Source organism: Nomascus leucogenys, chromosome 24 (assembly GCF_006542625.1).
Source record: "Nomascus leucogenys isolate Asia chromosome 24, Asia_NLE_v1, whole genome shotgun sequence".
Lineage (NCBI taxonomy): Eukaryota > Metazoa > Chordata > Mammalia > Primates > Hylobatidae > Nomascus > Nomascus leucogenys.
This window is the reverse complement of record NC_044404.1, coordinates 16,787,654-16,928,824: the sequence shown is the minus strand read 5'-3', so window position 1 is coordinate 16,928,824 and position 141,171 is coordinate 16,787,654. Positions and strand designations below refer to the sequence as shown.

At 50.5% G+C, this 141,171-nt stretch overlaps 3 protein-coding genes across 6 annotated transcripts; 1 reads left to right on the top strand and 2 right to left on the bottom strand.

Moving 5' to 3' along the window:
• Positions 1-2,321: 2,321 nt before the first annotated feature.
• On the bottom strand, positions 2,322-54,735 carry PADI2 (peptidyl arginine deiminase 2). Of its 2 annotated transcripts, XM_030805795.1 has the most exons (17): positions 54,545-54,735; positions 40,139-40,322; positions 38,269-38,341; positions 31,224-31,285; positions 28,826-28,943; positions 27,665-27,790; positions 23,505-23,570; positions 21,777-21,955; positions 19,849-19,952; positions 18,978-19,089; positions 17,810-17,917; positions 14,405-14,556; positions 11,202-11,346; positions 10,399-10,492; positions 6,944-7,029; positions 5,634-5,762; positions 2,322-4,828 (listed from the first exon to the last, which is right to left on the bottom strand). In XM_030805795.1, exons 1-17 carry the CDS (start codon positions 54,634-54,636, stop codon positions 4,595-4,597), a joined length of 2,064 nt encoding a protein of 687 aa, XP_030661655.1. In that variant the 5' UTR covers positions 54,637-54,735; the 3' UTR covers positions 2,322-4,594. The 2 variants fall into 2 exon arrangements, with proteins under 2 accessions (XP_030661655.1, XP_030661656.1); XM_030805796.1 differs by lacking the exon at positions 23,505-23,570.
• Positions 54,736-83,082: 28,347 nt separating this feature from the next.
• Positions 83,083-109,641, top strand: LOC115832981 (rootletin-like; the record flags this gene model as incomplete). Its single annotated transcript, XM_030805031.1, is given in 16 exon segments — positions 83,083-83,157; positions 89,763-89,891; positions 89,984-90,067; positions 90,142-90,203; positions 90,285-90,450; positions 91,289-91,395; positions 96,896-97,132; positions 97,896-97,992; positions 98,629-98,712; positions 99,442-99,675; positions 100,418-100,617; positions 105,275-105,457; positions 106,629-106,773; positions 107,419-107,565; positions 107,903-108,133; positions 109,447-109,641. Coding segments are annotated over 16 exon segments (2,376 nt in total), but the record flags the coding sequence as incomplete, so codon positions are not given.
• An 11,498-nt stretch (positions 109,642-121,139) lies between these two features.
• On the bottom strand, positions 121,140-140,772 carry NECAP2 (NECAP endocytosis associated 2). 3 transcript variants are annotated; one of them, XM_030805797.1, is made up of 8 exons: positions 140,591-140,772; positions 137,702-137,802; positions 133,440-133,544; positions 133,273-133,354; positions 132,230-132,338; positions 129,483-129,660; positions 125,313-125,406; positions 121,140-122,373 (listed from the first exon to the last, which is right to left on the bottom strand). In XM_030805797.1, the coding sequence occupies exons 1-8, from the start codon at positions 140,680-140,682 to the stop codon at positions 122,325-122,327; spliced, it is 810 nt and encodes a 269-aa protein (XP_030661657.1). In that variant the 5' UTR covers positions 140,683-140,772; the 3' UTR covers positions 121,140-122,324. The 3 variants fall into 3 exon arrangements, with proteins under 3 accessions (XP_030661657.1, XP_030661658.1, XP_030661659.1); XM_030805798.1 differs by having other exon boundaries at positions 140,669-140,759; XM_030805799.1 differs by lacking the exon at positions 125,313-125,406 and having other exon boundaries at positions 122,219-122,373.
• Between the last annotated feature and the right edge of the window lie 399 nt (positions 140,773-141,171).

The following is a 141,171-nucleotide window of genomic DNA, read 5'->3' as shown; positions in this document are numbered from 1 at the left end:
ATGGTTCAGACAAGAAGACTTTCTGGAAAGGCAAGGGTCTGCATACCAAGGCCAGTGGTGGCTCGTATCTATTTTACATTTCTCTTTTCAGTATTATAATAATAAACTTTTATTAACCATTGAAGTCAAACTAGTGGACTCTGGGGTTTAAGGAATGTGCCTATTTCCACAATTGGCGCTCAGCCTGGCAGACAAGATTCTAGAATAATACCTTCCAATATGATAGCCACTTGTGGCTGTCGAGCACTTAAAATGTGGCTAGTCTGAATAGATGTGTGATATAAGTATAGAATACACGTTAGAGTTCAAAGACTTACTACCAAAAAATGAGAATGTAAAATATCTCATTGAAATTTTACAATTTAGATTACATGTTGAAATGATAATGATTTGGATAGATTGGGCTAAAGAAAATATATTATTAAAATTAATTTCACCTGCATTTTACTTTTTAAATGTGGCTACAAGGGAATTCAAAATCACATTATGTAGCTTGTATTATATTTCTATTGGAAAGTGCTGTTCAAAAGTCTCAAGGTGACACTCAGCGACCCTGAGATGGGTGATTGGCCAAGATGTGAAAACATCACCAAGATGAACTTGTTGAACATCCCTGCATCCCTTGGGGAATTGCAGAACTAGATGGGTCAGGAAATCTATGAAAGATTGGCCTTGCGGTGGCTTGGACCACATTAGTTGGGTATAAAAGGGGATTTTGGCAGGGTGCTGGCTCACACCTGTAATCCCAGCACTTTGGGAGGCCGAGGTGGGTGGATCACAAGGTCAGGAGATCGAGACCATCCTGGCCAACGTGATGAAACCCCGTTTCTACTAAAAATACAAAAATTAGCTGGGCATGGTGGCGCTTGCCTATAATCCCAGCTACTCTGGAGGCTGAGGCAGGAGAATCACTTGAACCAGGGAGCCGGAGGTGGCAGTGAGCCAAGATCATGCTACTGCACTCCAGTCTGGTGACAGAGCAAGACTCCATCTCAAAAAAACAATAAAACAAAACAAAACCAAAAAAAGGGGATTTCAGAGGCCTGGGCCCCTGGGTTAAGCCTGGGAGTAAGTGAACCAGTGATTCTCATTTTGCAGTGGTCCCTTTAAAATAGTGGCACCAAGACATTGGTCCAGAAGCTCAAGATGGAACTAAGAAGTGAGAAGGGCCCCAGGTGTCTCCCAAAGAACTTGGAAGCAGCTTCTAGGCTCAGCAGCCAATCAGGTGACTGACTCCATTTTAGGGCCTCAGGAGTTTGTTCACAAAGACGCTGTTAGATCACGGTTATGTTGTATGGATTTTCATACCATGGGTCAAATCACAAATACTTGTGTGTAATAGCTTTTTATTAAAAGAACACAACATCACCCAGAGCAATGAACACGGCTGGTGCCCTGCCCAGACCCTGTTCTGGTTGTGGCAGAACTTGTCACAAGCTTGTGACTTTGTTCCTAATCCCAATTGTGATCTTTAGATGGTTGCCTATGAGCTCCTCGTGCCCCCTTACCCATTCAGAGGGCCAGAGTCCCCAGAGCCAATGACTGGTGCAGGCGGACAAAGACTCAGCCTCCAGACAGGACAGCTCAGAGGTGCCATTTATGCTCCAGAGCTCTCCAGGGATCGATCTGAGGCTTCACCTCACACTCTTGTATGGTTTCTTCCCTTTCCTTGGCCTGCTCCCCCAGTTACCATCTTGGTTTCTCCTGGAGCCTCCTTTTTTTTTTTTTTTTTAAGACAGGGTCTTGCTCTGTCATGTGGGTTGGAGTGTAGTGCAGTGGGATGATCGTGGCTCCCTGCAGACTCCATGTCCTAGGCTCAATCAATCCTCTTGCCTCAGCCTCCCAAGTAGCTGGGACTACAGGCATGTGCCACCATGCCCAGCTAATTTTTTAAATTTTTTATAGAGATGGGGGTCTCACTATGTTGTCTAAGCTGGTATTGGAACTCTTGGGTTCAAGGGATCCTCCCGCCTCGGCCTCCCAAAGTGCTGAGGTTACAGGCATGAGCCACTGCGCCGGCCATTTCTTAATAAATCACTTGTTCCCAAATGCTCATCTCAGGGTCTGCTCCTGGGGAACCCCATCAGAACAACATAGTCAGACTTTATTGCGGGTACTGGTCTTGACCTTCAGTGGTGGCCATGTAATATGCAGTCACTGAGTGTGTGTGGGATTCCGAACCCTCGAGATACCTATGCTGAGAGCCCAGACCCTGTGCCCAGAACAGCAGGGGCTGCAGGACCAGGAGGGCCCAGTGTGTGGCTTGCCTCACCCCAGGCTGTGTCTATGAAGCAGTAAAGAACATCACACCAACAGCCATGTGACTTCCCCTTGGACCATTTATTTCATTGTTCTTTAGTCAAGCTCTTCCCTAAACATCTTTAGATCTCCACCACAGGCTCTTTTCCAGAAATTTGAAACTGTGTTCTTCTTGCCATCTTCACGACATCCCCTGCCCTCTTACATAAGATATTTCAACATCAAGGTGGAAACAGGAACTTAGCTGAGTTTTGCAACAGAGAAGCATATTCTAGGCCTACATTTATAGAAAGTGGGGGTGGGGAAGAGCCATGAGCCCACGGGGGTACATCCACACCAAGGGTCGTCACACTGGGTGGGCAAGTGAGATGGGAACAGGTGTGTGAGTCCTGGGAGCTTCAGAAACATCAGAAATTACCGACATCATTGGGGAAAGCCTTAGAAAAATCTATAAAGACACACTGTCTGCACATGGGAGGTGCTCACTTCCCCCTAATGTAGACTGAAAAAAAAGAAATGAAAGAAAACCCATAAACCCACATTAACCAAACACACACACACATGACAAACTCTAAGTCTCCAGACAGACACCCTCAAATAGGCACTTGGTGTTTTCAGCTCTGGGGCTGGAGAGATCTGGGGCTTTGGCCTCCAAAGGCAGGAGCTGCTATCCCCAGAGAGGAGACAACAGCTTCGGGAGGCCCTGGGGACTCACTGGATGGGTACTGGCCAGCTAGATGGGAAGGGGGCCTATTTAAAGAAGACCCCCCCGCCACCGCCCATTTCACCACAACAGTGACTTGCTGGAAGTTTTGTGCCCTGCGGATTTCTGAATATAGTGGACTGGCATTTCTAAAGAGCGCATCACTGAAGGGGCAGAGGCTGGCCTTTAAATGTGGGCTTTGCATGCTGGGGACTGATGGGTTCCATGCCAGTAGGGACCAGGTCCAGACTGCTACTAACCACTGTGTTTGCAGAGCCCAACGCCATGCCTGGTGCTTAGTGGCATACAACAAATGTTTGTTGAATGGTTGAATGAAATAATCCCAAATGAAAATCTTGTTCCTCCAAGAATATAAATTACATTATAACCTTTTCATTGGTTGTAAATTGGTTCTTCAAAATGGGATTATAATTCATTTATTCTTCTGGCCCTAAAGGAACTTTTAAAGATTGAAACTGAGTCTTTTCAGTTGGAGCCAGGGAATGAATCTGGATATGTCCAAATGAGAGGGTCTTTGGCAAATGCACTGGTGAATTTCAATGGGATAATCAAACCACCCCTAAGTTGGCAGCTGACCCAGAACTGGCTGTTGGGCTGGAGGGTCGGCCAGGGTCCTCATGTGTTGGATCTGATGTCCGGGGAGGAGGGGCTGGTCACTTATTACGCCCTGGGGAAGGCCTGAATCTGGCTGCTGGTGAACAGGTTCTTGTCTAGCTGCCTGGACAGATGGCACCAGGAATAAAAAGGAAGAAAGTCAAGGCAGTGGGAGAAGGAAGGTCAGGGAGTGGCCAGAGAATCAAGGACCAGGCAAGAGAAGATGGATATGGCTGACCAGGGGCATCTTTACACATTGAACTCTCAGGTCACAAGTATGCTGGTCTGGGGAGAAATCCCCATGCATGCGGGGGAGCCTGCATCCCTGAGACAGATGAGGCAAAAGGAGCATCCCACACGTGGGGAAACCTGCTCAGATGAAATGTTTCCAGGAAGGTTCTAAGCTAACTTACTGGATCCTCAGGGAGTGGGGAGGACTAGCCAACAGTGTCCACACTGCAGAGTGAAAGCCAAGAGGATTTGAGAGGTTGGTAAGGAATGAATAATTGGGGGTGGCCACCTGGAAACCCTGAGGGAGATGGATTTGAAATGACGATGGCAGTTCAAGATACGTCTAGGGTCCCGGGGTCCTGGGGTCCCTTTCCGTGGATTCTACCTTGATTTTCAGAGCATGGCTGCTGGAAGAACTGGCGATCCCAGAATCTCCTTCCCATCTCCCCTCATTCAGTGTCAGACTAGAGACTCAAAATTCTTTGGGGAACGGTTTGGGCACATGGTTTGCTGTGTTTTGTTTTGTTCTGTTCCTTATGTCAGGGCTATAGAGACACTGGCCCAGCTATTTTCAGCAGGGACAGAGTCGAGGCTCACTGGGGATGGCTTCAGAGGACACTGAGGTCCCTCTCGGGGAGGGCAAGGCACAGATACCCCAAATTCCACCCCATGTCCCAAAGGTCTCCCAGCGGGGCTGTCCAGTCCATGTCAGCAGAAGGCTCTGGGCATGTGAGGGGGGGTCTGGAGAACTCAGGGAAGGAGGCAAACGCCAGGGCCCCTGGCAGGTCAGGGCACCATGTGCCACCACTTGAAGGTGAAGGGCTTCCTGCGGACGTTGGTGCCGCAGTGGACCTCCCCCAGAAATTTGTGGTAGGCAGAAATGTCATCGATGAAGGTGCATTCGAGGCCCAGGGGCTCCAGGAGGCCGCGCACATGCATCTCCAGGCAGCATTCCTCCTCGACCTGTGGCCCGAACGGCTTGGGGATGCCCAGGTCCTTGTCCAGCACGATCATGTTCACCTGTGACGGGGGATTGTGATGGCAACAGCTTCCATTTAGTGAGCACCTAGTACACACATGCCCGTCCTAAGCTCATGGAACCCTCACAGCAACCCTGTGAAGTAGTAACTGTGATTGGATAGGGACGGAGTGGGGCTAAGTCACTCACAAATGACAGAGCTGAGGCAGAAAACCAGGCAATCTGCCTCTGTATGTTATGTGTGTGCAAAAGCATTCACATATGTCTGTACATGTATGTATACATGGCTATATATGCATGCATCAGTGTGTACATGTACATGTGTATGAATGTGCACACACATGGGTATGTATGCATTTGTGTGTGCATGTGTATTTCTGTGTGTGCGTGTGTGTATATATGTTCATGCGTGCATGTGTTTCTGTGTGCATGTGTGTGTATATGTGTCCATGCATGCACGTGTGTTTATGTGTGCACATGTGTGTATATATGTGTCCACGTGTGCATATGTATTGTTCTAACCTCTTTCTATGTTATGGAAGCCTCCGCTCTATGTAACAGAAATCCCTCCTGTACATAGAGGACTTTTGATCTTTTGCACAGCACTTTCCTATCTGTTAAGGAAAAGGGTTCCCAATATCCCAGTGAAGCAGCTAGGATGAGCATATCACCCCTAGGAGGAAATGGAGGCCCAGAGAGGGCAAGTGCCTGAGGTGAGGTCACACAGCAGCTCAGCCAGGATTGGGACCTGGGCCTCCCCATTGGACAGCCTCAGCTGAGGGGTCCTTCTGGATCTGGCTGCCCTGTACTGGCATGGGGTGAGGGTTGGGGTCTGCAGGGCCTCACCATGTTTGGGAAGAAGGCTCTGGCACGTTGGTCCTTGTCCATCTTGAACAGAGCAGGCAGGTCAATGATGTCCTGCTCTGTCAGTCCCAGCTCCTTCTTGAGGATGTCACGGTTCCAGTCCAGGCAGCGCTGGGTAGGAGAAAGAAGGGAGGGCATGCAGGTGAGGGACACACACTTGCCACCTTGTCAACCCCATCCCTGTCTGCAGCACCAGGCCAGGGGCCCCGGCACTCCAGAGAGACTTCTAGCACTCAGCGGGCGCCTCTGCAGCCTCTCCCTGGCCCTGTCCACCGGGGTTCAGGAACAGCAGTCATAACAGGGCAAAGGAAGGTCACAGATGTCAGTGCAGCAGCTGCCATTTCCCAAGCACTCACTAGAGCCGGTCGCTGTGCAAAGTGCTTCCCACACAGCACCTCAGTGACCCCTCGGGCCACCCCATGAGTGGAGGATAACACTGATGATTTTGGTAATAACAAAAGCTAATGTGTACATGTGCCTGGTACTGTTCTAAGCGCATTACGTAAATTGCTTATTTAAGCTCCAGCCCTGTGATATAGATGCTATTATTATCCCCTTTTAATTTTTTTTCTTTCAGATTGAGTCTCACGCTGTTGCCCAGGCTGGAGTGCAGTGGCACGATCTCGGTTCACTGCAACCTCCCCCTCGTGGGTTGAAGTGATTCTCCTGCCTCAGCCTCCCAAGTGGCTGGGATTACAGGCGTCTGCCACCATGCCTGGCTAATTTTTGTATTTTTGGTAGAGATGGGTTTCAACATGTTGGCCATGTTGGCCTTGAACTCCTGACCTCCGGTGATCCGCCCAACTCGGCCTCCCAAAGAGTTGGGATTACAGGCATGAGCCACCATGCCTGGCCAAAATTTTTATTTATTTGTTTTGTAGAGATGGGTGTCTCACTGTGTTGCCCAGGCTGGTCTCAAACCCCTGGCCTTAAGCAATCCTCCTGCCTTGGCTTCCCAAAGAACTGAGATTACAGGCATGAGACACTGTGTCTGGCCCCCGTTATCCCTTTTTTAGAGATGAGAGAACCAAAGACAGCCTTAGTGAGTTGCCCATGGTCCTACTGCCCCAAGTGAGGGGGTGGCAAAACTCTTTTAACCCTGGGACTTTAGCCCAGGAGCAAAGCAAGGAGGCTGGCTGGATGCTGGTGGAGGCTCTTCCCTGTGCTGCTGTGCTCGGGGTCAAGAGCTCCTGAGCCCATGGCCATTCTCTATGGAAGCCCCAAGGATGTGAGGGCCTGAGCCACATCCCTCCCAGGGGCCCTCTGGCCCTGCACCCCTGCCCTGCCCTCACCTGGAAGTACAGGTTCTCCTGCACGAGGCTCTCGTTGGACAGAATCTTGTTAATGGTGATTCGCTTGCTGCTCATCCCACCCAAGCCTGCAGGGGTCAAAGGACAGGGGATAGTCAAGCTTTAGATACCCAGGCTGGGTGTTCCCCTTTTGCCAAGACCCTCCAGCCCCTGGGCTATCTGCTGGACTGGGATTGGGGAGATGTGGCTGAGGACAGGCTGGACCACAGGAGGGCACTCCCAGGCGAAATCAGGCCCCCTCTGTCTGGAGAGGGCAGCAAACACTCTTTTCTCCAGAGTTGACCATGACATCTGAGCCGGGACAGTGGTGGCAGCTGCCTTGCTTTCGCTCTGGCCAGTGGGATCAGGGGTGGTACAAGTAGCCCCCTGGTTCTCCCACGCAGAGCCTGCTCCTAAGGATGAGCAGCTGACCAGCATGAATGTGGCAGAAGCAGCATGGCCAAAGGGGACACCCTTCCTGTTTTCCAGAGCTGCCTCATCTTGGCTGCTGCTCTGGAGTGGCCTGTGTCTGCCTCCCATACCACACGATGGCTTATGTGGCTTCCAGCTTGATTAGTAATGCCTAATGCTCAATGAGCACCTACTGTGTGGCCGACACTCTTCTAAACGCTTTGCATTGAATTAACTCATGGATCCTCCCCACATTTCTATGCGGTAGTCGCTACCCTGAAAAATGAGGAAACTGAGGCACAGAGAAGTTATGTGACTTGTCCCAGGTCTTACATCTAGCAAGCGGCAGAGTTGGTGTGCAGATCAGGCAGTCTGATTCCAGAGCCTATGCTCTTAACCTATTATTTATTTATTTATTTTGGCCTCATCTGGGAAGAGCCTGCTGGTCCATTGCACTTCCCAGGTTTATAGCTGAACAGCAGCAAAGTTGCCCAGCTATAAGCTGGATGTAATCTTTGAGGCTTAGGGACTCAGAAGGGAGGGTCCAGGTAGAGACAGAAAACTTTAGGGATCTGTGCTTTTCTAAAACTGATCCAAGTTCAGGGGATAGGTTCATATAAGCATTTTTCTGGAGGGCAAGTGTGTAGTTTTTACCATCTTTTAAAGGGATGTGTTTTCCCCAAACATTGTGGGCTCTGGTCTAGTGGAGATCTTGGCTGTTTGGCATCGCCTGGTTCACCTTCCTCCTCAGGTCTCCTGTGTGCTTCTAGTTTCTGCTGACTGCACATCCGTGCATCCTCTGTATGTCTGTCTCAATTATATGAATGTCTAAGTCCAGGAGATAATGTCTCACTCCTGGACTGACAACGACGATGCCTGACCATGCCTTCTGCTCATCGAAGTCCACTTTTCTTCCTGTCCCCAAACTGTATTCTATCTATTTTCTCTCTATCTCTCTTTCTAAAATACAAAGAGAAATCCGGGGCACTGCTTGCCCCTATTTGTACAAAAATAATGGTCCCTATATCCTATGGGTAGTTTTTGAGGGTATGTTTAATATTAGAGAGGAAGCCTCCAGGAAGTCAGGAGGCAAGCTTGCCAATCCAAGAACCAACTTCCCATCGGTGGGGAATTTAAAAAGGGTGGTGGTGTTAAATTGGCCTTGTCTGTCCTAGACACCAGTGACAGTCAGTAACACTGTCTTTGGATCTGAGGGGCAGTCATGTAAGTATCAACCAGCTGCGGGAACTCAGGCTTTCAGGCATGAGATATATTATGGATACCAACCTGAAAAGTAACAAAAGTAATTTAAGAAAAAAATAGGCCGGGCGCAGTGGCTCACGCCTGTAATCCCAGCACTTTGGGAGGCTGAGGTGGGTGGATCATGAGGTCAGGAGATTGAGACCATCCTGGCTAACATGGTGAAACCCCACCTCTACTAAAAATACAAAAAATTAGCCAGGCGTGGTGGCAGGCACCTGTAGTCCCACCTACTCGGGAGGCTGAGGCAGGAGAATGGCTTGAACCTGGGAGGCGGAGCTTGCAGTGAGCCGAGATCGCACCACTGCATTCCAGCCTGGGCAACAGAGAGAGACTCCATCTCAAAAAAAAAAAAAAAAAGTATAACGGATATAGAGAGTGCTGATGGTTAGTCAGCATTGTAGATGTATTTAATGTCCCGGAACTGTGTCCTTACAAATGGTTAAAATAACAAATGTGTTAGATTAGGTATATTTTATCACAATAAAAAAGGTGTTGGACATAAGGATGGCAACAGCAGACACTGGGGACTACTAGAGTGGGGAGGGAGAGAGGAGGGAAAGAGTTGAACGACTAACTGTTGGCTACTATGCTCAGTACCTGCGTGATGGGATCATTCATACCCCAAATCACACAATATACCCAGGTAACAAACCTGCACATGTATCCCCTAAATCTAAAATAGAACTTGAAAAAGAAAAAAAAGGTATGAGGAATTGGCATGGTGTCTCTAACCTGGCTGGTTGTCTCCACTTGATCATCTTTCCCTCTTTCCATGATTAATTCAAATGCAAACCTCATCCCGTCTATGTCTGTCCCAATTATGTGAATGTCTAAATGTAGAAGATAATGTCTCACTCCTGGACTGACAACCACGATGTCTGACCATGCCTTTTGCCCACCAAAGTCCACTTTTCTTCCTGTCCCTAAATTGTATTGTATCTATTTTTCTATCTCTCTTTCTAAAATACAAGCTCCTTGAATGCAGATTGCACATCAGTTTTCTTTTCTTTTTCAAAATTTTTATTATAGGGAGGCTGGGTGTGGTTGCTCATGCCTGTAATCCCAGCACTTTGGGAGGCTGAAGTGGGTGGATCACCTGAGGACAGGAGTTCAAGACCAGCCTGACCAACATGGTGAAACCCCGTCTCTACTAAATACAAAAAATTAGCTGGGCATGGTGGTGCCTGCCTGTAATCCCAGCTACTTGGGAGGCTGAGGCAGGAGAATCGCTTGAACCTGGGAGGCGGAGGTTGTAGTGAGCCAAGATTTCACCATTGCACTCCAGCCTGGGCAACAAGAGCGAAACTCTGTCTCAAAAAAACAAAACAAAAAAAAAAAAAAACATGTATTATAGAGATGGGGCTCTTACTATGTTGCCCAGATTGGTCTTGAACCCCTGGACTCAAGTGATCCTCTTTCTTCAGCCTCCAAAGGTGTTGGAATTGTAGGCATGAGCCACCAGACCCAGCTGCACGTCAGTTTTCAACCATTTAACCCTCCACTGGGTCCATTTAAAGTATAAACTAGGTCTTGAAGATGCGCTATGCACTGCTGGTGACACTAAGGAGCTATGGGCAGCTCACAGTCCACCCAGCCACAGCAAGGGTCACAGGAGGCCAGAGGTGCTTTCCACCATGGCGACCTCACAAACCCCAGATCAGGCCAGACACCCAGGGAGGTGGAGCTGGTGCTCAGGGACAAAGTGCTCATCTGCCCCACCCTCTTGAGGGTCTCTCTGGGGCCTCCAGCTCGCCACTTTCTGCCAAGTCCCTGTGGCCATTCACCTTTGAACATGATGGCCTCTCCATGGCCGTCCTTTTGCTTCTCTCGGAAGAGCTTGTAGCAGGCCGAGGTGCTGGCCATGAGCAGCAGGAATTTCTGCAAGAGACAGTCCAGAAGGACAGAGTCAGCAGCGGGAAGGCACCCAAGGAGCACGGGGAGGCCCTGCGCAGAGGACCCAGCGCCTTGCCTGCTCATCGCCTCAGGCCTCCCATGCCGAGTGGCAAAGGCTGACGGGGAGGGTGTCCTCTGCTTCAGAGGGATATTTCTCACCTTTCCTCTACCTCAGCAATGTCACCAGGTCAAGGCTCAGAGCCAAAGGTGGCCTTGGACAGGACTTCTCCAAGTTGCCAGGCAGCCACACAATTTGCAGAGAATTTCCAGGGTATGAAGTTGTACCCATAAGAAAATGAAAGAACATCTTTCCAGTGCCACAGGTGCACACCCTATTTCTCTCTAGAGCGTTACCGCCAACACAGTAGCCACTAGCCTTGTGTGACTATTGAACACTTGAGCTGTGGCTAGTCTGAATTGAGATGTGTCATATGAGTAAAATCCTTGCCAGATTTTGAAGATTTAGTATGAGAAAAGAATTTAAATCTCTTCAATAATTTTTAGGTTGATTATGTGTTGAAATGCTAACATTTTGGATTTATGGGGTTAAAATTTTACCTGCCACAGCAACAACAGGCAAACCAGCTTCAGCCTACTTCCTCCTTCCTCTAGCTTTTGCCCTCTGCTGGCAGGGGCTGGTAACATATGGGTTTGCCGCTACCCCATTCACTCCAGCCTCAGGGGGCTAGCTTACCTTTGTGCCGGGGATGGGGACAAAGGACATGAACTCATCCACGTGGCCCACGGTCAGCCAGTCCGAGTAGAGCTCCACGGGCGCCTGCACCTGCTGGGCCTTCAGGAAGTCACGCACCACCTTGGTCATCCTCCGACCACCAGACCTGGAGAAGGGAGGAAGAGGAGTTTCAGTAAATTACCCACCTCACCAGAGGGCCTGCAAGAGGAGTTTGGTCTCTGGGACCCACCTTGGACCCAGAATGGCATCAGCAGAGAAGTGCCAGGAAGGAGACGAGGTTGGGTTAAGAGACCCTGGCGCAGGCAGTAAGGCGTTTGAGTCCCAGGGGAAAGAAGTAGGTGTTAGCTGTAGCCGCGGCCTGTGTGAAGGGCGGGGAGCTCAGGCTTCAACCCTCGAGGGTGCCAGTGAATGTGCAGAGGCCACCTTCTGTGTGCAGGAGTCCCACCTGGCCTGCCGGAGGGGGCTAGGGCACAGGAGGGCTCCAAAATCTGCCCTCATCCACATGGCTCTTTGCTACATTGACTTCTACTTACTTCAATCTTTTTTTTTCCCTCCAAGATGGAGTCTTGTTATGTTGCCCAGGCTGGAGTGCAGTGGCATGATCTTTGCTCACTGCAACCTCTGCCTCCCTGGTTCAAGCGATCCTCCTGCCTCAGAGTCCTGAGTAGCTGGGACTACAGGTGTCCACCACCACGCCCAGCTAATTTTTTTGCATTTTTAGTAGAGATGGGGTTTTACCATGTTGGCCAGGATGGTCTCCATCTCTTGACTTCATGATCTGCCCACCTCAGCTTCCCAAAGTGCTGGGATTACAGGTGTGAGCCACCGCGCCCGGCCAGCCCTTCCTCATTTCTAGGCTCCCCAAGGTCTTCAATCTCTCCATTATCCTCCGAAGATAACCCTAGCTCCTTAGGGTGGCCAACAAATTCCTTTCTGATCTGGCTCCTGGCTGGCCCTCCTCCCTCGCTTCCCTCCCTTCCCCCGGTTCTGTCTGCTCCAGCCACCTGCTACAGTTGCTTTTCCCTTTGCTGTTCCTTCTGTATGGAATGCGCTTCCTTTACAATCTCCTGATGACTACTTCTTAACATCCAAGCCTCAACTCTAGTCACGTCTTCAAAAAAACAACAGCTAAGGCACCACTGTCCCCAGGAATGTTTTATCATGTCACCCTGTTTTATCTTCTCCATTGCATGTATCAGCATTCAGAATTATCTAATTGATTTACTTGATTCCATGTTTATTTTCTGTACTGGCCTTACCCAATTATAAACTCCCTGATAGCTGGGACTTCATCTGTTCTGGTCACTGCTGTATCCCCAGAGCCTAGAATAGTGCCTGGCACAGAGTAGTTTCTCAATAAAGATTTGTCTTTAAGGGGCCCCCCCTGAGCTCCTCGAGGGGGTTCAGGGCCCCTCCTTGGGCTGCGCTGACTCTCTGTCATTCTTTCTATCATTGTAAGTCCCCCCATTTCATCAGGGTCTCTTTGCATGCCTGAGACCTCTGCCATCTCCTTGGCAGGGGCTGGGCTTCGTGTTTGGGACCCTGTGCCTGACACAGGGCCTGGCACTTGGCTGGTGCTCAGGAAATGGTTGCTGAGTGAATGAGTGGCCACTGAGTGGAGGGAGAAGGAGGCAAAAGTGGGCAAACAGTTGCTGGCTGTGCCAGTGGCCTCCCCACAGAAGGTTGAGCATACCATGTGGCTCGGAGGAACCTGGTGCCCAAATCCTGGCTGATCCCATCTGTGCAGGCTCCTGGCAGCCCTTTTGTGACGTGAGAACCTAAGGTATTCACTCTCTCCCCAGTGACTGCCCTGACAAGGAAGAATCTGTCTTTTCACTGGCTGGTGGGTCAACTGGGCAGGGAGTGAGGAGAATCGTGGACAGGCCAGGGAGCCAGGGACCCACATTTCTTGGGAGGACCACATCTGCTCACACCTCTTTTAAGTATGGTAGCCCTGAGGATTCATTGGTACACTCCCACTCATACCTGTCAGTTTTCCTTCTCTGGACTCCTCCATCCCTTCCCCAGCTGATTTATTTAATATTTTATTTTATTTTATTTTGTTTTTTTGAGACACAGTTTCACTCTTGTTGCCCAGGCTGGAGTACAATGGCACGATCTTGGCTCACTGCAACCTCTGCCTCCTGGGTTCAAGTGATTTCTCCTGCCTCAGCCTCCCGAGTAGCTGGGATTACAGGCGTGCACCACCACGCCCGGCTAATTTTGTATTTTTAGTAGAGACAAGGTTTCTCCATGTTGGTCAGGCTGGTCTGAAACTCCCGACCTCAGGTGATCCATCTGCCTCAGCCTCCCAAAGTACTGGGATTACAAGCGTGAGCCACCGCACCTGGCCTAAGTTTTTTTGCCCAAGTCTCTCTCTCATCCAGGCTGGAGTGCAGGGCATGATCTCAGCTCACTGCAACCTCTGCCTCCCAGGTTCAAGCAATTCTCATGCCTCAGCCTCCCAAGAAGCTGGGATTACCACCATGCCTGCTAATACTTGTATTTTTAGTAGAGACGAAGTTTTGGCATGTTGTCCAGGCTGGTCTCGAACTCCTGGCCTCAAGCAATCTGCTTGCCTCGGCCTCCCAAAGTGCTGGGATTACAGGCATGGGCCACTGTGCCCAGCCTATTTATTTATTTATTTATTTTTGAGATGAGGTCTCACTCTGTTGCCCAGGCTGGAGTGTGGTGGTGTGATCTCAGCTCACTGCAACCTCCACCTCCCAGGCTCAAGCGATCCTCTCACCTCAGCCTCCTGAGCAGCTAGGACTACAAGTGCACACTACCATGCCTGGCTAATTTTTGTATTTTTTGTAGAGACAGGGTTTTGCCATGTTGCCCAAGCTGGTTTTGAACCCCTGAACTCAAGTGATCTGCCCCCCTCGGCCTCCCAAAGTGTTGGGATTACAGGTGAGAGCCACTGTGCCCTGCCAACCAGCTGATTTATAATCTCATTATACATCTTTCCATTTGGGGAAGAGAGTTGTTTATTTAGTTATATATTAGATCCTAAATCACACGAAGATATAAAGGCTAGCTTGATTTTCTTTCCAAGAGTGTCGGTCTCTTAACAGGAAGTTGTGGGAGGCAATAATTCTCCCAGCCACTTGCTCCATGTGTGAGCAACCCAGGCCACCCCAAAAGAGAAACAGTGACCTCCCCACTCCCACAGCCCCCAGCCCCAGTCTGGCTTCTCTTACAGAGGAAAGCTGCTCCCGATGAGGATGCGGCCAAGCGGGTATGTCTTCCCGTTCACGGTCACTGGGGGACTGACCTCCAGGTTTCCAAACGAGTCAAGGCTGGTGACGGACTCAAAGAGGGGCTCCCGGGTCACGTAGCCAAAATCTGGGCCCTAGGCAGAGGGCACACACCTGCATTAGTCTTCTGCAGCCAGGGTCCTCAGCCCCCAAGCCAGCCACCCTCTTCTATCACCTTCAGTCTGGGTCTGTGGGCACTTAGCTTCCAGGAGGGTTGTCCATGGTCTTCCTATGATTAACAAAGAGCAGGGGCCTGGGCATGGGGAGGCTGAGTGTGTGAGCATCTCGGTGTGAGTGTGAGAGTGCAGGTGAGAGTGTGAGTGTGTGAGAGTGAGTGTGAGTGTGATAGTGTGTGTGAGTGTGACAGTGAGTGGTGTGAGTGGAGTGAGTGTGTGAGAGTGTGAGTGAGCGTGTGGGTGTGTGAGTGAGTGTGAGAGTGAGTGTGTGAGGGTGAGTGTGAGAGTGAGTGTGAGTGTGAGTGTGAGAGTTTGAGTGTGAATGTGAGTGTGTGGGCATCTGCATTCCTGTGTGTGCCTCTATTTCTCAAGCACAGATACATATTGGTGATTTCAGAATTAGTCCGCATTTTATGCTATGCACTTTCAGTTTCCCCATCTGTTTTTTTTTTTTTTTTTCCTGAGATGGAGTCTTGCTCTGTCGCCCAGGCTGGAGTGTGGTAGCATGATCTCAGTTCATTGCAACCTCTGCCTCTCGGTTCAAGTGATTCTCCTGCCTCAGCCTCCCCAGTGGCTAGGATTATAGGCAAGCACCACTCCTGGCTAATTTTTGTATTTTTAGTAGAGATGGGGTTTCACTGGGTTGCCCAGGCTGGTCTCAAACTCCTGACCTCAAGTGATCCACCCACCTTGGCCTCCCAAAGTGCTGGGATTACAGGGGTGAGCCACTGTGCCTGGCCCGTTTCCCCATCTATAAAAGAGGTACCAGATTAGGTAACCCGAGGAAGGGGAGCAGCTCGTATTATTATTTCCGGAGATTTGCTATCCTCTGCGCAGTAAGAGAATTTTGCATCCTGACCCATTGCATGTGACTTCTGGCATCTTCCTGCAAAAGGAATATACTTCCCTGCCCAGTGTCAGACTTGGTCATGTGACTTGTTTTGGCCAGTGAAATGTGAGCAGAAGGGATGCATGCCAGTGAACAGCAGAAGCCACAGGAGCCCCCGCGTGTGTGTGCCAACTCTTTGATTTCTCCCTGTGCTAGGAGAATGGCATTTCCCAGACTGGGGCTGCTCTGGCACCTTGAGCACTAGAGTGAGGAAGGCATAAAGAAGCAGAGTGGCAGACCACCAGCAGCAATCAACATGGAATGCCAGCAAGACACAGGCCTTTGCTGTTGTCAGTCATGGAGATTTCAGGTTGGTTTGTTACTTGGTGAGGCTGACCGATACATGCAAAAGTGGCAGCTATGAATATACATGACATCTCAACCCAGTCTCAACCTGCCAGACTTGCCACTGAGCCCACAGGAAGCCTCAGAACCCTTCTTCACACACAGCTCCAAAAAACTGGAGTTAGCACACAAGACATAACCCCATTCATTGGCCCCTGAATTTTAAGATTCCTGTCATGGCTTTTGGGGTAATATAGGAATCTTGTTTGGGAGCTTGCACTGGGGTTGGGATGAAGTTTGCCTGACAAAATCCAGTGGAGTGGGAGGATGTGGCTTATCCTGGCTCAGCTGAGAGGCTCCAGGGACAGCTGAGCCCATGGGGTAGACGGCAGCAGCTTAGCGCTTTCTCATCTTGAGGCCCCAGCTGGCAACATGGGAGCTTGCCAAGGCTGGGGTGCTGGGGCTCTGCAGCACCATACAGGTGGGCAGGTATGCAGCACAAAGCCGGGCCTGGCCCGGGCCTCAAGGAACAACGCAGCCTGGGGCCTTGGAACCAGGCCAGCCTGGAATACTGAAGGCAGGTGGTGACCTGGAAAGGCCTCGCTTCTCATGCCTGTGGCAACTGCTGCTGGTGGTTTGTTTGACTCTACTCATCATAGTGTTAGGGAAAGTGGACAATAAGCTCACTGAGGACAGGGCCCAGGGAATGATAACCATAACAACAGCTAATAATGGTCATTATATCAGACATGGCACTGATGCCTTATATAATGCCTTCAATCTTCACAACATTCTGTGAGACTGATATCATTTCTATCCCCATTTTAGATGAGGAAACTGAGGCTCGTGGAAGGTAATTGCTTGCCCAAGGTCACATGGCTGCTAAAAGGTGCAATTAGGACTCAAGACCAGGTCCGCCTGACATTCCAAAGCTCTGTGCTGACACCACTGACTCTAGCATCTCCTTGTGAACAGGGCACTGGGTAAGGAATGTGGGGCAGAACAGGTGTGAACCTGGCACAAGGTCAGCTCTGGGCAGCCCTGGCGTCTGATAGGAATGCTGTCCTGCATGTGACCTTGGGAAAAGTCCCCTGACCTATTCCAGTCTCTTGTTTCATGCACTGTTCAAACCTCCCCCAGCCTGTTCAGGGCAGAAGAGTGCAGACAAAAGAAAGATTGATTTCGGTTCTGCCCTCACACACTAGGTTGTTGCGGGCCTAAAAGGGGAGTGAGAATGGCTTCCAGAATGGGAGGAGTCAGGTGGCTTAAAAACAAACAAACAAACAAAAAATGGCCAAGTACAGTGGCTCACACCTGTAATCCCAGCACTTTGGGAAGCCAAGAGGATCACCTGAGGTCAGGAGTTCGAGACCAGCCTGGCCAACATGGTGAAACCCCATCTCTACTACAAACACAAAAATTAGCCAGGCGTGATGGTGCATGCCTGTAATCCCAGCTACTTGGGAGGCTGAGGCAGGAGAATCGCTTGAACCTGGGAGATGGAAGTTGCAGTAAGCCACTGCATTTCAGCCTGGGCAACAGAGCAAGACTCTGTCTCAGAAAACAAAAACAAAAACACACACACATGCACCAAAAACCATAGCCTCAAGGTGCTGATGAACTTGGAAGTTGGAACCATGACTTTTGACAATTGCATAACTATGTTTTTTTTCCTCTTTGAAACTTAACTTACTTTGCTGCAATTTGGAGGGGAAGGGCAGCAGCAGGGGCCAGGGCCTTTGGAACTAGGTCTTAACTCTATTTCCCTTAGTTCCCATTTCCCACTAGAAAACGCTCCATGTTTTGGAAAAACATCAGTTATCAGAGCAGGAAGGGACCTCAGAGGCAGCTATCCCAAGTGACTCATTTTGCAGAGGAGAAACAGAGGCTCTGGGCAGCAGACGCATGTGTCAAGGCGGCCCAGGGTCTCCTGACTACTCTGTCTTATGAGAGTCTCCAGGACCATCCTCCACCCCCAAGTGGCCCTCAGCATCTTACCAGGAGCTCCTTCACAGGGAAGTCCTTTAGGTTTCCATCTCGGGGGGAGTCCAGCACCACAGGGAAGCCTTTATGGGGGGCCTCGATGTAGCCAAACTCAATTTCATCCTGCAGGGACACCAAGGAGAGCTGTTAGATGAACCCAAGGGACAATTTGTGTACATGGGCAGAAAACTTGAGAAACACAAGAGCACAAAGGAAAAAGAATGTCTATCTTGTTACCCCATCCCCTGGTCCCCCATCCTCCTCCCCTCACACTGATGATGGCAGCATAGGTGTCCACAGGCGGTCTCTGCACATCACAAGCAGGTTTCTTACTGATATCAGCCCCATTTTTTTTTTTTTTGAGACAGGGTCTCACTCTGTTGCCCAGGCTGGAGTGCAGTGCCATGATTATGGCCCAGTGCAGCCTCAAACTCCTGGGCTCAAGCAGTCCTCCTGCCTCAGCCTCTGAGTAGCTACGACTACAGGTGTGCACTACCATGCCAGGCTAATTTTTAAATTTTTTTGTGGAGACAGGGTCTTGCTATGTTGCCCAAGCACGTCTCGAATTCCCGGTCTCAGGCAATCCTCCCACCTCAGCCTCCCAAAGTGCTGGGATTACAGGTATTATTCACCATGTGTGGCCTAGACCTCATTTTAAAAAACACGATAACCAGGCGTGGTGGTGCATGCCTGTAGTCCCAGCTACTTGGGAGGCTGAGGTGGGAGGATTGCTTGAGCCCGGAAGGCGGAGGTTGCAGTGAGCTGAGATTGTGCCACTGCATTCCAGCCTGGGTGACAGAGCGAGACCTCGTCTCAAACAAAACAAAACACACAAATAGCAAGCAGCATCCTGAATATGTTTTCCATTGAGTAACAACTTAACTTGAAGCATATCTTGTATCCATATTCATCCTTTTTAGCAGCTGCACAGAACTTCCGGGAAGGCTGTTACTCAGTCCTCCACAGATGGACATTTAGGTTGCTTTGCGATCTTTTGCTACTACAGGAAGCAGCACTGTAGTGCACTTGTGTGTTTATGTCTTTGTGCACATGTGCAGATATGAGCTGACAGAAGAATCCCCATCTGCAGAGCTGCTGGGTGCCAGGCAGTTTGCATGAAGCCGACTCTTCTTTGCCTGACCCGGGAGCCATGTCCTTCCCAGCCTGGACCTGGGCTCCTCACCTGGATCCAGCGATCGCCTCGGTTTAGGTACTGGAAGCAGACCTTCAGCTCACAGTTGGTTTTCTCCACCAGGTTCTTCACCTCTTTCAGGAACAGGTAATTATCCTTCATGCTGAGAAGTTGGGGGAAAAAGGAGGCCAGGAGAAAGGGTGAGGAGGGGCCAGAGTCATCTCCCTGAGATGGTGACAGCAGCTGGTATCTCTGGGCTGTGCTGGGCAGATCAGTCTACACCTGTGCTCACGGCCACCTTTATAAAGGCCGCTGGAATTAAAGGCCAAGTAAACCCATCCACTCATGTGGTGTTTGTCAAGGTCATGAACAAATAAAATGAGGAGGGGAACTCTCACCCCGACCTGTCCCAATGCCTTACACCTCTGACTCCACAGATTTTCAAATAAGAGCTATGCCTGGCATGAAGATGAGATGGATGTGAGGACCCCAGGGGTGCCTTTTGGGTTGCTAGCTGTCTAATCACAGGCACTTTTTCCCTTGGTTCTCATCTTGTTCTTGTGGACCTAGCTCATAATAGGTGGTCAATAAAAGTCTGTTTAATGAATGAGTCAGAGGAGCTGCATTTCCACTGCATAGGAGGTTGCTGACTGCGTGGTAGAGGGTTAAGCAAGAGAACAGAATGGCAGCTATTATTTTTAGAGCGTACCCTGTGTACTGGACCTTGGATAAATGCTTTGCCTGCTTCGTCTCATTTAATCCTCACAGTGACTCTACGATGTGGGTATTTCAGAGAGGCCAAGAGAGTTGCTCAAGGTAACACAGTGGTAAGTGACGGGCCCAGGAACTAGACTCATGTCCATCTGACTCGGCTCTTGGCCACTCTGCCACGCTGCCTCTCCGGGCTGGGGTCACCCCTTACCAGCACACAAACACCGACACGGGAGGCAGGATGTTGGGGGTCATGATCCATGGAGCAATCCGGAATATCACGGTGTCCGTGAAGATGGGCGTCAGGGGAATGTCCTGGGTGTGGGAGACAAGGCGTGGGGGATCAAAAGGTTTTGTCAGGTGCTTTCTTTGCCTGCCTTTCAAAGCAGGTGAAACTGATGACAGTGAATACATTTCCTCAGGACTTGCTGTGCACCAAGCCTGTGCTAAGCACTTTCACATGTGCCAATTCTTGTCTGCCTTCCGACCACCGCAGGAGGTAGATACTGCTATGATCCTCCCTTTTCAGACGGGGAACCGAGTCACAGGGCTGTTAACCGCCCCAGGTCACATGGTTGGTAAATGGTAGAGCCACCCGTGTACTTGACCACACGGTAGGCTTTATACCCAGGCAGCCAGCTGCTGAGTTCACACTCTTAACCACTGTCCTATCTTGTCCCATCAAACTTCTCTTCCTGAAATCGCCCCACGCAACGGCTGAGCCAGCACCCCGCCTTCCTCTGTTTTTGCCCTGGGCACCTTGCCCTTTTCTGTATGTGGGCATTTTAGCGTTGTTTTGGGTCAGTTTTGCTATGTCCAGACTGTTTTGTTTTAAGGAATGGTCAAGCAGCTTGCCTGGAACCCGAGGGAAAGTGAGGTCTGATTCCAGGGTTCCTTCGTGGGGCTGGCTTTCAAAAGCTGCAGGAAATGGACCCCATCCTTGGTGGGGAGGTGCGGGGGTGGTGGGACTGTTGCATGGCTTGCCTTGCTTGCTGTGGTCTGCCTTTTGAGTCCCTGCGGGTGCCTGAGAGATCCTGGGGGTCAGGCTGCCTTGGGCATGGGTGCCATAAGAAGCCCCATCCCCGTCCCCTATCCTGTTAGCTTTGCCTTTTCCACTACTCAGGGAGCTTGAGGGTGCTTTGTAAGTAGAACTTTACAAGTTTGGATGCTCACAACCACCCCCAGCAGCAGATGCTTTTGGACTTTCTGTCTTACAGACGGAGAAACTATGACAAATTACCCTTAACTAAGGAAATTAACAGGAAGTTTAATTCACTTGCCTAGTGTCTCGTGGTGGTTAAACCAGGAGTTGAACCTGGGCAGTCTGCTGCCAGGGCTCATTCTCATACATCTCAGCTAGATCCAGCCTCACCTTTCTATAGCACCCATTATATCCTTTCCCAAAGTGGCCCAGGGATAAAAATGAGGGGCTCTTGTGTTTGCGAGAGCAGCCAGGTCCCTTCCTTTTCTTCTGAGCGAAACAGAGTGGGCCTGAGAGGCTAGGGTCTGGGGACGAAAGGTCTTTGTGATGAGAGATTCTTGTGGGTACAGCATACCCTCAGTGAGAGGGGCTTCTCTAGAGGGACAGGACCTCTTCTCCTCATCCAGCTTCTCCCCAAAGCAAAAGCAAGGCTAGCTAAGATGCCTGGCCCCAGGGTAGGCACAACCTGAAACTGGGATTTGGGGTTCAGCCTGCAGTCAGAGTTGGTATAACCCACAGTTGGGGGAGGGGTCAGAGTGGGGCAGGAAGTACAGAGCGCACAGTAGGTGGTCAGCAAACCCCACCTGGGCAGCTGCTTAGAGCCTTGCGCTAATCAGCAGGACTCTGGGCCTTAGACCTAGGCAGGGAGCAGGGCAGGCCAGGACACAGGCATGGAGCGTGTCAGAAAACATTGCCCACAGGGAATCCGTGGGGAGCAGGAGCAGCAAGGAGACTGATCCCAGGAGCATAGCTCAGAGGACCCTGGCAGCCACGTGCAGGCTTTGCAGGGAGCATCAAGGTCTCCTAGCCTGGACCCACCCCCTTGGCGCTTTGAGTGGGGTGGAACATAGCATGGGCTCCTAGGAATGGCCCACTAGTAGGAGACCCACCCCGGCCCCTGGGGTTAGCCCCCTGTGGTGGAGGCCTGGAGCCCTCACCTGGGCCATGTACTCCAGCAGGCTGACATGGATGGAGACCAGGCCTGAGAAGCCCTCATCGGGGAAACAGAGGCCTTCCACGAAGAACAGCAGCTCCGCGGAGCCACCCGTGTACTTGACCACATGGTAGAGCTTCCGCCGGCCCAAGATGTGGATATAGCGTTGGCCGAAGAACGGGTCTGGAGGGAAAAGGACCAACGTCAGACTCCCACCCGCATCAGAAAGAGGTCGGTGGGGTGGGATCACTGATGGGGACAAAAGGGCAGAGTAACTTGTCCTCTAGACAGAGAGAAAAGCACAAGCAGAAAATGCCACCAGAATGGCATGGCTAGGTCATCGTCATTGTCTCAGCACTGCTGTGTGCTGGCTGTGTTGTGCTTCGCCAGACAGTCACCCTCTCTGGCTTTTGGCTTCCCCATCTATAAAATGAGCAAGCTCTCTCGTGAATGGCCGATAGGATATTGCCAGCTGAGGAGTTAGTGGTGTCAGGGGAGGATATAATTGTTTCCATTTCACAGATGAGGAAACCGATCTCAGAAAGGAGGAGTGGCTTGTCCAAAGTCAGACAGCCAGTAAATAGCTGAGCTGGGACTCAGATTCAAGTCGAATTCTGAATCCCGAGCTCTCATCCCCTCTGTATAAACAAACCATAAATGTGCCCATTAGTACCAAAAATTCCCTCCATATCACAGAAGCTGTGTTGGTGTAAAGGCCAGCGCATGGGCTGTTCATTTTTTGTGGTTGGGCAGAAAGGCAGGTTCCTCCAGTGCTCCTGTCCTCCTGAAAGCTCCCAGTTTGACTTGTGCTGTCCCCTCTGCCTGAAACAATCGTGTCCCTTCTTCCTTCAGGCCTTGGTTTGTGTCACTTGCAACAATCCAGCCCAGATCCCCCAGAGACAAAGCCAGGGGCTCTGTTTGGAGCTCCCACAGCCGCCTGCCGTCTCCATCACAGCCTTTTCATGTTTATTTATTTATTTATTTATTTATTTATTTATTTTATTTTTTTGAGACAGATTCTCGCTCTGTAGCCTAGGCTGGAGTGCAGTGGCGTGATCTTGGCTCACTGCAACCTCTGCCTCCTGGGTTCAAGCGATTCTCCTGCCTCAGCCACCCAAATAGCTGGGATTACAGGTGCCCACCACCACATCTGGCTAATTTTTGTATTTTTAGCAGAGACAGGGTTTCGTCACCATCTTGGTCAGGCTGGTCTCGAACCCCCTGCCTTAAGTGATTTGCCTGCCTCAGACCCCCAAAGTGCTGGGATTACAGGTGTGAGCCACCACACCCAGCCTCATCACAGCCTTTTTAAGTGTGGGTGACTTGTGCGAGGGTAGAGACAGGCCCAGTGGGGCCCAGGGCCTGCCTGGCACATGGTCATGTTTAACAAATGTCTACTGAACGAACCAATGATTCCCACGTTCCCTGTGGGAGAGACCAAGGGGGAATTTTCAGGCAGATTGAGAGCACATGAATCAGGCAAGGACCTTCGGGGAGACAGAGGTGGTCCAAATGCAGCCTCTCTAAGAGCAGTGCTCAGCTGATGACAAGATGGAGCAGATGTGGGAAGCATCATAATGGCAGCTATGGGTGAGATCCAGTCTGGTTATTTGGGGTAGGGTGGGGAGGGCAGAAAAGGCACGGTGGGAAGCATTTGAGCAGAGGAAGGCAGCCTTTGAGATGCCCTTGCGGGGTGGCAGAAATGGGTGTGTTGGGGAGAGGAGATACTTGCATTGGTAAAGGCATGGAGGTAGGACCCTATGCAGTTCCAGAAGGAATTTCTTTATGCCCTGTAGAGCTGGAAGGGCAGAATCAGCCTCAGCTTAGTGCTTTCACTGACAATGATAATGGTTAATGATCAGACGCTCAAGGGTTAGAACACATAACCCGAATAGCCTGGCACAAACTAGGTGCTTGATTAAAAGGTGTGAAATAAGTGGATGAACCGCGAAGCCAGGGCTAGGGACGGCTCCTCCTGTGGGCCAATGTGCCGAAATAGACCCTGGTCATAAATCTCAGTAAGGGTGCTTCCCTTAGTGGTTATGACTTCCAATGTCAGAGGGACCTTGGTTTAAATACTTCTCTGGCTTTACAAGCTATAAAACCTCAGGGAGCTGGGTGCAGTGGCTCACGCCTGTAATCCCAGCACTTTGGGAGGCTGAGGCGGGTGAATCACGAGGTCAGGAGTTCGAGACAAGACTGGCCAACATAGTGAAACCCCATCTCTACTAAAAATACAAAAATTAGCCAGACATGGTGGTGTGTACCTGTAATCCCAGCTACTTGGGAGGCTGAGGCAGGAATATCACTTGAACCCAGGAGGCAGAGATTGTGGTCAGCCAAGATTGCACCACTGCACTCCAGCCTGGGTGACAGAGCGAGACTCTATCTCAAAAAAAAAAAAAAAAAAACAAACCAAACCTCAGAGAATTCACTTAACCTCCCTGAGCCTCAGTTTACTCATCTGTTAAGTGGGAGATAATGATAGCCATGCCACAGGGCCAATGCAAATGACACAGCCTCAGTAACTTCAGTAACCTCAGTAACCATGGGCAACTATCAGTAACACTGCTTGGACCTGTATTACGAGGATGTGAAGGAGTTTTCATTGAATAGTTTCTGAACAGAAGGCAGGGAAACCATGTCCCACCTCATCCTCCCTTGGGACAGAGGAGTCCAAGAAATGAGGTGGAAAAATTCAGATACTGAAAGTCCCAAAGAATAGAAAGTGAGGTCCTGCTCACCCAGAAACAATAGTGTGCACCCTGCGGCCCTGTCACTTAGTAGGTTCAGATAGATTGGCGTCATGAAAACATTTTCCTCCAGGCACTTGGGCCCTCCCACGCCCACAGGCCCCAGGCTGCACTTGAACTGATGCTCAGGGGAGAGTCAGGCCTAGAAGCCAACTTGTCCTGGCAGAAGCCACACAGCCAAAGCTTTCCCAGGGCTCAGAGCACCTGGGGGGCTCCACCAAGGTCTGGGGTAGGAACGGGGATCTGGCCCCGGGTGGTGGGGCAGGTGGAGGACACGTTCTAGTCCGTCTGCTGGCAGCTTTCTCCCTCCCGATGTGGCCCATGGCCTGTGATTCACAATGCACCTCTATTCTGGGCTGCTTTCTGACAGTTGGGGCCAGCTCCGGGCGGACTGATTCCTTGGTGGGAACAATTCAGCCATTGTCCCCAGGAGCCTCCTTTCCCCCGTCCTCCATCCCTGGCTCGGCGCAGACCCCACACTGAGCGTGGCGAGCTTTCTCTGCAGGAACCAACAATGCTGCTCTATTGAGTGGTCCTCGTGCCTTGGGCTGGGCCCACTGACCACCGTGACCTCTCTGTCCCAGGCATTGGCCAGCATGTGGTATGGTTTGCCTTAACCCTTCCAGCTACTTTGGAATGATTCCACTTCCCAGCGAGACTCCTTGATAGTGTGACCAGCTGATTTGGTTTCCCTAGGAGTGAGGGGTTTCCTGGCATGAGGGGCCCTCAATGCTAAAATAAGGAAAGTCCTGGGCAAACTGGATTACCATATCCTTGTATAAAGAGGTAAGCCCCAGTGCTTGGTGTTTTGGGCAGAATTTGCGGCTAAGGCAGTCACCAGGTCTTCCTAGGAGCACTGAAGCCTTCTGTCCACTCCAATCACTGTAACCAACAGTCATCATAATCTCAACAAAAGCCATAATTGCCATTTATGGAGAGCTTTCCAAAGGCCAGCTACTGCACTCAGTGCCTGACACACCTTCCTCATTAGATCCCCACGACCATCCTGGACGCCCAGGACAGTCGGGACTCTTGCTATTCCCATGCCACATCAGAGATGAGCACCCCAAGGCTGGGGCTGGTGAGAAGACTCTGCCTAGACCCAGAATTGTAGCTCCCTGACTCCAGCACTCCCTGTAGGGGTCCTTCAGTCTCCAACCCAGCCCCCTGGCCTTGGGGAGAGCTGGTCTGACCCTACCAGGACAACTGACATTCGCTCATCCACAGGGGTACCTGGAATTGGACATAACTCCAAAGTGTTTGCCTGGAAGGAAAAGAGACTGTGCTCCTAGTCAATTATCTGTAGTCCTTTGCTTGTGTGTGTGTGTGTGTGTGTGTGTGTGTGTGTGTGGCTAAGAGTTTTCACCCAGTGTCAGCATTATTGGGAAACTGTCTCTTCTGGGTCCCCACTGTCTCAGTTATGGCTGCTCCCCACAGGATGGGCAGCCCAGATAAGAGGCTCCAATGGATGTTCTGAAAGCCCTTGCGGTCTTAGTTCCTCTTTTTTCTTGTCTGCTCAGGACCCATCTCAGATGGCAAGTGACGGGGAGGGATGAGATTATGGAACCAGACCAGTCCACTCCCTTTAGCAAAACGAAGAAACTTCTAGATAATGTCCAGACATCATTATTTGCAACAGGTGTCATGTCACAACACCAAGGTTAAGAGGCCGAGGCTGAGGTCCTGCTTGCATCCCTCCTGCTCCCAGTGGTGACCCCATCCTCCATGACAACCCTGGCCTGGACGGTATAAACATCAACATCTCCGGCCCCCTGTGGCAGTGGAGCCAGCCTGACTCCTGGCACATTCCAACCTGTGTGAGGTCACTGCTTGGAGCCCAGGGTGGATCAGAAGGAGAACTGGTATTGGGTGGCTGCTGGCCACTGCCATCCTGGCTAAATATCTCCCTGATGTGAGGGTCCAGGGTCCCTACTCACCTCATGGTGAGTGCCCTGGATCTAGTGGGCCTGTCTAGAGGTGGGTCCAGGGCTGGGCCAGAGATCCTGGCCCCCCTAGGCAGCTGGGCATGCAGAAGCCCCCACCTCTACCACCCCACCCCACAACTCGCCTTGTACCATGGCAAATTGCAATGCCAACTATTTTGCTGAGGGAGCTTTTAAAATACATACATCATTATTATGACAGTCCCTTGCATAAAACCCTCTAATGGCATTCCATTGCACTCAGAATAAAATCCAAACCCAGTCTGCATGCTCTGGCCCCTGGCCTGGCTCACTGACCTTGACTCCCAACCCCGCTCTGGGCTTCCATCTGCTCTTCCCACACTCCAAACTGGTCTCCTCCTCCAGGCTTTGCAGATGCTGTTCCCTCTGCTTAGAACACTCTTCCCTCAGCTCATGAGTGGCTGGTTCCTTCTTATTGTTCATTTGAGTCTCAGCTCAGATGTCACCTCCTCAGAGAGGCCTTTTCAGAGGCATCCATCTAGTGGTGCCTCTGCCCTGCCATTCTCCTCAGTTATTCTGTTCCATTTCCTCCAATTGTGGTACTGATTATGTCTCTCTTGCTAGACTGGCGGCTGCTTGAGGGCAAGGTGTGATTGTCATGTTTACTGCAGAGATCTCAAAGCTGAGAACAGGGCCTGGCACCGAAGGGCTCAACACATATTCACAGACAGGGTGAGGCAAAGCTGGCAGCTATGAGGACGAGCTCCAGGGCAGGAGCCCGTGCCCTACACAGTGGGAGCCCAGGACACCTGTTGCCATCGAGAGGAGGAAGGGGTCAACTCTTTGAGGTGCCCACTGCATCTTTAGGGGGTCTTTGAAAGTCAGAGATGGCAGAAAATACCTGGAGGTGGTGCCTGCCTTGCCTCAGGTATCCTGAAGGTGACATGACTCCAGAAAAGAAGTGCCCAAATGCCCTTCCTCCCCTGATTCATCGGGAGGAAGGGCCTCTGGGTTCTACATAGATGCATGTCACTCCAGACTCCTTTGAGAGGAGGAGTGATGTGTCCCCATGGAGTCTTTCAACTTCATGGGACAACAGCATTGCCATGTTACAATCACCCAGAGACCAATCCAGGTCTTCGCCAGGCACCTGCACCTATGAAGGCCACAACTGCTAAGGGGAGGAGAGTAGGTGGCTAGAAAGGTCTGGGCTGGGCTGGGCTGGGGTCACTCACTCTCCACGTAGAACACGCCCACTTTGTCTGAGTCTGACATGGAAATGTACAGAACTATCTCGTATCCGGCGGGGAGGCGGTCCGGGCCTTTGGTCCGCAGGATCATCTGGGACATGTCCTTGAGATCTGAGGGACAGGAGGTGAGAATGAAGAGATCTGCTGCTGGAGCCTCAGCTTCCCAATGCCTTTTACTTTGATAATCAGGAAAAAAATCCCATGGATGTGTATTATGGAAACTATAGAAAAGCATAAATAGGCCAGGTGCTGTGGCTCACATCTGTAATCCCAGTGCTTTGGGAGGATGAGGTGGGTGGATCGCTTAAGGCCAGGAGACAAACACCAGCCTGGGCAACATGGCAAGACCCCATCTTTACAAAAATAAAATAAATTAGCCATGCATGCTGGTGTGTGCCTGTAATCCTGGCTACTCAGGAGGCTGAGGCAGGAGGATGGCTTGAACCCAGGAGGTTGAGGCTGTAGTGAGCTATGATCATGCCACTGCACTCCAGCCTGGGCAACAGAACAAGGCCTTGTCTCAAAAAAAAAAAAAAAAAAAAAAAAAAAAAGAAAAGAAAAAAGCAAAGCAAAGCAAAGCATAAAACAGAATAAAAACCAATTGTCATTTCCAACACTGAAGATGATTAACCTTTTGGGAATTTCCTTCTGGTCTATTTTCCTTTTATTCTTCTTCTTCTTCTTCTTTTTTTTTTTTTTGAGACAGAGTCTTTGTCTGTTGCCCAGGCTAGAGTGCAGTGGTGTGATCTTGGCTCACTGCAATCTCTGCCTCCTGGGTTCAAGAGATTCTCCTGCCTCAGCCTCCTGAGTAGCTGGGATTACAGGTGCATGCCACCACACCTGGCCAATTTTTGTATTTTTAGTAGAGATAGGGTTTCACCATATTGGTTAGGGCTGGTCTTGAACTCCTGACCTCATGATCTACCACCCACCAAAATGCTGGGATTACACGTGTGAGCCACCATGCCCGGCCCTTGTCTATTTCCTATGGTTTTGCCTTCGGCTTTAAGCAAGAGTGGGTATTTGTTTCCACCATCCCCAGGAGGCCTGAGTCCACACCTGCCTCACCCTCAGCCCAGCCCAGGACTGGGCATGAATCTTTTCACTCCTCCCATCCTGCCCCCCAAGTGCAGGGCCTGCTGGCACCTTCCTTGCTGTAGACCTTCTCATCACGGCAGTCCTCCTTAGGCAACCAGGGTGTCTCTCGATCACAGTTCACCAGCAGGATGGCCCCCTGGCCCTCAGGGCCCCAGGTCCAGGATGCCTACAGTGGCAGGAAGAAAGGTCAGTGCCCTCTTCTCTATGCTTGTATAGACCCCATGGGACACTGGAGAGACAGCCCCAGGATGAGGGTAAAGAGTAGCCACTACCCACTGGGGCAGCTGTGACCTGGCAGATGAGAATCTCAAGACTGATGTCCACAGAGGATGAATGTGGGCATCAAAGGCAAGTTCAATAGAGGCACAGAGATAGGAAGGCTGACTGAGGCATTTATGGGCCTCCTGTCTGGTACGGCTGGTGTCTGGTGTGGGTGGAGGCAGGGAGGTGGAGGCCAGCCAGAGAAAGGAGCAGACGGACATTCTGCCACGGGTCCTGAGGTCCCTAGGGGAGCTCAGGAGGAGACGCCTGGATGGATGACACCCAGCTGACACCCAGCTGTTTCCAGACACGCTCCTAGTGCTCCAAATAGGACGTGCATGGTGCTCCACTTTCTACACTGCAGCCAGAGCACAACTAGAACAAACTTGGGCCAGATCGTGTTGCTTCCCTGCTTTAAGCCAGGTCAGGGGCTCCCGGTTGAGTTAGCATGAAGCCCTGATTCCTTGCTGTGGCCTGGAAGGCCTGGTGAAACTTGCCTTCCTCTCTATCTCATCTCCTCCACCTTGCCCCTCGCTCACTCTGCCTCAACCATCCCGGCGCCTTTCTGCTCCCAAAAGACCCAAGCTCCCAGGCCTTTGCCCATGCCAGTCCCTCTGCTCCTGTCCTGCCCCTTTCCACCTGGCCCACTCTACCCCTCGTTGGTTACAGCATAACTATCTCTTCTTCCTGGAGGCCTTTCTGATTCTCTAGGACAGAGCAGCTTCCCTGGATCCACACCTGGCCCTATATACATCCTTTTTGGGAGGACTTAGGACAACTGTGATGACACAGCCATCCACAATACTCCATATTTAATGTGGACCATGGGCTCCTTAAGACCAGGGCTGTGTTTCTCTTGTTCTTTCTGCATCCCCTGGGCCTGACCCATTCCTGGAACATAAAAGATGCTCAGCAAATATTTATGGGATGAGTGAAGAAAATGTGAAAACTTCACCGGCCCAGATTTAAAAATTCTGGCCAAGTTCAGGCTCATGGGGATTGTGTGACTTTGTCAAGACTGCACAGTCCCTTGGGGGAGGTTGGAAGCTGTCTCCCTGGGGCTGCTGGGTCTCAGAGGCCTCTGTGGAGTTCATTCTCACATGGTTTGGCCACAGACTCAGAGAATGAGTGTGCAGGGCTGGCCCTGGTCTCAGGCAAGCCTTGCTCGTGATCCTAGAAGAAGGGACTTCCCCACATGGCTGAGAACCCTCTCCTGACTTGCAAAGAGGCAGGGGAGCAGGCTGCTAGGGCCCGGGCTTCTCATCGGGCTGTGTTTATTTTACTTCATAAGTACCCCTCTATGTATACTTTACCCTAGGCTTCAGAGTGTTATTATAAAAGTCACATATGCCCATGGCAAAAATTGAGATGATACAGAAGGGCAGAAAATGGAAAGCAGTTAGAAGCAACAGCCTGAATGTACACAGAGCAAGACTGATGGAGCCTAAAAACTAGGTTGAGGGAAAAGTACAAAACAGAATGAGATGGAGAACACCATGCTGTCTGCACAAATTAAAAATACATGCACAGCAACCACACCACATGCCTCCTGCGAGTCACCAGAGCAGAAAGAGACACATTAAACCCAGCAAAATGGTCCTCTGTGGGGGAGCAGAATGGGAGTGGGGAATGCACGATAAAAGAAAATAAGTAAATGAACGAGGGAACAAATGAATGAATGGTGAATGAATGAATGAATAAATAGAAAGAGGAGAGGGGCTGTGCATGCACCAGCAGAGATAATACCACGCCTGGAACTGAGAATGATGAATGCAACCCTCTGTCCTGAGGGTCTATCTCCCCCACCTCCCTAGTCTTAAAAGAACAGGTAAAATAATAAGAGCAAATGCCTTCACAGCGCTTCCTCTGTAGCGGGCACATTTATCCTTTCCAACAGTTCCATGAACTGGGCGTCCCCATCATGGGATGGAGAAACTGAGACTCAGGAGCCTGCTCTGTTGCTGCCTCTAGAAGACGCCTGAGCTGCTCTGTGGGTTCCATCATTGGTATGCTGTGTGTCTGGGAGCCTGTCTTGGGCCTCGGTCTCCTGAGCTGTGAAATGGGAATTGCCTGCTTGGTGGGAGAACCACGGCTGCCTGCAGGATCTGGGGCTGTGCCCTCGGAAGCCCCAGGTTCAGGGTGGTGCCTGCCCTGATAGCTAGGTACCTTCTTTGTAGCTAGGTACCTTCTTTGGGTTGTTCTTCTCCACCACGCCATCCCGGTCTGCGTCCACATCCAGGGAGATCTCTGGGAAGAAGAGACATGGGTGAGTTGCTGAGCCTGCCAGGCAGGGCGGGGCAGGGGCAAGAGGAAGACCTGTGGGATTTGGGTGCGTCTCAGCCATTCATTTAGTCACGGGAAAGGGAGGACCTCGCTGACGTCATCTTATGCAACCCCCTGCCTCAACATCCCACTACCCACTGGAGACTGTCAGCAGACACTGTGTGGACTTCGTAGCTTACGGCTGCAAGAGCTGCCATCGGGGAGGTCTGGGCCCTCCCACCACTTCATTGTTCTGGCTGGGGGTTGTGGAACGATCCTTCTCGCTGCACAGATCTGGATGCCTCAGTTCAGAGGTGAAGTCGCATGCCCAAGATCACATAGGGACGCCAGCAGAACTGGGTACACAGTGGGGTTGGTCTGATTCATAGTTCATATTCTGAAAACTTAACAGGCATAGCATTCCCGAACTGCCTTTCTCAGTCTACCCGGGCATGCGCGTAAGTGTGGACACGGCACCTGTGTGTGCGTGTCTCTTTCTCTCCCAGAACTTCCAGTGGTCTGGATCCCACCTTCAAGGACTGAGGGTTTTACTGTGGGTGGGAAGCTGTCTCTAACCCCTCTTGGTCTGAGGGCACCTGTGAGTCCAGCTAGAGGATCCAGGGCCAGGCCCCTACTTATCCCTTCTCTTGGTGAAGGGACCTTCAGCATCCCTAGGCCTGCCATGGAGACAGGCTTTTTGGAAGCTGTAGGGAAGTGAAAAGGTTTAGTATCAGACCAGGTGGGGTTTAGACCCTGGTTCTCTGCTTATAAGCTGTGTGACTTTGGGCAGGTTAGAGGACCTCTCTGAGCCCCAGTTTCCTCACCTGTAACATGGGGCCCTTCCTGGTTACAGCAGATGCATTAGCTGCAATGGAAGGCACTACTGACATTTTTTTTTTTTTTTTTTGAGACGGAGTCTGGCTCTGTCACCCAGGCTGGAGTGCAGTGGCGCGATCTCGGCTCACTGCTAGCTCCGCCTCCCGGGTTCACGCCATTCTCCTGCCTCAGCCTCTCCGAGTAGCTGGGACTACAGGCACCCGCCACCACACCTGGCTAATTTTTTGTATTTTTAGTAGAGACGGGGTTTCACCGTGGTCTCGATCTCCTGACCTCGTGATCCACCCGCCTCGGCCTCCCAAAGTGCTAGGATTACAAGCGTGAGCCACCGCGCCCGGCCACTACTGACATTTTTGAGCCAAATAATTCTTTGTGTGGGGGCAGCCTGTGCATTGTAGGATGTTTAACAGCACACCTGGCTTCTACCTACCAGATGCCAGTAACATCCCTCCCAGTCATGACAGCCAAAAATGTCTCCGGATATTGTCAAATGTCCCTTGGGAGGCAAAATTGCCTTGAGTTGGAGACGGATGGGGTCGAGTAGGGATGTGGTTAGGAAGGTGTTGGGAGTGTCACACACATGACATGTGCCGATTCCAGGTCCCCAGAGCTGCCCGAGTGGGCTCATCTCACGCTGAGCATGACTTGGACCTGGTGAGCGCTGGGTGGTAATGAATGCATTCCTGGTTAGTGCCCTTGGCAGGCACACCCTCTGCGTGCAGGGCATGGAAAGGAGGGTCCCGGCACACAAAGCGCACTGATGTCACCCTTCTCTGGGCCAACCAAGCCCAACTGAGTCCAGAGATCACATTCAGGTCCTCCCTTTGCCTATAGCCTGCATACCCTAGGCCTGCATGTGACTTTTCCAGTCTAGAAGGAGGCTGCAAGGGCGCCTGGCCCTTGAGAGAGGCAGCCCTCTGTGTCCCAGCCTCTGCAGCCGTGCGGTGAGTTAGGTGCTGTAAGGCATAATTTGTAACCTCCTCCCTCCGATCGCATTCACTCCACATTTCACTGCTGAGGAGCTACTGTGCTCTAGGAACTGTACTAGGCAATGGGCAATGGAGGCACAGCACCTGCTCTCAAGGCATCCACAGTCCCATGAGATGAATAGCATTGCTCCCGTTTCACAGGGCAGCAAACCCAGGTTCAGAGAAGCCACTTGTCAGCAAATTGGGCTGGTAATCTGGGAGGCTGGTGCAGGATAAGGACCCCAGGGGAAAGAAGGGAAGGCGGTACCACCAGGGGCTGTTAAAGAGCCTGGGGTGCAGGGGCAGGAATAATACTGGTTTTGGCTCCTGGACCTTTGTGAACTTTCCAGCCGGTCTCGCCCACTGAATGCTGCGTTTCAGGGAGCTGGCTTCCTGAAGCTCCTCCCTAGGAAGGAGCTGCAGGTCCAGCCTCTTTAGGGAGCCACTCTGTCCTTTTCAAGGTAAAAATTTCTCCCCTGTGGGCATCCTGCTCTGCAACTGCACAGCATTTTTCATGGCATGTTCTCTCGGCCACTCCAGGGGAGGCGTGATCACCCCCACTCCCTAACGATACAGATGAGGAAACCCAGGCCCCCAGCAGGGAAGTGACCACCGAAGTTCCCAGAGCGCAGAGCCAGGCTCTCAGCAGGGCCTCAGACTCCAGCTGCCTGCTCTCTGCTGTTCCCTGCAACGAACCCAGGCTGACCTCCCCGCAAGCTGTTTCCAAAAGCCCAGCCCAAAGTCAAAGACCCAAGACTTGCTCCCTTGAAGGTCATTCCCAGAGGAAGTGCCCATTTCCCCACCTTGGCAGCCCGGCGGCCTTCGTCTCTAGGCTGTAAGGTGACATTACATTGGGACTCCTTGTGGCGGGTCCATTAAAGCAGTGGGGCCATGGGCTAGGAGAGAAATTATGGTGCAGTCTGTGCTGCTTTATTTCATTATGAATTCTTAAATGTAAACATTTTATTCATGTAATATTTGCACATAGTGCAAACAAAATCAAATAAAATAGTAACACACTGTTTCTACAGACAGACAGCAGTTCCTTGTCCAGTCCTTCTTCTCGGCTGCCTGAGGCAACCTCCCTAACACTAAATACTCATGCTCATTTCGATTTCCTGATTTACTGAATTCAGACAGGTTTCGCTACCTTCCTGTTATGAAATGTGGGCATTTCACAGTGTGGCTCCCTTATCGTCCTCCCAGCCCCTCACAGGGCTTCATAACTCCTCTCTGATGACCCATGACCTGTCCCCATAATCCACTGAAATGACCTTCTGGCCCCTTCACCCTCAGAGACCCCCCACCCCGTAGTCATGCCCATAGGACTTCGCCCCTACAAGTCTTCCCCCAATGTCTGATTTAACTAGATTCCAGTGGGATGCTGTGGGTAGGGGCAGAGAACAGGGCTGGTGTGACCTGCCCAGAGCATTGCCTCTTGGGATGGCTCTGCCTTCCCGAGGGGGAGGAGGAGAGGGCCTCTGCTTCAGGGCCTCCGGGCTCCAGACAACATTTCCCAGAGGCTCTGGATCCCACCTCAGTTCCCCAGAATAGCCCCAAGGCGTCAGGTGGCTCCTGGGTGTGGGGCAGATTGACGGGAAATGTCACTAGGATTGGGTTCAAGGCAGTCTGCCCTGAGAATGAAGACACTGAGGCCTCGGCTGTGACCGAGAGGCACAAGCATTTTGGAGGGTCGCCAGAGAGTGGCAGGCTGCCTGTCCTTCTTGCCTTACTAAGCAGCTTGAGGTGTTGTAGGAAGGAAGGACACCCTCCCCCACAGCCAATCAGGGCAAGTATCCCGGGCTCTGGGGAGAAGGCATAGGAGCCTTCTCCCCAGAGAAGCCTCTTAGGTTGATGTTAAAGTTTTTTGAGGCCTGCATATGTGTACTCCTTCCACTGCCAGGACCTCAAATAGGGTGGGATTCCTCCTCCCTACCGACACCTCACCTCCCGCTCTCCCCCATCCCTCCCAAAAAAAAGGAAGTCTTTGCAAATCAACCCTAACCAGAGTCTTGAAGGTCCTTAGGGATTAATTAGCTCAAACCCCTCATTTTATAGTTTGCAAAAAGTGAGTCCTAGTGGGGGTGGCTACTTGTTAAGGTCACACAGCAAGTCCTTGGCAGGATTGGGACCAAGACCCAGAGCCTGATTTGGCCAAAGGAACCAAGAATTTGTTCCCAAATCCCAGGAGGAAGACGGAGACACCATACATTTCTTTAACTTCACCCAGGCAGAGAGAAAATGTGGCCACCTCAAGAGCAAGGGAGAAAAGCAGGCGGAGCATTGACTGAGCACCCACTCTGTGCTGGGCCCTTTGCACACAGCATCCCACTGAATCCTTGTAAACGCCATGCAAGGCTGCTCTGTGACGCGCATTTTATAGATGAGGAAGCCAAGGCTCAGGGGGATGATGTGACTTGTTCAAGGTCACAAGCTGGCTGGAGGGGGCAGAGAAAGATCTTAGGCTTACTTCTGTCTACCCTGAAGCCAAGGCTCTTTCTGCTCAATGTGGACTCAGGATAGGACCAGGGTGAGAGAGATTCAGATAATTTTTGTGCCCAGGGGACACTCCCAGCATCTCGAGATATTGGGGGTGTCCTTGCCTCTGAGGCCCTGCCCTGAGTGATTGATTACTCGGGATGAGGGGCTCAAGGGCTCCTGGGGCAGATGCTCAAGAAAAGAGAAGACCTAGAAGGGACAGAGAGAACAGTGGTCCCCAAGGGAAACCAGATTTTCACCAGGGTCTCTGTTGGAACAGGAAACAGAAGTTCAATGGGGTTAGTTTCTCATAAAGCTTTCTTTTTGCAATTGAATGACTGTCTTTTATTCTGTTTTTTGTTTTGTGTCGTTTTTGAGACAGAGTCTCACTCTGTCGCTGAGGCTGGAGCGGTTTCTGCCCCAAGGAGGTGCCCAGCCCTGGGGTAAGGAAACTCGGGATGACCTTGGTGAGGGTGGCAGATGATAAACAAAGACTCCTGGGTTGTGCTGAGCCCTGGCACGTGTGTGAAACTTGCATGCACACAGCATCAAGTGTGTGGTTTCGCCATGTTGGCCAGGCTGGTCTCAAACTCCTGACCTCATGATCTGCCCACCTTGGCCTCCCAAAGTGTTGGGATTACAGGCATGAGCCACTGCACCTGGCCACAAATTGTTTTATTAATGTATTTTTTTTCTTTTTTTGCCAAGCATCAAAGTTGTTATTCTTCTCATTTTTCGGGGGGTGAGGAGAGGGGACATCTGATTGGCCCATGGAATCTAAATGTCTGGAACCTGTGGCAGTTAAATAAATAATTATTAAGAGACCTCGGAAGGATGAACTGGGTCACTTGTCATTGGCACATGTGGCATCTTTTGGGACTCAGGCATGCTGCCAAGTCTGAGCGGGCTTCCTCTAAGCACAGCTTTGTCATCTCCTAGTGAGGAGGAAAAGTCCAGTCCTGCCTCCTTATAGACCCTAATTTTGCCATCTATCCTAAGTCCGTCTTGCTTTGGCGGAAGTTTTGTTAATGGTGCAGTCAGCCTTCTGGGATCACCCTCATTTGACAGGTGTCAGGCCCCTTCCCTTTCTGCCCCCGTCCTCAGGTGTCCCTGTCTTGGTGGGATTAGGTTTCCTCAGGGACTGTCATCTGAGACTGCGTGGATGCTGTGTGCATGCAAGTTTCACACACGTGCCAGGGCTCAGCACAACCCAGGAGTCTTTGTTTATCATCTGCCACCCTCATCAAGGTCATCCCGAGTTTCCTTACCCCAGGGCTGGGCACCTCCTTGGGGCAGAAAGAGGGACAGGGGGACCAGCAACCAAGCCATTTGGGAATTAGCCAAGAATGAGAAGGGCCCTGCTGCTAAGCCTATTTAAGCAGCCGAGAGCACAGGGCTAGAGAGGGAGGGGCCGGCTTGGGAGTTGGTTGTATTTTGGGGAGATTCTGAGATCCCCCCTGAGAATGTGGGATAACTGGAATGACTTGGCATCTCACTAACCATTTTCCGGAGATGTGGCTGCAGGCAAGTATTTGTTTTACCTTTTCTAAGCCTTGATTTTCTCATCTATAAAATGGGGATGGTAATAATAATGTCTATCCTTGGAATAGTTGGAAGAAGAGATTGAAATCGTGACGGTAAAATATTGAGTACTGGAGCCTGGCACACCATAGGTGCTCAATTAATATCAGGTGCTTATCATCTCCCCCTCCTCCTCATCAAAGTGCCCAGCACAGCTCTAGACACACAGTAGGTCTGCAATAAGCAGGCCGCATCATTATTTTTAAAGCACTCAGCATGCAGTGGACTCTCAATAACTGGTAGTTCCCTTCCTCTGCCATGCGGCAACTCTGTCAATGTTAAACCGAGGCTGGATGAACAAAATGACTCTCTGAAATGTCCTCTTGGCTTTAGCATTCTATGATTAAAAAATGAAATAAAATACCATAAGAGTAATGCCTCAGTTTCAGGGGGTGGAGTGATGGAAAATTCAGATGATCACAGCCCAGGGTCCTGTAGAGCCAGGCTAGGCTCCACCTCCCTGGCATGCAGGTCTGGCACCAAGCGCAGGGCAGTGTGATGCAATGGACAGAACCTGAGACGGGGATAATTGTGGGTTCTGGACACAACTTGCCGCCCAGTTGCTGTGTGATGTTGAATAAATTCCCTAACCTCTCTGGGCCTCACCATCCTGTGGATCAAACGAAGGGCTTGGACTAGGTGAGTTAAGGACCTGGAGGCTGCATCTCTGCACTCTCAGGGCTGAATCTAGGGAGAACCAGGGGGCAGCTGGGATTGTCAAGAACAGCTGCTAGTTTTATAGACTGTGGCCATTCCCCTTGCCATGAGAGGGACGCTCTTCTCCAGGCTGCAGGGGAGAGGCAGGGGGGAACACACTTGCCTTTTTCTCTTTTAGGGCCCACAGAGCCTGGGAAGGGGACCTTGACACTGGGGGGGAATTGCTGATGGATCAGGGAGTGCCTCTTCCTGCAGATAAGCCCCCACCCCAGTACAGAAGGGCCGGGGTGGGGCACATGTGACATCCCTCCCCAGGCCTGTGCTATTCAGAAGAAGCTCCAAGTGCCAGGTCAGCCACACTGAGAACAGCCTAAGTGCCCCAGAGAAGGATAACAGTGCCAGGCCCTGGGTGATGAAGGCACTGAGACAGCAACCATGCCAACTCACCAATGGCCGTGAGGAAGAGCCCCGCCTGGTCGATGGGAATGCTCCCTTCCTCGTCATAGTAGTTGACGGTGACCTTGGTGGGGAGAGGGCACATTGGGGTAGAGAGAAAAGAGAGCAGAGATCACAGATCACAAGCAGGAAAACCTGAAGCAACTGCTGTCCCTCACAGCTTGTCAAGCCAACCCTCTCCAAGCATCAGAACCCTCTCCTCCAGGAAGCACTCCTGGGTTGGTGGGCGGTTTCCCTCAGGTAACTGAACTAGACTGTGGACTCCCCTTCTACTGGCTGAGAGTGCAGTTAGGATGCTGTCTGCCTTCCCGTGCCACTGTGTGCATTCTGCTGCCTGGGGTCCCCCATATCTGCCATGTTGCACATCTAGTGCCCACTGAGAGGACAGGGCTGAGGCTATTTTCTCTGGACCATGTTCAGTGCCATCACTGTGATGGTGCACATGGTAAAGTTCATAATTACAGAACCAAGCAAGGAGACAGTTCTGGTCTCAGCCTCACCACTTGGGCAAATCACCCATGGACGTTCAGTACCCCATTTTACAGATAGACCAAGGACACTTGTGACTGTAAGCTCCAATGATTCGATGGTTCTGAGCCTCTAAACTTTCTATCACTCAGCTGTCTATAATTTTCATCCTTTATGAAGCCACATTCCATGGTCTAACCCCACAACATGCACGTGGCTACCAAGCACTGGAAATGTGGCTATTCTGAACGGAGATGTGTTATAAGGTGTAAAACTCACACTAATTTTAAACTTGGTATGGAAAAAGAATATAAACTACCAGCCTGGGCAATATAGTAAGACCTGTCTCTAAAAAAAAAAAAAATTAGCTGGGCATGATGGCAGGTGCCTGGAGTCCCAGCTACTCGGGATGCTGGGGCAGGAGGACTGCTTGAGCCTAGTAGCTTGTGGTTGCAGTGAGCTATGATTGCACCACTGCACTCCAGCCTGGGCGTCAGAGTGAGATCCTGTCTCTTAAACAAACAGGCCAGGCGCGGTGGCTCACGCTTGTAATCCCAGCACTTTGGGAGGCCAAGGCAGGTGGATCACAAGGTCAGGAGATCGACAGCATCCTGGCTAACACGGTGAAACCCCGTCTCTACTAAAAATACAAAAAAAAAAAAAATTAGCTAGGTGTAGGGCGGGCGTCTGTAGTCCCAGCTACTCTAGAGGCTGAGGCAGGAGAATAGTGTGAACCTGGGAGGTGGAGCTAGCAGTGAGGCGAGATCGCGTCACTACCCTCCAGCCTGGGTGGCAGAGGGAGACTCCGTTTCAAACAAACAAACAAAAAACAAACAAACAATTTTGTTAATTTTTTTATATTGATGGCTGTCAAAATGATAATATTTTGATAGATGGGGTTAAGTAATATATATTAAGACAATTAATTTCACCTGTTTCTTTTTGCCTTTTCCTTTTTTTTTTTTTTGAGACGGAGTCTTGCTCTGTCGCCCAGGCTGGAGTGCAGTGGTGGGATCTCGGCTCACTGCAAGCTCTGCCTCCCGGGTTCACGCCATTCTCCTGCCTCAGCCTCCTGAGTAGCTGGGACTACAGGTGCCCGCCACCACGCCCGGCTAATTTTTTGTATTTTTAGTAGAGACGGGGTTTCACCGTGTTAGCCAGGATGATCTCAATCTCCTGACCTTGTGATCCACCCGCCTTGGCCTCTCAAAGTGCTGGGATTACAGGCTTGAGCCACTGCACCCGGCCTCTTTTTGCCTTTTCAATTTGGTTACTGCAGAACTGAAAATGACACATGGCCCACATGCAGTTTCTATGGGACAGGGCTGGTCCACCCTGCCTCTATCCTGGCATGGCCCTGGGCCCGAGGAGGCTGGACTTCCCGCCGTGGTACCTTGTCACTGCTGGCCTCGGTGCTTGCCTGGCTCATGGTGACCCGCAGGGTGGTGCTGGGCGAGAGAAGCCAGCGCTGCTTGCCATTGGTGGCCACCTCCTCAGCCTCCCCATCACGCACCACCTCCACCCACACGCGTTCCGAGTGCTTCGGGCTGAAGGTTTGGGCCCCAGCTGGGGCCGCGCTGTGGGGAGAGATGAGAGAGGGTTAGGGGGAGCCCTGGGGTAGGTGGGATGGGGAGCTTCAGGAGGAGACTCCTGCTTCCAGCACTTTGGGAGGTCAAAGCCCGAGAATCACTTGAGCCCATGAGTTTGAGACCAGCCTGGACAACAGTGAGACCTTGTCTTTACATAAATTAAAAAATTAGCTGAGCATTCTGGTGCACGCCTGTGGTCCCAACTACTCAGGAGACTGAGGTGGGAGAATTGCTTAAGCCTGGGAGGTTGAGGCTGCAGTGAGCTATGATTGTGCCACTGCACTCCAGCCTGAGCAACAGAGCAAGACCCTGTCTTTTCTTTTTTCTTTTTTTTTTGTGTGTGTGAGATGGAGTTTCACTCTTGTTGCCCAGGCTGGAGTGCAATGGCACGATCTCGGCTCACTGCAACCTCTGCCTCCCAGGTTCAAGTGATTCTCCTGCCTCAGCCTTCTGAGTAGCTGGGATTACAGGCATGCACCACCACAGCTGGCTAATTTTGTGTTTTTAGTAGAGACGGGGTTTCTCCATGTTGGTCAGGCTGGTTTTGAACTCCCGACCTTAGGTGATCCACCCGCCTTGGCCTCCCAAAGTGCTGGGATTACAGGCGTGAGCCACCGCGCCCGACTCTTTTTTCAAAAAAGAAGACTTCTGGAGGGGCAAGGCTGCAAGGGCCCCCCCAGGTAATCTGATCTGGGAGACCCCAAAGGAGCAGGCTGCATTGCAGTCACCTGGCTGTGAAGAGGACGTGTGTTGAACATGAAATTTCTTGGGCCAATCTTGCACCTCCTGAGTCTGAATGTTTGAGGGTGGGGCCTGGGGATCTGAATTCTTAACAAACTTCCTAGTGCCTCTGATGGGCGGCCAGTTTTGGGAGCCACAGGGTCCTGCGAAGGTGGAAGAGGGAGGCCCAGGCAAGAATGAATTTGCTCCACTAGCAGAGCTGGGCCTGGAACCCTGTCTCCCCGCCCAGGGTCGCTGAGTAAAGTGCTGAGTCCTCACAGGGATGGAGCCCAGAGCCTGGGTCCTAACAGGGCAGAGGTAGGGTGTTTCTTGTTACAAAGATCCCTTCCTTCCTGCCACAGCTTTCTTGCCACCTGACATCCCCCACCTTCTGAGTCATTTCTTGGGGTTCACAAGTGGTTTTCCATTGCAAAGGAAATACTTTTGGAATTCTTGAATTCCGAAATTCAAGAATTCCAAAAGTATTTCAGAGCAGGAGAACAAATTGGTGTGATCTGGCTGCTGTGTACTGAATGTTTGTCTCTCCCCAAATTAGCATGCTGAAGCCTTCACCCTCAGTGTCATGGTATTTGGATATAGAGCTTTTAAGAGGTAATTAAGGTTAGATGAGGTCATAAGGGCAGCCTTCTTTTTCTTTTTCTTTTTTTTGAGATGGAGTCTCACTGTCTCCCAGGCTGGAGTGCAGTGGCGCAATCTCAGCTCATTGCAACCTCTGCCTCCCGGGTTCAAGCGGTTCTCCTACTTCAGCCTTCTGAGTAGCTGGGATTACAGGTGCACACCACCGCATCTAGCTAATTTTTGTATTTTTAATAGAGACAGGGTTTCGCCATGTTGGCCAGGCTGGTCTCGAACTCCTGACCTCAGGTGACCCACCCACCTCAGCCTCCCAAAGTGCTGGGATTACAGGCGTGAGCCACCCTGGCCAAGGGCAGGCTTCTAATCAAATAGGAGAAGACAGATGAGAGAGGAGGAGGAGGAGGAGGGATAGGTAGATAGAGATCTCTCTCCATGGACTGAGGAAAGACCATGTGAGGACGCAGTGACAAGGTGGCCATTTGCAGGCCAGGAAGAAAGCTGTCACCAGAACCCTACCATGCCGCCACCCTGATCTCGGACTTCCAGCCTCCAGAACTGTGAGAAGATGAATTTGTTTTTAAGCCACCCTGTCCATGGTGTTTTGTTGTTGGCTTAAGGAGAGGTGACAGGAAGCACAGGGGACTAAGGGAGGAAGGTGCCTAGGGCTGGAGGCTTTGCTAAATCCAGCTATTGGTCTGAAGGCCCAAGAGGGCTCAAAGGGACTTAGGTGGGATTCTCATGGGATTTGTGATAAGACATAGGTGTAAGCCCTTCTCAAAGGCACAGCTGCTATTTTGTGGGCCTGGCACTCTTGGGTTCCAGGAGTTCTCAACTATGGCAGGCATCAGGATCATCAGGGGTGCTGTTTAAATCTATAGGGTGTTTTTCTTTGAGGGTGCTGTTTAAATCTATAGGGTGTTTTTCTTTGTAGATTTGTGGATCCAGTCTCTGGAGAGGCTGGCCGGCATGGCAGAGGCTGAGGGTGCTGGGGCAGCTAAAGATGGAAAGAGTAGCCAGGGTTGAATGACAGGTGTAGGCCAGCGGCCATCAAGCGCAGCAGCAGTGGCTGGGGTGGCGGCACCCGGAGGTCTTGTCAAAACACAGACTGCGGGGCCCCATCTCAGAGCGTTTGATTCAGGAGGTCTGGCATGGGGCCCGAGAATCTGCATTTCTAACTTGCTTCCACTAACTGTTGATGCTGCCAGTTCCAGTACCACACTTTGAGAACCACTGGTCCAGACAATCAGCACTGCAGTCCACTGCTCAGAGCCCTGGGCTGGCCAAGGCCGTGAGCGTGAATCTGTAGAGGCTGCTGTAGAGGCTGCTGGGCAGCGTCTCTCTGACCTGGGCCACAGACTTCAGGGGCTACGGGCAAAGACTACTGGTCTTGGGCTCTGGCAGGAGAGTGGAGAAGAACTCAGCAGCCTGTGGCCAGTGCTGGGAGAGGAGCTCAATGAAGACACCCCAAGGTCATTCTGGTTCTTGTCCTGCCCCCTTCCAAACTCTGCAGCCTGTCCTGGGATGATGTGAGACTGGACACTTCTTGGTCATGGCCTGCTGTCCCCTCTCCGCATCTATCTTTTTTTTTTTTTTTTTTTTTTTTGAGGAGGAGTCTCTCTCTGTCACCCAGGCTGGAGTGTAGTGGCATGATCTCAGCTTATTGCAACCTCTGTCTGCTTGATTCAAGCGATTCTCCTGCCTCAGCCTCTGGAGTAGCTGGGATTACAGGTGCCTGCCACCATGCCCGGCTAATTTTTGTATTTTTAGTAGAGTTGGGGTTTCACCATGGTGGCCAGGCTGGTCTCGAACTCCTGACCTCAGGTGATCCACCCGCCTCGGCCTCCCAAAGTGTTGGGATTACAGGCGCACCTGGCCACATTCATCATTAAGAGGGGCACAGAGTCTGGACAAAAGCCCTAGACTAAGGGTGCACGTGCAGAGGACCTGGGTTTGAGTCCAGTTTTGCCCCTGACTTGAGGGGGTCTGCACCTTCTGAGTGTCCATCTGTTAGTCCCTACGCCTCAGGAGGACTGCCACTCTCCTGCCCATAGCTCTCGTCTCCCACTCCTCCTAGGGCTGGGGCCACATTTTGCTGAATGGTGTTGTCACATGGTACCTGCCCTCCTTTGGGTTATAAGTCCCCTGAGGGCATGGTCTGGCCTCTCCCATCCTCATTCTTCAGAGCCTAGCACAGCACTTGGCCCATCATACACCCAAGCAAAGAAGGCAGAGGTGAGTGGGACGGAAGGTGAGCCATTCCCAAGGAGAGGTGTGAGTACACACCCTGGATGCTTTAGGTGGCACAGGGAGGAACAATCTAAAAGAAGATTTATGTATTTATCAAACACAGTATCTTTTTATGGTGACTGATAAAGTCTTGCCATTTATGGTAATGCTATAAAATCTCTGTTTAAAATAAAGTTATTAAGAAAAATGTGAGCTGGGTTAAAGAAAAGAGTTAATAGTGCAACAGATTGAAGATGGTTTTGGCCAAAGCCATGAGAGTCTGGGAAACTATGGCCTCAGTCTGGGAAGCATTCCTCTCCTGCAAGTCTCAGCTTTGCCCATCAAAATGCTGGGTGGCCTTGGGCCAGGGACTTTCCCTCTCTCAGTTTCATCCAGTGTTAGGTGAGAGGATGGAACCAGAGCAGAGGTGGCTGAGTCCAGAGAGTGCAGAGGAGAGGCCCTGGGCAAAGGGGTGAGGAGGAAGGCTCTAGGAAGCTGGGGATGGCTGGGTGCGGTGGCTCATACCTGTAACCCCAGCACTTTGGGAGGCTGAGGTGGGTGGATCACTTGAGGTCAGGAGTTCAAGACCAGCCTGGCCAACATGGCAAAACCCTATCTCTACTAAAAAAAATACAAAAATTAGCCGAGTGTAGTGGCGTGTGCCTGTAGTCCCAGCTACTCAGGAGGCTGAGGCAGGAGAATCACTTGAACCTGGGAGGCGGAGGTTGCAGTGAGTTCAGATTGTGCCACTGCACTCCAGCCTGGGTGACAGAGCGAGACTCTGTCTATAAAAAAAAAAAAAAAAAAAAAAAAAGCTTGGGATATCTCCACTGGATTCCTGCCACTCCCCTCCCCACCTTAACCAGAGCCACTACTACTATTATTATTTATTTATTTATTTTCTTAAACTGAGACAGAGTCTTGCTGTGTCACCCAGGATGGAGTGCAGTGGTGCTATCTCTGCTCACTGCAACCTCCGCCTCCTAGGTTCAAGTGATTCTCCTGCCTCAGCCTCCCAAATAGTTGGGTCTACAGGTGTGCACCACCATGCCTGGCTAAATTTTGTATTTTTAGTAGAGATGGGGTTTCACTATGTTGGCCTGGCTGGTCTTGAGCTTCTGACCTCAAGTGATCCATTCGCCTTGGCCTCCCAAAGTGCTGGGATTACAGGAGTGAGCCACCACGCCTGACCCAGAGCCACTATTATTTCATCTGGTTTTATATATTTAGATTCTGCACACATTTCTGTTTAGGAAAAAATGTTTTACAAGATGATCTCTTACGACCCTGACTCAGTTACTGTAAGTGATGCTGCCTGCCCGCCTTCATTCCTCTGGGCCAGAGAGAAACCAAAGGAGGCCTCAGAGGCTCCAGAGGGTTAACGTCCAGCCCACATTGCAGCTCCAGGGCCCCACACCCTTCTATTCCCCAGCACCAGCCCTGCTCTGAGCTGAGCAAACAGCTATTCTTGGAGTGGCCCTGGGCAAAGCAACAAAGGGGCCCATTGTGCCCCTGCAGATCCTGTTGGCTGCCTTCCTCCCCAGGAAGAACACTTTAGAATCCCTCTAGCAGAAACCCGAGCGCCAGGGGCTTCAGGCACCTGGATTGTCCCTGGAGGCTGCAGGGAGGGACCCAGGACAGTATTGAGGGAAAGGGAGGGGGCTTGGGGGTGGTCATGACCTTCTTGCTTGTTAGAGAGAGGCTAAGGAGAGCATGGATGGAGGGACAGGCTGCCAATCCCTGTGGCCATGTCTCTTCTGCCTGCCACGGAATCCCAGAACCCAGGACATGGTTACGCTCAATGTAGTCTTTGGCAATACATGAATGAAGGCACCTGCCCTTCTTGGCTTTCCAAGCTGTATTACACAAGTGATTTAAAAACAAAAAACAAAAAACAAAAATCAGGTCATTTGCTTTCTTGAAAATATTCACTGGCTCCTCAGTGCCTACCCATACAAGAATATCCAAACTCTTCATCCTGGTGTTGAACTAGGGGCATTTGGCCATTGCAACTCAGCTTGACTCTCTGGTTTCATTTTCTGTGGTTCCTTCCACCACTTCAACTCCCTGCATTGTTCCATCTACTGTGCATTTTGACATATGTCATTCCTTTTACCAGCAAGACTTTCTCCTGACTTCTCTGCCTGGCAAATGTCCATCTCTCCTTGAAGACCTAACTCAATCCATTTGCCCCCACAGTTACTGGCCCTTTTGGCAGTTCACTCCTTGAAGGTAGGGATTGGATCTTCTTGTTTGTTTCAGCACCTGGCCTAGTGTGGGCACACCGTAAGTATAAATGTTTGCTGCAGGAGGGCTGGAGGAGGAGGGCTTACTTATATGGTCATTCATTCACTCAACATGTATTTACTAAGCACTTAACAATGATGTGCCAGGCACAGTTCTAGGCATTGAGGGGTAGATTGGTGAAAAAGCGAACACATTCCCAGGGCCCATGGAAAAGACAGACCTTTTTTTTTGTTTTTTTTTTTGAGGCAGAGTCTTGCTCTATTGCCCAGGCTGGAGTGCAGTGGCATGATCTCGGCTCACTGCAATCTCTGCCTCCTGGGTTCAAGCGATTCTCCTGCCTCAGCCTCCTGAGTAGCTGGGATTATAGGAGCCCAGCACCATGCCTGGCTATTTTTAATTTTTGTATTTTTTAGTAGAGACGGGGTTTCACCATGTTGTCTAGGCTGGTTTGGGACTCCTGACTTCAAGTGCTCTGCCTGCCTCAGCCTCCCAAAGTGCTGGGATTACAGGTGTTAGCCACTGTGCCTGGCCAGAAAAAACAAACTTTCAATGGATTACAGCTGTGATAATTGCTATAAAGGAGAAGGAGAGGGTGCCACGAGGCCCCAGTCTGGGGTTCAAGGAGGGATTCCCTGAGGAAGTGGCATTTGAACTAAAGTTTAAACTTTATACTCTAAAGGATAAGAAGGAATTAATTACACCATTGCACTGCTGACTGTAAAAAAAAAAAATACAATTAAACCAGAGATTCTTAAATTTGAGTGTGCATTACCACTACCTACAGGGCCTGCTAAAATACAGGTGAATGGGCCCAGCCCCTGAGTTTCTGATCTATTGACTGTGGGGTGGGAGCTGAGAAACTGCATTTCTAACAAGCTCCCAGGTGATGTTGATGCTGCTGGTCCGCCACAGTTTGACAAGCACTGAGTTGGACAAGGGAGGAGAGGAAGAGGAGCAGAGATTTCCAAGCAACAGGACAGCTTGCGTGATGGCCCGAGGTGGGGGTTAGTCCTGCATGTTCGAGAAGCTGGAAAGAGGGGAGTGTGTCTGGAGTTTGTGAGCAAGGGGGAGGGAGAGTGGTGGGAGCAGGGGTTTTAGATAACGGTGAGGAGCTGGCCTTCCTCTGATTGTAGAGGGAAGTCACTGAAGGTTTCTCAGCAGGGGTGGCATGATCGGTTTTGCACTGTAGATAGATCATCCAGGGTGCACGGTCACCCAGAATGCAGGGTGGGGGATGGATTTCAGGAAAGCAACAGAGGAAGTGGGGAGGAGGTAGCTGCAGCTGCCCACGTGAGCGATGATGGTGTCTTGGGACCAGACAGTGGCTGTGGAAATGGAGAGAAATGGCCACTCGGTAGGTGTCAAACAAAGGACATTTGCCCAGTCCCACAAATGCTTTGTGGTCTCTAGGTGCCATGGGTCCTCTCTGGTCTTGGCTCAGTCAGTGGGCAGGGTCACTGGCTTGGCCTTGCAGGGCTGGGGTGGCTCACCAGCCCCAGAATTGAGGGCATGAAGTGCCTGCTCCTGGCTGGCATCTGGCTTTCTTAGCTTGCCCGCCTGGCCTGGGCCTCATTAACACCAGCTGGGGCTCATCCCCAGAGTGACCCCAGATCCTGGCAGCCTGGGTGTGACATCCTGCTCTTGGGGCTTTAGAAGAGTCTGGAGGGGGGGAGTCATGGGTGCCAGCCTGGCATGCAACCCCATGGCGAGCAAGAGGCAGGCAAGGACCACGGGGAGGATGACCTCAGTCCAGACCTCACGCCTGGTGCTAGGCATGGTGGTGGCCGGGGCCCTGCGGGTGGGCAGCTGCCCTGAACAGGGATCAGTGGAGGCAAACCATGACGTCTGCCTTCAGCCAGCTTCCCTCACCACCTGGTGCATCCAGCTGTCCCGGGCCTCTCCTTAGGGAAGAAACAATCTGATCTATAGCTACTCCTCTCCTCAGAAACCTTCAGTGACTCCCTGCTACTTACAGAACAAAGTCCAATGTCTGAACAATGCATTCAAAGCCTGGTTAGAGCTCATTGACCCTCCAGCCTTATACTCCAGGCCCCTGAAGCTGTGCCTTTTCTGTCTCTGTGTGCCCCAAATTTCCTGCCAGTTATCTCTGCCCCTGAGTGGCATGTTCTTGGTCTCACTCTGAACCCCAGTCCATCCTTCAAGACCCAGCTCAATTGCCACCTCTTCCAGGAAGTCATCCCTATCTCATCAGCCAGAATATATCTCTCCCTCCATTTATTGGTGTCTCAAACAACACTTAATAAATGCAATTCTACATTTCTTTCCCATAAGTACTATGAACTCTTTGAGGACAGGGATCAGGTCTCATTATTACTTGTTTTCAAAATAAACTCAATACAAATACATAACAACTTACTATTTACTATTATTATTATTATTATTATTATTATTATTATTTTTCTAACCACTAGACCACCAGCGAACTGAGTATTCATTATGTCTCAGGCACTGTACCAAGCCCATGGCCCACATGACCTCAGTCCGTTCTTTCGATAACCCCATGAGGCCCATACCACTGTGATTTCATTTTACAGATGAGCACATTGAGGCCCCTAGAGGGCAAGCACCCGCTTCAAGTCTCAGGGACAGTCATGGCCGAGTGTGAGGGGAACTCAAGCTCTCTGAGACCTGGGCCTGGCTGCCCCCTCCCTGGGAGAGAATTCAAAGTCTGGAGTCTTCCCTGAGGTCCCCCAGGTAGGTGTGCCTGGTGTGGGGCAGAGGGGAGGGTCAGGCCTGGCTCTGAAGAGGACCGAATGACAGCCCCTTACTTATTTCGCAGGTGGGAGTCTGAGACTCAGAGAAGGGACACTAAAGACTGGCTTCCTGTCCTGGGCTCTTGGGTCAATGACAGAGAGAAGCAAGCCTGGGCCCATCAAAGCCTCTGGGTGCAAGGTCTGGCGTGGCTGGGCAGGAGAGAGCTGCCTTCAAAAGCTGCCTCCTCCAAAGTGCAGCAGGTGTGTCTGGTCAGCTAGGGGTGGGCACTGGGGTGAGCCCCTGCCACTGTGCTCCCATCCCAACTCAGGGCCCTGCAGTCAACGAGGGAAGGTCTCAGGGACCCCAGCTATGCAGGGACTGTGGACCTGGTTCTCCTTAGAACGCTCCCAACCCCAGGAAACTAGTCTGAAACCAGAGCCCTGGAGCAACTCCTGGCAAGGCCTCCCGTTTGGGGTTGAGGGCTTTGGGTGCTGTTCTAATTTATGGGCCACCTGACCTGGCCTGAATTCCTCCCACCGTCATTCTCTCAGGAGAAAGTGCTGCTCAGGCCAAGCTTGGCCACATGCCCTTGTCCTTCCACAGGCCCATCCAACGGTGCCTGTCCCTTGAGGCTGGGGGTGGGGAGCTCAGCCCCACGACAGGCCAGTCCACAGGCATCACAGGCCTCATTCATTCATTCATTCATTCATTAATCCAGGGAGCCCTTCATTGACTCCAGGGAGGACCACGAACAAGGAGGAGGCACACCTGAAACACAAGTGCCAGGAGGGAAGCCCGGCAGAGCAGGCAGGGGCCTGGGCTGTGCACCCCACGGTCTACCGGCTGTGCCATCCTGGACAAACATTCCTTCCTTCAGTTTCCCCAACTGCAAAAGGGGGGGCAATCATCATACCTAACTCACAAAGTTGTTGCAAGGCTTAAATACGTAAATTATTACATGCCCGTGAGATGAGCATGCAAAGTGTCGAGAAGGCTGCACAAAATAAGTGTTCAATAAATGTAAACTAGTAACATTAAGAAACGATGAGAAGTTGTGCAAAGAAAAAAATGTGATGAAACAGAGTTCTTGGGACTCAGGGTAGGGCACCACAACATGAGGTAGTCAAAGAAAGCTGCCTGGAGGAGGTGACACTGGAGCTGAGACTTGACTGATGAAAGTCAGGCTTGTGAGGATCTGGGGGATGGTGTTCCAGGCAGAGGGAACAGCAACTGCAAAGGCCCTGAGGTGGGAATGAGCTTGGCGCAGCCAAGGGCTAACAGCATCCACAAAGCCAGTGTGGCCGGAATGGAGTGTGTGCTGAGGAATTGCTAGGAGAGGAGATCAGTGAGGTGGGGCCTGGCACACTATGGGGAGGGGAGCCCATAGCACCCCAGGCCCCCATCACAGCAAACTGGATCTCAGACTCTCCTGGCCTTTGTCCTAATGACACTTTTTAAAAAAGCAAATACATCTCTAGCCTTCACACCAACCAAGAGACAGAAAGTCTGGGAGTGAGTTTGTGCCAAAGTCTAGGAGTGCCTGCCTGATACCTTCTTCCTATCTTCTGCCAGCGAGTTATGGGCAAATTATTACTATTTACTTGATATTACGAGCTGACATTTATCTTCTTTCTCTCTCCTACTGGAACAATGGCTGGTCAGCCTCTGCCTTGGGGAATCCCAGGGAAGGGAATCCTCCCACCTCCACCTCACAGACACAGCTGGAACCTCTGCACAGGCAAAGGGACAATGTTAACATCATTCCAGTGTGCTGAAGCTCCTGCAGACCTCAGGATCTGGATCCTGGCCCCTGTCCACCAGGGAGGAAAAGAAGAGCCCTGCCTTCTGGAGAACTCTCGCTGGCAGAGGTGTAAGCCGAGGGAGGGACAGAAGAACCCATTCCCAAGGCCCAGCTTGTGGGCAGAGAGTGACCACCCTGCTACCTGCTTTACTCCAAGGCTGTCGTCTCTCTAATCCTTCCAGACTCTGGGAGTGTCCATGCCTCCAGGGCTCACAAGAGGTGGGTGGCCAGGATGAAATCAACCTAGGGACTCCCTCTGTGCCCTCTCTCCGACTTCAAGCCCAAATCAGATGGGGACCCAGGCCAGTCCCACTGAAGAAGTGACTGTCGGCTAAAGGGACCACCGGAGGAGATTGTGTGGGCCAGGTGTACCTGTGCCAAGACTAAGATGAGTATATTTGGGAAGAGCAGAAGGAAACAGTGAGTATCTTTAACAACAATCACAAAGTACAATTTCTAAGAAACACCCTACTTCCTTCTTTCTGTGTATCTATTCATTGCTTGCTGGAGACTAGCAGTCAGAATGAGGCTAGGTCAAGGCATCCATCCCCAGGGGGGCCAGTTTTGCTGGGAGAGCGTGGGTGGCCCAGAGCACCCCTGCGCATGGTGGCCTGGATGACCCCTCATGGGGCAGCAAAGTGGTCAATTGTTCATCACTGTGACCCTGAGTGTACAACTTCTATTGAACACAAGATCCTTCCTCTTGTTCTCTGATCGACCCCCATTTGGGTCAGTGGAGGCTCAGAGAAGTGAAGCGATTTGCTCAAGGTCACACAGCCTGTGGATGGAAGCTGGTAGGGCAGTGCCTGCCAGGACCACAAGGTCTATTGAGGAATGGGGCCGGGGAGGCCCCTGCTATGTGTCTGGAGGGGAACAGGCTGTGCCAGCATCACAGGAAAAGGAGCCCAGAGCCCCTGGGAAAGGGAGTGGATGCTGAGGCCGGTTCGCTCACCTTTGCGACTCAGAAGGAGTGAGGGTCAGGATGCCACTCCCTAATTAACGGGGCCCAGCACCCCCGGGCCTTGTTCCTTGGGGTCTACTTGGAGGTTCTGGGGGCATCACTTGGGGTCTTGCGCCAGGACCTGTGTCTGGGCAGCAAAGGACTCAGGGAAGAGTGGAGGGCCAAGTGGGAGTTGGTGAAGTCTCTGGGGACAGTGGGCTCATGGCCAGGGTGGAAGAGACACAGGCTGGGAGGGCCGTCCAGTTCAACCTGCTGGTTTTAGGGTCACGTAGGACAGAGTGGGGGATAAGAGCATGAGTTCTGAGTCAAACAGATCTGGACCTGAGTCCTGCGTGACTCTGGACAAATGGCTTCATCTCTCTGAGCCTTACCTTCCTCATCTGTAAAATGGGATGATCAATGAACCCTCCAGGGTCTATGGTGAGGAAGAAAGGAGGTGGTGGGTTCAGTTCATAAGTGCCCACTAATACCTCCTCCTGTTATCAATACTGGCAGTTGCTCTCATTACTACAGGTAATTCGAGTCACAATAGCAGTAAAAACTCAAGCTCCTTAGTCCTGGAAGAGGCTTCCTTCCACTGGACCAGTGAGTCTCACCTGGCTGTGACTTTGCCCCCCTGCCAGGGGACTGCTGGCACTGTCTGGAGACATTTTTGGTTGTCAAAATTTTGGAGTTGCTACTGGCATCTAGGGGACAGAGGTCAGGGATGCCACTAAACATCCCACTGCAACAAAGAAATATTGAGCCCAAAATGCAATAGTGCTGAGGTTGAGAAACTCTGCACCAGACCTGTGCTGTCCAGGACAGTGGCCGCCAGCACGGTGGCCAGTGAGCACCTGAAATGCACTCAGTCTACGCTGAGATGTGCTGAAGTGTAAAATGTATACCGGATTACAAAGACTTAGCATGAAAAAAAGGAAGGTAAACCATTTCCTTAATAATTTTTATATTGATTGCGTGTTGAAATGATAATATTCTAAAATATTGGGTTAAACAAAATATATTATTAAAATTATGCCTGTGGTTTTAACTTTAAAAAAATGTGGACTACTAGAAGATTTAAATTGCAATTGTGGTTTTATTGTGGTTCAAACTGGACTTTTCTGGACAGTACTGGTCTAGAGCGCACTGCCCCTCTCTATGGTGGTAGAGAACCTTAAGTGCCGGTGGGGGTGAGGGTCTTTGTGGTCGTTGAGACAAGACAAGGGGAATCGTCACACTGCTGCTCCCTGCTAGAGGGAGGCTGAGTCCACATCTGCCCCACTCCCTGCCCCTACCCCAGCTGGGCCTCTCTTTGCCAGGATAGAGCGATGGCAGGGGGCCTGAGCTGGAACCCTCCTTTGCTCCCCACCCCCGACTGGGAGGCTCATGCCAGCCTTTCAGGCGGCACCAGCCATGCCCCAGCAAATAAACAGGCGGGTATGGTGACAGCTGAGGCTTAGAGACCTGAGCACTCTGGCTCCATGCCCACTCCCTAGCGGCGCCCAGTTCGGGGCTGGGGGTGGGGAAGGCAGGGGAGCTCTTCCAGCCCACCGGTGCCTGGACTACCCTCCACTGCTGTGTTCTTGTCCTCGGAGACCACCCAGTCCACCTCTGAGGTTTACATGGGAGGCAACTGAAGCCCAGGCCCAGGGGAAGGCAGAGGCTGAGGCCAGGGACAGAGGCATGAAGTGGGTCCCTGATCCTGGGGCTTGTTGGTATCAGTGTGGCCAGTGCCTCTGCAGAGGTGGCGGGAGACTGGTTGGGCAGGTGGGAGGGCGGCCAGGGCTGTGTGGGGAGACACACGATGGGTTGGTGGGGGCCTGGGAGACAGGCAGGGTGCTCCAGGTGTCAGGATGATTTGGGAGCCATAAACCATGATGGTGCCTCCGTGTGAGTTCAGCTTGAGGCAGAGAGAGGATAGGGGACCCACCCGGTGTCAGCACAGGGTCCCACCTCAGAGTCCTGCGGGCTGCCTGCCCCCAGCACTGACCCCTCCAACCCTAGCAATGGGGAGGTTTTAAATGCTTGGAATAGAGGGGGCAGATCAAACCCCAGCATAACCCCACCCCTTCATTCACACCAGCCACACCTTTCCAAGGCCCGTCCCATTACTCAGGGAGACAGATCATTAGACTTGGCTGCTTACTGGGATTTGGAGGGGAGTGGTAGGGCTCTACCCTGCCTTCAGCTGTCTCGGACATCCCGCACTCAACCAAGTTCTTGGACAGAGAGAAGGGGAGGGAGCAGAACTCTGAATCAGGATCCTTTTCCAACAAAGTACCCCGCTATACACCCCAAGTCCCCGTCGTCAGCTGGGTAGAATATTGTCCCTCTGTGGTCTCAGAATGAAGTCAGGGGAAGGCATCTGGGGACACGGAGCTCATGGCCAGTGCCTGGGGACAAGCAACCACCAGCAGCCCCCACAGGGCGAAATTGGAGCCTGAGTAACCTCCAGGGCCAGATTCAGCCTCAGGGCAACTCCCTTCGGGTCCTGCCCCATTCCGGCAAGTCTCCGCGGGAACTCCGCTGAACTGGGAGTGGGAAGCAGGAGAGGGGCTGGGTTGAGGTGGGTCCGAGGGGAAGTGATGTGAGGAGGGGAAGTGAAAGGGGAGAGGACGGCAGGGAAGCTGAAGGGGTGTGAGGTCCCCAGGCAGGAGAACTGGAGAGGGCCAGACGGAGGGTCACGGGTGAAAGGGAGGGTCTGCGAAAGGGGTCGTGAGGGAGGTGGGGCTGAGGCTGTGTTAGGGGATCTGGGAGAGTCTCAGGGTTTCAGGAAGGTGGACACAAGGTTCGGGGGTTGTCAGGTTTCTGGGTGAGGTTCTTAGGATTTCTGCGCGCGGGGGACTTGGGATGAGGGACAGCTCGGGCTGGACAAAGGCTGTCCACGTCCCCGAGTCTGAGCGCGTCTCAGGATTTCTGGGCGCGAGATCCCGGCCCGGGCATCACGGTGGGCCGGCTCACCTGTAGACATCGGTCCAGAGGTAGGTGCCCAGCACGTACACCGCCTCCACGCGGCTCCCGTACTGCAGCCGCACGGTCCGCTCGCGCAGCATCCTCCCCGCCGCAGTGCCGGCGCTCGCTGGTCCGGGGCGGCCGGGAGCACCTGCAGCAGGTGCGCCTTCTCCAGCAGCCTGCGCCCCACGGCCCCGCGCGCAGCCTTATCCAGTGGCCGGTGGGCGGGGCGGCCCGCCCCAGTCCTCTCGCAGTGGGCTGCGGGCCTGTCCGTCAAGCGTGGTCCCGCCCCTAACTCGTCCCGCCCCGCTGCGGTCGTGGTGAAGTCATCAGGGACGAGTTTTGTGCTTTCCATGGTCGGTTTCTCATTCTTTCATTCGACAAACCTTCGGTGGGCGCCCAGGTGTTGGAGGGCTCTAGCTCCCCTCCGGACGCCCCAGCCCAGTGGGGCAGAAAATGCAAATGTGGGAGCACAAAGAGGGTGCCCTAACCCAGCCTGGGGGCCAGGAAGCCTTCCCAGAGAAGAGGACCCTGGAGCCTTCTTAAAGGAGGCGTTTGCAAATTAAAGGCGAGGAGAGGGAGCTGCCTGCGCAAAGCCGGGTGCAGCCCGGTACCCCCACCCCCCAACAGTCAGATGAACCTCACCATAGGGAAAATGGGAAGCGGTGGGGATGGGGAACCCGGCAGCTGACGGGGACCAGGACGCCAAGCCAAGGCATTGGAGGCGGGGAGATGAGAGCCTGGAGTGGTTGCCTCCACGAGCCGTGGTCGGGTGTGCTCGTGAAATGGGTCATTCTGGCTGCCCCCGCTGCCCCTGGACAGTGAGGCTGGGCTGGAGAGGGGCGAGGAAGCCCCCGGCTGTGGCTAGAGCTGGAGAGGTGGGGATTGATCCAGCCACTGCTTATGGACGGGGATTTTGGTGGCACCTGGTGACTGACAGGATGTGTGGGTTGAGGGAGAGGGGAGGGGTAAGGATTAGGGCCCCGGTTCTGGCCTGGCCCACCAAGGGAAGGGGGGTGCCACACAGAGGTCATGGTGTGTCTCATAGCGGCTGAGATGTAGGATGACAATCAGTGCGGGCCTCGGCCAGCCCCTCCCACGTCTCAGCCCTTCCCACGTCCCAGCCCTACCCCTCGGACCCAGTGGGAGTGCTGTTCAGACACATACATCAGCCCTGTGTGAGGAAGTGGTCCTTGAAAGTGGTCTTTGGACAGAAACTGAGGGTGGGTGGGCAGAGGCCGTGGGAGAGGAGTAGGGCAGAGGGGATGTGTGTTTGGGAAGGAGTTAGGGCTGATGGAAGATGGAGCTCCAGGAAGGGGTGCCCCCAGACAAGAGGGGTGAGGCCCACAAGTGCCCAGTGCTGACACACCCAGCCCTTGGACTCCAACCTTCTCCCTGAAGCGGCCCAAATTAGGAGGTGGTGAAGAGCCCAGCTGCTTCTGAGTGGCAGCGATTTGGGAGGAATGTGAGTGGGGAAGAGGGAAGGCCTGAGTTTTAGCCAGGAGGTCATTTGTCCCCCAAAGGCACAGCTCGCAGACCCAGGGGGAGGCCAGTAACTTTTTTTTTTTTTTTTTTTTTGAGACAGAGTTTTGCTCTTTTTGCTCAGGCTGGAGTACAATGGCGCCATCTCAGCTCATTGCAACCTCTGCCTCTCAGGTTTAATTGATTCTCCTGCCTCAGCCTCCCAAGTAGCTGGGATTACAGGCAGGCACCACCACACCTGGCTAATTTTGTATTTTTAGTAGAGACGGGGTTTCTCCATGTTGGCCAGGCTGGTTTCAAACTCCTAATCTCAGTGATCCACTTGCCGCAGCCTCCCAAAGTGCTAGGATTATAGGCATGAGCCACAGCGCCCGGCCGAGGCCAGTAACTTCTGATGAGTTCCAGGCACCCGGCTGAGCACATCCTCCAATCAGGAGGAATCTCTCGGGTGGCCACCTGTCAAAGTGGGACAAAACTTGTGTGGCTTGGAGAGACTTCGAGGTGCCCCCAGAGGTGAGCTTGTGTCTGGGCACCCCTCTGCCACGAGTGACTTTGGAGCCCTTACTGTGTGACAGATAATGGGCACCCACCAGGGTTCTCACCTTCCTGGGGCTCTTTCATTTGACTCATGGGGAGACTGGGGCCAGAGTGGGGGAGGACACTGGACCCCCCACTGATGGAGACCCCGGGCAGTTCATAACAGGACACTGGGCAAGGTAGTGATAACATCAGACCACGATACCCAGGGGAGCAGGAGTAAGAGCGGGCACTTACCGCGTTCTTTCTGTGGGTCAGGCACTGTTCCAAGCAGCACTTTTCATGTATTAGAGTTAGATCGCTGAACCCTCCCGGTAACTCTGCCACTTTACGGATGAAGAAAGTGAGCTGTGAGGAGGTGGGGGAATGGACTCTGGGTTGCAGAGCTCCTAAGAGTGGCAGAGGGAGGAACTTGCAGGGCCACTGGGGTGGAGGCAGGGGCAAGGCCGAGTGAGGGCAGGGGCAGAATGTTGTCCATGCTTTGTAGATAGGGAAGTCACGGTTCTAGGCCCAACTCTGCTTTTGTGCAGCCTCGAGCCAGGTACCTTGCCATTCGGATCCCCATTTTCTGCCTCTGTGAAATAACTGATCCCTCAGAACGGTGTAAGGATGGTATTAAATGAGACAACAAAGTGTAGAAAATACTAGCACAGAGCCTGGCACAAAGCTCAAGAAATGAAGCCCCCTCCCCTTAAAAACCCAATTCAGACCTGGCCACCCACACTCAGGACTCCCGCCCGGGCTCAGGCCATAATACTGGGCCCAGAACCTGGTTGATGAGACAGGAGTTTCCTGGTGCCCAGAGGTTTAAAATAGCTGAAGTGGTCACAGCTGTTGGTGGATTCAGGGCCGGAGGTCGCATGCATCATGGCTGCTCTCACCTCTCCCCTGGGGTCCGGAAGAGCCACAAAGCATCCCACAGTGTCTTTTGGGGACTTAGCTTAGGCCAGTTCCTGGCACTGACCCGCACCCACCCCTCCAACAAGCGCCTCTGCCAAGCCTGTGGGCAGAGGGCCTGGGCTACGAGGGGCTCTTCTGAGCTGTTTTCTGTTAGGTTCCTTCACTGGTTGTGGGGTCTCCGTGCCAGGCCTTAGGGGAACCTGGGAGGCCACTCAAATTTCGACAAGCCTGCTTTGAGGAAACTAACAGCTCACCGAGAGCACTATACATAAAATAATTTAAAAAGAAAGAAATGCACAAGTATTACCTGGTCATTGTGGAAAAGTTAAAAAAAAAATATGATCACCCATGACCCTAGTACCAGAGATCAGTCTGAATCTATCCCAGTATGATCTGGCCAGGCTGCCCACAGGCTCCTGTGGGTCAGCACACTTCCTGAGCCCTTGTGCCATGCCAGGAGCTGTTCAGAGCCCATTCACACACACATCTCAGCCTATTTAATCCTCACGACAGCCCTATGAGGTGGGAGCTATTATTATCTTCCATTTGCACAGAGGCACCAACCAGCCTGGCAGTGAAGAGGACGGACTTTGGTCTTGGTGGATCTGGGGTCAAGTCTCGCTCTGCCCCTCACTAGCTGGGGGCCTCTCTGGGCCTCAGTTTCTTCTTCTATAAAGGAGATACTAGAAATTGTTATAAGGAACAAGGAATAACAAGGTGATATCTAGTAAGGTACTGCACATCGTGGCCTGGCACAGACCCAAGTTCCAATAGACAGTAGTTGTTTCCTATGCATATATAGTTATTTTAAGTTTTCGTAAACATGGGCTTCTGACTACATGCTGTTTTATAACATACTTCAAAGCTTCTACAATGTGAGAGGCTGGGCTGGCTGTGGCCAGGTCACACAGAGCATTGTAAGTTGTGGAAAAGGCTTTTGGGCTTTATCTTTATGGGGTCATGGGGGAAGCCTGGGAAAGACTTTGGAAGGTGTCAATGGCACGATGTGCACTTTAGGAAAATCACTCTGGCTGCTGTGGGCAGCTAAATTTGACAGGAATTCTGGCAGGAGACCAGAGAAAGGAGGGGCTCGGGGTCTGGGCCATGGATCCCCAAAGCAATCCTTCTGTGGCCAGGGACTGCCCCAACCCCTGCCTCTGCACCATGGGGACCTGCAGGCGTACCCTCAAGAGCAGATCCCCATAACCCTGGCCCTGCCTGGTCCCCTCACATTCCCTTTCCCCTGGCAAAGCCCACCCTTTGGTCTCACTCCCTTGAAAAGAGTCTCTGGGATGGGGGCATTGATTCAACCTCTGCCTCAGCTCTCGGTCCTGAGAGACATCGTGCTCGGAGGGAGGGAAGGGCTGGGGTGCTCCATTGTTCTAATACTGCGTGAGTTCAGAATGAGGAAGTCGTATCTGTTCTGCGTGCTGCTGTGGCTGTACCCCACCCGGGGGTACATTTATATATGCAGAGAGAGAGATTTATTTTAAGAAATTGGCTCACATGATTGTGGGGGCTGACAAGCCTGAAATTTGTAGAGCTGGCCAGTCAGAAATGGGGGAAGAACTGATGTCACAGTCTTGAGTCTGAAATCTACACGTTGGAAACAGCACGGTTTCTATGTTGCATTCTGGAGGCTGAATTGCCTCTTCTTTGGGAAACCTGTCTTTGTTCTTAAGGCCTTCAACTGATTGGATGAGGCCCACCCACATTTTGGAGTGCAATCTACTTTACTCAAAGTCTACTGATTTAAACGTTTATCACATCTGAAAAATATCTTCACAGCAACATCCAGACTGGTGTCTGACTGGATGATGGGGTGCCATAGCCTGGCCAACTCGACACAGAAAATTAACCACCACCATGCTGAAAGATGGGCTAAGGCTTTCATTCATTAGGTCGCCATTTATGGAGCATTTATTCCCTGCCAGACACCTGCACTAAGCACTGTGTGTATGTTATCCCACTGAATCCTTGCTACGACCCCAGAAGTAAGTATTTTTATTAGCCTTATTTTATACATCCAAGGGTAAGATGACTTGTCTGGACCAGGGTTCCACCCTTAGTCAGTGAAGCAAAGCTAGAAAGGTGAATTCTGGAGAAGATGTAATAAGCCAGTTGTCTGAGGGGCTGCCAGGGGGCCAGAGTAAGCCTAGGAGGTCCTAGACCGTGCTTTCCAACATGTAGCCACTGCCAGACGAGGTTCACGTGGCTAATCCGAACTGACACATGCTGTAGGTGTAAAACAGTGGTCCCCAACCTTTTTGGCACCAGGGACCTGTTTTGTGGAAGACAGGTTTTCCATGGATGGGGGTGGGGATGGTTTCGGGATGATTCAAGTGCATTACATTTCTTGTGCACTTTATTTCTATTATTATTACATTGTAATACATAATGAAACAATTCTACAATTCACCGCAATGTACAATCAGTGGGGGCCCTGAGCTTGTTTTCCTGCAACTAGATGGTCCCATCTGGGGGTGATGGGAGACAGTGACAGATCATCAGGCATTAGATTCTCATAAGGGGCGTGCAACCTAGATCCCTCACATGCGCGGCTCATCATAGGGTTTGCGCTCCTATGAGAATCTAAAGACAAAGCTTTGCTTGCTAGCCTACCGCTCACATCTTACTGTGTGCCCAGTTCCTAACAGGCCACAGCCCAGGGGTTGGGGACCCCTAGTATAAAATACACACAGATTTCAAGGAGTTAGAAGGAGAAAAAGAAGGTAATTGTAAAAATAATTGACTCCATGTTGGAATGATAATATGGTGAATGTATTTCATTAAATGCAAATGTATTCTTAGCTGGATGTGGTGGCTCATTCCTGTAATCCCAACACTTTGGGAGGCTGAGGAGGGAGGATCACTTACATTCAGGAGTTTGAGATAAGCCTGGGCAACATAGCAAGACCCTGTCTCTACAAAAAAATTTAAAAATTAGCCAGGCATGGTAGTGCACCCACTGTACTCCCAGCTACGCGGGAGGCCAACATTGGGGGAATCTCTTGAGCCCAGGAGGATGAGGCTGCAAATGAGCAGTGACTGCCACTGCATGCCAGTCTGGGCGACAGAGCAAGACCCTGTCTCAAACAAACAAACATCAAAAAGCCCAAAGATGTATTGTTAAGATTAATTGTACCTATTTATTTCAGCTTTTAAAAAGATGTGGCTACTAGAAAATGTGGTTACCTGTGAGGCACACATTTGTGGTTGGCATCATTTTTCTTTTTCTGTCTTTTGTTTTTTTGAGACAGAGTCTTGCCCTGTCACCCAGGCTGGAATGCAGTAGCATGATCTTGTCTCACTTCAACCTCCACCTCCTGGGTTTAAGCGATTCTCATGCCTCAGCCTCTGGAGTAGCTAGGACCACAGGCACACGCCACCATGCCTGGCTAATTTTTGTATTTTTAGGAGAGACGGGGTTTCGCCATGCTGGCCAGGCTGGTCTCGAACTCCTGACCTCAAGTAATCCGCCCACCTTGGCCTTCCAAATTGCTGGGATTACAGGTGTGAGCCACTACGCCCGGCTGGTTTGCATCATTTTTCTATAGGTGGTGCAGATCCAGACGCCTCTAAACGGTTAGGCAGGGACTTGTTCATGATTTTTCTGGGTCGAGCCTGGGTACAGCTGGGCACAGTAGATAAATATTTGGTGAAGAGAGTGGAATTGCTTCAGAGTTCCCAGGGGCAGCAGTGGGGTTAATAGCAAGAATTAAAACAGGGAACACGCAAAGGCCGCAAGAGGCGGAGACCACAAGGTGGCGCCAGATCCCCATCTTGGAAGCAGGGAGGAGGCGCTGGCCGGCCTGCGCCCGAGAGATTAGAATGCCTCCGCCTCTGTCCCGCCCTACTCAGCACCTTCCTTTAGCTTTTGGGACCCTCTTTTTCCTGGTGGTTTGGATCAGAATTCAGCGACTAGCTTTGTGTGAGGTCAGTGGCAGGTCCCTTAGAGTGGGAACTTCTCGCTGGACAGAGGGGCAACTGAAGCCCAGAGAAGGATGCGAGGAGCCCAGAGAGGGGCAGTGACCCGCCCAAGGGCGCAGAGCCAGTTGGTAAAAGAGGGAGATCTTTTGCGTCTCATCCTTCAGGCCTGTCCTGTTACCTCAGTGCCTTTGTCCTGTGAGCCTGGGTCGTTGATTCGTTTTAAAAATCACTTAATAAACAAATCACAGCGTCAGGTGCTGTGCGGGCGGGAGTGGGGACACAGGTCCATCCTTATGAGCAACCTAGCAGGAGCAAAAAAAAAAAATGCACAGATGCTCACACATGCACACACACACGTGCACACACATGCGCAGACACACGTGCACACACACACGCACACATACACATGCGCACTACACACCCTTGTGTAGGAAGAACACCACGCAGTCATTTACAACCACATTGGAGGAAGGCGCTATAATCATTCCTGCCGTACCCCATGAGGTGGTCACATTTTCCATCTCTAGAATCAGTCCACCTGGATTGACATCCTAGCCCTTCCGGGCTTAGGAGACCTTGGACAAGTCATCTCACTTGAGTCTCACTTTTTCATTTGTGAAATGGGGGTTAATCATGGCACCTCCTTCCCAGGTGGTTGTGAGGTTTAAACAAGATAATAGGCTATGGCACATACCCTAACCTTTTGGGGCAGGGAGGGCAGAGCCACAGGGCAAGGGAAGCTTCTTTAAACTGGTGGGAGAAGAGACCACCAGCTCCAGGAAGCAGAATTTCTTTCCACAGGAGGAGCCTGCATTTGCCATTGATAATCTCCCCTTCAGATAACCTAGGCTATAGTTGGGATGAGATATCTGTAAGTCAGGGATTGTGTACTCTCATCTCTAGCAGCCCCATTGAAGCTGGCAAGTGCTTTATCAGCAGGGGTTCAATCAATGTTGAATGTAAAACATGGCTGATTACTTTTTATTTTAAATCCAACAAATCTCCATTTCTGGTGAGAAAATCTTGCCAAAACCAACCAAAGAAATGCATAAAAGTATATGAAAAAGAAAATGAAAGCTTCCCTGCCTCCCAATCCCACTTGCTAGGTGTCAGCTATTATTTATTACATGGAGGAAGGGGGCAAGGCACCCAGGAAGTCCCAAGTCCTGTTCTGACAATCATCTGGCCTCCCTGGGCAAAGGGAAAAGAGGGAAGGCAAAAAGAATATAACATCACTGTTTGCAGAAATTTCCCCTTGGTACAGGAAACTCTGGTAAACTGAGAGAGTATGTTTTCCATGAGGGAGGCTTCAAGTTTGGGCCCTAGGCCTAAACTGGATTTTGCCTCATTTTCCAAGGTGCAAATGAAATGGTAAAAGTTGATCAAAGGAGGGGGCAGAGAAAGAAAGAGGACGACTCCTCCCTCACGGGTCCACCTTCCTTGGAGTTGCTTGAGGGATCAGAAGAAAAGCACGAACATAGGTGCGTGGGAACTATGGCTGCTATATGAACTCAGTGCCCTCCGGTTATGGGCTATTGTGAGGTTCCATGATGTAATGGTGAGTGCTTTGGACTCTGAATGCGGTGATCAGAGTTCAAGTCTCAGTGGGACCTTTCTGTATAATGCCAGTGATGTTCCTATTGCTCCCTAAGCAGAATGGGGGAAATTGCCCCAGTCATGTTCACAGACCCTCCAGGCCACTGGCTGTGTGCAATTGGAGTCCCGGACCCAGCGACCCAGCAAGACCCCTCCCGTCTCAGGGCGACCCTGGGCCTCCAGACCTCCTCCACTGAAAAGTCTGCCTCCCCTCAATCCTAGACCCCGAGTTTTCTTTTATTCATGTCATTGGGCCATTGCCCTGTGTCTCTTTGGAAGAAATGACCTATATGAAAAACTTTACTTCCGGGATTCCCTAATTCCTTCATCCCTTAGGACGGCGCAGTTTTTCAGCTCCTGGTCTTGGCTCCAGTTCTACTGCGCACGCTTCATTTTGTTTTCATGGGATCCCCTCCAACCGGCTACCAGTGGATTCCTGTCCTTGGGGTCTCTGTGGACGGCAGCTAGATGCTGCTCTTGTCCCAAATCCTGACACCTCTCTCCAGGGAATTGCCTCCCTTAGCCTCCTAAATCAGCCAATATTTAGATTTGAGCCTGAGATCCCAGCAACTGTGGGGAGCAGAGGTTCCTGATCGCTGGTCAGCTCTCCCCTAGTGAAGGGGAGAGGAGCAGAGCAGCTGAGAGGGGCAAGTCTGGGGCCCTGGGCAACCCCCTTCTTCCTGCCCAGTCTCTGCTCCAAGGAGCAGTTGCCTTAAGACCAGATCAGGTGGAAACTCTTTTGTTCTCTTCTCATCAACAGAAAAATTTAGGCAAGAGCTCTGGAGAACCTTCCTAGCTCATAAAAATTGTGTGGCCAAATCTCTCCAGTTTTGGAAATGTCCAAGGTTACCAAGTATTTTGAGGGCTCACTTTGGAGCCTCTGAAAAGGAGGGGTGAGGGCCCGTGGAAGGTACCTGAGGGATGCAGGGGAGAGAGGGGAAAGAGCAGACAGGAGGGAGGAGAGAAGGAGGGAAGGGGAGAAAGGGCATGTGAGAGCCAGGAGCCAGGATTCACCCTGACAGTTCAGTGACTGCTCCCTGCCCCCAAGGTTCCCGCTGTGGCACCTTCCAGCAGGTCGTTTCCATCTCTTATTGATGTCCTAAGAACTTGGCTCTATGGAACGGTCCCATCCTATTTATCTGGCATGAGTCCTGGCAAAGTTTCTTTGCATCGTTTGGGGGATGAGATGGGGGCATATAGTTTTGCAAGTGACTAGGAGCTAAGTCAGGACCTTGTGGAGCCACTCAGTGTCAACTGTCAAGTAGCCTCCTTCCCCCATTCCCTTGCAGGATGATTGCCTGCAAGACAGGGCCTGGAGAAGGCCAGGGCACCCAAGGCCACAGAAATGTCCAGGGATGAGTCCCGGCTGCAGATGCCTTGGCTGAACTCACTGTGTACTTCCAGGGTGCACAGGGCAGGGACTCTGGGGGTCTGGCCGGGAGACTGAGCAAGGGGACCAGGGAGGTTATGCAGAAGGCTTCTGCACAGCAAGGCAGACATTCTTCTTGGAGCCCCCAACCCAAATCAGGTCTTCCACCTCCTTTTCCTAAGGACCCTTACTGCAGTCATTCTTTTACTAGAACTACAAGTTTATAGAACATAGATTTCAGTGCGCTCATCTGGCCAACCATCTCCAGTGGCCAATGCCCAAGGTAGTAACCTCCCTCCCTACCAAGACCTGAACTCAGGACCTTACTTTAAGGAGAAGATGTCCTGTTCTTTCTTTGCCACCAGAACTGCCCTGGCCCAGACCCCATTTCTGTCTGGTGACCAGGACAGTCCCCTCACCAGTCTCCCAGGTTGGGGAGGGCAGATTCTCCTCAGCTCCCTGCCCCTGAGAGACCCCCACAGTCTTGCATGGCTCCAGCCCACAGAGGACTATCCATGGCCCATATCTCTCAAAACTCTCCCCTCCCACTCTGAATCCACCCTCTACTGCATGCTGCCCTTACAGAACAGACATGGTTTTTGTTCATGTCCTTGTTTTGCCTCCCCTTACCCCAGATTGACTTTTCTGTCTTAGAACTACCTGTCCCTCTTTGGACAGTGTCTTCTTGGTAGTACACATGAAGATGTCCTGCTCTCCCCCACTCAAGGCGAGAGTTCCTGACCTGAGCTGGGCCCATCAGATCCAGTACTTACCCAGAACAGGAAAAAGATGGGGAGGGTGACCAAAGATTTTTCCTTTTCGTCTTTACCATAGATCCCCAAACGTTTCACTACCGAGGGTTTTTATTATTTCTTTCCCTTCATGGACCCCATTTGACACACAGTTATATGTCACTTAGTATGTGCCAGACACTGATCAAAGGATTTTACAGATATTATCTTATTTAATACTTATAACAACCCCATAATGTAGATACTATATCTTTCCCCTTTTATAAATGAAGAAATTCAGGTACAGAGAAATTCAGTGACTTGCCCAAGCTTGTCCAACTAGTACATTTTTAGTCAGTTGAAGTCAAATTCGTATGAAATTAACTGCCAGGTGCAGTGGCTCACACCTGTAATCGCAAAACTTTGGGAGGCCGAGGCGGGCAGATCACAAGGTCAGGAGTTTGAGACCAGCCTGGCCAATATGGTGAAACCCTGTCCCTACTAAAAATACAAAAATTAGCCGGGCGTGGCAGCAGGTGCCTGTAGTCCCAGCTACTACTCAGGAGGCTGAGGTAGGAAAATCACTTGAACCCAGGAGGCGGAGATTGCAGTGAGCCGAGATCGTGCCACTGTACTCCAGCCTGGGTGAGAGATTGAGACTCCTTCTAAAAAAAAACCAAACAAACAAACAAACAAAAAAAACACTTTAAGGTGTAAAATTCACTGGTATTTAGTACATTCCCAGTGCTGTGCAACCACTACCTCTCTAGTTCCAAATTGTTTTCATCACCCTAAAATGAAACTCCCTACCTGTCAAGCAGTTGCTCCTTGTTTCCCCCTCCCCTCAACCTCTGGCAATTAGCTATCTTCTTTCTGTTTCTGTGGATTTACCTATTCTGGATATTTCATTTACATGGAATCATAGGCCAGGCACAGTGGCTCAAGCCTGTAATGCCAGCATTTTGGGAAGCCAAGACAGGATCACTTCAGGCCAGGAGTCCAAGACCAGCCTGGGCCATATAGCAAGACTCCACCTCTTTCCTTAAAGAACTAAAAGTAGAACTACCATTTGATCCAGCAATCCCACTACTGAATATCTACCCAGAGGAAAAGAAGTCATACTAGCTGGGCCCACTGGCTCATGCCTGTACTCCCAGCACTTTGGGAGGCTGAGGCAGGTGGATCATGAGGTAAGGAGTCCAAGACCAGCCTGGCAACATAGTGAAACCCCCATCTCTATTAAAAATACAAAAGTTAGCTGAGCATGGTGGCACATGCCTGTAATCTTAGCTATTCAGGAGGCTGAGGCAGGAGGATCGCTTGAACCCGGAAGGCAGAGCTTGCAGTGAGCTGAGATCATGCCACTGCACTCCAGCCTGGGTGACAGAGACTCCATCTCAAAAAAAAAAAAAAAAAGCCAGGTGTGGTGGCTCACGCCTGTAATCCCAGCACTTTGGGAGGCCAAGGCGGATGGGTCACGAGGTCAGGAGATTGAGACCATCCTGGCTAACACGGTGAAACCCCATCTCTACTAAAAATACAAAAAATTAGCAAGGCGTGGTGGCAGGCGCCTGTAGTCCTAGCTACTTGGGAGGCTGAGGCAGGAGAATGGCGTGAACCCGGGAGGCAGAGGTTGCAGTGAGCCGAGATTGCGCCATTGCACTCCAGCCTGGGAGACAGAGCAAGATTCCATCTCAAAAAAAAAAAAATATGTAAAAGATATTTGCACAGGCATATTTATAGCAACACAATTCAAAATTGCATAAATATAGAACCAGCCCAAATGCCCATCAATCAACAAGTGGATAAGGAAATTGTGAGAGAGAGAGATATATATATGTATATGTATATATATGTATATGTATATATGTATATGTATATGTGTATATGTGTATATATGTATATGTATATATGTATATGTATGTATATGTATGTGTGTGTGTGTGTATATATATATGTATATGTATATATATGCTGGGTATGGTGGCTCACACCTGTAATCCCAGCACTTCGGGAGGCCGAGGCAGGCAGATCACTTGAGGCCAGGAGTTTGAGACCAGCCTTGCCAATATGGCAAAACCCCGTGTCTACTAAAAATACAAAAATTAGCCAGATGTGGTGGCACATGCCTGTAATCCACAGCTACCCAAAAGGCTAGGTCACGAGAATCGCTTGATCCCTGGAAGCAGAGCTTGCAGTGAGCTGAGATCGCACCACTGCACTCCAGCCTGAGTAACAGAGCAAGACTGTCTAAAAAAAAACACAGATTATGAATGTGTATATATATATATATATATATACACACACACACACACAATGGAATACTACTCAGCCATAAAAAGGAACAAAATAATGGCATTTGCAGCAACCTGGATGGAACTGGAGAGCATTATTCTAAGTGAAGTAACTCAGGAATGGAAAACCAAACATCATATATTCTCACTCATAAGTGGGAGCTAAGCTATGAGGATGCAAAGGCATAAGAATGATACAGAGGACTTTTGGGTCTCAGGGGAAAGAGTGGGAGGGAGGTGAGGGATAAAAGACTACACATTGGCCGGGTGTGGTGGCTTATGCCTGTAATCCCAGCACTTTGGAAGAGGTGGGCAGATCACTTGAGATCAAGAGTCAAGACCAGCCTGGGCAACATGGTGAAACCCTGTCTCTACTAAAAATACAAAAATAAGCCAGGTGTGGTGGCGCATGCCTGTGGTCTTAGCTACTAGGGAGGCTAAGACAGGAGAATCGCTTGAACCCAGGAGACGGAGGTTGCAGTGAGCTGAGATCACACCACTGCACTCCAGCCTGGGTGACAGAGTGAGACTCTGTCTCAAAACAAACAAACAAACAAAAAGAACTGCACATTGGGTACAGCGTCTCGGGGGAAAGGGTGGGATGGAGGTGAGAAATAAAAGACTACACATTGGATACAGTGTACACTGCTCGGGTGATGGGTGCACCAAAATCTCAGAAATCAGCACTAAAGAACTTATTCATGTAACCAAACACCACCTGTTTCCCAAAAATCTATTGAAATAAAAATAAATTAATTTTAAAATAGAATTTTAAAAAGGACTCCATCTCTATTTAATTTTTTTTAATTAAAAAGAATAATAGGGCCAGACATGGTGGCTCACGCCTCTAATCCCAGCACTTTGGGAGGCTGAGATGGGTGAATCACTTGAGGTCAGGAGTTCAAGACCAGCCTGACCAACATGGTGAAACTCTGTCTCTACTAAAAATACAAAATTATCTGGGCGTGGTGGCACATGCCTCTATTCCCAACTACTTGGGAGGCTGAGGCAGGAGAATCACTTGAACCTGGGAGGTGGAGGTTGCAGTGAGCCAAAATTGCACCATTGCACTCCAGCCTGGGCAACAAGAGTGAAACTCTGTCTCAAACCAAAAAAAAAAAAAAGAGAGAGAGAGAAAAGTTAAATGGAATCATATAATATGTGGTCTTTTGTATCTGGCTTCTTGTGCATGTTTTTGAGCTTCCTCCATGTTATAGCACATATCAGCCTCTGCTTCCAAGCGCAGCCCCCACAGGAGTTTGTAGGATTTCTGTGCTAGCGGGGAATGTGTTCTCACCTCATACAGCCAGGTAGAAATTACGCAGATGGGCGCTGTTCTCTGGGAAGAAAGCAGGGCCTTTGGGGCTGTCAGCGCCACCGTTGGGTTGTAGACATAACACGCTTACTTTGAGTAGGGGAACGGGTCTGCCAGCCCCCAGGTGCCCTAGTGTATATTCATCCAGGCCCGCAGGTCAGAACTGCAGTGTCTCCTGTCTTGGCCTAAATGCGCTGCGATCCTCCTTGAGATAGAAGGCGGGAAGTTTTATGAGGAGCCAGGTCCAGTTTCCCTACTATCTCCTGCTGTTTACATATCTAGTCTTTCTTCAGACTTTATTTAAGTGACAGCTTCTTGTTTGATGTCTCACTTCCACATCCTACATCCATTGCCAGGCAACTTTCTAGATAGCACCCCGACCCATCCTTCCCACCCCCAAGCAGCCCTTTCCTATTTCTGGCACCAGTGTCCTCCCCAGTCCCTCTTCAGGCCCTCGCTTATCACCTTCATGGACAGAAAATACTTAACTGTCCTTCAACCTGCGGTTTACACCTGACACACATCAGTACCCTGGCAAATTCCTTAATACCCCTTCTCAAATGGCACTGAAAATGCATCTCTTTTTAACTCCCAGAAGTATCTAATTGGTTTTGTCCCTGCACTACATGAATACTAGTATTCCACTACAGAGGAAAACCCCAGGCCTAGCGATGGCGGTTCTGGGCATTGTGCCAGCCTCTCCCAGGGTATGTTTTCTGACCTCACCTACTTTTGATCAGCTGAGGTCAGGAGTTCAAGACCAGCCTGACCAACATGGCAAAACTCCGTCTCTACTAAAATTACAAAAAAAAAAAAAAAAAAAAATTTGCTGGGCGTGGTGGTGTGTGTCTGTAATCCCAACTACTCGGGAGGCTGAGGCAGGAGAATCACTTGAACCCAGGAGTCGGAGGTTACAGTGAGCTGAGATCGCGCCATTGCACCCCAGCCTGAGCAACAGAGTGAGACTCTGTCTCAAAAAAAGGAGAAAAATTAGTCCATCTGAGACATATTATTGGAGACAGTAGAATCGTGCGTCCGACAGGCACTTGGTGCAGATCTGAACCCATTGAGCTATTGGCTTATGTTCCCTATGTTCTATTAAGTATCATGAACAGAAATTGAGCTCTTTGGCTTTTACCCACTGAGTATGGCTATAGGACAGGTCTCTCTCTCTGTCTCTCTCTCTCTCTCATTATTTGCATCATTATTTTTTGCCATCAGTGTGGGTTTTTGGTTTTGAGGTTATGAAGTGAATTTCTGGGGGCAATCTCTATTGGGTCGTGTTGAGAAGGATCCAGTCCCTGTTTGGTGATACATGACAGCTAATCTGGTCTGTGAGTCTTCTTTATTGTCTATTTGTTGTCCTGAGAATAATGGTATTTCCTGTAATTTGAGACTGCAGGAATGATAAGTTGTTCTTATCTTCTCTTTCCAATGTTTGGTAAAAATTTTATGGGCCCAACAGTTGTCAATATCTGCAAGAATGGCATCTCTATTACAAGAGTGATCTTACTACTCAATGTCCCCCCTCCCATCCAACTTCGTTCCATAGGAGCTCTTGGCTTTAATAAATTTACTACATCTAAAAGACATCTTAGTACATGAAGAAAACTAAATCTGTAGCATGGAAGGAGCAGTTTTCTTTGATTGATATATTTAGGTTTCTAACCAGCTGAAAAATTCAAATACATGTCCTTTAAGGATTAAGTTTAAACCACACTACAAAAAGGAGAGAAAAGATTTATATGATCACATATAAGCAATGGAATCAGCAATATGAGCACTTTTCACAACTATACAAATCAAGTTTAATAATCTCCAGAACATTAAGGAAGGTCAGCCGTTAATGAAAGTGAATGAAAAGAAATTATTCACCCACTATTACATGCCCTGGAAAGAGAATGTCCTGCCGGACTCAAAAGGGTATCACAATATTACTCAGATTTTCAGCAATGAAGGCCCTCCAAGGATCTAATGATGTTCATATTTTCAGTTTATTTCCTTCACTGATAAACATTGTTAATAGATACCATTGCCTCTGTTTTCACCTTAAGTGATGTTACTTAGCACAATTCATTTCTTTACAATGCCCCCTAGTTTGGTGGAAGGAATTTTCCTGCTTTATAAATATAGGATATTTTCTCATGAAACAAATTGGCATACTCTTTCAGTGAAGTGAATAGACAAATTAGATCTCTAAAATTGTAAAGGAGTCACTGCCCCAATTATCTTAGGAACAATAATAATCACTTATATAAAATTAAAATCAGAAAATTAAGCTAGGTATGGTGGCTCATAAGCTACAGTCCCAGCACTTAAAGAGTTGGAGACCAGCCAGGGCAACATAGTGAAACCCCTGTCTCTACAAATTTTTAAGTATTAGCTAATTTTTTAAAGATGGCCGGGCATGATAATGCATGACTGTAATCTCAGGCTGCAGTGAACTATGATTGTGCCACTGCCCTCCAGCCTGGGTGACAGAATGAGACTCCAAACTCAAAAAAAAGAAGAAAATTAAGAATTTGTTGAAAATTGTTTTACTACAATGCTAGGTTGCATGTCTTGCACTTGTACTCCCAGCAGCTCCACAGGCTGAGGTGGAAGGATTGCTTTAGGCCAGCAGTTGGAGACCAGCCTGGGCAACAGGGCAAGACCTCATCTCTAAAAACATACAAGGCAAGCTGAGCCAGGAGGATTGCCTGAGCCCAGAAGTTCCAAGTTGGTCAGCTATGATTGCCCTGCTGCACTCTAGCCTGGATAACACAGCAAGACCCTGTGCCTTATTTTTTTATTTTTATTTTTTTACTACTTATGCTTATTTATTTATTTATTTTTGAGACAGAGTCTTGCTCTGTAGCCCAGGCTAGAGTGCAGTGGTGCCATCTCAGCTCACTGCAAGCTCTGCCTCCTGGGTTGAAGCTATTTCCTTGCCTCAGCCTCCAGAGTATCTGGGATTACAGGCACACACCACCACGCCCAGCTAATTTTTATATTTTTAGTAGAGACGCGGTTTCACCATGTTTGCTAGGCTGGTCTCAAACTCCTGACCTCAAGTGATGCACCTGTCTCGGCCTCCCAAAGTGCTGGGATTACAGGTGTGAGCCACCTCGCCCAGCCTACTTATGCTTGAAATGTGAGGTTTCATTAGCGAAAAATTTTCTTGTTGAATTTCTGACATGAAAAAATAATAGATTTAGCTGTAGATTAAATTAATGGTCTTGGTAGTTTGGTACAATAAAATAAATGAAATGAAGTTGATAGCAGAGAGAAATCGTTGATGCTTTTGAATAATTTAAATAATGTAATATTTATTATATAAAGACATGAAAAAGTTCATTACATTATTATTATATTTATTTATTTATTTATTGAGATGTAGTCTCACTCTGTCGCCTAAGCTAGAGTGCAGTGGTGCAATCTCGGCTCACTGCAACTGCGTCCCGGGTTCAAGCAATTCTCCTGCCTCAGCCTCCTGAGTAGCTGGGATTACAGGCGTGCACCACCACACCTGGCTAATTTTTGTATTTTTAGTAGACACGGGGTTTCACCATGTTGGTCAGGCTCGTCTTGAACTCCTGACCTTGTGATCCACTGCTACAGCTTCCCAAAGTGCTGGGGTTACAGGTGTGAGCCACTGCACCTGGCCCATTACATTATTTTTTAAAAATCAGTGTGACTCTTTTGACAAATTAGGATGGTTTAATAATCTTGGTTAGGCTGGGCAAGGTGGCTCACACCTGTAATCCCAGCACTTTGGGAGCCCGGGGTCAGGAGTTTGAGACCAGCCTGGCCAACATGGTGAAACCCTGTCTCTACTAAAAATACAAAAATTAGCCGGGCATGGTGGGGGGCTCCTGTAATCCCAGCTACTCAGAAGGCTGAGACAGGAGAATTGCTTGAACTCAGGAGGCAGAGGTTGCACTGAGCCAAGATTGCGCCATTGCACTCCAGCCTGGGGGGGTAACAGAGTGAGACTCTGTCTCAAAAATAAATAAATAAATAAAAATAAAGTCTAAAAAATTAAAATTATGTGTTCAAGTAAATTAAATATATAGCAATGAAAAGGAGCCCTAGCATGACTAACTGCATTTTCTCCTAACCCTTCCTACCCTGTGGTGATATCTTTCAGGCTAACTGCTTTTTCTTATTTCTGCACATAGGCCAACCTATCTGTGGGAGGGATTTAGCTTACAGTTTAACTTTAAAGCACAGATGATAATAAGCCCTTCCCCAAACTAACTCTTAAGAAGATAGAGGTTTTATACACAAGTAACAGTGTTATGTTGAAGATTTATAAGAGCAGTGTGACCTGACAAAGGACAAGGAATTTTCACCATCCCCTTGGGCTCTCACTGCAGCCCATGTCTGTCATTGTCAGACCTCTTCACCTCAACCGCCTCCTTCTTCCTCCCTTCCCAAACGTACAAAGAGCCTGAAAATCGAATTAATTGAAGATGGTTCTTTAGGATGTTAGTTCACCATCTGTTCAGTTTGGTGGCTCTCTGGAATAAAGTCGCCTTCCCTGTCCCTACACCTCAACCCTCCACTTATTGGCTGTCATGCAGCAAGTGGTGAGTGCAGTAAGCGGAGATCACACCACTGCACTCCAGTCTGGGTGACCCTGTCTCAAAAAAAAAAAAAAGAGAGAGAGAGAAATTTGGTTTTAGAACCAGACAAATTAAATGGGAGACTTACTTCCAGTGAGACCTAGAAATGTCTAAATTTCTAAAATTTCTAAAAGAACTGAGAAAATTGCCTCCATTGAGGAAGGAAGCTGAAGGAGGTAAACGTCATGTTTTCTGAATTGATAAATATTGAGGAGGCTTTGTCTCTTTCGCCTCCAACTGCTCCTTCTCCTCCTGCCCCTGCACCTGCATAGTCTTTCTTACCTGAGCCTTCCTGTCCTGTCTTGCCTCTTCTTCCCTCACCATCACCTGAGGAAAGTCCCCAGGGCTCTGGCCCTTTCCCTGAAACTTCTGTTCTGACAGCCCCTTTCAAGGTAAAACCCAAACCCACAGGAAGAGGGGAGCCTACCATTGTGCACACCACTTCAACAAAATGTGAATTAAGAATATTATAAAGGACTTCCCTGATCTAAATTTAAATACATTTCGCTGTTCTCTTTCTAAAGCAGGCTCCAAGATCCTACAGGCTTTGGCAGAAAATTTGACTTAACTGTTGAAACCTTTGAGCCCAAATATTCTGACCTTTATCAATTAATTCACATGCTGGTGAAGAAGGCAAGGCCACTAACTGGTTGCAAAAGGCAAATTGGAAGGATTTTCAAAAAGAGACTGAAGTGGAACATGAAAGGTTCACATTTTAGCCAAATATCTCCATGTTGCCATTCCCCAGGTCCTTCCTAAAAATATAGATTGGAGGATAATTCAGCAATGCACTAAAAAGCCAGACAAATCTGTCTTTGCTTAACTAAAATGGTTTGAGAGCCAGGCATGGTAGCTCATGCCTGTAATCCCAGCACTTTGGGAGGCCGAGGCGGGTGGATCACTTGAGGTCAGGAGTTCGAGACCAGCCTGCCAACATGGTGAAACCCTGTCTCCACTAAAAATACAAAAATTAGCCAGGTGACTACTCAGGAGGCTGAAGCAAAAGAATTGCTTGAACCTGGGAGGTGGAGGTTGCAGTGAGCTGAGATCCTGCCAGTGCAATACATCCTGGGAGACAGAGAGAAACTCTGTCTCACAAAGAAAAAAATAAAAAGAAAAAAGAAAAATAGAAAAAGAAATAGCAGGGTAGTAGAAATATAATGCACACAAGAATGATAATCATGAAGACAATCTGTATTCTAGAAGAGTAAGGGAGCCTATTCCATTAGGGAGCCAACTGAAAACATCAAATCCCAGTTCACACCGCAGGGTGTGGGGTCATGCGCCTGTAGTCCCAGCTACTCGGGAGGATTAGTAAGGAGGTTTGCTTGAATTCGAGAGGTCAAGGCAGAAGTAAACCCTGATCATGCCACTGCACTCCAGCCTGGGTGACAGTGAGACCTTGTCTCAAAAACAAACAAACAAACAAACCCACAAAACCAAACAACAACAAATTGTCACCTCACTCTGAAATGACAGTGGCAAACATCACTTTGCTATTGGAAAATTAAAAGAAAAACACTCACTCTTGCTATCAACCTGGCCTCTTGCTCTAATATGTCTGACCTATGGTTTAAAATGCCCAAAAGCTGATGTACTCAAATTATAATGCATTTACCTGTTCTGCACCAGCATTTATTTTTGTCTGGAGGAGATCACCATCCATGGTCCTATAAATGTCTAACAGCATGGAATGATGAAGGGCAGTGTCTTTTAGGATATTTGGTTATATATATATATGGCTCTGAAGAAACCCAACATTGGGCGAGTTCCCTCAAACTTTTCACTAGGCATGACCACTGTTCTATTTTAGATAGAGATTCTGTGGGGCAAAACCTGAGAATTATCTGCCTGGCTATCAAGAAGATAGCTCCTTGCATTTTTTGGGGGAGAACACTTTTGCTTCAAGGGAGTGTTTCCTCCCAGGATTAGAAATCTTTCTGTAACCTCAGGAAATATTGCTGATGAAAACCAGGCATGGTGTGCTGCACAACTTGTAGTAATAAGGCAGAAGTTAAAAGGAAAAGACAAGTTTTCCTGTACTTGGCTGACTCCAAGACCTGCAATAGATAGAGCCCTAGCAGATTCTTAATTACACTATCTGAAAAGTCAGAGCCCCGAGGAATGAGTTCCGGAGACTCTCAACAGTCAGCCCCTAGCAAGGATAAGAGGAGAAAACAACAAATGCCTTTACTACCTTCTCTTTCCCCCTTTCCATTTCTAATTATTCAAGTTTTGTTAAGTTCCTGATTTCCCTTCAGTGCAGCTGCAAGGTCACCAGCTATACTTGTGTTGCAAGACCTGTCACAGTTTGATTAGCTGCCTTTGTTCTGCTTCTGTAAGCCCTCTTGCCTGCCCCACGAGTTTCGTGCCATCAAATTCCTGCCATGCCTAGCTGACCCCCTTTCAGAAGTGTGTATAAAGTGGAGCCCTGTCTTTGTTCAGGGCTCAGCCTTTGGATTTTAATCCACTGGGCCTGAGTGCAGTCAATAAATCCTCCTGTTCCACCCATTGGTCTCTCCGTTCTCCTGATTCCCACAACAGTAGTAGGGGACTGCATTCACACATTCCCCTGGTCTTTCATGGTATGAATAATAGACGGCATTTTTTTTTTTCACCTATAGTCGCAGCCTCAGTCTCAGTGATTGTATGGTGTGGTCAGCTGTTTCTGTTTTTGTGAGACCTTGTTTTCTTGTTTCCTGTCCTGGGACAGATGTCGGTAGTCACTTGTTTCCTCGGGAGGCAAATTTCAGTCTCTGTGGGGGAGGTCTCTCATGTCAGCTGTGGTGGTACTCGGCAGGTGGAGCTCAGGGATCTAGGCTTCCCTGCTTTGTAGATTGCTCAATGGTCCCCAAGGCCTACTGGCTTTTAACACCACTTGAAAACCTTAGTGTTTTTCTGCTGTCCCCAGAATCACCTCTTACACAGCCTCTTTTTTGTTTGTTTGTTTGTTTGACTTTTTCCCTGAGACAGAGTCTCACTGTATCTGGTGGCATCTTGGTTCAAGTGATCCTCCTACCTCAGCCTCTGGAGTAGCAGAGGCACGAGTCACCACAGCTGGCTAATTTCTGTTGTTTTTGTTGTTGTGGTGGTTGTTTTGTTTTTTTAAGAGTTGAAGTTTCTCCATGTCACCTAGGTTGGTCTCCAACTCCTGGACTCAAATGATCCGCCCTACCTCGGCCTTCTAAAGCACTGGGATTACAGGTGTGATCCATCATACCTGGCCAGCCCCTGCTTTTCATTATGGCACTCATGGGAGTTTGTAAGATTTCCATGCTGGGGGGAACGTGCACTCAGCTCATAGAGCCAAGTAGTAATTGTACTTGGAACTGGTGCCATGCTTCAGGGGGCGTTTATTCAATTTGCTAGGAGCCCACGAGGCACAGGTACATGGTGACTCTGTAGTTCCCACTGCACCCGCCGCCCTCCTTGGTCCTCTCGCTGTCTCTGGCAGGCAGTAACGTTCTGGGTGAGCTCCAGTGCTGAAGACACCCAGGCAGGGAGGGTAGGGAAGGGCACCAGCCCCTTAGGTCCTGCACATTAGGCATCCAAAAAAGGTATTGAAGAAACAGAAAGGGAGCATTGGGAGTAGATCAAAGTGAAAGAAAGAAATCCTAGGAGATTTCCTATCTGAAGGCACCATGAAGAGAAAGTCCGCCTCCTCTGGGCCGCATCCTCCCTTTGCAGGTGAACCGAGTTCCGGTCTCCATTGGAAACCAAAGCAGATAACTTTGCCCTGACTCCTAGTTAGGAAGCCACGCTTTGTCCTCCCCTGTTTAATGTTTGATCCTGTAGCACTTGATTGTCTCTCCTGGGCTTTCTATGGATTCCAGGGATGCAACTGAGAAGTTTATTTTTAATGCACTTTTCCTTGAAGTAAGAGTATTTTAGCCTGGGTGCAGTGGCTCACACCTGTAATCGCAACACTTCGGGAGGCAGAGGTGGGCAGATTACTTGAGGTCAGGAGTTCGAGACCAGCCTGGCCAACAGGGTGAAACTCTGTCTGTACTAAAAATACAAAAATTAGCTTGGTGTGTTGGTGCAGGGCTGTAGTTTCAGCTACTCATGAGGCTGAGGCAGGAGAATCCTGTGAACATGGGAAGTGGAAGTTGCAGTGAGCTGATGTCAAAAAAAAATTTTACTTTATTTATTTATTTATTCAGAGACAGGGTCTCACTCTGTTGCCCAGGCTGGAGTGCAGTGTCACAATCTCAGCTCACTGCAGGCTCCACCTCCTGGGTTCACGCCATTCTCCCACCTCAGCCTCCAGAGTAGCTGGGACTACAGGCGCCCGCCACCACGCCCGGCTAATTTTGTTTTTGTATTTTTAGTAGAGTCAGGGTTTCACCATGTTAGCCAGGATGGTCTCGATCTCCTGACCTCATGATCCGTTCACCTTGGCCTCCCAAAGTGCTGGAATTACAGGCATGAGCCACCACACCCGGCCTAAAAATATATATATATTTTAGAATCTTTTAGCAAAGGAAATGATTTCTGACAGGTTTTGCACTTAAGACATTCAGGTGTGAGGAAAACACGAAAACCACTATGCTAGGGAAAGCAAATGCTGTTGAGAATGTCTCATAAACACAAATTACATGTCAGCAGGTAGGTTTGACCCTCAGGTTGGGCACATTTTACTTTAAGCGCACCGTTGGTGGAACTTAACGATGAATCTAAGACATTCATGATGTCTCTATGTGTGTGTGTGTGTGTGTGTGTGTGTGTGTATATGAGAGACAGAGAGACAGGGTCTTGCAATCTTGCCCATACTGGTCTCCAATTCTGGGCCTCAAGCAATCCCCCTGTCTCCCCCTCCCAAAGTGCTGGGACTACAGGCGTGCACCACCTCATCCAGCCCATTTCAATGTTTTTAACTTAAATACACATTCCAAAAATTATATAACAAGTACAGGAAGCCCACTTTATGCCAGTTTTACAAAAACAAAGTGGCAACATCCTAAAGTACTGAAAGAAATAAAGTTTTCCTAGAATTCTATGTCAAAATGAAAAATCTTTCAAGAATGTGACTGGAATAAGGACATTTAAAGACATACAAAAAATGAAAGAATTCAGCAACCCACACTACAAGAAATGCAAAAGGAGTCCTCCAGGCCTAAAGGTCAAGATACCAGACAGAAATCTGGATCTACACAAAGAAATGGAGACTACTGGAAATCGGTATGTACACAGTTAAATATCTATGTTCTTATTATTTAAATCTTTTAAAACAATTTGACCAATTAAACAAAAGCAATAATAATGGATTCTGGGGTTTATAACATGTCTAAAATCAAATTACATGACAACACTAGCATAATGGCCAGAAGGGGAGGTATAATGTCACTAGATGGCACTGATAAAGATGTATTCTGGAAACCCTGAAGCCCTCACTGAAAAAGCAAAAGCAGGAAAAGAAGTCGGGGAGCGGTAGACCAGAAGAAAGAAAGAGTTATAGTTAATAAGCCAACAAAGGAAAGAAAATGGAATGATATAAAAACCATGTAATCACTATGCTGGAACAACTGCTCTCCATGCACTCCAGCCCGGGCAACAGTGAAACCCTGTCTCAAAAAAAAAAGCCCACCCCTAGGGCTGGGCACGGTGGCTCACGCCTGTAGTCCTAGCACTTGGGGAGGCCAAGGTGGGTTGATTACCTGAGGTCAGGAGTTCAAGACCAGCCTGGCCAACATGGCGAAACCCCATCTCTACTAAAAATACAAAAAAATGAGCCAGGCATGGTGGTGGGTGCCTGTAATCCCAGCTACTCGGGAGGCTGAGGTAGGAGAATCGCTAGAACCCTAGGAGGGGAGGTTGCAGTGAGCCGAGGTTGCGCCACTGCACTCCAGCCTGGGCAACAGAGTGAGACTCTGTGTCAAAAAAAAAAAAATTCCTACACATAAAAGGTCACCGAGGCTAGCAAAAATCACCTGGTGGCTGTAAAGCACACCATCCAGAGGCAAAACTCCTTATCTGAGGAATTTAGAGGCAATTAGACTTCCTTATTATCTAAAGCAAGAATCTAGTTCCAGGCTTCTTTCCCAAAAATTTATAAGTAACTAAAATGTCTTTTTTTTTTTTTTTTTTTTTTGAGACAGAGTCTTGCTCTGTTTCCCCAGCTGGAGTGCAGTGGCGTAATCTCAGCTCACTGCTACCTCCCTCTCCCGGGTTCAAGCAATTCTCTGCCTCAGCCTCCCAAGTAGCTGGAATTACAGGCGCCCGCCACCATACCCGGCTAATTTTCGTATTTTTAGTAGAGACGAGGTTTCACCATCTTGGCCAGGCTGGTCCCGAACTCCTGACCTCGTAATCCACCTGACTCGGCCTCCCAAAGTGCTGGGATTATAGGCGTGAGCCACCGTGCCCGGCCAGTAACTAGAATTTCTACACATCTCTGGAATACATGCCTATCAAAACTTGTGCAACCCTTGCTGACATTAAGGCACCAAAATGTCTACAAATGTAGTATATTGTGAGAGCCACCACACCCGGCCTACAAATTTTTTTTTTTTAAATCATTGGGTCAGGAGTGAATTATTGGGCTGGTGGCTCATGTCTGTAATCCCAGCACTTCGGGAGGCCGAGGTGGGTGGATCACTTGAAGTCAGGAATTCGAGACCAGCCTGGCCAACACAGTGAAACCCCATCTCTACTAAAAATACAAAAATTAGCTGGGCGTGGTGGCGGGTGCCTGTAATCCCAGCTACTTGGGAGGCTGAGGCAGGAGAATTGCTCGAACCCAGGAGGCAGAGGTTGCAGTGAGCCAAGACTGTGCCAGTGTACTTCAGCCTGGGTGAAAAGAGTGAAACTCCGTCTCAAAAAAAAATTTAAAATAAAAATAATTTTTTTTTTGCAATATGGGCTTATTCTGTATTACTCTTCTGAACCTTTCACTTAATATATCATAACCATCTGTTGAGTCATTGAATGTTCTTCTATAACATTTGGAATGACATCATAGTATCCCATTATATGAATAACCCATGGTTTATTATACAAGTCCCCTACTGCTGAACATTTTGGTCTTTCTAACTTTTTGCTATTAAAGTCTGGCATGATAGACAGACTCTGCAAGTTAGCCTTCAGATGCCCAGCAAATCCAGTTAACCAGAGCACTGTCCTCTAAGCCTCCTGGTGAATGTGGTTTTGCTGATGGTGGGCAGAGTCCACCCCAGCCGAGCCGCTGGATTTGGCAGGCACTTGGCCTTAGCAACCTGAGGGTGGTTAACTCCAATCAGTTACTTGTTTCCCTGTTACCTGAGTTGCGGATTTAGAGCCCTCTGCAGTGAGCAGGTGAGCACCTGGCATGATTCTTTTCTGGCGGGTGGTCTTGAGGGGTCACTGGGCCAGTCACCACCTGGTGACAGGACAGGGTGACTGGTGGGTGGCAGCACTGGGGATTCAAATGACCGCAGCCCGGTCAGGCTGAGCTGAGCAGAGCCAAGGACTCAGCACAGCAGGGAACGTAGGCTCTTCACAGAGAAGGGAGCTGGAGGCCCCCCCAAGGAGGTAAGTATATGCCTCCCTGTGGCAGGGTCCTGTGGGCTTTGGGAGTGAGAGGGTCAAGGGGGGAGGAGTTGTGTTTGCTGCCCCCTGTTAAAACCTCAAGTGAGGCAGCATGGTGTAGAGGAAAGAGCATGGGATTGGAAGCCATTGAACTTCCTGCTGTGTGTCCTTGGGCAAATGACTGCATGTCTCTGATCCTCAATCTCCCCTTCTGTAAAATGGAGATGATCCTAGAACCTGCTTCACGGGAGTGTTCAGAGGGGACAATGGACAGAGCGGGAACATAAAAGAGGAAGTAGGCAGCAGTGTGGTTCACAGCCAGTGCAGGCTGCCCGCAGGGTGCAGGTACTGTCACCAAGGGAGACCCAAGGTCCCCTGGAGGGAGAGGCAAGGACACAGGCCTGAGCCCAGCCCTGGTTATATGAACACTGGAGTGGGCTTGACAGGGACAGGCAGCATCAGAACTGGACTGGTGAGGTCATGAGCCCACCAGGGCCTGGGTAGGGACATAGCAAGTCTGGGGACTCCAGACAGGGTCACACAGACCTGGGCCATGCTGGGCATCCAGGGGCCGGCTGTGCATACTGGCAGATGTCAGTCAGCCCTTCTGCAGTTGGGCCAGGGACACCTCAGGGAAAATGTGCCCTTCCTTCCAATCTTGGTAACATCACCCTTCCACCCCAAACCCCAGGGAATGGCCCGAATCTCTCCTGACGAACAGCTCTCAGCCCTGGTCCAGGCCACAGTCTTGCTTGCACTGGGTCAGGTTTCAGAGCCCAAAGGGCACACTGGCAGCCTTTAGTGCAGTGTTTCAGATGTCACAAACAGGTTCCTTTTTGACGAAGATGAAACTTCCACTGCTTCCCTCCTACCACGCAGGAAACACAGAAGCAACCATCAGCCGCGGGCCTGCTGGCCGTTCTTTCTGGGTACTGAGTTTGGAAAAAACACAGAATCATTAAACATGCTTTTTCAAAGCAAACACATCCCTCTTTTAGCCCTGGAGATTCAGAGCTGCCTCTCCCTTTGAAAAATGAATGATCTCGGCCAGGTGCAGTGGCTCATGCCTGTAATCCCAGTACTTTGGGAAGCCGAGGCGGGTGGATCCCGAGGTCAGGAGTTTGAGACCAGCTTGGCCAATATGGTGAATCCCCGTCTCTACTAAAAATACAAAAATTTGGCTGGGCGTGGTGGCTCACGCTTGTAATCCCAGCACTTTGGGAGGCCAAGGCGGGCGGATCATGAGGTCAGGAAATCGAGCCCACGGTGAAACCCCGTCTCTACTAAAAATACAAAAAATTAGCCAAGCGTGGTGGCGGGCGCCTGTAGTCCCAGCTACTCAGAGAGGCTGAGGCAGGAGAATGGCGGGAAACGGGGAGTCGGAGCTTGCAGTGAGCCGAGATCGCGCCACTGCACTCCAGCCTGGGTGACTCCATCTCAAAAAAAAAAAAAAAAAAAAAAAAAAAAATCAGCCTGGCGTGGCGGCGGGCGCCTGTAGTCCCAGCTACTCAGGAAGCCGAGGCAGGAGAATCTCTTGAACCCGGGAGGCGGAGGTTGCATTTAGCTGAGATCACACTACTGCCTGGGCAATAGAGCGAGACTCCATTAAAAAAAAAAAAAAAAGAATGATTTCATCCCATGCCTTCAATAACAGGAGGTCGAAGCCCAGTGAGGGGGTGAAACGAACATATTGTTACAGTAGAAAGGGCAGGAGACAGGCGCGCCGCCGGGTTGAGTCTCGCGAACAAAATGAGGCCAGAGTGCCTTCCCCAGGACTGCACGCCAGTCAGGAAAACAAAGGCATTCTCTCTGACCAGTCAAATCACCGAAGCTCCGGGATCGTCGCTGGGGGCTGTGACGGGGCTGGCATGAAACGTCCCCTCGGTCTGGCTGGGCGATAGGTCAGTGCTCAGGAGTTGCAGGCCTTTAAAGCCGGGCCAGACCGCAGGGGGACTCTGCAGCCGGGTCGGGGTTTCGATTCTGCGCTGCGGTCTTGCAACTGGGAGGCCTTGGTGGTCGTGGTTCCTTCCCCTGGAATCCTCCGCGCGTGCAGGAGGAGCCTGGCTTGCCAGGCGGTGCGACACGGCAAGCTGGAAGGCGCACTAGGAGTTTTGGCCCAGGGAGGCACCTGTAAGCGCCGCAGACCCGTGGCCCCCGGCGCCCGCCCCCGCCCCCGCCTCCGCCTCCGCCTCCGCCTCCGCCCCGGCCTCGCCTCCGTCCCGGCCTGCCCTCCTCCGCGCGGCGCAGGCTCCAGCCCCGGTTCTCCCCGCCTAGTGGCGGGGACGTCCCGCCCCGCCCCATCCGGTCCGGCCAGCTCGGCCTCGGCGGCAGCGGCTGCGGAGAAGGCGTGCGAAGGTAGGAGTCCGGCAGTGCGCGCGTGCCCGGGGGCTGGACGGACGCGCTCCCGGCGAAGGAGGCCACTCGCCTGGGGGCGGGCTGGAGCCATGTTCCGGGGCTAGGGGCGCTGTGGTCGCCGCGCCCGCCGCTGCCCGGCGCCGAAGGCCAAGAGAGCATTCCCGACGGGCTCCGCAGATTCCCCGCCGCGTCCTGCCGCCCATCCTGCCCGGATTGTTGCGGGCCGGGGGTGCGACAGGAGGCCGAGGCCTGCCCGGGCGCAGTGGCCTGTAGGGCGCAGCCGTCCCTCCGCCGGTCGGGGTCCCCTCGCTCCGCGGGCGGCCGTGGGAGGCCCTCGCGACGGCCGCTGCCCCCCGCAGATGCCCTCTGCAGCTCCTGCGTGCGGGCCCCGCCCTGCACTGCCCTCCTCGTGTGGGACCCGTTTTCGTCTTCTTTGCAGCCCTGCTGAGTCGGAAGTATCTCCATTGTGCGGATGGGGAAACTGAGGCTCGGAGCGCGCAGTTGCGCTGGCCACGGAGGCAGGGCCGCCGGATGCTGTGCGGGGATGAGGCCCTGCACCCCTTGCGCCTCTCACCATGGGGCCTCAGGCCCCTGTGCCCGGCAGCGTCTCTGGAGTGGGCATTTTGAACGAGCTCCCTCTTGATTTTCACAGCCTAACGACCGTGCTGGGGCGGATGTCTGCCCCTCTGGTGACCAGGTCACAGCTCCCTCGGGAGGACGATTGACTGGGGAATGGGGACCCTGGGGAGGGGGCCTTCAGGGTGCCATCTGTCTGTTTACGCCAGAAAACAGAGATTTCTGTTTTCTTTCGCTGGGCTCACAGCAGGTGCTTATTAAACAGATCTTGTGGCGGGAACAGAGGCCAGCTGGGTTCAGGCAAGACTCCAGGAGTCAACCCCTGGATCTCGAGGCTCCCCACCCGCGCACATTTCCCTGACTTAACCCTCCCCTCCCCAGTCTTTCAGCCCTTGGAGGGGAGGCCCCCTTTCCACCCAGGTGGCTCCTGTGGGGGTCACTCCCTGGTTTTCACCCTGAACTTCTGGGATGCGGCAGATGCTGGTTATGTGTTCACTGGTGTCCTTCTCTGATCCCCGTCTGTGGCTGACACAGTCCGTGACCCAACATGACCCCAGCCAGAGCTAAGGGGAATCATTTCTTTTTCCATTTAACATCCTATATTATTACTTGGCTGTTAGCATTCATTAATTCATTCATCAGCTCTTCATGGAGCTTTGGCCTTAGCCCATGCACTGTGAAAGTGGCAGTGAACTAAGCCAACCTGTCACTTTGGGAGGCTGAGGTGGGAGGACCGCTTGATCCCAGGAGTTGGTGACTAGCCTGGGCAACATCTCATCTCTACAACAAGTAAAAAATTAGCCAGACATGGTGGCACGCACCTGTGGTCCCAGCTACTCAGGAAGCTGAGGTGGGAAGATCCCTTAAGCCCAGGAGGTCAAGGCTGCAGTGAGCCATGATTTTGCCACTGCACTCCAGCCTGGACAACAGAGCAAAACCTTGTCTCAAACTAAAAAAAAAAGGAGACAGACAACATACATGTTGGAGAAAATGGAACAGCCACTGGAGGGACCTCTTTAGCTGAGAGTCGGGGGTAGCTCCCTCAGAAGGTGATTCTTTTGAGCAAAAATCTGGCTGACAAGCGGGAGTCAGCTGTGCAAAGGAAGAAGGAAGTGCTTCCCAGGCAGAGAAAATGGCAGTGCAAAGGCCCAGAGGTGGGTGCATGCTTGGTGTTTGAGGATTCAAGAAGGCCATGAGCAGCCGGGTGTGGTGGCTCACACCTGTAATCCCAGCACTTTGGGAGGCCAAGGTGGGTGGATCACTTGAGGTCAGGAGTTTAAGACCAGCCTGGCCAACATGGTGAAACCTCTTCTCTACTAAAAATGCAAAAATTAGCTGGGCGTGGTGGTGCATGCCTATAATCCCAGCTACTTGGGAGGCTGAGATAGGAGAATCGCTTGAACCCAGGAGGCGGAAGTTGCAGTGAGCTGAGATCGTGCACCACTGCACTCCAGCTCCAGCGTGGGCAACAGAGCAAGACTCTGCCTCAAAAAATAAAAATAAAAAATAAGGCCGTGAGCGATGGGGAGAGAGAAGGAGATGAGGTGGGAGAAGTGGAGTGGGGTCAGATCTGGTGGGCCCTGTGGGCCATGGAAGGACTTTGAACTTCATTTTAGGTGCGGTAAGGGCTAGTAGAGGGCTTTGGGTAGGGGAGGGGTATGACCTTTACTGTGTGAAACTTGAGTGGGTGAGGGGATGAGCAGGGAAGCAGAGAGACCCTTGGGGAACCATCTCAGCAGTCCAGGCAGTGGCTTATATAATACACATCGGCGTCCTGGGGTGGTGCCAGGCACACAGCAGGCGCTGCAGGATGGCAGTCATTGCTGTTACTGTTTTTGTTTATTTGAGACAGGGTCTTGCTCTGTCACCCAGGCTAGAGTGCAGTGACACAACCACAGCTCATTGCAGCCTCAACCTTCCAGGCTCAAGCAATCCTCCTGCCTCAGCCTCTCAAGGAACTGGGACTACAGGAGGTGCATGCCACCATGCCAGGCCAATTTTTTGTATTTTTTTTAGCAGAGATGGAGTCTCACTGTGTTGCCAGGGCTGGTCTCAAACTCCTGGGCTCAAGCAGTCCTCCTACCTCGGCCTCCCAAAGTGTTGGGATCACAGGTGTGAGTCACTGCACCCGGCTTGCTGTTATTATTTAAAACTCTGGGCTAGGCGCAATGGCTCATTCCTGTAATCCCAGCACTTTGAGAGGCCGAGGCAGGTACATCACTTGAGGTCAGGAGTTTGAGACCAGCCTGGCCAACATGGTGAAACCCTGTCTCTACTAAAAATACAAAAATTAGCTGGGTGCGGTGGCCCATACCTGTAATCCCAGCTACTCAGGAGGCTGAGGCAGGAGAATTGCTTGAGCCCAGGAGGCGGAGGTTGCACTGAGCCGAGATCGTGCCACTGCAGTCCAGACTGGGTGACAGAGCAAGACTCCATCTCAGTAACAAAACAAAACAAACAAACAAAAAACAAAAACCCTTTGGAATCAGGCACACCTAGGTCGTGGCTGTAACTTGAGATCTTTGTGGTTGGGTGCATTGGAGCCAATTATTTAACTTCGCTGAGACTTCATGCTGTCATCTGTAAAGTGAGTAGGGTGGTGCCGGGAGTGTTAAAGCAGGTAAGGGACAGATGTAATGTTTTGGGCACAGGGCCTGGCTCGTGGTTGGTTCAATATTTTTGTCATAATTTCTAGTCAGCAGCAGGAGGATAGAGAAGGGGTAAGCGGGTAAGAGCAGCTGCTATGTTTGAAATGAGTAATCTTTGAGGGGCTTTTTGGCTAGTTCCTGCCGCTAGCCCTGGCAAAAGGCAGGTTTGGAGGGTGGTAGTGGGGAGGGAAGGGTACAAAGGGTGTCTCCTCTGTATTTGGTCACCAAATAATGGCTCAGCATCTAGAACAAGGCACAGGGTTCTAGCTTGGGTACTAGAAAGAGCCAATAATACTCATGATAGTAATGATAACAGTAATAATAGCCAACACTTACCCGCTGTTGAACTGCAGGTAGTAATTAAGGTAACACTAGCTAATGTGATAGTGAAACCCTGAATCCTCAGAGGCTTAGCACAATAGAAGTTTATTTCTCATTCATGAAAGGTCCTGTTGGGTGTTTGGCAGGTGGCTTTCTATGTGGTGACCCAGGGACTGAGATCCCTTCTGTCTTGTGGTTCCGGCATCCCCTAGGACCTTGGAGTTATTTCCTTCTAGCTGATGGACCAGGAAGGAGAGAAATAATTTTATGGGCCAAGCCTAAAGTGGCACACTTTCTTTCTGTCTTAATTCTATGGACCAGAACTTGACCACATGGCCATATGTGACTGCAAGAGAGTCTGGGAAATAGCTTTTAGCCATATTCCTAAGAGGAATCGGAAATGCTTTGTGGTGAGCACATTGCAGTTCCTGCCACACCATATCCAGGCATATAGCTTAGCACAGGGTATTTTATTTAATGCTCATGCTAGAATCAGGCACTGTTATTATCCCATTTTGCAGATGAGGAAACTGAGGCTCAGAGAAGTAAAGACGCTGGTGCAGGGTCACACAGCTGGTGAGGGGCTGGTGAGCCAATACAGGAGTCCAGGTGGCCAGATGCTGAAGCTGTTAGCATCCAGATTTCTAAGAGGAATTCAGTCATTTTTTTTTTTGGAGAATTGGGTGGAAGCAGTGGACACATACACGGGGTTCAGATACGACTTCCTGGGACCCACAGAACCCAGCAGGACTCTGGGGGAGAACTTTGGGGATGGAGCCGAGGGTGGGTGTCACCTGGTGACAGGGGCTGACATCCTGTCCCCTTCCCCCAACCTTTAGGGCTGTGGTCAGGAGAAGGCACAGAATAGTTCAGTCCCTGAAGGACATCTGGGGTCCCCTCTGCTGAGCTGGGCATGCAGGGCTGCACATGCTGGCCCAGGGGTATTTGTGGCTTCCCCCCTGCTCTTGTGGGCAGGTGTGTAGCCTGTAGAGGGGATTTTTGGAGGCTGCCTAGAGGTAGAAGAGTGGGCGTCCCTGGGGTTTGTAGTGGCAGCTCTATCTGCTGGCTGGATTAGTTTTCTTTTCTTTGTTTTTTTTTTTTGAGACAGAGTCTCGCCCTCTGTCACCCAGGCTGGAGTGCAGTGGTGCGATCTCAGCTCGCCGCAACCTCTGCCTCCCAGTTTCAAGTGATTCTTGTGCCTCAGCTTCCCGAGTAGCTGGGACTACAGGCACCCACCACCATGCCCAGCTAATTTCTGTATTTTTAGTAGAGACGGGGTTTCACCACGTTGGCCAGGCTGGTCTAGAATTCCTGACCTCAAACGATCCACCTGCCTCGGCATCCCAGTGTTGGGGTTACAGGAATGAGCCACTGCACCTGGCCAGTGGCTGGTTTGGTTTTGCCCAAATCTGGCTTGCTTGCCATTGCAACTTGGCAACATTTATCTTTTCGGTCCTGTTTCTTGGTTTTCCATTTGCAGGGCAGGTTCCTTAGTTGGGTGTGAGCGGTCCAGCCTGGACTGATGAGCATTTATACAGCACCGTGGCATTCTGGGTCTGACCTAGATACAGAAGTAGAGCCTTAAAGCGCAAATGCCTCGGCCTTGCCCTTCAGTCACTCATTGGGAGGCTGCTGGTCTAAGTGGAATGAGCTTTGGGCTCACCACTTCCCTGAAGCATGTCGCCTTGAATAGGTGAGAGCCCAATGTCTCTGAACCTCAGTTTTCTCATCTGGAAATGGGTTGAAGTAAGGATTTAATGAGATAATGTGAATATGCCCCCTTTGGGGCACAGCATGGAGCAGCTGGCACTCAGGGGCGGAGGGCTGAGACATAGCAGTGTAGCAGGACGAGCCGCAGGCAAAACTACTCAGACACCAGGTTAAAGAAGGAAGGAGCTTTATTCGGCAGGGAACTTTGGGAGACTTGCGTCTTAAAAGCCGAGCTCCTCGAGTGAGCAATTCCTGTCCTTTTTCAGGGCTTACAACTCTAAGGGCAGGAGCCCAGACAGGTGATGCTAATGACAATAGGAACAGTGGCCACCATTGGCTAATAGCTCACCACCTGCCGGGTGTGGTAGGTATTCTTAGTCTCATTTTTTTGTTGTTTTTGGTAGGACAGAGTCTCACTATGTTGCCCAGGCTGGTCTCAAACTCCTGGGCTCAAGCAATTCTCCCACTGTGGCCTCCCAAAGTGCTGGGGTTACAGACCTGAATCACCACACTCGGTCTAGTATCATTTTATTTTATTTTATTTTATTTTTTTGAGACAGACTCTTGCCCTGTCACCCAGGCTGGAGTGCTGTGGCACAATCTTGGCTCACTGCAACCTCCTCCTCCCGGGTTCAAGTGATTCCCCTGCCTCAGCCTCCTGAGTAGCTGGGATTACATGCACATGCCATCACACCCCAGCTAATACTATCACATCTTACGTAAGAGGACACTGAGGCTCAGAGAGGCAAAGTCAGTGTCCCTGGTGCACCCAGCTAGTGGGGGCTGGAGTGGGTGTGAAGGGGCCAGAAGCTTCCCAATAAGTGCCTGAAGGGCAAGGCTGGGGCATTTGTAGTTCGCGGCTCTACCACTGTGTCTAGGTCAGACCTAGGAATGCCGCAGGTGTTGCATAAGTGTTCATCAGTCCAGGCTGGACCGCTCATGCCCAACTAAGTGCCTAACCTGATTTGGGTGATCTCACAGCCTGCATTCTTTGCCCTACACCTGTTGTGGGAAAACGTAAATCCTCTCATTCTTAACTAACCATGGGACCCCCGTTCTGGGCCAGCAAATATGATCCCGAATACTTAGGACTCTGGCCTTTCCCGCTGCATGGCTACTGACCCCACCCCCTGGGCTTGGAGGGCTCTAGGACCCAACAACCTGCGGAGGGTGAAGAGTGTGTGAGGTCCTGACCTCCAGATGTCTGCCCTCGTTTCCTCCTCCCATTCCCTCTTCTCTCTCCTACCTCCTTTTCTCTCCCTTCTCCCCTCTCTTCATCCTTCCTCTTCCTTTGGCTCCCTGCCTCTGCTTCCCTCCTCTCCTGTCCTTTCCCATCCCCTCCCCTCTCAGCCCCCATCCTGGAGCCTAGAGTTGCGGAGGCAGCTGCAGGAGAAGCAGGCCTCCTACCGGTGCAAGCTGCAGGCCTACCTGGAGGGCCAGCAGCGGAAGGCCCAGCTTGTGCAGCGGCTGCAGAGCAAGGTCAGGGCCACCCACTCCTGCTCCTGCCCTCCCACCTGTTCACTTTGCCCCGCCCCAACACCTGGGGCTCACCATCAGCTCCCCATCCCCAGATTCTCCAGTACGAGAAGAGGTGCTCAGAGCTGGAGCAGCAGCTGCTGGAGAGATCTGGAGAGCTGGAGCAGCAGCGGCTGAGGGTGGGTGCCAGTGTGGGGCAGGGGCAGGCCCTGCCCTCCACCTGCCCAGCCTGATGCTTTAACCTCTCTCCCAGGACACAGAGCACAGCCAAGACCTGGAGAGTGCCCTCATCTGGCTGGAGGAGGAGCCGCAGAGGTGAGGGCGCAACAGGGAGGGCCAGGGCTGGCAGGATGGCCCTGTGCGCGAGCCCCTACTGATCCCCTGTGCCCCATTCAGGAGTGCCAGCCTGGCCCAGGTGAATGCCATGCTCCGAGAACATCTGGACCAGGCAGGCTCCGCCAACCAGGCTCTGAGTGAGGACATACGAAAGGTGACCAGCGACTGGACACGCAGGCGCAAGGAGCTGGAGCAGCGGGAGGCGGCATGGAGGCGCGAGGATGAGGTGGGCTTGGGGGTACAGGGAGGCCAGCTTGACCCAAGGGGAAGGGGCACTGCAGAGGAGGGAGGACTCAGAAGCCTGGAGAGGGAGAGGGAGCACTGTCCAAGGGAGCATGTTAGCAGAAGTAAATAGCCGTCATCACAATAGCTGGTCTTTATCAATGTGTAGCATGTACCATGTGCATGGTGTGCATTGACCTTTGTTCCTCATGATAACTGCATGTGGTAGGTGCTGTCATCCTCCTCATTTTAAAGAGAGGTTAAGGCCGGTCACGGTGGTTCACGCCTGTAATCCCAGCACTTTGAGAGGCTGAGGCAGGCGGATCACTTGAGGTCAGGAGTTCAAGACCAGTATGGCCAACATGGTGAAACCCCGTCTCTACTAAAAATACAAAAATTAGCCGGGCGTGGTGGTGCACACCTGTAATCCTAGCTATTTGGGAGGCTGAGAGATCGTGCCACTGCACTCCATCCTGGGCAACAGAGCAAGACTCTGTCTCAAAATAAATAAATAAATAAATAAATAAAGAGAGGTTAAGTAACCTGCCCACAGTCATGCAACTGGCAGCTGGGATGCAAAGCTAGGTCCCTTGCATTTTTGCCCTTCGTTGCTGCCTCTTGCAGCCAAAAGAGGACTTGAAACCCAGGTCCCTGTGCAGGAGGGAGCCATGAGGCTTGGGAGGCTGAGCGTGGCCGCTGAGACACAGCTCTGTGCACAGACCCACAGGAAGACCCACTCCCTGAACGACGGTGCCTCCCGGGATGGTCGGAGATGTGGGAAGCAGGGGAGGGAGTAAACCCGCTCTCACCCCAACCCTTCCCTCGGCATGTCTTCCCTCCAGTCCTTCAATGCCTACTTCAGCAACGAGCACAGTCGCCTGCTCCTCCTCTGGAGGCAGGTGGTGGGGTTCCGGCGGCTGGTCAGCGAGGTGAAGATGTTCACTGAGAGGTGAGGCCTGGCCAGGGATGGGCAGCAGCTGAGAGCCAGCCCTGCTCTTTACATCCAACTTAACTCAGTTGAATTTCAGTTCAACTCAGTGCACCTGCTGTGTGCACAAGGGCCTGTGAGGACACAGAGGCAGCTTGTAATAACCATTACCACAGTCGGGGCAGTCAGCATTTATTAGATGTTTACTCTGGGCTAGGCTCTTTGTATATTTCATTTCAACCAATATTCACAGCTTCCCTGTGAGGTAAGAACTATGTTCATTCACATATTACAGATGAGGACATTGAGGCACAGAGAGGTTGAGTGATCTTCCTGAGGTCACACAGTAGTACATAAGTGGCTGAGTCAGTTTGAAGTTCCTGATTGATTGATTGATTGATTGATTTTGAGACGGAGTCTCGCTCTGTCGCCACACTGGAGTGCAGTGGCACGATCTTGGATCACTGCAACCTCCACCTCTTGGGTTCAAGCAATTCTCCTGCCTCAGCCTCCCGAGTTGCTGGGATAACAGGCACATGCCGCCACGACTGGCTAACTTTTTTTTGTAGTTTCGTAGATACGGGGTTTTACTATGTTGCCCAAGCTGGTCTTGAACTCCTGAACTCAGGCAATCTGCCAGCCTCAGCCTCCCAAAGTGCTGGGATTATAGGCATGAGCCACCACGCCCGGCCAAAGTTCCTGATTTTAATCCACTAGAATATCCAGCTTTGCTACCAAGGACTTCACAGCCTCTAGTGATGAAAAGATGTAGATCCCCAAAATTCTAGACTGAGGAAGCGAGTGGTCAGTGATATGTACATGGGACAGAGGGAAGGTCCTAGAGGCTCAGAAGGATGGGAGGGGTGGGGAGGTCAGAAAAACCACTTTGTGGAGATGGAATTTCTCAGAACCTCAAGGGATGGGTAGGGTTGAAGCAGAGCAGCAGGCACTCCAAGCAGGAGCAAGGCATGAGCAAAGGCATGGAGGTGGGAGCCCATGACAGCCAGGGGGGTTGCAAGGAAGAGCTGGTACAGGGAAAGGAGAGCCTGTCTCAGTGGGGGAGCTTGGGCCTGCCTGATCTTTGAGCAGGGGTGTCTGATCGGTGTGAGCAGTCAGCTCAACAGTAGTGTCGGGGAGACTGTGGAGAGAGCCCCAAGGGAGGAGGCCAAGGTGATTCATTCAGTGCATTAAAAACAGTTAGTAATCTTTTCATTTCTTTATGGCTCACTACAGCCTCGGCCTCATGGTCTCAAGCAATCCTCCTACCTCAGGTCCTGTGTAGTTGGGACCACAGGTGCATGCCACCAGGCTTGCTGATTTTTTTATTTCTTGTAGAGTCGAGGTCTCACTTTGTTGCCGAGGCTGGTCTTGAACTCCTGAGCCCAAGTGATCCTCCTGCCTTGACCTCCCAAAGTGCTGGGATTACAGGTGTGAGCAACCACACCTGGTTTAATAATCTTTTCTTAATATTATCAAATAGCCAGTGTCTAAATTTTCCATATGTCTCATAAATGTCACAGATAGGCCAGGTGCATTGGCTCATGCCTATAATCCCAGTACTTCGGGAGGCCCAGGTGGGCGGATCGCTTGAGATTAGGAGTTCGAGACCAGCCTGGCCAACATGGTGAGACCCACATCTCTACTAAAAATACAAAAATTATCCAGGTGTGGTGACACATGCCTGTAATCCCAGCTACTGGGGAGGCTGAGGCCCCAGACTCGCCTGAACCCAGGAGGCGGAGGTTTCAATGAGTCGAGATCACACCACTGCACTCCAGCCTGGGTGACAGAGTGAAACTCACTCTCTCAAAAAAGTCACAGATAGTCTTGCTTTAGATTTTTCTTTACAATTTGTTTGAATCTAGATCCATAGACATTTACAAAATGTAAATGGTTGCTTTGTCTTTTTTTTTTTTTTTTTTTTTTTTTTGAGATGGAGTCTCACTTTGTTGCCCAGGCTGGAGTGCAGTGGTGTGATCTTGGCTCACTACAAACTCTCCCTCCTGGGTTCAGCAATTCTATGGCTTCAGCCTCCTGGGTAGCTGGAATTACAGGCATGCCGCACCATGCCCAGCTAACTTTTGCATTTTTAGTAGAGATGGGGGCTTCACCATGTTGGCCAGGCTGGTCTTGACCTCAGGTGACCCACCTACCTTGGTCTCCCAAAGTGCTGGGATTACAGGCCCGAGCCACTGTGCCCAGCCCCTGCTTTGTCTTTTAAGTCCCTTTTAACTTATTTGTTCAGGAAACTGGGCCAATTGTCCTTGGAGATTCTCATGGTCTGGATTTTGCTGGTTGCATCCTTATGGTGTCAATTAACATGTTTCTTTATCCCATGTATTTCCTGTAAATTGGATGTTGGATCTAAAGCTAGGTCAGATTCAGGTTCTTCTACTTGCTTTTTTTTTTTTTTGATCAAGACTCCATAAGTAGAATGTATTCTTCCAGCAGGATGCCCCTATGCCTGGTGTCTCTCTTTTCAAGATCCAACCCACTCATCAGAGGCTACAAAACTGTGAGCTTCTCATTTAGTCACTCCTTTGTATATTAATTAGAATTCTGGAATGAGGCACTTTCTCTGCTTATTATTGGATAACCAGTGGTACTGTTCATTCAGGAAAGGAAAGGATTTAACCTGTATTATGGACTGAAAATACATTTTTTTTTTTTTTTTTTTTTTTTATACTTTAGTTTTGGTACATGTGACAATTGCAGTTTGTTATATGTTCATGTGCCTGTTGATTTCCTGCACCATTACTGTTATTTAGCATTAGGTGTATTCCTATGCTGTCCTCCCTCCCCCCCACAACATCCCGAGTTGATGTTCCTTCTGTGTCATGTTTCATTGTTCATTCCCCTATGAGAGAACATGCGGTGTTTGGTTTTTTGTCCTTGCGATAGTTTACTGTTGTCATCCAGGCTGGAGTGCAGTGGCACAATCACAACTCACATTAGGCTTGACCTCCCAGGCTCAAGTGATCCTCCCACCTCAGCCTCCCAAGTAGCTGGGACTACAAGTGTGCACCACTATATCTAGCTAATGTTTGTTTGTTTGTTTGTTTTTAGAGACAGGGTCTTGCTATGTTGCCCAGGCTGGTCTCGAACTCCTGGGCTCCAGCAGTGCACCTGCCTTGGCCTCCTAAAGTGCTGGAATTACAGAAATGGGCCACCAGGCCTGGCCCTAAAATATGTTTTTAAGGCCAGGCGCGAGGGTGGCTCACACCTGTAATCCCAGCACTTTAGGAGGCTGAGGCGTGTGGATCACCTGAGGTCAGGAGTTCAAGACCAACCTGGGCAACATGGTGAAACCCCGTCTCTACTAAAAATACAAAAATTAGCTGGGAGTGGTGATGTATGTCTGTAATTCCAGCTACTCGGGAGGCTGAGGCAGGAGAATCGCTTGAACCTGGGAGGCGGAGGTTGCAGTGAGCCGAGATCGCACCACTGCACTCCAGCCTAGGAGACAGAGCGATACTCTGTCTTAAAAAAAACTAAAACAACAAAAAAAAATTTTAAGTAGCTTTTAAATTTTTATATTTTACTTTTGATTAAGTCACATGTTCACAAGGTTCACATTTCAAAAGGATACACAGTAAAATGGCTCCCTGTCACCTCTGACCCCTGATATTCCCCTTCCCTCCTTGGAGGCAAGAAGCATTATCAGCTTCTTTTTCTTTTTTATATACAATTTTTTTCTTTTTTCTTTTTTCTTCTTTTTTTTTTTTTTTTTTTTTTGGCCACCAAGTTACCATGAGAAGCGTTATCAGTTTCTTTTCTTTTTGTTTCTTTTTTGAGATGGAGTCTTGCTCTGTCTCCCATGCTGGAGTGCAGTGGCACGATCTTGGCTCACTGCAACCTCCGCCTCCTGGGTTCAAGCAATTCTCCCACCTCCACCTCCCAAGTAGCTGGGATTACAGGCATGGGCCACCACACCCAGCTAATTTTTGTATTTTCAGTAGAGATGGGGTTTTGCCATGTTGGCCAGGCTGGTCTCGAACTCCTGAGCTCAGGTGATCCTCCCGCCTCAGCCTCACAAAGTGCTGGGATTACAGGCATGAGCCACCGTGCCTGGCCTATCAGTTTCTTAAGTGACCTTCCAGGGTTATCTTACATAATCAAATAAAGCAGATCACACACACAGAGAGACACACAGACACACGCACACTTTTTTGCATATACGCCTGGTAAAGTTTCATCTTCATAGTTCTTGAAGATGCTTTCTTCACCTACTAGTTATAACTGGGAGGTGGCTCTGTGTCAGGCCAGGAAGAACTTTTCCACTGGTTTTTGTGTTTTGTTTTGTTTTGTTTTTTTGAGATGGAGTCTCACTCTGTCCCCCACGCTGGAGTGCAGTGGCCCAATCTCGGCTCACTGGAAGCTCCGCCTCCTGGGTTCACACCATTCTCCTGCCTCAGCCTCCCGAGTAGCCGGTACTACAGGCGCCCGCCACCTCATCTGGCTAATTTTGTTTTTGTATTCTTAGTAGAGACGGGGTTTCACCGTGTTAGCCAAGATGGTCTCAATCTCCTGACCTCGTGATCCGCCTGCCTCGGCCTCCCAAAGTGCTGGGATTACAGGCGTGAGCCACCAAGCCCGGCCTTCCACTGGTTTTTCTTGGCCACAGAGTGTTCCACAGAATGGATGTACCATCATGTACTTAGTAGCAGTCCCCTTTTGATAGACATTTAGGTTGTCACCAGGATTTTTTACATGAGCAATGCTGCAGTGAACCTCCTTGTCCACAAGCCATCTCCTCCGTGCTGGGGTATATCTTTGGATACGTTCTTAGAGGAGGAGCTGGTGGGGAAGGTCCTATGCACGCATAGTTTTCGGAGCTCTCCCTCAGTGCCCTCCATTGTGGTTGTACTCACCCTCCCACCAGCTGTGTAGGGGAGGGCCTGTTACCCCAGAGCCCCTCCCTGTGTATTATGTGACCCCTTTTTTTTTTTCCCCAGTCTGATAGTGGACAAATGGAATCCCAGTGTAGGGTTTTTTTTTTCTTCCTCTTTAGTTTTTGAGATGGAGTCTCGCTATGTTTCCCATGCTGGCCTCAAACTCCTGGGCTCAAGCAATCCTGCCTCATCTTCCCACATAGCTGGGACTGCAGGTGCATGCCACCACACCCAGCCTAGTATAGTTTTATTTTTATTTTATTTATTTATTTATTTTGAGATGCAGTCTTGCTGTGTCGCCCAGGCTGGAGTGCAGTGTCATGATCTCGGCTTACTGCAGTCTCCACCTCCTGGGTTCAAGCAATTCTCCTACCTCAGCTTCCCAAGCAGCTGGGACTACAGGAGTGCGCCACCACGCCTGGCTAATTTTTTGTATTTTTAGTAGAGATGGGGTTTCACCATGTTGGCCAGGCTGGTCTCGAACTCCTGACCTCACATGATCTGCCCACGTCGGCCTCCTGAAGTGCTGGGATTATAGGTGTGAGCCACCATGCCCTGCCCCAGTGTAGTTTTAATTTGTAGTTGGGAGTGAGCCCCATCCCATCCCCAGCCTGTGCTCTCTCCCCAAGGGACCTGCTGCAGCTGGGAGGGGAGCTGGCCCAGATATCACGAGCTGTCCAGGAGGTGGGCCTGGGACTGAGCACAGGCCTGCGGCTGGCAGAGAGCCAGGCCGAGGCAGCCCTGGAGAAGCAGGCCCTGCTGCAGGCCCAGCTGGAGGAGTAGCTGCGGGACAAGGTGCTCTGCGAGAAGGACCTGGCCCAGCAGCAGATGCAAAGCGACCTGGACAAGGCTGACCTCAGTGCCAGGTGGGTACCTGGTGGGTGCCGCACGAGGCAGGCTTCCCTGCAGAAGGTAAAACTGGAGAGTTGGGGAGAAGGGAGCATCTGTTCACTAGGGGCAGGGCCTTCCTCTGTGAGCTCAGCCAGTCTTCCCATGCACTGAGGTTCCGAAGACACTTGGCCAGTGTATATCATAAACAGCTTAGCCTCCGATGACAGAACTTGTGGCCAGGTGCGGTGGCTCACACCTGTAATCCCAGCACTTTGGGAGGCCAAGGTGGGGGGATCACCTGAGGTCAGGAGTTCAAGACCAGCCTGTCCGACAGGCGAAACCCTGTCTCTACTAAAAATACAAAAATTAGCCGGGTGTGGTGGCGCGTGACTGTAATCCCAGCTACGAGGGAGGCTGAGGCAGGAGAATCGCTTGAACCCAGGATGTGGAGGTTGCAGTGAGCCAAGATCACATCACTGTATTCCAGCCTGGATGACAGAGCGAAACTCCATCTCAAAAAAAAAAAAAAAAAAGAACTTGTGCCCCTTACTCCTGCCACCTGGACAAGTCCTCAAGTGCTTTCCCATGAGATAAAGCTGATGGGAACCTCATTCCCATTTCACAGATGAGAAATGTGAGGTCTGGAGAGGAGCTGGGACTTGTCTAAGGTCACACAGCCAGGGAGGTGGATGTTATCGTCCCTGCCTCGGGTTTGGAGAAGGATGCTGGACACAGAGCTAGTGGATTTGAGAGGCAGGGGTGGTCCCCTATTCACCTCTGTTGCTCCCCCAACTCCAGAGTGACAGAGCTGGGCCTGGCAGTGGAGCATCTTCAGAAGCAGAATCTGGAGAAGGATCAGGTCAACAAGGACCTCACTGAGAAGCTTGAGGCCCTGGTGAGCTGCAGCTGCCCCTGAGATGGGGCAGGGTGGGATGGGGTACCGGCCAGATCCATGGACGCAGGCTTAGGGCTGGGCTGCCTGGGCCACCCCCAGCATCCCACTCACACTCAGGTTCAGCCCTCACAGGTGTGCAGGCTTCGTGGGAAGCACACTCACCTCCTCCATCCCATTTCTTCCTCCCAGCAGCCCTGTAGCGTCATCCTCATGACACAGATGGGGAAACTGAGGCCCAAGAGGGGAAATGCTTGTCCAGTCTCAGAGCCAGTAAGCGGGAGAGTTGGGACTTGAACTCGTGTCTGTGCTCTCCAGGTCCAGATGCTGCCTCTGGCAACCCAGCTGCCCACCCCCACACAGCCTGGTTTGGTTACCCCTCTGTGTGGGGCCTGGCCTGGGTTCTAGGTCCAGCTCTCCTCCAGTCGACTTTGTGACCTGGGGCAGGACACAGCTCTTCTCTGGGCCTGGTCTGTTCAGTGAGGGCCTCGGGCCTGCTGTGGGGTCTACCAGGTGGCTGGCCTATGGACATGGCTTCAGAGGCCACCTGATCAGTGGTGGGCCAGGGAGGGAGGGAAAGGGGAGGTTTCAGGTAAGACAGAACCCCGACCACCCTTTGTCTCCCTCACCGCACTCCAGGAATCCCTATGGCTACAGGAGCCGGCAGCCCTGGAGACAGAGGATGGAGAGGGGCTACAGCAGACCCTAAGGGACTTTGCACAGGTGTGAGCCCAGAGAGGTGGGAAGAGAGCGCCCTGCCAGGCAGTCCCAGGCTCCCCCGCCACATCTTTCGGTGGCCTGGGACTGAACTGCAAATGGGTGGGGGCCTGGGACCCAGGCTGTAGCTGCTCAGCACCCCTGCTAGCTCACCCAGCCTCTGCCCTGGGGAGCCCCCAGTCTCAGAGGGGAGGCACGGCCCTTACGGAGCCCACCTGTGAGCGACGCCAAATGATGTCTTCCCAATAAACGGGAGGCCTCAGCGGCGAGCTGAGGACTGAGCTAGTGAAGGAGGTGAAATCAGGAAGGCTTCTTTTTTTTTTGAGACAGAGTCTCGCTCTGTCACCCAGGCACCCAGGCTGGAGTGCAGTGGCGCGATCTCGGCTCACTGCAAGCTCCAGCTCCCGGGGTCACGCCATTCTCCTGCCTCAGCCTCTCCGAGTAGCTGGGACTACAGGCGCCCGCCACCATGCCCGGCTAATTTTTTTTTTTGTATTTTTAGTAGAGATGGGGTTTCACCGTGGTCTCGATCTCCTGACCTCGTGATCCACCCGCCTCGGCCTCCCAAAGTGCTGGGATTACAAGCGTGAGCCACCGCGCCCGGCCAGGAAGGCTTCTTGTAAGAGGGCGCATTTGGAATGAGGCGGCCCCCAGCCTCGCCTGGGCGTCTTTGCCCAGCTATCCCCGCGATTCCTAACTCGGCAGCCTCCTTCTGCCTCCCTCGCCTACCCTCAGGCCGTCTCGTCAGACGCTGAGAGCCGCGTACAGCTGAGCAGCTCCCAGCGCACCGCGGATGCCTCCGAGGGCAGCCTGCGGGGGCTCTCGGGCCAGGGGACCCCGTCCCCACCGCGGCGCTCCTCACCTGGCTGAGGCCGTTCACCCCGCCGAGGCCCTTCCCCGGCCTGCTCAGACTCCTCCACGCTCGCCCTGATCCACTCCGCCCTGCACAAGCGCCAGCTGCAGGTCCAGGTAGGAAGGGGCTTGAGCGTTCTGGGCGCAGCCAGAGGCCCGGGGGAGGGGCTCGCGCCCTCCGGGCGGGGGTGGGTCCGGGGCCAGGGTCGAGGGAGGAGTCTGAGCGCCCTGGGGTGCAGCCAGAGCCCTGAGAAATAGTTTCTGAGGGTGTCAGGACCCCCGAAGAGATGGCCAAGAACTCTGCGGTGAAACCGAGCCCAGAAGTGGGGATGCTTGGGTAGCTGGGGGTGGGTGCTTGGGCAGCTGGTGGAAGGAGGAGGCTGCGGCAGTGTTAGGGTCCTGGTAGAGAGGGAGACAAGTCCGTGATCATACAGAGCCAGGACCCTGGGAAAAGGTCTAGAAAGGGGAATCAGAGCCTAGGATGAGAGCTTGGGAACTAGGGGCAGAGCCAGGGTAGGGAGGAGTCTGAGAGTGGAACCAGGATGCAAGGGGGAGGAGCCTGGGAGCCCTGGGGGTGGGGTCAGAAGACAAGTGTGCCTGAGGGTTTGTCTGGCATCCGTGGGGGCTTTAATAGTTGTCCGGGACCCCAGGGAGGTGAGGGCTCAGAGGGTGGTGAGCGCACATAGGAGGGGAGCGGAAGCCTGGCCGTCAGGCCTAGGCCCCTATCCTGCCCCAGGCCAGGTCCAGGCCCTGGACCCCGCCTAGCGTAGGCTAGTGTGTATCCCTGGAACCAGAAGAGAGTAGGTGGCTCTGGAGGCCTGAAAGGACCCCCCTCGACTCTGTGATCCCCACTCCCCAGGACATGCGTGGGCGCTATGAGGCAAGCCGGGACCTGCTGGGCACCCTGCGGAAGCAGCTTAGCGACAGCGAGAGTGAGCGTCGGGCCCTAGAGGAACAGCTGCAGCGCCTGCGGGACAAGACCGACAGCGCCATGCAGGCCCACGAGGACGCCCAGCGCGAGGTGCAGCGGCTGCGGAGCGCCAACGAGCTCCTGAGAAGGTGCCGGGGAGGTCTGAGCTGGGGGGTGCGCAAGAATAAGTCAGCGTCTGGGCATAACACCAGTCAAGCCTTATGCGTATGGCTCTGTACTAATATGGTCACCACTAGCTGCATGTGCCTATTCACGTTTATTTATTTATTTTTAAAATGGAGTCTCGCCCTGTCGCCCAGGCTGGAGTGCAGTGGCGCGATCTCGGCTCACTGCAAGCTCCACCTCCTGGGTTCACGCCATTCTCCTGCCTCAGCCTCCCGAGTATCTGGGACTACAGGCCCCTGCCACCACGCCCAGCTAATTTTTTTTTTTTTTTTTTTTTGAGACGGAGTTTCATTCTGCGGCCCAGGCTGGAGTGCAGTGTGCGATCTCGGCTCACTGCATCCTCTGCCTCCCGGGTTTAAGTAATTCTCACCTCAGCCTCCGAAGTAGCTGGGATTATAGGTGCCCACCACCATGCTTGGCTAATTTTCTTCTATTTTTAGTAGAGACGGGGTTTCACCATCTTGGCCAGGCTGATCTTGAACTCCTGACCTCGTGTTCCACCCGCGTCCATCTCCGAAAGTGCTGGGATTACAGGCATGAGCCACCGCGCCCGGCCAACATTTATTTGTTAGTATTCAGTTTCATTTTGTTTTGTTTTGTTTCGCTTTGTTTTGAGGCATGCTTTTGCTCTGTTTCCCAGGCTGAGGCACAATTGGTCCATCACAGCTCACTGTAGCCTGGAACTCCCAGACTCAAGTGATCCTCCCACCTCTACCTCCCAACTGCCCCTAGTTGGGGGCCAGAGCCTGGGCCTGGCCTGGGGAAGGATATGGGACCGAAGCCTGAGAGTTAGGTTTCCACTCCCTTCCTCTGTGCCCTCACCACCCTCTGAGCCCTCACCTCCCTGGGTTCCTGGGCAACTCTGATCTTAGCCCCGAGGATACTAGACAAGCCCCCAACATTTCTAAAATTTTTTAGAGATGGGGGTCTCACTATGTTGCCCATGCTGGTCTTGAACTCCTAGCTTCAAACACTCCTCCCACCTCAGCCTCCCCAATTGCTGGGATTACAGGCATAAGCCACTGTGCCTGGCTCTATTAAAATTTAATTAAAATTTTCAAAAAGTGAAAATTCAGGCTGGGTGTGGTGGCTCACACCCAGCTGGCTGGCCAACATGGTGAAACCCTGTTTCTACTAAAAATACAAAAATTAACCAGGCATGGTGGCATGCTCTTGTAATCCCAGCTACTCAGGAGGCTGAGGTGGGAGAATCACTTGAACCCCGAAGGCAGAGGTTGCAATGAGCCAGGATCGTGCCACTGCACTCCACTCTGGGAGACAGAGTGAGACTCCGTCTCAAAAAAAAAAAATAATAATAATAATGCTGGGCACAGTGGCTCACACCTGTAATCTCAGCACTTTAGAAGGCCAAGGCGGGCGGATCATGAGGTCAGGAGATTGAGACCATCCTGGCTAACACAGTGAAACCCCGTCTCTACTAAAAATACAAAAAGTAAATTAGCTGGGCATGGTGGCAGGCACCTATAGTCCCAGCTACTCGGGAGACTGAGGCGGGAGAATGGCCTGAACCCGGGAGGCAGAGCTGGCAGTGAGCCGAGATGGTGCCACTGCACTGCAGCCTGGGCAACAGAGCAAGACTCCGTCTCAAAAAAAAAAAAAAAAAAAGAAAAAATTCAGTTCTTTAGTTGCCCTAGCCACATTTCAAGCACTCATCAACCATACATGGCCATAGAACATTTCCGTCATCTCAGAGAGTTCTATTGCCAGCACTATTTTGGACTGTATTTCTTGGAGTTTTTTTTAGAGATGGGGTCTTGCTATGTTGCCCAGGATGGTCTCAAACTCCTGGCCTCAAGTGATTCCCCTGCCTCGGCCTCCCAAAATGCTGGGATTAGAGGCATGAGCCACCATGCCTAGCCTTGAAGATTTTTTTTTTCTCTTAATTTGAGACAGGGTCTTGTTCTGTCACCCAGTCTGGAGTGCAGTGGTGTGAACTCAGTTCACTGCAACCTCCACCTCCTAGGCTTAGGTGATCCTCCCACCTCATCCTCCTGAGTAGCTGGGACTACAGGCACACACCACCATGCCTGGCTAATTTTTCTGTTTTTTGTAGAGATGGGATTTCGCCATGTTGCCCAGGCTGATCTCTAACTCCTGAGCCCGTCTCGGCCTCCCAAAGTACTGGGATTATAGGTGTGAGCATCGTGCCAGGCACCCTGAAGATTTTTAAGACAAGAAATTACCCACTTCTTAGCTGCCAGGTTGTTTTTGATATTTTGTTGTTTGGTTTTTCTCTTCATAAATGTAACCATCTAATGAAAAGTTTGAAAAATAGGAATAAAAAGACAGCGCTCTCTCACAGCCTCATCTGCCCATCCTAACTCATTTAGAGCACTGGTTTTCCTTCCCATTGTGTTGCCTGGCAGTGAGATAGCAAACGTTTCCTGCACACCTACTGTGTGCCAGGCTCTTGGCCGAATGTTTTATATGTACTCTGTGATTTAGTCTTCCTGTGAAACTCATGCAATGCGGAACTCTGTTACTGTAAGCTTGAGAGACTCGCTCAGACTCACAGAGTGTGTGGCTGGGGGTGGCAGGGTGGGAATTGGAATTCAGGTCCATGTGAGAGTAAACCCAGGCTTTCCATGCCTGGAAAGGAGGAGGTCTTTTTTTTTTTTTTTTTTTTTTTGAAAAGGAGTCTTGCTCTTTCACCCAGGCTGGAGTGCAGTGGCGCGATCTCCGCTCACTGCAGGCTCCGCCCCCCGGGGTTCACGCCATTCTCCTGCCTCAGCCTCCCGCGTAGCTGGGACTACAGGTGCCCGCTACCTCGCCCAGCTAATTTTTTGTATTTTTAGTAGAGACGGGGTTTCACCGTGTTAGCCAGGAGGGTCTCGATCTCCTGACCTCGTGATCCACCCACCTCAGCCTCCCAAAGTGCTGGGATTACAGGCATGAGCCACCCCGCCCGGCCGAGAAGGTCTTTTTAAGTAGTTGTGTTCACAGCAAACATCCCATTTCACATTCTGCTATTTTTACTTAACAGCACATTGTCGACTGGGTGCCGTGGCTCACACCTGTAATCCCAGCACTTTGGGAGGCCAAGGCGGGTGGATCACTTGAGGTCAGGAGTTTGAGACCAGCCTGGCCAACATGGCGATACCTCATCTCTACTAAAAATAAAAAAATTGGCCAGGCACAGTGGCTCACTCCTGTAATCCCCGCACTTTGGGAGGCTGAGGCAGGAGGACCACCTGAGGTCGGGAGTTCGAGACCAGCCTGACCAACATGGAGAAACCCTGTCTCTACTAAAAATACAAAATTAGCCATCCGTGGTGGCACATGCCTGTAATCCCAGCTACTTGGGAGGCTGAGGCAGGAGAATCGCTTGAACCCGGGAGGTGGAGATTGCGGTGAGCCGAGATCACACCATTACACTCCAGCCTGGGCAACAAGAGCGAAACTCTGTGTCAAAAAAATAAATAAATAAAAATAAAAGTAAAATATAAAAAAATTAGGGCCAGGTGCAGTGGCTAACACCTGTAATCCCAACACTTTGGGAGGCCGAGGCGGGCAGATCACTTGAGGTCAGGAGTTTGAGACCAGCCTGGCCAACATGGTGAAATCCCACCTCTAACTAAAAATGCAAAAATTAGCTGGGCGTGTTGATGGGCACCTCTAATCCCAGCTACTTGGGAGGCTGAGGCAGGAGAATCGCTTGAACTCTGGAGGTGGAGGTTGCAGCAAGCCGAGATTGTGCACTGCACTCCAGCCTGGGTGACAGAGTGAGACACCGCCTAAAAAAAAAAAAAAGAATTACTGGGTGCAATGGCTCACGCCTGTAATCCCTGCACTTTGGGAGACCGAGGCAGGCAGATCACGAGGTCAAGAGATCGAGACCATCTTGGCTAACACAGTGAAACCCCATCTCTACTAAAAATACAACAAATTAGCCAGACGTGGTGGCGGGCGCCTGTATTCCCAGCTACTTGGGAGGCTGAGGCAGGAGAATGGCATGAACCTGGGAGGTGGAGCTTGCAGTGAGTGGAGATCACGCCACTGCACTCCAGCCTGGGCGACAGAGCGAGACTCCGTCTCAAAAAAAAAAAAAAAAAAAAAAAATCACGTCATGAAGTTTTTTTGCACCTACTGCCAGTGGGGAACATGGCAGCTCACGGCAAGTCTTTGGGGTCCCAGTTGTTCCCTTCTCTTCCCTCCCCTGCCGTGGCCACCATGTGCCTGTGTAGCAGGAAGCTGTGGGATGTGTAGACTCAGCTGTATCAGGCTTCCCAGAATTGCGAGGCATGGGGTGTTCTAGGGGGCATTTCCTGGTCACATGGCCTAGCAGAGCTGGTGGCACAATTGCTGTGTGTCCCAGGAGCCTAGCTTGTCCTCTTCTACATGGTAGGGTGCTTGGAGATCACGCCAGCACTGCCATCCCCTCCAAGTGGGCAGGCTGGAGAGAAGGAAAGCCAGGTTCTTCGGCTGGAGGGTGTGAGTGAAATGAGTCAGCCATGGACAGGGTGGTCAGGGAAGGCTTCCTGGAGGCAGGTGCCTCGGAAGACTGGAGGATGTAGCTCATGGCTAGAGGAGCAGCCAGCCACCTTCCCTGCAGAGAGCAGCCCCAGCATCCCCTCTGCTCCCCCTCCCCTTGTCCTGAAGGGAGAAGAGCAACCTGGCCCACAGCCTGCAGGTGGCCCAGCAGCAGGCCGAGGAGCTGCGGCAGGAGCGGGAGAAGCTGCAGGCTGCCCAGGAGGAGCTGCGGCGCCAGCGGGACCGGCTGGAGGAAGAGCAGGAGGACGCAGTGCAGGATGGCGCGTGGGTGCGCCGGGAGCTTGAGCGCAGGTGAGCAGCATCTCGCCACCCTGCCAGGGCCCTTCAAATGTGCCTCGGGTCCCCTGACAGTGCCCCTGGGGGTTAGGGAGCACCCACTGGGTCCTGGGCCTCCTACCGTCTGGACCCCTCTGATGTCGGGTTTTCTAACCAGACCCATTTCAGGAAACTGGGGCTCAGGGAGGTATAGTCACTTACCTGGGGTCAGAGAACTAGTTAAAAGGTAGAATTTGGTTGATAATAACAATAATTAAAATAACAGTAGTAATATTAGTATTTTTACAATTTAGTTATGATAATAATAATATTCTTACTAATTTCACTAAGTGCCAGATACCATTTTAAGCAATTCAGTTCTCTCATTTAACTCTATGATAACTCTGTGACATAGAAGCTGTTATCTCCATTTTGTGGATGGTAAACTGAGGCACAGAGAAGCCATGTCACTTGCCCCAGGTCACACAGCTAGTTAGCAGAAGAGCCAGGATTTGAACCCAGACATTCCGCCTTCAGAGTTAACCTCTTCACCACTGCGCTGCTTACCTCTCTGGGACGTGATCCATGATGATATTTAGTAGACTGTGGTGGAGCATATTATTCTTGTTTCTGAAGGTCCTTGGGGAGATGTGTCAGGCACTATTTTAAGCACATGTGAAGTTTGTATCCTTAAAACAGGCCGGGAGCGGTGGCTCACGCCTGTAATCCCAGCACTTTGGGAGGCCAAGGCAGGCAAATCGCCTGAGGTCAGGAGTTCGAGACCAGCCTGACCAACATGGGGAAACCCCGTCTCTACTAAAACTACAAAAATTAGTCAGGCATGGTGTTGAGCACCTCATCCCAGCTACTCGGGAGGCTGAGGCAGGAGAATTCCTTGAACCTGGGAGGCAGAGGTTGCAGTCAGCCAGAATCGCACCACTGTACTCCAGCCTGTGTGACAGAGCAAGACTCCGTCTCAAAAAAACAAACAATGTCATGAGGCAAGTGTTGCCTCATTTTGCAGATGTGAAAATGGAGGCCCAGGGTCATGGAGCTAAGCGGTAGTGGGCTTTGTTGCTCTGTGGCTCAGGCTCTTTCTCTCCAAACTCCTGCCTCAGGCCTGGTCCCCGGCCCAGCATCTCGCTGGCTGTAGGAGGTTCGGGGCAGGAAAGTGACATGGGCCACCCACCCGCCCTCTGTCCTGCAGCCATAGACAACTAGAGCAGCTGGAAGGGAAGCGCTCAGTCCTGGCCAAGGAGCTGGTGGAGGTGAGGGAGGCGCTGAGCCGTGCCACGCTGCAACGGGACATGCTGCAGGCCGAGAAGGCCGAGGTGGCCGAGGCGCTGACCAAGGTGGGTCCCTGTTTGCTGCACAACCACAAACCTACCTCTGACCCCTAGCCCCAAGCCTTCTCACTCTGGCAGGGACTGGTCCTAGTGTCAGGCAGACTTCTGAGCCTGGTCACAGACTGACCCCTTCCTTCTGGATACAGGCTGATCTTTGTCACAGGCCACAGACCTCTGGAGCTCTGGTCCCAGCCATAAGTGGACTGACCTCTCTTTATGGCCGTATCCCCGCCCTTCTGGATGCTCCTGGGGGCAGTGCCTATAGCTCAGGGTCATCCAGTGCCTGAAACTCAGCTCCTGGGGTCTGAGAGTTGGGGCCACAACCTAGAGAGTCCTTGGCGGGGTCATGCCCTGTCCGCTGCAGCCTGGGCTCTGAGCAGTGCTGTCCCTAGACGCTACTCAGGGGATCTTCTGAACTCTGGCCCTGTCCTGCAGCTTGAGCTATGTTTGCACGGCTCTGTGGTGGGTGGCTTTTAAATGGCTCATAAGCAGGCTTTCTGCGGTGATTTTTTTTTCCATCTCAAGCTGTGTCCCCTCCTTGTCTCCCCTCCCCTGTCTCCAAGGGTCCATCTCTCTGGGTCTCTTCTTGTGCCTCCTCACCTCCTCCCGACCTTTCTGCCTTTCCTCATCTCTCAGGGCCTGACCCTGCAGGCTGAGGCTGGCTGCATGGAGCTTGAGCTCTCCATGACCAAGCTGAGGGCAGAGGAGGCCTCCCTGCAGGACTCCCTGTCCAAGCTGAGCGCCTTCAACCAGAGCCTTGCTCAGGACAAGTTGGATCTGAACCGCCTTGTTGCCCAGGTACGCTGTGCACCTGCGGGCCCACCTGCCTTGCCCACCCATCCTCCCCACTCAGTGAGGCACCCCGGGCCCAGCCCTGCACCTGTCTTGGCCCCTGCCTCCCTTTCTGTCTCTGGTTCTCTGTCTGTCTGTCTATCCTCTCTAGGCGTCAAAGCACAGAAGTTCCATGGGCCTTCCTCATCTCCCCCTCCCCAGTGTCCCACATACCCAAGGGCACTGTCCCTCATTCCCTGGGAGCCTCCCCTGGGCTATTGTGGCTGGTGGGTGGGTGGAGGAGGCGTCCTGGTCCTGGGAGGGACACCCTGCTCACGAGGCCCCACTCCTTCCCGGCCCCCAGCTGGAGGAAGAAAAGGCCGCCCTGCAGGGCCGGCAGCGGCAGGCGGAGCAGGAGGCCATAGTGGCGCGGGAAGAGCAGGAGCGGCTGGAGGAGCTGTGATTGGAGCAGGAGGTGGCGTGGCAGGGCCTGGAGGGCTCCCTACGAGTGGCAGAGCAGGCCCAGGAGGCACTGGAGCAGCAGCTCCCCACGCTGCGCCATGAACGCAGCCGGCTGCAGGAGCAGCTAGTGCAGGTGGGCCAAGCTGTGTGTGGGGGTGGTGTGGAGAGCTTGTGGGCAGGCCGGGCTCCCAGCCCCCTGCATCCAGTCCTGGGTTAAGTCACAGGCACTGGAGCTTGCTTCTGGGTTAAATCCAGCCCCACTTCTGCTAGCTGGGGACCTTGGACAAGCTGCCCAACCTCCCCATACCTCAGTTGCCCCATCTATAACATAGGGCTAGCTGGGGGCAGTGGCTCACACCTATAATCCCAGCACTTTGGGAAGCCAAGGTGGGTGGATCACCTGAGGTCGGGAGATCAAGACCATCCTGGCTAACTCAGTGAAACCCTATCTGTACAAAAAATAGAGCTGGGTGTGGTGGCACATGCCTGTAGTCCCAGCTACTCAGGAGGCTGAGGCAGGAGAATCACTTGAACCCGGGAGGCAGAGGTTGCAGTGAGCCGAGATCGTGCCACTGCACTCCAGCCTGGGCAACAGAGCGAGACTCCGTCTCAAAAAATAATACTAATGATGAAGATTAATAACAGGTCAAGACTTTTTAGAATTGGAATCTTAGACTTTTGGGAACATCACATCTGGAAGAGACCTTAGGGTTTCAGGGATCCAGGGACCTTCATGCAGTGTCTATCCTGGAGCACCTGGGTTTCTGGGAGGGGCCTCTAGAGGATGGGGCAGGGGGTGCAGGAAGCAGGGTGCAGGTCTCCACCTTGAGGCCTGCTGAGCAGCTGCACTTGGGTCTGTTTTATATATTCAGCCTCTCTGCAAGTTTAGGGTAATACGAGGGTTCTGTTACTCCCAAAGCTGAGTGAGGGCCCTCTTTTTTGTTGTTTTTTTTATTTTGTTTTTTGTTTTTGAGACAGAGTCTTGCTCTGTTGCCCAGGCTGGAGTGCAGTGGCACGATCTTGGCCCACTGCAACCTCCACCTCCGGGGTTTAAGCTGTTTGCCTGCCTCAGCGTCCCACGTAGCAGGGACTACAGGTGTGCATCACCATGCTCAGCTAATTTTGTATTTTTAGTAGAGACAGGGTTTCACCACCTTGGCCAGGCTGGTTTTGAACTCTTGACCTCAAGTGATCCACCTGCCAAAGTGCTGGGATTATAGGTGTGCGCCACCGTGTCTGGCCGGGCCCTTGTTTTTGTAGACATGTGCATTGCAGATCTAGAGAAAGTCATGACTTACCTGCCCAAGTACATATAGCACATCAGGGCAGACCCTGGGCTCGAACCCAGGCCTTCTGCCAGGACTGGATTAGGCTCAGAGTTGGGGTGCTGCACGATGAGCAAGTTGGGGGATGCTGGGAGTTCTGCTCAGTCTGGGTGGGGGCCAGCTCTCCCGGCAGCTGAGCTGGTGGGAGCAGCAGCTGGAGCAGGCCCAGTGGGAGGCCCAGTGGCAGGTGGAGGCGCTGGAGCAAGCGGCCTGCGAGGTGTCCTGTTCCAGAACTACGCGCCCATGTGTGGGATTCACCCGGCTGACACTCTCCCGGTCCCAGAAGGTGCAGCAGCCAGCGCACAGCGGGTTTTGAGATTCCCGGTAGGTAGTTGTGTGTTCGCAGGAGTGTGGACGCCGCCCCTCCAGGGCTGTGACCCCGCCTCAGGGCCTTTTCCCTGGCACTGGCCATCAGGGCTCTTGGCTTTGATAGGCGATCCACCCTTTGGCTCCTCCCAGGAGCCATAGGGCCCTCCCTGCCTGCCCTCCACCCAAGTCGAGGGGCCTGAGCCGCACGCTCTCTCCTCTCAGGCCCTTCACTCAGGGTGTCAACAGAGGTGGGTCAGATGAGAAACCCAGATTTCTACACACACCTGGCTACAATGAGATGGCACCACTCCCCTTCCCCTGCAGAAGCAGACTCAGAAAAAGGTCATTAAAACAGAAGATTTCTATAAAATACGACAGTCTGATAACATAATACCCAAAAGTCCAAGTTTCCATTGAAAATCATTCATCAAGGCCGGGCGCGGTGGCTCACGCTTGTAATCCCAGCACTTTGGGAGGCCGAGGCAGGCGGATCACGAGGTCAGGAGATCGAGACCATCCTGGCTAACACGGTGAAACCCCGTCTCTACTAAAAATACAAAAAATTAGCCGGGCGTGGTGGCGGGCGCCTGTAGTCCCAGCTACACGGGAGGCTGAGGCAGGAGAATGGTGTGAACCCGGGAGGCGGAGCTTGCAGTGAGCCGAGATCGCGCCACTGCACTCCAGCCTGGGCAGCAGAGCAAGACTCCGTCTCAAAAAAAAAAAAAAGAAAATCCAAGAACCAGGAAAATCTCATACTGAATGAAAATAGGCAGCAAGTACACACTGGCAATAAGATGAGAGAAGCGCTGGGATTGTCTGACAAAGATCTTAAAGCAAGCAAGCCTGATGAAAATGATTTAGCGAGTAATTATGAGCACACTTGAAATAAATGGACAAGTAGAAAGTATTAGCAAATAAATACAAGACTTAAAGGAGAACCAAATGAAGTATTAGAAGTGGAAAAATACAACAACCAAAATAAAAAGTCCGGCAGATAGGCTCAACAGCAGAATGGATGGTGCAGAGCAAAGAAATCCATCCACTGCAGATGAAAAAGTAGAAATTACACAATCTTAACAGGGAAAAAATAGACTCGGGGAGAAAGTGAATAGAACCTCAGGGACCTGTGAAACTACCTCAAAAGGTCTCACTTTCATGTTGTCATCTATGTCTGGAAGGGGAAGAGGAAGACGACAAGGCTGAAAACATAAAGAAGTAAATGGCTAAAAGCTTCCCAGAGTTGGCAAGAGACATAAACCTATAGGCTTCAGAAGCCGTGAGGACCCCAAATAGGATAAAACCCAAAGAGGTCTATGGCAAGACACGTGAAAAAATAAAATGTTGGAAACTAAAGACAAAGAAAATATATTGAAAGCAACAGAGAAAGGTGACACCTTACCTAGAAAGGAAAAACAATTCCGATGATGATGGATTTCTCATCAAACCACGGAGGCAGAAAGAAGTTGTGCAGTGCTTTTCAAGCTGTGGAAGAAGATTGTCAGCCCAGACTCCTCTCTCCAGCAGAAACATCTTTCAGGGATTAAGGGGAAGATCAAAACAGTTTCAGATTAAGAAAAGCTAAGGACACCTCTGATCAGCAGTTCTACCCTAAAAGAAAGGCTAAGGGGAGTTCTCTAGACAGAAAGGAAATGATTAAAGAAGGAACCTTGGGACATCGGAAAGAAAGAAAACAGTAAGCAAAATAGGCCTTCCTTCTCCTCTTGAGTTTTCTAAACTATGCTTGACAGTTTCAGAAAAAAATCATAGCACCACCATTCGATGCGGTTCTAACTTTCCATAAAGAAAATGTTTGAAATGGTTATAAACTGGGAGGGTAAAGAGACCTACAAGGGAGGTAACTCGTCTCTCATTCACTCAAGTTGGTAAAACAATGACACCAGTATACTGTGTGGTAAGATAGATATACATGCACGGATATACGAATGTCTGGAAAAACCAAGAGGGCTATACAAACAGATATACTCAAAAGCACTATGGATAAGGCAAAACACCATTCTCAAAGATGTTCAAGTCACAACAGGAAGGTAAGAAAAAGAAAGCATATCCAGAAAACAAAACCAGGGAGAACAAACAGAAAAGGAAAAATAAAATGGCAGACTTAAGCCCTACCATGTCAATCATCACACTAAATATCAATGGCCTGAGTACACCAGTTGCAAGACACAGACTGGCAGAGTAGGTTAATGGACATGAACCAACTACATACTGGCTACAAAGAGACTAACTTCAAATATGATGATACAGGCAAGTTGAAATCAAAAGGATGGGAAAAGATAAATCATGTAAACCTTAGCCAAAGGAAAGCAAGACTGGCTATATTAATGCCAGATATAGTGTATTTCAGAACAAAGAAACTAATCAGAGACAGAGAGGGAGATATATAATGTGGAAAGGACCAATCCACCAACTCCTCCCCAGACAAATTCATAAATGTCTATGCAAGAACAACTGAAAGTACTTAACAGAGAACTAGACAAATCCACAAATATAGCTGTATGTTTCAATGTCCCCCTTTCTCAACAATTTATACAACAACCAGACAGAAAATCAACAAGAATATAGAAGAACCCAACAACACAATCAACCAGCGGGACTTAAATTGGCAATTTTAGAACACCCAACCACACCAGAATACACATTGTTATGGGATGCATTGTGCCCAGCCCCCCCAAATTCATATGTTGAAATCAGATTATTAGCCACTAGTGATTTACTAATTAAAACAATGAGAAATTGCTACATACCTATCAGAATGGCCAAAATAAAAGTGTGACCACATCAAGTGCTGTCAAGGATTCAGAGAAAGCTGGATCACTCATACATTGCTGGTGGGGATGTAAAAGGTTACAGCCCACTCTGGAGAATATCTGTGTAGTTTTTACTTTTAAAACTCTATGTACACACAGGAAGGGGAACATCACACACTGGGGCCTGTTGGGTGGGGGGAAGCAGGAGGGATAGCATTAGGAGATATACCTAATGTTAAATGAAGAGTTAATGGGTGCAGCACACCAACATGGCACATGTCTACATATGTAACCTGCACGTTGTGCACATGTACCCTAAAACTTAAAGTATAATTTTAAAAAAAAGTTAAAAAATAAAGCAATAGACTAGTTTTAATTAAAAAAAAAAAAACTCTACCTGCAACTACCATACCACCTCGGAATTGCATTCCCTGCATTTATCACAGAGAAATAGAATCTTATGTTCACACAAAACCCATGTACTTCAAGTTTATAGCAGCCTTGTTTTTAATAGCCAAAACTGGGGAAACAATGTATACACGACTTTCATGAGGTGAATGGTTAAACAAACTGTGGTATATATCCACAGCATCAAATAGTCCTCAGTAATTTTTAAAAAAACAACAAACTATTGATACCCACAATAACCTGGATGAATCTCCACAGAATTATGGTGAGTGGACAAAGGGTAATCCCAAAGGTTACATGTAGGATTCCATTTAAGTAACATTCTTGAAATGAATAAATTATAGGAATGGGGAATAGATTAGTAGTTGCCAGGGGTTAAGGAGGGAAGGAGGAGCAGCACTGAACAGAAGGGGTCAAGACTATAAAAAGGCAACATGATGAATCCTGGTGTTGATGGAAATGTTCTGTACCTTGCTTGTATCAATGTCAATCTCCTGGTACTATGGCACTTGCAATATTTGCAAATTTATTTATTTATTCATTCTTTTTTGAGACGGAGTCTTCCTCTGTCACCCAGGCTGGAGTGTAGTGGCGCGATCTTGGCTCACTGCAACCTCCGTCTCCCGGGTTCGCACCATTCTCCTGCCTCAGCCTCCCGAGTAGCTGGGACTAGAGGTGCCCGCCACCACGCCCAGCTAATTTTTTATATTTTTAGTAGAGACGGGGTTTCACTGTGTTAGCCAGGATGGTCTCGATCTCCTGACCTCATGATCCACCCACTTCGGCTTCCCAAAGTGCTGGGATTACAGGCGTGAGCCACCACGCCCGGCCACTATTTGCAAATATTACATTTTGGAAATACTACCAAGAAGTTACCATTGGAGGAAACAGAGTAAGGGGTACAAGGGACCTCTCTTTTTCTGAGTTCTTAAGATTGTATATGAATTATTAAAACGTAAAAATTAACTTTAAAAAAGCTAAGTCTATTTCTCCCTGATTGATCATGCCTTTGCTTAGAAAACATTAAGGTAACAATTTTCCAACACCCTTTATTTTCTTGAAGATAGTTTTAACAAAAGCTGTGCTTAGGGGTTTTCCTAGAAGTTTAAAACTTCTACTAATCCTTACTGTTCTTCTTTGAGAACCCTCCAGGGTTTTATTTATTTATTTTACACCTTTCAAAAGCATAGAGACAAAAACCGGCAACTGGCATATAATACTATATTAGTCTGAGTTCTCCAGAGGACAGGACACACCCACACGCGCGCGCACACGCGCGCCCAAGTTCTACACTGAGTAACCTCTAGACCTAGGGGAGTCGAATATAGTTCAAGACCAAGTCCGAGGCTTAAGGCAGAAGACTGATGTCCCAGCTCAAAGACAGTGGAGCAGAAACCTTTCTTAATCCATCATCTTATTCAAGCCATCCATGGGTTGGATGAGGCCCACTCACACTCGGGAGGTGAGGATCACCATGAGGATGACTGATTCCACTGTTCACATTTGATAGAGCAATCAGTTCACCTCCCAAGTTCAAGCGCTTCTCCTACCTCAGCCTTTCAAAGAGCTGGAACTACAGGTGGGTGTCAACACGTTCAGATAACTTTTGCATTTTTTGGTAGAGATGGGGTTTCACCATGTTGGCCAGGCTGGTCTTGAACCCCTGTGCTCAAGCAATCCGCCCACCCCAGCCTCACAAAGTGCTGGAATCACAGGTGTAAGCCACTATGCCCAGCCAGATTTTATTTTTCTCTGAAAAGATGGTACATTTATATGGTTCAAAATTCAAATAGGGCCAGGTGTGAGCCCTGGAGTTCGAGACCAGCCTGGGCAAAAAAGAGAGAGCCCCGTCTCTATTAAAAAAAAAAAAAAAAATTCAAATAGTACAGAAAATTATAAAGTTAAAATAGGCATCTCTTCCGTTCCTGTCTGCCAGTCTCACCCTGTAGGAAATCTGTGGGATGCTGTTGCCTATGAATCCTTCCAGGGATATTTTAGATCAAGTCGTCCTCTTGTCACCCAGGCTGGAGTGCAATGGCATGATCTTGGCTTACTGCAACCTCCACCTCTCAAGTTCAAGTGATTCTCCTGCCTCAGCCTCCCAAATAGCTGTGATTACAGGTGCCCACCATTATGCCTGGCTAATTTTTGTATTTTTAGTAGAGACGGGGTTTCACCATGTTGGGCCAGACTGGTCTAGAACTCCTGACCTCAGGTGATCTGCCCGCCTCAGCCTCCCAAAGTGCTGGGATTACAGGTGTGACCTCCACACTCGGCCTTCTTATTTATTTTTTGAGATAGAATCTTGCTCTGTCACCCTTGCGGGAGTACAGTGGCACAATCTCAGCTCACTGCAACCTCAGCCTCCCAGGTTCAAGCGATTCTCCTGCCTCAGCCTCCCGAGTAGCTAGGACCACAGGTGTGTGCCACCACACCCGGCCTCCCTTCCCATTTTTTTAATGCGAAAGAGAACATATTATATATACACTTTCTTCTGTACCGTGCTACCTGTTCTTGATAGTTTAGGGACCATCTCTTATTCCTTATCAAAAGAGCTTCTTTTTCATTGTTTTCCCCAGAGATCTAGTATTCCACCAGATGTGCCTAAATTTATATAATCCATCCCTTACTGATGGGCCTTGTAGCAGGTAGATGTAGTGGGTGAACTGTGTCTCCCAAAAAAGTAAGTTCAAGTCCTAACCCCCAATACCTGTGAATGTGACCTTATTTGGAAATAGGGCCTTTGCAGATAATATCCTCCTGGATTTAGGGTGGGGCCTAAATCCAATGATGGGCATCCTAATAAGAAAGGAGAGGACACACATGGAAACACAGGGAAGAGGCAGAGATTGGCGTGATGCTGCCACACACCAAGGAATGCTCGGGGCCACCAAAAGCCAGAAGTGGCAAGGATTCTGGCCTAGACCCTCTGGAAGGAGCATGGCCCTACTGGCATCTTGACTTCAGATGTCCAGCCTCTAGAACTGGGAAAGAATAAATACGTTCAGGTGGTTTAAGCCACCCACTGTGTGGTCACTTGTTACAGCAGCCCTAGCAAGCTAATACACAGGTAGACTTGTTTTGTTTTGAGACGAAGTCTTGCTTTGTTGCCAGGCTGGAGTGCAGTGGCACGATCTCGGCTCACTGCAACCTCTGCCTCCTGGGTTCAAGTGACTCTCCTGCCTCAGCCTCCTGAGTAGCTGGGACTACAGGTGCACACCACACCCAGCTAATTTTTAGAAGAGACGGGGTTTCACCTTGTTGGCCCGGATGGTCTCCATCTGTTGACCTCATGATCGGCCCACCTCACCCTCTCAGAGTGCTGGGATTACAGGCGTGAGCCACCGCACCCGGCCAGGTAGACTTCGAAGATGGCTCTCAATGATCCTCGCCTCCTGGTATCCACACCCTCCACTTAGTGCGGACAGGACTTGTGACTTCTCAGAAGACCCAGCCAAGGGATGGGATCATTTCTGGAATTAAAACTATGACTGCTGTCTTGCCACAATCACGTTTGCTGGCTTCGATGAAGCAGCTGCAAAGATGTGAACTGTGCAGAGGCCTATGTGGAAAGAAAATGAGTGACCTCTGTCCAGCAGCCACGAGGAACAGAATCTTGCCCGAAACCACGTGAGCGAGCTTGGAAGCAAACCCTTTCCTTGCTGGGCCTGAAGATGACAGTGCGGCCTTGGCTGACACCTTGACTGCAGCCTGTGAGAGGCCTGTGACCCAGCTGAGCTGCACCAGATTCCTGACCACAGAAGCGGAGATGACAAATGCAGGTCATTTTGGTCCGGTGCGGTGGCCCATGCCTGTAATCCCAGCACTTTGGGAGGCTGAGGTAGGCAGATCACCAGAGGTCAGGAGTTTGAGACCAGCCTGGCCAACAGAATGAAAACTGGTCTTTTCCCTACTCCAGTCCACTCAGTCCACAGAGCATGGTATCTTTCTCACTCCCAGCTCATAGAAATCAACAACTATTAAGCACCTACTGTGTGCCCATGATGCATTTCAGTAGCTTTCAATCACCAGTGGAATAAAGCCCCACCCTTTGCCTGTCATTCCTACTTGCCACGGCTTTCATAAGCCATGTGGAGGGAATGGGACTTTTCATATATTAAGGGGGTCTTGTGTGCCAGGCTTTGTAGGGAGCACTGCTCCAAAGAAGTAGCTGCCCTGACTAAAAGCATGGATGCTGGAGCCAGACTGCCTGGGTTCAAATCCCAGCTCTGCCACTTATCAACCATGTGACTTTGAACAAATTATATAATTTCTCTGCATTTCTCATTTTCAAAACAGGGATGAGTACTGCTATAAACATTTGTGTCCACCCCCACCTCCAAATTCATATTGAAACCTAACCCCTAGTATGATGGTATTTGGAGGTGAGGTCTTTGGAAGGTAATTATGTCATAAGCGTAGAGCCCTCACAAACAGTATTGCCCTTATAAGGAAGCCCTGGCCAGGTGTGGTGGGTCTCACCTGTAATCCCAGCACTTTGGGAGGCTGAGGCAGGCGGATCACGAGGTCAGTTCGAGACCAGCCTGGCCAATATGGTGAAACACCACCTTGACTAAAAATACAAAAATTAGCCGGGCGTGGTGGCATGTGCCTGTAGTCCCAGCTACTTGGGAGGCTAAGGCAGGAGAATTGCTTGAACCCAACATGCGGAAGTTGCAGTGAGCAAGATCACACCATTACACTCCAGCCTGGGCAACAAGAGCAAAACTGTCTTTAAAAAGAAAGGCAGCGCCATCCCCATGTGGTGGCTCATGCCTTTAAGCCCAGCATTTTGGGCGGCCAAAGCAGGAGGATCATTTGACGCCAGGAGTTTGAGATCAGCCTGGTCAATATAGCAAGACTCCATCTCTTAAATAAAAAAAAAAAAAAGTCCCCAGAGTACTCTATTGCCCCTTCTACCATGTGAGGTTACAGCAAAAAGACAGCCTCACCAGACACCAAATCTGCTGGTGCCTTGGACTTCCCAGTCTCCAGAACTGTGAGCAAAAAATTTCTTTTGTTTATAAACTACCCAGGCTATGTTATTCTGTCATAGTCCCAAATAGACTAAAACAAGTACTTACTGGCCAGGTGTGGTGGCTCACACTTGTAATCCCAGCACTTTGGGAGGCCAAGGCAGGCTAATCACTTGAGATCAGGAATTTGAGACCAGCCTGGCCAACACGATGAAACCCCGTCTCTACTAAAAATCCAAAAAATTAGCCGGAAGTACTGGCACGCGTCTGTAATCACAGCTACTTGGAGGCTGAGGCAGAAGAACTGCTTGAATGCAGGAGGCAGGGGTTGCAGTGAGTCACGATCATGCCATTGCATTCCAGCCTGGGCCACAGAGCGAGACTGTCTCAAAACACAAAAAAACAAGTCCTTACCTCCTAGGGTTGTAGAGACGATGCAATGAGTTTTGTAAGTGCATAGAATAGTGCCTAGCAGAGAGTTAAGCATTACTTTAGCAATAAACAATAAGCATTACTTAAAGGCAACAGGAAGGCCCAAAGGAGCATTGTAAGGGACCTCCCAAGGCCCTACAGCTATTAAGTCTATCCAGATTCTCTCTTTTCCACACTGATTCCCACCTCAAACACCCTTTGCTCACCTTTGTATTGGTTATCTATTGCTGCATAACCTTACCATAAACTTAGCGACTTAACACAATACATTTACCATCTGTTCCTATGGGACGGTCGGGGCACAGCTTAGCTGGTCCTCTGCAAGGCTGCAGTCAGTGTTGGTCAGGCCTGGAGTCTCACCTGAAGGCTTACCTGGGAGTGATCAGCCTCCAAGCTTGTGTGGTTGCTGGCAGCATTTGCTTTCTTGCAGACTGCTGGACTGAGCTTCGGTTTCTTGTTGGCTGTCAGACAGAGGCTACCCTCAGTTCCTGGCCACCTGACCCTCTCCCAAAGGCAGCTCACACAACATGACAGCTTCCATCTTCAAAGCCAGCAAGAGAATTTCTCAGCAAGGCAGATGCTACAGTCTTACATAAGGCAACCATGAAAATAACATCTTGTCACCTTTGTGGCACTCTACTGGTTAGCAGTCACAGGTCTAGGCCATCTCAAGGGGCAGGGAATACACAAGGCTGTGAACAGCAGGTGGGGATCACAGTGACCATCTGGGAGTCTATCTGCCACACCTCCCAGTGCATCCAAATTCTATTGTGCAGAGGGCAAGTGAGGTCTAGCATACCCCCCAAAAAAGCAGCCATCTTCTACCATCCACCCACAAGTTTGTAAACTCCAGTCAGGAGTATAATTGAAGTGATGCCTGGTTTGGGATTGAGTTTTTCTGGAGATTATGGTCCCGTAATGAGTTTTTTCCAGCTGGGATTCCAGTTGGTGATGGACAGCACCAAGCTGTCCCTTGCTCCTGCCCCAGACCCCACAAGGTGCTTTTCAGGCTAGATTCCTGAGGGCTGTGTCATCAGCTGTGCCACCTCCTCCTCCCTACCATGATGAACTGTTCTGGGTACTTACCTGACTCCAGAGAAAGGTAATTAAGGTCAAACAATGCAATGTGCATCTGCTAGTGCCTCATCTGAGTGATGCTCAGGTGAAGGAACAGCCTGTGGCCACACATCTAACCAGGGGATAGCCTAGATCCTAAGGCCAGGTCTGTCTCCACAATCCAAGTGCTGATCTTCAATGGCACATACTTTTTTTTTTTCCTTTTGAGACAGTCTTGCTCTGTTGCCCAGGCTGGAGTACTGTGGCATGATCTCAGCTCACTGCAACCTCCACTTCCTGGAGGCAATTCTCATGCCTCGGCTTCTCAAGTAGCTGGGATTACAGGCGTGCGCCACCATGCCTGGCTAATTTTTGTATTTTTAGTAGACGGGGTTTCACCATGTTCGCCAGGCTGGTCTCAAACTCCTGACCTCAAGTGAGCCGCCCACTTGGGCCTCCCAAAGTGCTGGGATTATGGGCGTGAGCCACCATGCCCAGCCATGGTACATACTTCTAATAAAGTTTCCTCTACATCTAAGCTTTCTGATTTCCACCCTCCAAGTACTTAAAACTGACTGGATGGGAAGTAATGCTGTGTGAAATCGACACAAAAAAGCCACTGCCCCTGAGGATCCTTGCATGCAATCTCCTTACCCTTATTCAATGGGCAAGAGAATCTTCAATTTTCATTTTCTTTCTCCTCTCTACCGTCTCTTAATCAGAGTGGCTATTTCCATAACAATAAAAACTGCTTCTTACAGAATCCTCAGGCAAAAGAAGTGTTGTGGCTTTTTTCCATTTTTAATTCTTTTAGAGAATTCTCTAGGGTCTCACTGTGCTGCCGAGACCGTGATCATAGCTCACTGCAGCCTCAAACTCCTGGGCTCATGCAATTCTCCCACCTCAGCCTCGCAAGTAGTTAGGATTCCAAGCATGCACCACCACCACACCCAGCTTTTTTTTTTTTTTTTTTTTTTTTTTTTTTAAAGAAATGGGGTCTAACAGCCGGGTGCCGTGGCTCACGCCTATAATCCCAGCACTTTGGGAGGCCAAGGCGGGCAGATAACTTGAGGTCAGGAGTTCGAGACCAGCCTGGCCAGCATGATGAAACCCCCTCTACTGAAAAAATACAAAAATTAGCCAGGTGTGGTAGCAGGTGCCTGTAATCTCAGCTACTGGAAAGGAGGTAGAAGAATCACTTTAACCTGGGAGGCAGAGGTTGCAGCGACCAAGATTGCTCCACTGCACTCCAGCCAGGGCAACAGACTGAGACTGTCTCAAAAAAAAAAAAAAAAAAAAAAAAAAAAAAAAAAAAAAAAAAAAAAAAAAAAGGAAAGGAAAGAAATGGGTCTTACTATGTTGCCCAGGCTGGTCCCAAACCCCCAGCCTCAAATGATCCTCCCATCTTGGCCTCTCGAAGTGCTGGGATTACAGGTGTGAGCCACTGCGCCCGGCCTCTTAATTTTACTTTTGCCCTCTGGGTATCTGCACCCCTTTACTACTTAGGGAGATGCTCTGCGGGTAGGTTTGGTGGAAGACAGAAAGCAAGGGGCCAGGCTCTCTAGAACGGCCTGTATCATGAGACTCCACAAGAGAATTAAGCCCCACACAAAGTGATTCAAGCAACTACTTTCACATCAACCAAAGGATGATGAAAAGACCGTACTACCCTAGAGAACACAGGAGAGAAGGTACCGATTGCCTTAGACAACAGGGTTGCACTTCCTCACTTTGGCCAGCCTGACACCCCAGCCCTGAACTTTCAATCTGGACACTTGGTCAGTGGTAAGAGACGTGGCCGTGAGTCTAGCTATCGCACCCTGAAGAGTTTAGCAGCCATATGGCCAGAAACACAATCTTTCACATACAATGACAGAAGTAAAAATATTTATTTTATCTTAAAAATCTGGTCCCGCAAAAAGGCCAACACTTTTGTCAGCTCACGGTCTTGACCTTTCAAAGAAGAAATCTTTCAACTGAGAGGTGAGTTAATAAAAGGAATTTGAATGGTGCTTTCAGATTTCTCATAAACCAGTAAACCAAGCAACCCTGGACTTCTAGTTTACTGAGCTCCTTCTAGCCATTCACAGTTCCTGAAGGAGAAAAGAAGTTGTTTGCAGATAAGGCACTTTAGAAACCACCAAAGAGAAAACCTAAGTCTGCCAGGAGCTGCACTGTGAACCTGTGAGCCGAGAGGGCCATGAGCAGAATGCCAACTCCCACAGCTCCATGACAACAGCTTCCACCTTCCTGCCCCAACACTGTTCCGTCTGGGTTCCAGCACCCACCTTGGCTCTGTGTTGCCTACCTGGCCTAGAATACGTGGAAACCAGACAACTGGCCAGAGATGAACACTGCTGCCTGAAGCTCAGGGCAGCTGCCCACAGTGAGGAAACCCTTCAGAGGCCCCTGCTGGGGCACGCTGAGGGAGCAGTTCCTTTTGCAAAGATGAGTTAGTGCTGATCAGCACATTAGCAAAGCAAAATATTTAAACATTTTTAAAAGCGGCTAATCCTTCCAGTTTCCCTCCTGATTGTAGCTCAAGCTGCAGCCTCTAAACCTGCTAAAAATCAGGAAGAAACCCCTCCTCTAGAGGGCAGATGAACTGAAGTGGCTACAGCCAGTGTTAGGTACGGAAAGCCTCCTGCTGAACTGTGATCATGTGACACCTGTAGACCCTGGGAAGGGCTGATCTGAATCCAGGCAGCAAACTCAACCTATTCTTTTGCTTTGGGGGCTTGTGTTTAATACGGGTCATTGCGATGGAAGAAGTCTCAGAGTCTCTCATGTCAAGAGGACAGATGGGGACAGGGATCCTGGAGCTTTTCTTCTCCTGTGTTCTAGTTGCATACTTGAATCCCAGGAAACAGTGTGACACGGTGCCAATTTACTGCCAAACATACCCAGTTTGTCAACAAAGCCAGACAAGGAGGAGAGGAGAGATTCATGCTCCAAACACCGGCCAGCTGAGGAGGGCTTCGTCCTCCTTCCTTTGGCCCAGACAAGGGAGCGCCTTCCCAGAAGTCATATGAGGAAAAACTGTGCTCAGGTCAGAACTGGACCCAGCCTGTGCCTGGCTGGGTCTGGCTGGAAGTTGATCTGTAGAGAAGACAGGGAAGGGTGGGGGAGTTCAGATCTTTGAAAATACAAAGCAGATAAAAGTTGGTTTCTCTCTGGACAGAAAAAGCTCTAAGAAGCCAGTTCCTAAATGTTCTAGAGCAGCAGTCAGCGAACTTTGGCACAGAGACCAAATCTGGCCCTTGATGTTTTTTTTTAAATAGTTAATGTAACTGTATTTATCAAAGTTTTTTGTTTGTGGTTTTGTTTCATTTTTTTTTTTGGGGGGGTACAGGGTCTGTCGCCCAGGCTGGAATGCAGTGGCACACTCAAGGCTAACTGCAGCCTCAACCTCTTGAGCTCAAGCGAGGCTACCTCAGCCTCCCTAGTAGCTGGAACTACATGACCGGTTAATTTTTGTATTTCTTTTAGTAGAGACAGGTTTTTGCCATGTTGCCCAGACTGGTCTCGAACTCCTGGCCTCAAGTGATCTGCCTGCTTTGGCCTCCCAAAATGCTGGGATTACAGGCGTGAGCCAACATGCCTGGCCGAAGAGTCTTAACCCCTTTCCCATCTAGAGAAAAAGAGGGCAGCTCACTGCCAGCCCTCATTTAATTTTACATAAACACGCTCTTTGAGGCTGAAGCAAATCTGACTGATTTTCAATGTGAAAATAAAATATAAAAACTGTTCTTGGAGTTATTTCAGAATCATCTGAATAATCAGAACTGTCTATTTTGGAAAAATCAGACTCCTCAAATGAATCTTAGGCTAAAAACTGTTCAAGGATGATGTTAACATCACATGTAAAAATGCTGCATTTTCTAGGATTAGACTTTTTCAGTAATCAATAATTACTGTATTTTGGGCCGGGCATGGTAGTTCATGCCTGTAATCCCAGCACTCTGGGAGGCTGAGGTAGGCGGACTGCTGGATTCCAGGAGTTCCAGACCAGCCTGGGCAACATAGCAAAACCCCACCTCTACTAAAAATACAAAAAATTAGCCGGGTGTGATGGCAATTGCCTGTAGTCCCAGGTACTCAGGAGGCTGAGGGATAATCACCTGAGCCTGGAAGGTCAAGGATGCAGTGAGCCGACATCACGCCACTGCACTCCAGCCTAGGCAACCAGAGTGAAACCTTGTCTCAAAAACAAAAAAACAAAAAACAGAATTACTATATTTTGTAAATGGAAATACCACTATTAAAAACAGAATGCTATAAATAGAATGATGTCTTTTGTTCCAAAGCTGATATAGTAGAGTGATGCAAAAATAATATAAAAGCAATACATTTTGTGACAAAGTTATCTCAGGGTCAACGCTGCAGTCTGAAGTGCCACTGGCAAGTTTTCTCAGGGCAAACAGGAAAAGGGTTACAGTCCTCATTTCATGCCTCTGTTTTTTTTGTTTGTTTGTATATTTGTTTTTTGAGATGGAGTCTTGCTCTTGTCGCCCAGGCTGGACTACAGTGGCATGATCTCAGCTCACTGCAATCTCCAGGGTTCAAGCAATTCTCGTGCCTCAGCCTCCCAAGTAGCTGGGATTACAGGCGCCGCCCCACCACGCCCAACTAATTTTTGTATATTTAGTAGAGATGGGGTTTGACCATGTTGGCCAGGCTGGTCTTGAACTCCTGACCTCAGGTGATCCACCCGCCTGGGAATCCCAAAGTGCTGGGATTACAGGCATGAACCATCGTGCCCGGCCCATGCCTCTATTTTTGTAAATAAAATTTTACTGGCACACAGCCATGCTGATTCGTTTACATATTATGTGTGGCTGCTTTTGTGCAACAAGAACAGAATTGAGTAGCTAGAACGAAGACCACACGGCCTGAATAGTCTAAACTATTTGCTATCTAGTCCTTTACAGAAAATGTGTCTGGGCACACTGGCTCGTGCCTATAATCCCAGCACCCTGGGAGGCCGAGGCAGGCAGATCGCTTGAGCCCAGGAGTTCAAAACCAGCCTGCACAACATGGCGAAACCCCGTATCTATGAAAAAATACAAAAAATAGCTGGCATGGTGATGTGCACCTGTAGAGCCAGCTACATGGGAAAATTTGGTTGCAGTAAGTCATGACAGTGCCACTGCACTCCAGCCTGGGTGACAGAGAGAGACCCTGTCTCAAAACAAGAAAAGAAAAAGAAAATGTGTGCTGACCCCTGTCCTAGAATCTGTCCATGTAAATAATAGTGCAGTAGGAATTTAGTATCTTTTCACCCTGGCCCCAAGTAAAGTGTTGAGATCTTATGGAGTCAGAGAAGATAAGCCACCTTGCCTCAGGTGTTCTATGAGGATGGGCTGAGGCTGAAGCATGCGTCTAAACTCTCAGTCCACTATTTTGGGGAAGCTGGGGGTAGGGGATGGGGTATAGAAGAAGGAGGTACCGGGGACAAGCCAAAGCACTTGGGAAGGCGGTTTAAAGGCCCAGATTTGCAAAGCGTTGCCCCAGGCTACATAACAGTGGAAAGCAGCAAAACCTCCATGGAAAGAAGTGTGCCACCCAAAGCAGGCACGCTGGGGCTCTGTCCTCTGGCTGGCTTGAAAACATCCAAATCAGGCCAGGCGCGGTGGCTCATGCCTGGAATCCCAGTACTTTGGGAGGCTGAGGCAGGTGGATTGCCTGAGGTCAGGAGTTCGAGACAACCCTGACCAACATGGTGAAACCCCGTCTCTACTAAAAATACAAAAAATTAGCCGGGCATGGTGGCAGGTGCCTGTAATCCCAGCTACTCAGGAGGCTGAGGCAGGAGAATAGCTTGAACCTGGGAGGCAGAGGTTGCAGTGAGCCAAGATCATGCCACTGCACTCCAGCCTGGGCAACAAAAAAAAAAAGAAAAGAAAACATCCAAATTAAAACTGTTACTCCTAATCCTAACATCAGAAGGCAGGCATGGGGAACAATACCAGGTTTGTAGAGCAACGGCCCTGGCCCCAGCCCCCCTACCCCCACCCCCAGAACATGGCCCTCCTTACCCTGTAGATTTGGTAAAGTCTCCCCAGATGTCAGCGGTGGCAGGATTGGGCTGTGGCCAGGGTACAGGAGCACCTCCTACTGATGTTCCCGAGTCCGACCCGTAGGAAGAGAAGAAGGAACAGGGGAGTCAGAGACCTCTCTTTCTGGTTGTTTCCACGACCAAATCGTGAAGACTCAGTGATCAGTCTCATGACACCAGGTAGCTGGGAAAGCCACACCAGACATGCTTTTGGGCAACAAAACACCACTGAGTTGCCACACTTCCAGCATCTTCTCACCAGCCCTTGAGGGCTCTGAAGAAAACACAGAAAGGTGCATACAAGGTGGAAGGAGGGGTGCCCGTGGGGTGGGTGGTTAGTCTCACGTCATCTATCACGCATACCTGAAGCTGACTTTGTTATCAACCATTTATTTGAAATCTATTTAAAATTTACTATAACCCGTCTCGGCTTCTTGAACAGAGAATGTCCACCAAAACCGCAAGATCATCTTCGTATCAAGCCTGCACTACCATGTCTGGATCAACTGGCTGAGAACACTATGTGCCAGCCACGTGCCAAGTCCCAGGCCCCAAACTGGTTAGGGGTCAGGAAGAGCGTTCCAAAGAGCTCACACAGAAGCTCAATCCTCTCTCTCCACCAAGGTGGGCAACACCATGGGGCTGCAGTGCCTGCTTTTGTGCTTTTCAGGCACCTCCCCCAGTGCTACCAACCGCCCTTCTGAAGGGCCTATGTTTGCCACCCTCCGCCTTCGCACTAATTTGCTATTTCTAATCTGCTCTGGGCCAGGAGAACAGATAAAACTAGGGCCCTCAATGGTTTAGAGTTTTACAGTTCACCAAGTGCTCAAGGCACTTTATCTTCTGTGAACCTCACCCCAGCCCCTAGGGAAAGACAGATCAGGATGAGCCACGTGACTGTGCAGGTCATTTCAGTTTCCATTCTCCTACCTCTAAAATGCTGAAAATAACAGGAACTACTCCATAGGACTGGTGTGAGGATTAAATATCCACGGAATGCTTAGAACAGGTCCAGCATATAGTGGCAATAATATTAATAAAATGAGAGCTAACACTCAGCGCTTAGAATGTTCCAAAAATTGTTCTAAGTGCTATACACAGATCAGCTTATTTGATCCTTACAAGAAACCTGTATTTTAAGTATCATTACTTCCCCTATCCTACAGATGAGAAAAATGAGGCATGGAGAAGAGATTTTCTAAAGATCACAAAACTGGGCTGGGCACACTGGCTCAGCCTGTAATCCCAGCACTTTGGGTGGCCGAAGCGGGTGGATCACCTGAGATCAGAAGTTCGAGACCAGCCTGGCCAACATGGTGAAACCTCCGTCTCTACTAAAAATACAAAAATTAGCCAGGCATGGTGGTGCATGCCTGTAATGCCAGCTACTTGGGAGGCTGAGGCAGGAGAATTGCTTGAACCCAGGAGGCGGAGGTTGTGGTAAGCTGAGATCATGCCACTGCACTCCAGCCTGGGCGACAGAGTGAGACTCCATCTTAAAAATAAATAAGTAGGCCAGGCGCAGTGGCTCATGCCTGTAATCCCAGCACTTTGGGAGGCCGAGGCGGGAGGATCACCTGAGGTCGGGAGTTCAAGACCAGCCTGACCAACAAGGAGAAACCTGGTCTCTACTAAAACTACAAAATTAGCCAGGAAAGGTGGCGCATGCCTGTAATCCTAGCTACTCGGGAGGCTGAGGCAGGAGAATCACTTGAACCCAGGAAGCAGAGGTTGTGGTAAGCTGAGATTGCTCCATCGCACTCCAGCCTGGGCAACAATAGCAAAAAAACTCCGTCTCAAAAATAAAAAATAAAAATAAAGATCACAAAGCTAGTAAGCTGAAATTTGAACTCAACCATATTGTTCATATAGTAAGTTCTTCATAAATGTTGACATTCATGACTTATTATCTGATACCATTTTGCTTGTAGACATGCTAACTGCCTGTCTCAGACACCAGAACACACGCCCTTGAGAGCTGAAACTGGATGCTATACCTACCGGTGCCTAGAACTCTACCTGGCACATAGCAAGCGTGCCATATTAAAATTAAAATGCTGTTAAAAATGCATCAGCAAGGCCAGGCACAGTGGCTCACGCCTGTAATCCCAGCACTTTGGGAGGCTGAGGTGGGCAGATCACAAGGTCAGGAGATCGAGACCATCCTGGCCAACACAGTGAAACCCTGTCTCTACTAAAAATACAAAACTTAGCTGGGCGTGGTGGTGCGTGCCTGTGATCTCAGCTACTCGGGAGGCTGAAGCAGAAGAATCGCTTGAACCCAGGAGGCAGAGGTTGCAGTGAGCTGAGAACATGCCACTGCTCTCCAGCCTGGGTGACAGAGCAAGACTCCATCTTAAATAAATAAATATCCATCAGCAACCAAGGGAAGGCCTAAGGTAGTAGCTCTCAGACTTTAGTCAACACACAAACAAAAATAGACCTAAAAGCCGGGTGCAGTGGCTCACACCTGTAATCCTAGCACTTTGGGAGGCTGAGGTGGGCGGATCACCTGAGGTCGGGAGTTCAAGACCAGCCTGACCAACATGGAGAAACCCCGTCTCTACTAAAATTACAAAATTAGCTGGGTGTGGAGGCGCATGCCTGTAATCCCAGCTACTTGGGAGGCTGAGGCAGGAGAATCGCTTGAACCCAGGAGGCAGAGGTTGTGGTGAGCCGAGATCATGCCATTGCACTCCAGCCTAGGCAACAAGAGCAGAAAAACTCCATCTCAAAAAAAAAAAAAAGGCCGGGCGGTGGCTCACGCCTGTAATCCCAGCACTTTGGGAGGCTGAGGCGGGCGGATCACGAGGTCAGGAGATCGAGACCATCCTGGCTAACATGGTGAAACCCCGTCTCTACTAAAAATACAAAAAATCAGCCGGGCGTGGTGGCAGGCGCCTGTAGTCCCAGCTACTCGGGAGGCTGAGGCAGGAGAATGGCGTGAACCCGGTAGGCGGAGCTTGCAGTGAGCCGAGATCGCGCCACTGCACTCCAGCCTGGGCGACAGAGCGAGACTCCGTCTCAAAAAAAAAAAATAAAAAAAAAAAAAAAAAAAAAAAAAAAGACATAAGAATGCAGATTCCTGCCCCCATCCCCCAGCGATACCAAGGCAAATGGTCCTATGACCCCACTCTGAGAAATAACGCTTAAAGAACAGTTCCTGGTATCGGGCAGGGGCTCTCTGACTGCCCCTCCTGCCACTCTCCAGGTTGGAGTATTCCCCACAAGGCTGAAGTCTGAAGCTTCACCTCTAGATAGGGCAGCCGATGTTGGGGAGGCTTAGGAATCAGGAAAGCAAGAAGGCTTCCTGCCTGCAAGCTGGGGAGAGCTGTGCGCAGAAGGCAGGCTGGTGACAATCGCCCAGCCCGAGAAAGGCCAGGATCATCAAGCTGGGCTGGGCAGGGTGGGGAGGTAGAGGCAAAGGGCTGGCACCCCAGCGTGGTCAGAGGCTGACACTAGACACTCGCTTCCGGAATCCCGGAGTCTCCTAAGGGTTCCTCAGCACAAGCTGCCGGGGCAAATGCTCTCAGCTTCCCACACCCGAGGTGCTCATTCCAAACGAAATCTCATTTCCCACCACTCACCTTGGGCACATATTATGCTGTACCCATCTCCCTAAATACACCAGGTGTCTAAAAGTCTGGGCCTCATTCATGTTCTTCTCTCTGCCTGGAATGCCAAGCTCTATCTCCTTCCTTCAAGGTCCAGATCAATGTCACCTCTTTCATGAAACCTCCCCAGATCACACCAGCTGATGGTGAGTCTAGGCCCTACACATTTGGTCTCTGTGCTGTGACTCATCTCTCTCACTACACGTGAGCAGAGACTGTGTCTCCATTACCCACTCACTCAGTACCCACTAGGCAGACACTGGGAACCAGGAACCGACACGTTCATGATTTCACAGTAACAAACAAGTCGCAGCCCCGGCCTCTCAGGGGAAGGCAGACACCCTAAAGGCCAAGTAGGAGGAGCCCCTACCCAGCATGTGCAGAATCAGCTTTGGGTGCCCGCCTTCTTCTTTGACACGGACAGGTACTACATGACGAATCTGTGTGTGTAATGGGGGGGAAACCATGGCGCCCGGCTGCCAGTGAGAAGAGGAGCCCACAGGTACTGATCCAGCAGTCACCCACTGAGCACTAACCTGAACTGGGAGCAACTGCTGGCTGGACGAGGGATCCCCCCACAGCCAACTGCTCCCCCGGGGGAGGGATCAGGGTGGAGGTTTTCCCCCCTGGGGGAGGGGGAAGCAGGCTCAGCCCTCCTGTGCTGGCAGGCCGGGCTCGGGGATTCCCAGCTGCTCCTTCCTTCTTCTTCATGTTCTAAAGAGGGAAGAGGAATGCAAATCAGCCTGTTCTGCTGGAGTCCCAATGCTACCAGAAAACCCCACAAGGAGGGCCAAGGTGACCCCAGACCCCCAACATCTGTGTAACCAAAAGATGGTCCTACCTAGCACCTCCATTGCTATGAGCTATACTTAGTGCATCATCATTCTGAATCTATCACAAATAAGGTCCATTTTAAAATCCAGCACCCCCACTTCATTCATCAGGGAAATGCAGATCAAAGCTATAATAATATACCATTACACACTCACCAGAATGGCTAAAATGTAGATTCTCAAGTATTGACTATGATATGAAGTAACTATTCATGCGCTGCTGGTTGAAGTGTAAACTGGTAAAACTACTTTGAAAAATTATTTGAAAGGATCTATAAAGCTCAACATAGGAACTTAAACTTATGACTCCACAATTCCACTCCTAGATATAAACCAACAGAAATCATACACATATGCACCAAAAGACATGAACTCAAACATCTACAGCAGCACTATTTGTAATCGCCCCCAAATGGAAACTACCCAAATGTCCATCATCAGTAAAACATAAATAAATTGGGTGAATTCTCACAATGGTACATGCCACAACAATGAGAATGAACAAACTACACGCAACACCGTGGATGACTCTCACAAAAATTACGTTGAGTAAAAGAAAGAAATCATTCCAAAACAGGATTAGGTGTATGATTCAATTAATGAAAGTTAAGAACAAACAAAACCTAGGGTATGTGAAGTCAGGATGGGGTTACTCAGGGTAGTTACTGGGAGGGGCCAGGAGAGGTGTTTCCAGAGTGCTGACAATCTTTTGCATCTTGAGCAAGGTGCAAGTTTATAAATTGGGTTTTTTGTTTTGTTTTTTGAGCCAGAGTTTCGCTCTTGTTGCCCAGGCTGGAGTACAATGGCTCGATCTCAGCTCACTGCAACCTCCGCCTCCCAGGTAAAAGCAATTCTCCTGCCTCAGCCTCCCGAGTAGCTGGGATTACAGCCATGGGCCACCATGCCCGGCTAATTTTGTATTTTTAGTAGAGACGGGGTTTGTCCATGTTGGTCAGGCTGGTCTCAGACTCCCAACCTCAGGTGATCCGCCCACCTCGGCATCCCAAAGTGCTGGGATTACAGGCGTGAGCCACCACTCCCAGCCTATAGATTTTTAAAATTTCACTGAGTTCTGCATTTATGATTTGTACACTGTTTTACATGCATATTATACTTCAAGAAAATGCTTAAAAAAAAAAATTGAGCACCAAGCATGAGCCAGAAACCAGCACAAGTTACACAGATGAAGATAATGTGTTCCCTACTTGTAAGGAAAGCAGCAGCTTAATAAAATAATAAGTCCAGCCCTGAAGTCAAAAGACCTCAGTGTGAGCACAGCTGTGCCAGTTATTTCTAGCTCTGTGACCCTGGGCAAGTCCCCAACCCTCCCTAAGCCTCCATTTCCTCATCTCATGGAGGAAAGGGAGAGGATGTTTAATTCACATGAGAAATGCCTAAAAACACTACCTGGCCCACAGCTGATGCTCATTAAATGTTAGTTTCCTCCAAACGAGAGAAAGAATCACATCCCAACCAGTCCACTGGATTGGACTTGCACTTCTCTCATAAGGGCCAGCTGGCCAACTTCAAGGATCCCAAATCATCACCAGCACGAAGCAGAAAAGAGGAGAAAGAGACGGTAAGTAAAGAGGAAAAGCATTATTTTAGAGTTACAAAGCTTCTTCAAAAAACACATCCATCTCAACACAGTATTCCTAGCAAAAACAAAAACCAATCCACTTGGTCCTTGGGTCCCCGCAATCACGACTCTGACCTCATCTCCCCTCTCCACCCTTGCAGCCAGGTAAAGGCCAACTTTAGGCAACCCAGCCCAGCCCAGCCTGTTCCTATGAACAGGAGCTGACGGGGGGAAGCCAGAGGCAGAGCAGTTCAGAACGAAGACACAGGAGCCAGGACAACACCATCAGCAGAAGCTGCCCAGGACTCCCAGCGCCCACCTCAACGCCTTCCTGCCAGAACTCTCCCAAATCTTCCTTATTCAAGACACAGCCTGGGATGAGCACACAGGTCCCTCCTGATGCACTCTAATAGCTAGGACAGAAACACCACCTCTGGCAGCAAATGACTGATGCTCCTTCTCAGTTCAGAGGCTTTGCACCTGCTGTTCCTCTGTGTGAACCACTCTTTGATCACTCTTCCCTTGCCTACAGGTCCCTTCTTCCAAGAAGCCTTCCTTGGTTCCCACGACTATGGGCTGCACACCCTTCCTCTAGGAGCCCATGGCACCCAGGGCATCCCTTAGTCATGGAACCTTTCCTGCCATATTGTAATCACATTTTTACCTGCCTGTCTCAGCTCAACTCTGAGCTCCATGAGACGAGAGGTCTCTCGTTCACCCCCGGTGCAGGACCTGGCACAAGGCAGATGCTCACTAAACATCTGCTGAACTGAAAGAGCTGAACCATAAGAAGAGCTTATGGGCTCTGGGCTGTGTGGCCACAAGTATCACATGACCACAGCCACCACAGCCAAGCAAGGGTAGAACTCACTGCGATGTTGAGCTTGATGGTCTGGCCCTCCTTGAAGCCCAGGTCCAATTTAGGGCCTTGGTCTGGGTTCTGGGCTTGTTTTGCAAATTCACACTGCTGTTTCACCCACCTGGGGAGAGAACATGAGGAAAAAGGTGAGGAAGGAAGAGACCAGCTGCTCTGCAATCACTGGCTCACTTCACTACTGCCTGCCATCAGTCGAGGCTGAGCCTCGTAGTGAGACGGGGTGGTAGAAAGAGGGCAGGCTTGGGAGTGAGGCCTGAATTCAAATCCTGCTCTGACACTTAAGTAGCTGCATGCACATTGGTTTCCTCATCAGCAAAATATGCCCACAATTCTATAGGTCTTCAAGATGGCTATGAGTTCAGCAAGATCACTTACGTAGAGGGTCCTAACACTGTCTGTAGGACACGTGAGCGCTGCCCTTCCCTCTACAGCATAAGATGCGGTCTCTACACACCCTCAAACACTCAGAAGGTAGACGGGGGGGACAAGACAGATACCCAGAAGTACAGGGCAACACAAAGGTCCCCCACCCTCCATAGCACACCACCCAGCAGCACCGGTAAGGGAAGAGCCAGAGGCGCCCACACGAGTGGCCGGACACAGCCCACTCACTGGCAGCCTGAGTTCGAGCCCTGCAGATGGAGAAGGACTTCCTGCCCTGTCTCTTAGCTTCAGAAAAGGACATCAGGGCATCTGCTGGGTGCCCTGGGAATCCAATCACCATTGATTACATGGAGGAGCAGGCCCAGAAAGGCCACAGGAGCCTGATGAGGACTCTGGCTGCTCAGGGGACTGGTAAGGGAAGACAGGTGGCAGGTCCGAAGGCTGGGATGGTAGAGATGGGCCTCGGGTAAAAGAGAAGGCTTTACAGCAGAGATGAACATTGGCAGAGCAGAGAGGTGGCTTGCCCTGGGTTCTCCTGAGTCTCTGCTGCCAGACAAATCACGCACAAACACTTGCGTATCCTAACCTGGGAAATCATTCTGTCCAGGGAAAGAAGGGAGGGGCATGAGCATGTGTCTCCCAGAACCACTCACTTGAAATGGTCCTGCAATGCAACATTGAAGTCAAAGGCATCACCTCGGTCCCCGAAGCCAATTCCAATAAACGCCCGTCGCCCTGGGGGACAACACATGATCAATCCCACCTTCCAAAGGCAGAAAAAACCTTTCCCAGAGGAGGAAGCACCAGGACCCATGCCTACCGTTTCCATCTTCAATGCGGATCACGAAGTACCTGCTGGAATCTGTCACACTCTCCACAGCTGTGCCAGGAAACTGATCCACCGGGGCCTGAGCAAAGAGCTCCCCTGAAAGCACAGGTTAGGCCGAGCGCTGAGCCCTGAGCCCCTTTCCAGCCAAGTGTTTCTACCACACTACTGGGCCTTTAGCCCACAAGGCATTTCTAGCCAGCTGAGACAGATTGGCAAACCTTACTGTGGGATTCAAATCAAATCCATTCTTGCTAAAGGGAAGACACAGAAAATATAACCAAAGAAAGGCTTAAGTCAGAGAGAGCTTACAGGTCAAATCTAGCTCACAGTTTAGTAGTCCGCCTGGCTTTTCTTAAAATTAAGCTCTATTCATGCTGAGCCTCCAAGCCCACCTGAGAATAAGCTGGAGCTGCTAGCCCATCCATTCCATCTGCTTTACCCACTTACATTACCTGAACTGAGTGTCCTAGAACAGGTGAGCCCTGGTCTAGGCAATCACACCTGCTGAAGAGGCCTCGCACCTGAGGCAGGACTACAAGAGGGGCCAATGAGCCCCGAGGAAAGAAGGGAGAAGTTTTCACACCCATAGGGAATCTGAAGCAAGCTGATTTAATTCAATCTGAGACAGGGCAAGCATGACTAGCTTTAAAAGGAGCCCTTGTGAAACACATCACCTTGTCAACTACAGCACTCGACAGGTGCGGCACAACATAAAATTTCCACGAGCATTTATGACTGGCATCAGTTTTTTGCATGTGCTGACGTCTGTTGTTGCTTTTAGTATTTTTTGTTTTTTAGAAACAGGGTCATGGAGTGGGTGTGGTCCCAGCACTTTGGGAGGCTGAGGTGGGGTGCATTGCTTGAGCCCAGGAATTTGATTTATACCTTTTTTTTTTTTCCCCTGAGATAGAGTCTCCCTCTGTTGCCCAGGCTGGAGTGCAATGGCACGATCTTGGCTCACTGCAACCTCCGCCTCCCAGGTTCAAGTGATTCTCCTGCCTCAGCCTCCCAAGTAGCTGGGATTACAGGCATGCACCACCACGCCCAGCTAATTTTTGTATTTTTAGTAGAGACAGTGTTTCACCATGTTGGCCAGGCTGGTCTTGAACTCCTGACCTCAGGTGATCTGCCTGCCTCGGCCTCCCAAAGTGCTGGGATTACAGGCGTGAGCCACTGCATCCAGCCCAGCCCAGCCCAGGAATTTGAGACTAGCATGAGCAAGATGGTGAAACCTGGTCTCTACAAAAAATATAAAAATAAGCCAGGCATGGTGGCATGCACATTCAGTTCCAGCTCCCTGGGAGGCTGAGGCAGGAGGATCCCTGACCCCAGGAGTTGGAGGCTGCAGTGAGCTGAGATTGTGCCACTGCACTCCAGCCAAGGTAACAAGAAAAAAAAAAAAGAAAAAGAAAAACAGGGTCATGCTCTGTTGCCCAGATTGAAGTGCAGTGTGCAGTGCATCATAGCTCACTGCAGCCTCGAACTCCTGGGCTCAAGTAATCTTCCGGCTTCAGCCTCTCACGTAGTTGGGAATACAGGCACATGCCACCATGCCCACTCAATTTCTTTTGTTAGAGACAGGGTCTTGATATGTTGCCCAGGCTGGTCTCTAACTCCTGGTCTCAAGCGATCCTCCCACCTTGGCCTCCCAAAGCCCTGGGATTATAAGCGTGAGTCACCACACCTGACTGGTGCTTTAAGTATTTAACCAAATATCTTCTACTGAATCCTGTGGTTTAGAGATAACTTTGTTTTTTGGGTTTTGTTTTTTTTTTTCCAAGACGGAGTTTCACTCTTGTTGCCCAGGCTGGAGTGCAACGGCACGATCTCGGCTCACTGCAACCTCCACCTCCCAGGTTCAAGCAATTCTCCTGCCTCAACCTCCCGAATAGCTGGGTTTACAGGCATGCACCACCACGCCCGGCTAATTTTGTATTTTTAGTAGAGGCGAGGTATCTCTGTGTTGGTCAGGCTGGTCTCGAACTCCCGACCTCAGGTGATCTGCCCGCATTGGCCTCCCAAAGTGCTGGGATTACAGGCAGTGAGCCACCGTGCCCGGACTTTTTTTTTTTTGTTTTCTTTTTGAGACAGTCTTGCACTGTCACCCAGGCTGGAGTGCAATGGCGCAATCTCGGCTCACTGCAATCTCTGCCTCCTTGGTTCAAGTGATTCTTGTGCCTCAGCCTCCCAAGTAGCTGGGATCACAGGTGTGCACCACCACGCCTCGCTAATTTTTGTATTTTTATTAGAGACAGGGTTTTGTCATATTGCCCAGGCTGCTCTGGAATTCCTGCACTCAAGCGATCCACCTGTCTTGGCCTCCTAAAGTGCTGGGATTACAGGCATGAGCTACCACACCCAGGCAAGAGGTAATTTTGTAATTAAGTCTGAACTGATTCAAAACCAACAGCCCTAGAGTCTGTGGTTTCTTGTCAATTTATCTGCCTTGTGTTCCAACCTCACCAAGATGCCTTCAGCCTACAGCAGTTCTCAATCAGGGGTGATTTTGCTCCCGTCCCCAAGAGACATCTGGCAATGTCTAGAGATAATTTTGATTGTCACAACTTGGGAGGTGCTACTGGCATCTGCTCGACAGAGGCCAAGAATGCTGTGAAATGTCCTCACTAGGTTCCACAGCTCTCCAAAACAAAGACTCATCTGGCCCCAGGTGTCAACAGTGCTGAAGCTGAGAAAGCCTGGCCTAGAGTGATATGCTCATTACCTCATGGGAAAGTAAGAGACTAACATGACCCAAGCATGACCTTGAGCTAAGAGCACCTTGGGGTGGGTCCCACAGGCGAGGCTCAGCCCTAGGCAGTGGCTGTTACATTAGGGAGTCATGTTAAAGTCACAGCTGGCTGGGGCCCAGTGGCTCACACCTGCAATCCCAACACTTTGGGAGGCCGAGGCGGGCGGATCACGAGGTCAGGAGTTCAAGAACAGCCTGGCCAATATGGTGAAACCCCAGCTCTACTAAAAATACAAAAAAAATTAGCTGGGTGTGGTGGTGGGCGCCTGTAATCCCAGCTACTCGGGAGGCTGAGGCAGAGAATTGCTTGAACCCGTGAGGCAAAGGCTGCGGTGAGCCGAGATTGTGCCACTGCACTCTCAGCCTGGGTGACACAGCAAGACTCTGTCTAAAAAAAAAATGATTTTTTTTTTTTTAATAAAGTCGCAGTTACCAAATTCCCCAGAGAACAAGAGGTGTTACCATTCTCTTATGACACTACCTGGGGTGTCCCACAATTCTCCAGCTAAAAGTCTCTGGTCTGGCCATGGCAGCTGCCTCTTCAAACTCCTCTGCCGCCAGTACCCAAGTTCCCGAAGAACACATCAATGCTTTGGGTTGCCTCGCAGTCCATAAAGCATTAGAGAAATAGCTGCTCACTTCCTATTCTCCAACAATCTTATGAAGGGGGAACTAATACGATCCCCATTTCAACAAGGAGGAGGCCAAGGCCCCAGAGGTCATGTGGCTCACCCCACATCCAGCAGCTCAGGCAGAACATAGTTCTGAGAAGAGGCAGCCAGTTCTGTCTCTAAACTTTTGCACTTTCTCTTCTGCTCTACAAAGGAAAATCTCTACGTAGAAAAAATAAATGACCGAATATTGTGGCACCTGACTGAGCAGACACTGTGTCCGACCCCACTCGGGGTCTCAGCTAGGGGATTCCAGGTGCACTGCCCTCCACAGCTCACCCAGAGGCACAGGTGGCCCAGGACTTGTGAAGTTTCCCCCAAGACGATCTCTGCCAGCTGACCCCAACACAACCCAGCTCGGCTTGTCCTCTCACTACAGAAAGAGCTGAGTAGGACAGTTTCCAGCTTCTTCGGTTAATGGGTGTGGTCAGCTCTGGGAGTTACCGCTGCATTGATAAACAATTCTTCAGTAGGAAGCAGAGCCCAGCGGCAGAGGGCTGTGCATCCTCACCCGCCTGTCTTCAAGGCCACTTCCAGGGCTTCCTACTTCCTACCAGGACCAAGCTGTGGTCTCCTCTCCTTGGCCTCCACATTTTCCTGAGGACTCCTAAAAGGAACTGGTGTTTGACATAAAATACTCGTTTTTACACCTGGAGACAGTACTTTCTACAACTAAGGTGGGGGAATGGTACAGCTTAAAGGTACACACACGTCTCTGATTTTTCAGGACAGGTTCCCATGACCCCTGAGCAGCCTGGCCAGACCAGGCCACCTCTCCCTTCATAAAGTGGGAATGCGGCCCCTCAGCTCGGTGCAGCCTCCCTTGCGGTTACCTGACGTCCTGTCCTCCAGCTTGATGTAGGCCATCTGCCCCTTTGCAGTGATCCTCAGCCGGCCACTCCACGATGGCTGGTCCAGCTGCCACTCCGCGGCCCTAAGGGGACAAACACCACTGAACCTCTGCCAGAGGCTCCTGCTGTGTGACCCCAATGCTGGGAATGGAAAGGGCTGCTTATTCTAGCCCAACAGTTGGCAAACATTTTCTGTGAAGAGTCAGACAGTAAGTATCTTTGGCTCTGCAGGCCACACAGCCTGTCACAACAAGGCAGCTCTGCTGCTGTAGGGTAAAAGCAGTATAGAACATGCACGTGGTGATGCTTTAGGTATCTTAACTGAGCATTTTCTACTGAGCACAGCTGTATTTCAATCAAAGTGTAGACACTGAAATCTGAAATTCATATAATGTTTCCAGTATGAAATATTCTCCTTTAAAAAATTTCCAAACCATATAAAAAATGTAAAAACTATTCTTAGGTGTGAACCATACAAAAACACAGTGGGTTGTCACTTGGTGACCCCCTCTCTAGACCACAGTGTCCTCCTCCACGTAGGACTTCCAGTTTCCTTTCTATAGAAGCAGCAGCTGCAAGGACCTGATTCTGTTTCTGACACTGCTTGACTGCAGTGGTCAGGGCAACCATTTGAGACCAGTGAGACTATCTTGAAAGAAAAAGACAGCACGGAGCAACCACCAGAAGAGAAAAGGAGAACAACAGTACATGTGAGAAAAGTGAATGGGTGCTTAGGAAGAAACCCAGGAAACCACGAACCTACAGCAATGCCTCTTTTGGCTCTAACTTGTTCGAGACGGGGTCTCACTCTGTCACCCAGGCTGAAGTGCAGTGGCACAACCAAAGCTCACTGAAGCCTCAACCTCCTGAGCTCAAGAGATCCTCCCACCTCAGCCTCCTGAGTAGCTGGGACTACAGGTGTGTACCAACACACCAGGCCAATTAAAAAAAAAAGTATAGAGATAGGGTCTCACTATGTTGCCCAGGCTGGTCCCGAAGTCTTGGGCTCAAGGGATCCTTCCACCTAGGCTTCCCAAAGTGTTGGGACGACAGGCATGAGCCACCACAGCCAGCTGTTTTGACTCTTTTAAAGCATTAACTTCACATTTTAGTTCTAAGGAAAGGTCAGTTAAATCCCCAAATAGCAAGAACAGCAGGTGTTTCCAGGAGGCTTTTCTTAGAAGTCCCCGTGCCAGTTCTCAAGAACCCTGGCCGCGGCTGTCTTGAGGGCTGCACAAATGCAGATTCTCAATTCACAAATCAGCAGACTCAGTTCCTGTTCCTCTTACCAGGCCTGAGATTCAGGCTAAGGAGAGCTCCAAGACTTAAATGCAGGCACTGGTAGTTTCCTCTGAGCTAAACCAGCCAGCCCTGACAATTCATAACCTCGCTCTCTGGGGCACCAAGAGGAACCAAATCCATCCTACTAAAGACCCAATAGGAGGCCGGGCGTGGTGGTTCATGCCTGTAATCCCAGCACTTTGGGAAGCCGAGGCGAGTGGATCACCTGAGGTCAGGAGTTCGAGATAAGCCTCACCAACATGGAGAAACCTCGTCTCTACTAAAAACACAAAATTAGTCGGGTGTGGTGGTGTATGACTGTAATCCCAGCTACTCGGGAGGCTGAGGCAGGAGAATCGCTTGAATCTGGGAGGTGGAGGTTGCAGTGAGCCGAGATCGCACCATTGCACTCTAGACCGGACAACGAGAGGGAAACTGTCTCAAAAAAAAAAAAAAAAAAAAAAAGACCCAACAGGGGATGGGGCTAGACGACCATCAGTGGTTTGATGGTCCAACTACAGTTTGATGACAGAAAACAAATGTATTTTGGTAACTGTTGTTTTTGTTTTTATACTATTTTAAAATATGTCATGAATGTAATGTTCACTAACACATCTTTTCACCATAAGATCAGCTATGAGCCCACGGTAACACAACTGGAAAGTAACAAGAGGATATGTGGATGCTCCATCATTCTTGGGGTGCAGGCCAATCCTGTATTTCAAAAACTTGGACAACCATCGCCTTTAAGAGCCACCCAGGCCCCCGCAAATACGAGCACTCAACACCACCACTCAGTGGCACAAAATAGCCATAGGCCAGGTTGTCTGTATGAAGTGTATCTTTTTTTCTTTTAATATTTTTCGTCGTTTTGATGGATAACGCATACAAAGGGTAGTAAAACGCAAACAGCACAAAAGGGAAAGGAAGTCTCCTTCCAAGGGCGGTTCCCCTCCCCTATGGCAGTTTCCTGTGTTCCCTTGCAGAGATACTCTGTATGTTTACAAGCGTGTGTGTTTATTCGTCTCAGGTAGAGATCAGAGAAATATAGATGGGGTCCTCCCAAGTGCTCCAGGCTGTGATCAAGGGTGAAATTCGTGCGAAGGGATCTGGGTAGGAAGGGGTCCCCGGGCTTCGACCGTCAGCTTAAAGCTCCCCGGGACCGGTCCTTTCAGCAGGCTCTGGGCTCCCTCCCCTCCTCTCGGGGATTTCCGTCTGTGATAGGGCACCTCCCCGCTTAAGGCTTTTCAAGGATCCCTTCAAGGCCACCGGTTAGCGCTAAAAGAGAAGCGTCTGCGACATCACCACCCCCGACCAAGTTTAGGGTACTCGGCAGCCCACCGGGGTCCCTAAGCGCTAGATACGGCTTTAACGCCCTTCCCGCCACCAGGAGTCCCGTGCGTCGTACTGAGACGGGCGAAACTCTGGGTCCGCCTCCCTGCTCGGGCCTGGAACTGGAAGAAGCAGCAGCATTAGCTCCCAATCGCCCCAAAACTGGCCAGGGCTGTCCTCGGTTCCTGCAGTGGGTGTGTCCGGGTGGCGGAGAAAGGGTTAAATTGGAGCTAGCCTGGTCTGGCGGCGGGGAGTCACCTGTAGCCACGGTTGGTAGCCCGGGGAGGGATGCGGTAGACGTGGACGTCAGGCTTGACACAGAGCACCGACTCGTACCCGCTCTCCTCCATCGCGACGCCTGGAGCCCACCAGACTTCCGGCTCCTTTCACCGTTCCTCTGTCGTACGGACGGAAGCGGCGCGACTCTGTGACCAAGTTTCGGCTAGAGCGGCAGCTCGCGGGCCTCAGCACCGCCTCGTTTGTGCGTCCTCTGCTGGAAACCCGGCTCAAGACACGTGGCGGGCGACCTCCGGAGGCTTTTCCCCTCCCTCCAGGCACCTTCGGACGCAGAGAAAGCGCCCTGCGCCCGCCATGGACGAACCCCTCCGTAACCCGTCGTCTGGGTGTGGATCATCCCCATCGCTTCAGTTCTTAGGCCTGGGGCCCATTTGGCCTTGAGGCAAAGCTGTAACCCACCCTGCAGCATCTCTGCCTTCCAGCCTTTGCCTCGGCGCCTCCTCTGCCTGAATATCCTTACCTTTCCTGAATATCAGGCTCAGCTGGCACCTGACCCACCAGACTAAGTGGATGCCATTACCCTACCACCCTCCATGCTTCCC

What these genes read in the sequence shown, in the direction of transcription:
- PADI2 (XM_030805795.1), bottom strand. Translation starts at nt 54,636, where the DNA reads ATGCTGCGCGAGCGGACCGTGCGGCTGCAGTACGGGAGCCGCGTGGAG. An exon ending in GAAGGTCTACAGCAAGGAAG is followed by an intron (nt 27,791 to 28,825) that starts GTGCCAGCAGGC and finishes CCTGTCCCTCAG; the next exon opens with ATCTCAAGGACATGTCCCAG. An exon ending in GAGCCTTCTTCCCAAACATG is followed by an intron (nt 4,829 to 5,633) that starts GTGAGGCCCTGC and finishes CCCCCGTCACAG; the next exon opens with GTGAACATGATCGTGCTGGA.
- NECAP2 (XM_030805799.1), bottom strand. Translation starts at nt 140,682, where the DNA reads ATGGAGGAGAGCGGGTACGAGTCGGTGCTCTGTGTCAAGCCTGACGTC. An exon ending in GCTACCAACCGTGGCTACAG is followed by an intron (nt 137,803 to 140,590) that starts GTGACTCCCCGC and finishes TTGTCCCCTTAG; the next exon opens with GGCCGCGGAGTGGCAGCTGG. An exon ending in CCGCATTGAAGATGGAAACG is followed by an intron (nt 133,355 to 133,439) that starts GTAGGCATGGGT and finishes GTTGTCCCCCAG; the next exon opens with GGCGACGGGCGTTTATTGGA.